The sequence below is a fragment of the Parasteatoda tepidariorum genome, chromosome 1, assembly GCF_982258835.1.
Source record: "Parasteatoda tepidariorum strain Cologne lab strain chromosome 1, Ptep-v5.0, whole genome shotgun sequence".
Taxonomy (NCBI): domain Eukaryota; kingdom Metazoa; phylum Arthropoda; class Arachnida; order Araneae; family Theridiidae; genus Parasteatoda; species Parasteatoda tepidariorum.
In genome coordinates, this window is record NC_141755.1 from 111,480,198 (window position 1) to 111,593,109 (window position 112,912).

At 32.9% G+C, this 112,912-nt stretch overlaps 1 protein-coding gene and 5 long non-coding RNA genes across 18 annotated transcripts; all 6 read right to left on the reverse strand.

Annotated features, from left to right (window-relative positions):
- Nucleotides 1-419: 419 nt before the first annotated feature.
- LOC147816719 (uncharacterized) lies at nucleotides 420-2,681 on the reverse strand. Its single transcript, XM_087157256.1, has 3 exons — nucleotides 2,583-2,681; nucleotides 879-1,021; nucleotides 420-539 (listed from the first exon to the last, which is right to left on the reverse strand). The coding sequence occupies exons 1-3, from the start codon at nucleotides 2,679-2,681 to the stop codon at nucleotides 479-481; spliced, it is 303 nt and encodes a 100-aa protein (XP_087013382.1). The 3' UTR covers nucleotides 420-478.
- Nucleotides 2,682-2,809: 128 nt separating this feature from the next.
- LOC147816720 (uncharacterized) lies at nucleotides 2,810-10,420 on the reverse strand. 8 transcript variants are annotated; one of them, XR_015428826.1, is made up of 5 exons: nucleotides 9,801-9,973; nucleotides 9,560-9,702; nucleotides 8,109-8,492; nucleotides 7,386-7,528; nucleotides 6,243-6,559 (listed from the first exon to the last, which is right to left on the reverse strand). It is a non-coding gene; the product is annotated as an uncharacterized LOC147816720 (long non-coding RNA). The 8 variants fall into 8 exon arrangements; XR_015428822.1 differs by lacking the exon at nucleotides 8,109-8,492 and having other exon boundaries at nucleotides 9,801-9,969; XR_015428828.1 differs by lacking the exons at nucleotides 9,560-9,702; nucleotides 9,801-9,973 and adding an exon at nucleotides 8,832-8,984.
- On the reverse strand, nucleotides 5,212-5,591 carry LOC147816721 (uncharacterized). The gene is made up of 2 exons (XR_015428836.1): nucleotides 5,453-5,591; nucleotides 5,212-5,354 (listed from the first exon to the last, which is right to left on the reverse strand). It is a non-coding gene; the product is annotated as an uncharacterized LOC147816721 (long non-coding RNA).
- A 107-nt stretch (nucleotides 10,421-10,527) lies between the features above and the next one.
- On the reverse strand, nucleotides 10,528-75,863 carry LOC147816722 (uncharacterized). Of its 6 annotated transcripts, XR_015428830.1 has the most exons (4): nucleotides 75,736-75,863; nucleotides 59,910-59,972; nucleotides 10,764-10,842; nucleotides 10,528-10,665 (listed from the first exon to the last, which is right to left on the reverse strand). It is a non-coding gene; the product is annotated as an uncharacterized LOC147816722 (long non-coding RNA). The 6 variants fall into 6 exon arrangements; XR_015428833.1 differs by lacking the exons at nucleotides 10,764-10,842; nucleotides 59,910-59,972; nucleotides 75,736-75,863 and adding an exon at nucleotides 11,005-11,171; XR_015428832.1 differs by lacking the exons at nucleotides 10,528-10,665; nucleotides 10,764-10,842 and having other exon boundaries at nucleotides 59,594-59,972; nucleotides 75,724-75,863.
- Nucleotides 58,600-62,325, reverse strand: LOC147816723 (uncharacterized). Its single transcript, XR_015430261.1, has 4 exons — nucleotides 62,320-62,325; nucleotides 61,276-61,418; nucleotides 61,035-61,177; nucleotides 58,600-58,767 (listed from the first exon to the last, which is right to left on the reverse strand). It is a non-coding gene; the product is annotated as an uncharacterized LOC147816723 (long non-coding RNA).
- Nucleotides 75,864-75,981: 118 nt separating the features above from the next.
- Nucleotides 75,982-77,373, reverse strand: LOC147816724 (uncharacterized). Its single transcript, XR_015435924.1, has 3 exons — nucleotides 77,167-77,373; nucleotides 76,699-77,068; nucleotides 75,982-76,119 (listed from the first exon to the last, which is right to left on the reverse strand). It is a non-coding gene; the product is annotated as an uncharacterized LOC147816724 (long non-coding RNA).
- Between the last annotated feature and the right edge of the window lie 35,539 nt (nucleotides 77,374-112,912).

Here is a 112,912-nt window from a genome sequence, read left to right on the forward strand (position 1 = left end):
TTCGAGATTCCACTCATTACATCTGATTCCATTCCACTTCTCGTTCCATTCCGAACCCTATCAAAGAGAAAACACATACCTTGCATTACAGATCAAAGTTAAATGATATAACATGGCTTGAATGATGCGAGTATTGTAAATACATTTTACAATACCTGAAAAGAAATTTTTCAGCTATCGGAAAACTTTCTTCCTTTCTCTTCATTTCATGGTGTTTCTCTTTTCTTTCATCCACTTCTATTTCGAGATTCCTCTCATTACATCTGATTCCATTCCACTTCTCGTTCCATTCCGTATCCTATCTAAGAGAAAACACATACCTTGCATTTCACATCAAAGTTAAATGATATAACATGGCTTGAATGATGCAAGTATTGTAAATACATTTTACAATACCTGAAAAGAAATTTTTGAGCAATCGGAAAAATTTCTTCTTTTCCCTTCCTTTCATGGTGTTTCTCTTTTCTTTCATCCACTTCTATTTCGAGATTCCTCTCATTACATCTGATTCCATTCCACTTCTCGTTCCATTCCGAACCCTATGTAAGAGAAAACACATACCTTGCATTACACATCAAAGTTAAATGATATAACATGGCTTGAACGATGCAAGTATTGTAAATACATTTTACAATACCTGAAAAGAAATTTTACAGCAATCGGAAAACTTTCTTCTTTTCCCTTCCTTTCATGGTGTTTCTCTTTTCTTTCATCCACTTCTAATTCGAGATTCTTCTTATTACATCTGATTCCATTCCACTTCTAGTTCCATTCCGAAACCTATCAAAGAGAAAACACATACCTTGCATTACGCATCAAAGTTAAATGATATAACATCGCTAGAATGATGCAAGTATTGTAAATACATTTTACAATACCTGAAAAGAAATTTTACAGCTATCGGAAAACCTTCTTCTTTTCCCTTCCTTTCATGGTGTTTCTCTTTTCTTTCATCCACTTCAATTTCGAGGATCCTCTCATTACATCTGATTCCATTCCACTTCTCTTTCCATTCCGAACCCTATCAAAGAGAAAACACATACCTTGCATTACACATCAAAGTTAAATGATATAACATGGCTTCAATGATGCAAGTATTGTAAATACATTTTACAATACCTGAAAAGAAATTTTACAGCAATCGGAAAACTTTCTTCTTTTCCCTTCCTTTCATGGTGGTTCTCTTTTCTTTCATCCACTGCTATTTCGAGATTCCTCTCATTACATCTGATTCCATTCCACTTCTCATTCCATTCCGAACCCTATCAAAGAGAAAACACATACCTTGCATTACACACCAAAGTTAAATAATATAACATGGCATGAATGATGCAAGTATTGTAAATACATTTTACAATACCTGAAAAGAAATTTTACAGCAATCGGAAAACTTTCTTCTTTTCCCTTCCTTTCATGGTGTTTCTCTTTTCTTTCATCCACTTCTATTTCGAGATTCTTCTCATTACATCTGATTCCATTCCTCTTCTCGTTCCATTCCGATCCCTATCAAAGAGAAAACACATACCTTGCATTATACATCAAAGTTAAATGATATAACATGGCTTGAATGATGCAAGTATTGTAAATACATTTTACAATACCTGAAAAGAAATTTTTCTGCAATCGGAAAACATTATTCTTTTTCCTTCCTTTCATGGTGCTTCTCTTTTCTTTCATCCACTTCTATTTCGAGATTCCTCTCATTACATCTGATTCCATTCCACTTCTCGTTCCATTCCGAACCCTATCAAAGAGAAAACACATACCTTGCATTACACACCAAAGTTAAATGATATATCATGGCATGAATGATGCAAGTATTGTAAATACATTTTACAATACCTGAAAAGAAATTTTACAGCAATCGGAAAACTTTCTTCTTTTCCCTTCCTTTCATGGTGTTTCTCTTTTCTTTCATCCACTTCTATTTCGAGATTCCTCTCATTACATCTGATTCCATTTCACTTCTCGTTCCATTCCGAACCCTATCAAAGAGAAAACACATACCTTGCATTACACACCAAAGTTAAATGATATAACATGGCATGAATGATGCAAGTATTGTAAATACATTTTACAATACCTGAAAAGAAATTTTACAGCAATCGGAAAACTTTCTTCTTTTCCCTTCCCTGCATGGTGTTTCTCTTTTCTTTCATCCACTTCTATTTCGAGATTCCTCTCATTACATCTGATTCCATTCCACTTCTCGTTCCAGTCCAATCCTTATCAAAGAGAAAACACATACCTTGTATTACACATCAAAGTTAAATGATATAACATGGCTTGAATGTTGCAAGTATTGTAAATACAATTTACAATACCTGAAAAGAAATTTTACAGCAGTCGGAAAACTTTCTTCTTTTCCCTTCCTTTCATGGTGTTTCTCTTTTCTTTCATCCACTTCTATTTCGAGATTCCTCTCATTACATCTGATTCCATTCCACTTCTCGTTCCAGTCCAATCCTTATCAAAGAGAAAACGCATACCTTGCATTACACATCAAAGTTAAATAATATAACATGGCTTGAATGATGCAAGTATCGTAAATACATTTTACAATACCTGAAAAGAAATTTTACAGCAATCGGCAAACTTTCTTCTTTACCCTTCCTTTCATGGTGTTTCTCTTTTCTTTTATCCACTTCTAATGAGATTCTTCTTATTACATCTGATTCCATTCCAATTCTCGTTCCATTCCGAACCTTATCAAAGAGAAAACACATACCTTGCATTACACACCAAAGTTAAATGATATAACATGGCTTGAATGATGCAAGTATAGTAAATACATTTTACATTACCTGAAAAGAAATTTTTCAGCAATCGGAAAACTTTCTTCTTTTCCCTTCCCTGCATGGTGTTTCTCTTTTCTTTCATCCACTTCTATTTCGAGATTCCTCGCATTACATCTGATTCCATTCCTCTTCTCGTTCCAGTCCAATCCCTATCAAAGAGAAAACACATACCTTGCATTACACATCAAAGTTAAATGATATAACATGGCTTGAATGATGCAAGAATTATAAATACATTTTACAATACCTGAAAAGAAATTTTACAGCAATCGGCAAACTTTCTTCTTTACCCTTCCTTTCATGGTGGTTCTCTTTTCTTTCATCCACTGCTATTTCGAGATTCCTCTCATTACATCTGATTCCATTCCACTTCTCGTTCCATTCCGAACCCTATCAAAGAGAAAACACATACCTTGCATTACACACCAAAGTTAAATGATATAACATGGCATGAATGATGCAAGTATTGTAAATACATTTTACAATACCTGAAAAGAAATTTTACAGCAATCGGAAAACTTTCTTCTTTTCCCTTCCTTTCATGGTGTTTCTCTTTTCTTTCATCCACTTCTATTTCGAGATTCTTCTCATTACATCTGATTCCATTCCTCTTCTCGTTCCATTCCGAACCCTATCAAAGAGAAAACACATACCTTGCATTATACATCAAAGTTAAATGATATAACATGGCTTGAATGATGCAAGTATTGTAAATACATTTTACAATACCTGAAAAGAAATTTTTCTGCAATCGGAAAACATTATTCTTTTTCCTTCCTTTCATGGTGCTTCTCTTTTCTTTCATCCACTTCTATTTCGAGATTCCTCTCATTACATCTGATTCCATTCCACTTCTCGTTCCATTCCGAACCCTATCAAAGAGAAAACACATACCTTGCATTACACACCAAAGTTAAATGATATATCATGGCATGAATGATGCAAGTATTGTAAATACATTTTACAATACCTGAAAAGAAATTTTACAGCAATCGGAAAACTTTCTTCTTTTCCCTTCCTTTCATGGTGTTTCTCTTTTCTTTCATCCACTTCTATTTCGAGATTCCTCTCATTACATCTGATTCCATTCCACTTCTAGTTCCATTCCGAACCCTATCAAAGAGAAAACACATACCTTGCATTACACACCAAAGTTAAATAATATAACATGGCATGAATGATGCAAGTATTGTAAATACATTTTACAATACCTGAAAAGAAATTTTACAGCAATCGGAAAACTTTCTTCTTTTCCCTTCCCTGCATGGTGTTTCTCTTTTCTTTCATCCACTTCTATTTCGAGATTCCTCTCATTACATCTGATTCCCTTCCACTTCTCGTTCCATTCCGTACCCTATCAAAGAGAAATCACATACCTTGCAAAACACATCAAAGTTAAATGATATAACATCGCTAGAATGATGCAAGTATTGTAAATTCATTTTACAATACCTGAAAAGAAATTTTACAGCAATCGGAAAACCTTCTTCTTTTCCCTTCCTTTCATGGAGTTTCTCTTTTCTTTCATCCACTTCTATTTCGAGATTCCTCGCATTACATCTGATTCCATTCCACTTCTCGTTCCAGTCCAATCCTTATCAAAGAGAAAACACATACCTTGTATTACACATCAAAGTTAAATGATATAACATGGCTTGAATGATGCAAGTATCGTAAATACATTTTACAATACCTGAAAAGAAATTTTACAGCAATCGGCAAACTTTCTTCTTTACCCTTCCTTTCATGGTGTTTCTCTTTTCTTTTATCCACTTCTAATGAGATTCTTCTTATTACATCTGATTCCATTCCAATTCTCGTTCCATTCCGAACCCTATAAAAGAGAAAACACATACCTTGCATTACACACCAAAGTTAAATGATATAACATGGCTTGAATGATGCAAGTATAGTAAATACATTTTACAATACCTGAAAAGAAATTTTTCAGCAATCGGCAAACTTTCTTCTTTACCCTTCCTTTCATGGTGTTTCTCTTTCTTTCATCCACTTCTATTAAGAGATTCCTCTCATTACATCTGATTCCATTCCACTTCTCGTTCCATTCTAAACCCTATCAAAGAGAAAACACATACCTTGCATTACGCATCAAAGTTAAATGATATAACATCGCTAGAATGATGCAAGTATTGTAAATACATTTTACAATACCTGAAAAGAAATTTTACAGCAATCGGAAAACCTTCTTCTTTTCCCTTCCTTTCATGGTGTTTCTCTTTTCTTTCATCCACTTCAATTTCGAGGATCCTCTCATTACATCTGATTCCATTCCACTTCTCTTTCCATTCCGAACCCTATCAAAGAGAAAACACATACCTTGCATTACACATCAAAGTTAAATGATATAACATGGCTTCAATGATGCAAGTATTGTAAATACATTTTACAATACCTGAAAAGAAATTTTACAGCAATCGGAAAACTTTCTTCTTTTCCCTTCCTTTCATGGTGGTTCTCTTTTCTTTCATCCACTGCTATTTCGAGATTCCTCTCATTACATCTGATTCCATTCCACTTCTCGTTACATTCCGAACCCTATCAAAGAGAAAACACATACCTTGCATTACACACCAAAGTTAAATGATATAACATGGCATGAATGATGCAAGTATTGTAAATACATTTTACAATACCTGAAAAGAAATTTTACAGCAATCGGAAAACTTTCTTCTTTTCCCTTCCCTGCATGGTGTTTCTCTTTTCTTTCATCCACTTCTATTTCGAGATTCCTCTCATTACATCTGATTCCCATCCACTTCTCGTTCCATTCCGAACCCTATCAAAGAGAAATCACATACCTTGCAAAACACATCAAAGTTAAATGATATAACATCGCTAGAATGATGCAAGTATTGTAAATTCATTTTACAATACCTGAAAAGAAATTTTACAGCAATCGGAAAACCTTCTCCTTTTCCCTTCCTTTCATGGAGTTTCTCTTTTCTTTCATCCACTTCTATTTCGAGATTCCTCGCATTACATCTGATTCCATTCCACTTCTCGTTCCAGTCCAATCCTTATCAAAGAGAAAACACATACCTTGTATTACACATCAAAGTTAAATGATATAACATGGCTTGAATGATGCAAGTATTGTAAATACATTTTACAATACCTGAAAAGAAATTTTACAGCAGTCGGAAAACTTTCTTCTTTTCCCTTCCTTTCATGGTGTTTCTCTTTTCTTTCATCCACTTCTATTTCGAGATTCCTCGCATTACATCTGATTCTATTCCACTTCTCGTTCCAGTCCAATCCTTATCAAAGAGAAAACACATACCTTGTATTACACATCAAAGTTAAATGATATAACATGGCTTGAATGATGCAAGTATAGTAAATACATTTTACATTAACTGAAAAGAAATTTTTCAGCAATCGGAAAACTTTCTTCTTTTCCCTTCCCTGCATGGAGTTTCTCTTTTCTTTCATCCACTTCTATTTCGAGATTCCTCGCATTACATCTGATTCCATTCCTCTTCTCGTTCCAGTCCAATCCCTATCAAAGAGAAAACACATACCTTGCATTACACATCAAAGTTAAATGATATAACATGGCTTGAATGATGCAAGAATTATAAATACATTTTACAATACCTGAAAAGAAATTTTACAGCAATCGGCAAACTTTCTTCTTTACCCTTCCTTTCATGGTGTTTCTCTTTTCTTTCATCCACTTCTATTAAGAGATTCCTCTCATTACATCTGATTCCATTCCACTTCTCGTTCCATTCCGAACCCTATCTAAGAGAAAACACATACCTTACATTACACATCAAAGTTAAATGATATAACATGGCTTGAATGATGCAATAATTGTAAATACATTTTACAATACCTGAAAAGAAATTTTACAGCAATTGTAAAGCTATCTTCTTTTCCCTTCCTTTCATGGTGTTTCTCTTTTCTTTCATCCACTTCTATTTCGAGATTCTTCTCATTACATCTGATTCCATTCCACTTCTCGTTCCATTCCAAACCCTGTCAAAGAGAAAACACATACCTTGCATTACACATCAATGTTAAATGATATAACATGGCTTGAATGATGCAAGTATTATAAATACATTTTACAATACCTGAAATAAAATTTTGCTGCAATCGAAAAACATTCTTCTTTTCCCTTCCTTTCATGGTGTTCCTCTTTTCTTTCATCCACTTCGATTAAGAGATTCCTCTCATTACATCTGATTCCATTCCACTTCTCGTTCCATTCCGAACCCTATCAAAGAGAACACACATACCTTACCTTGCATTACTCATCAAAGTTAAATGATATAACATGGCTTGAATGATGCAAGTATTGTAAATACATTTTACAATACCTGAAAAGAAATTTTTCTGCAATCGGAAAACATTATTCTTTTTTCTTCCTTTCATGGTGCTTCTCTTTTCTTTCATCCACTTCTATTTCGAGATTCCTCTAATTACATCTGATTCCATTCCACTTCTCGTTCCATTCCGAACCCTATCAAAGAGAAAACACATACCTTGCATTACACACCAAAGTTAAATGATATAACATGGCATGAATGATGCAAGTATTGTAAATACATTTTACAATACCTGAAAAGAAATTTTACAGCAATCGGAAAACTTTCTTCTTTTCCCTTCCCTGCATGGTGTTTCTCTTTTCTTTCATCCACTTCTATTTCGAGATTCCTCTCATTACATCTGATTCCCTTCCACTTCTCGTTCCATTCCGAACCCTATCAAAGAGAAATCACATACCTTGCAAAACACATCAAAGTTAAATGATATAACATCGCTAGAATGATGCAAGTATTGTAAATTCATTTTACAATACCTGAAAAGAAATTTTACAGCAATCGGAAAACCTTCTTCTTTTCCCTTCCTTTCATGGAGTTTCTCTCTTCTTTCATCCACTTCTATTTCGAGATTCCTCGCATTACATCTGATTCCATTCCACTTCTCGTTCCAGTCCAATCCTTATCAAAGAGAAAACACATACCTTGTATTACACATCAAAGTTAAATGATATAACATGGCTTGAATGATGCAAGTATTGTAAATACATTTTACAATACCTGAAAAGAAATTTTACAGCAGTCGGAAAACTTTCTTCTTTTTCCTTCCTTTCATGGTGTTTCTCTTTTCTTTCATCCACTTCTATTTCGAGATTCCTCGCATTAAGTCTGATTCCATTCCACTTCTCGTTCCAGTCCAATCCTTATCAAAGAGAAAACACATACCTTGTATTACACATCAAAGTTAAATGATATAACATGGCTTGAATGATGCAAGTATAGTAAATACATTTTACATTACCTGAAAAGAAATTTTTCAGCAATCGGAAAACTTTCTTCTTTTCCCTTCCCTGCATGGTGTTTCTCTTTTCTTTCATCCACTTCTATTTCGAGATTCCTCGCATTACATCTGATTCCATTCCTCTTCTCGTTCCAGTCCAATCCCTATCAAAGAGAAAACACATACCTTGCATTACACATCAAAGTTAAATGATATAACATGGCTTGAATGATGCAAGAATTATAAATACATTTTACAATACCTGAAAAGAAATTTTACAGCAATCGGCAAACTTTCTTCTTTACCCTTCCTTTCATGGTGTTTCTCTTTTCTTTCATCCACTTCTATTAAGAGATTCCTCTCATTACATCTGATTCCATTCCACTTCTCGTTCCATTCCGAACCCTATCTAAGAGAAAACACATACCTTACATTACACATCAAAGTTAAATGATATAACATGGCTTGAATGATGCAATAATTGTAAATACATTTTACAATACCTGAAAAGAAATTTTACAGCAATTGGAAAGCTATCTTCTTTTCCCTTCCTTTCATGGTGTTTCTCTTTTCTTTCATCCACTTCTATTTCGAGATTCTTCTCATTACATCTGATTCCATTCCACTTCCCGTTCCATTCCAAACCCTGTCAAAGAGAAAACACATACCTTGCATTACACATCAATGTTAAATGATATAACATGGCTTGAATGATGCAAGTATTATAAATACATTTTACAATACCTGAAATAAAATTTTGCTGCAATCGAAAAACATTCTTCTTTTCCCTTCCTTTCATGGTGTTCCTCTTTTCTTTCATCCACTTCGATTAAGAGATTCCTCTCATTACATCTGATTCCATTCCACTTCTCGTTCCATTCCGAACCCTATCAAAGAGAAAACACATACCTTACCTTGCATTACTCATCAAAGTTAAATGATATAACATGGCTTGAATGATGCAAGTATTGTAAATACATTTTACAATACCTGAAATAAAATTTTGCTGCAATCGAAAAACGTTCTTCTTTTCCCTTCCTTTTATGGTGTTTCTCTTTTCTTTCATCCACTACTAATTCGAGATTCCTCGCATTACATCTGATTCCATTCCACTTCTCGTTCCAGTCCAATCCCTATCAAAGAGTAAACACATACCTTGCATTACACATCAAAGTTAAATGATATAACATGGCTTGAATGATGCAAGTATTGTAAATACATTTTACAATACCTGAAAAGAAATTTTACAGCAGTCGGAAAACTTTCTTCTTTTCCCTTCCTTTCATGGTGTTTCTCTTTTCTTTCATCCACTTCTATTTTGAGATTCCTCTCATTACATCTGATTCCTTTCAACTTCTCGTTCCATTCCGATCCCTATCAAAGAGAAATCACATACCTTGCAAAACACATCAAAGTTAAATGATATAACATGGCTTGAATGATGCAAGTATTGTAAATACATTTTACAATACCTGAAAAGAAATTTTACAGCAATCGGAAAGCTTTCTTCTTTTCCCTTCCTTTCATGGTGTTTCTCTTTTTTTTCATCCACTTCTATTTCGAGATTCCTCTCATTACATCTGATTCCATTCCACTTCTCGTTCCATTCCAAACCCTATCAAAGAGAAAAAACATACCTTGCACTACACACCAAAGTTAAATGATATAACATGGCTTGAATGATGCAAGTATTGTAAATCCATTTTACAATACCTGAAATAAAATTTTGCTGCAATCGAAAAACATTCTTCTTTCCCTTCCTTTCATATAGTTACTCTTTTCTTTCATTCACTTCTATTTCGAGATTCCTCTCATTACATCTGATTCCATTCCACTTCTCGTTCCATTCCGAACCCTATCAAAGAGAAAATACATACCTTGCACTACACATCAAAGTTAAATGATATAACATGGCTTGAATGATGCAAGTATTGTAAATACATTTTCCAATACCTGAAAAGAAATTTTACAGCAGTCGGAAAACTTTCTTCTTTTCCCTTCCTTTCATGGTGTTTCTCTTTTCTTTCATCCACTTCTATTTCGAGATTCCTCTCATTACATCTGATTCCATTCCAATTCTCGTTCCATTCCGAACCCTATCAAAGAGAAAACACATACCTTGCATTACACACCAAAGTTAAATGATATAACATGGCTTGAATGATGCAAGTATAGTAAATACATTTTACATTACCTGAAAAGAAATTTTACAGCAATCGGAAAACTTTCTTCTTTTCCCTTCCCTGCATGGTGTTTCTCTTTTCTTTCATCCACTTCTATTTCGAGATTCCTCTCATTACATCTGATTCCATTCCTCTTCTCGTTCCATTGCGAACCCTATCAAAGAGAAAACACATACCTTGCGTTACACATCAAAGTTAAATGATATAACATGGCTTGAATGATGCAATAATTGTAAATACATTTTACAATACCTGAAAAGAAATTTTACAGCAATTGGAAAGCTTTCTTCTTTTCCCTACCTTTCATGGTGTTTCTCTTTTCTTTCATCCACTTCTATTTCGAGATTCCTCTCATTACATCTGATTCCATTCCACTTCTCGTTCCATTCCAAACCCTATCAAAGAGAAAACACATACCTTGCATTACACATCAATGTTAAATGATATAACATGGCTTGAATGATGCAAGTATTGTAAATACATTTTACAATACCTGAAATAAAATTTTGCTGCAATCGAAAAACATTCTTCTTTTCCCTTCCTTTCATGGTGTTTCTCTTTTCTTTCATCCACTTCTATTAAGAGATTCCTCTCATTACATCTGATTCCACACCACTTCTCGTTCCATTCCGAACCCTATCAAAGAGAAAACAAATACCTTGCATTACACACCAAAGTTAAATGATATAACATGGCTTGAATGAGGCAAGTATTGTAAATACATTTTACAATACCTGAAAAGAAATTTTACAGCAATCGGAAAGCTTTCTTCTTTTCCCTTCCTTTCATGGTGTTTCTCTTTTCTTTCATCCACTTCTATTAAGAGATTCCTCTCATTACATCTGATTCCATTCCACGTCTCGTTCCATTCCGAACCCTATCAAAGAGAAAATACATACCTTGCATTACACACCAAAGTTAAATGATATAACATGGCTTGAATAATGCAAGTATTGTAAATACATTTTGAAATACCTGAAAAGAAATTTTACAACAATCGGAAAACTTTCTTCTTTTCCCTTCCTTTCATGATGTTTCTCTTTTCTTTCATCCACTTCTATTTCGAGATTCCTCTCATTACATCTGATTCCATTCCACTTCTCGTTCCATTCCGAACCCTATCAAAGAGAAAACACATTCCTTGCATTACACACCAAAATTAAATGATATAACATGGCTTGAATGATGCAAGTATTGTAAATACATTTTACAATACCTGAAAAGATATTTTACAGCAATCGGAAAACTTTCTTCTTTTTCCTTCCTTTCATATCGTTACTCTTTTCTTTCATTCACTTCTATTTCGAGATTCCTCTCATTACATCTGATTTCATTCCACTTCTCGTTCCATTCCAAACCCTATCAAAGAGAAAACACATACCTTGCATTACACATCAAAGTTAAATGATATAACATGGCTTGAATGAGGCAAGTATTGGAAATACATTTTACAATACCTGAAAAGAAATTTTACAGCAATCGGATAACTTTCTTCTTTTCCCTTCCTTTCATGGTGTTTCTCTTTTCTTTCATCCACTTCTATTTAGAGATTCCTCTCATTACATCTGATTACATTCCACTTCTCGTTCCATTCCAAACCCTATCAAAGAGAAAACACAGACCTTGCATTACACATCCAAGTTAAATGATATAACATGGCTTCAATGATGCAAGTATTGTAAATACATTTTACAATACCTGAAAAGATATTTTACAGCAATCGGAAAACTTTCTTCTTTTCCCTTCCTTTTATGGTGTTTCTCTTTTCTTTCATCCACTTCTATTAAGGGATTCCTCTCATTTCATCTGGTTCCATTCCACTTCTCGTTTCATTCCGAACCCTATCAAAGAGAAAACACATACCTTGCAATACACACCAAAGTTAAATGATATAACATGGCTTGAATGATGCAAGTATTGTAAATACATTTTACAATACCTGAAAAGAAATTTTACAGCAATCGGAAAACCTTCTTTTCCCTTCCTTTCATGGTGTTTCTCTTTTCTTTCATCCACTTCTATTTCGAGATTCCTTTCATTACATCTGATTCCATTCCACTTCTCGTTCCTTTCCAAACCCTATCAAAGAGAAAACACATACCTTGCATTACACATCAAAGTTAAATGATATAACATGGCTTGAATGATGCAAGTATTGTAAATACGTTTTGCAATACCTGAAAAGAAATTTTAAAGCAATCGGAAAACTTTCTTCTTTTCCCTTCCTTTCGTGGTGTTTCTCTTTTCTTTCATCCACTTCTATTTCGAGATTCCTCTCATTACATCTGATTCCATTCCACTTCTCGTTCCATTCCGAACCCTATCAAAGAGAAAACACATACCTTGCATTACACACCAAAGTTAAATGATATAACATGGCTTGAATGAGGCAAGTATTGTAAATACATTTTACAATACCTGAATAGAAATTTTACAGCAATCGGATAACTTTCTTCTTTTCCCTTCCTTTCATGGTGTTTCTCTTTTCTTTCATCCACTTCTATTTCGAGATTCCTGTCATTACATCTGATTCCATTCCACTTCTCGTTCCATTCCAAACCCTATCAAAGAGAAAACACATACCTTGCATTACACATCACTGTTAAATGATATAACATGGCTTGAATGATGCAAGCATTGTAAATCCATTTTACAATACCTGAAATAAAATTTTGTTGCAATCGGAAAACTTTCTTCTTTTTCCTTCCTTTCATGGTGTTTCTCTTTCCTTTCATCCACTTCTATTAAGGGATTCCTCTTATTACATCTGGTTCCATTCCACTTCTCGTTTCATTCCGAACCCTATCAAAGAGAAAACACATACCTTGCATTACACATCAATGTTAAAATATATAACAAGGCTTGAATGATGCAAGTATTGTAAATACATTTTACAATACCTGAAAAGAAATTTTACAGCAATCGGAAAACCTTCTTTTCCCTTCCTTTCATGATGTTTCTCTTTTCTTTCATCCACTTCTATTTCGAGATTCCTCTCATTACATCTGATTCCATTCCACTTCTCGTTCCATTCCGAACCCTATCAAAGAGAAAACACATACCTTGCATTACACACCAAAGTTAAATGATATAACATGGCTTGAATGAGGCAAGTATTGTAAATACATTTTACAATACCTGAATAGAAATTTTACAGCAATCGGATAACTTTCTTCTTTTCCCTTCCTTTCATGGTGTTTCTCTTTTCTTTCATCCACTTCTATTTCGAGATTCCTGTCATTACATCTGATTCCATTCCACTTCTCGTTCCATTCCAAACCCTATCAAAGAGAAAACACATACCTTGCATTACACATCACTGTTAAATGATATAACATGGCTTGAATGATGCAAGCATTGTAAATCCATTTTACAATACCTGAAATAAAATTTTGTTGCAATCGGAAAACTTTCTTCTTTTTCCTTCCTTTCATGGTGTTTCTCTTTCCTTTCATCCACTTCTATTAAGGGATTCCTCTTATTACATCTGGTTCCATTCCACTTCTCGTTTCATTCCGAACCCTATCAAAGAGAAAACACATACCTTGCATTACACATCAATGTTAAAATATATAACAAGGCTTGAATGATGCAAGTATTGTAAATACATTTTACAATACCTGAAAAGAAATTTTACAGCAATCGGAAAACCTTCTTTTCCCTTCCTTTCATGGTGTTTCTCTTTTCTTTCATCCACTTCTATTTCGAGATTCCTCTCATTACATCTGATTCCATTCCACTTCTCGTTCCATTCCGAACCCTATCAAAGAGAAAACACATACCTTGCATTACACACCAAAGTTAAATGATATAACATGGCTTGAATGAGGCAAGTATTGTAAATACATTTTACAATACCTGAATAGAAATTTTACAGCAATCGGATAACTTTCTTCTTTTCCCTTCCTTTCATGGTGTTTCTCTTTTCTTTCATCCACTTCTATTTCGAGATTCCTGTCATTACATCTGATTCCATTCCACTTCTCGTTCCATTCCAAACCCTATCAAAGAGAAAACACATACCTTGCATTACACATCACTGTTAAATGATATAACATGGCTTGAATGATGCAAGCATTGTAAATCCATTTTACAATACCTGAAATAAAATTTTGTTGCAATCGGAAAACTTTCTTCTTTTTCCTTCCTTTCATGGTGTTTCTCTTTCCTTTCATCCACTTCTATTAAGGGATTCCTGTTATTACATCTGGTTCCATTCCACTTCTCGTTTCATTCCGAACCCTATCAAAGAGAAAACACATACCTTGCATTACACATCAATGTTAAAATATATAACAAGGCTTGAATGATGCAAGTATTGTAAATACATTTTACAATACCTGAAAAGAAATTTTACAGCAATCAGAAAACTTTCTTCTTTTTCCTTCCTTTCATGGTGTTTCTCTTTTCTTTCATCCACTTCTATTTCGAGATTCCTCCCATTACATCTGATTCCATTCCACTTCTCGTTCCCTTCCAAACCCTATCAAAGAAAAAACACAGACCTTGCATTACACATCCAAGTAAAATGATATAACATGGCTTGAATGATGCAAGTATTGTAAATACATTTTACAATACCTGAAAAGATATTTTACTGCAATCGGAAAACTTTCTTCTTTTCCCTTCCTTTTATGGTGTTTCTCTTTTCTTTCATCCACTTCTATTAAGGGATTCCTCTCATTTCATCTGGTTCCATTCCACTTCTCGTTTCATTCCGAACCCTATCAAAGAGAAAACACATACCTTGCATTACACATCAAAGTTAAATGATATAACAAGGCTTGAATGATGCAGGTATTGTAAACACATTTTACAATACCTGAAAAGAAATTTTACAGCAATCGGAAAACTATCTTCTTTTCCCTTCCTTTCATGGTGTTTCTCTTTTCTTTCATCCACTTCTATTTCGAGATTCCTCTCATTACATCTGATTCCATTCCACTTCTCGCTCCATTCCGAACCCTATCAAAGAGAAAACACATCCTTGCATTACACACCAAAGTTAAATGATATAACATGGCTTGAATGTTGCAAATATTGTAAATATATTTTACAATACATGAAAAGAAATTTTACAGCAATCGGAAAACTTTCTTCTTTTCCCTTCCTTTCACGGTGTTTCTCTTTTCCTTCATCCACTTCTATTACGAGATTCCTCTCATTACATCTGATTCCATTCCACTTCTCGTTCCATTCCGAACCCTATCAAAGAGAAAACACATACCTTGCATTACATATCAAAGTTAAATGATATAACATGGCTTGAATGATGCAAGTATTGTAAATATATTTTACAATACCTGAAAAGAAATTTTACAGCAATCGGAAAACTTTCTTCTTTTCCCTTCCTTTCATGGTGTTTCTCTTTTCCTTCATCCACTTCTATTACGAGATTCCTCTCATTACATCTGATTCCATTCCACTTCTCGTTCCATTCCGAACCCTATCAAAGAGAAAACACATCCTTGCATTACACACCAAAGTTAAATGATATAACATGGCTTGAATGTTGCAAATATTGTAAATATATTTTACAATACCTGAAAAGAAATTTTACAGCAATCGGAAAACTTTCTTCTTTTCCCTTCCTTTCATGGTGTTTCTCTTTTCCTTCATCCACTTCTATTACGAGATTCCTCTCATTACATCTGATTCCATTCCACTTCTCGTTTCATTCCGAACCCTATCAAAGAGAAAACACATACCTTGCATTACATATCAAAGTTAAATGATATAACATGGCTTGAATGATGCAAGTATTGTAAATACATTTTACAATACCTGAAAAGAAATTTTACAGTAATCGGAAAACTTTCTTCTTTTCCCTTCCTTTCATGGTGTTTCTCTTTTCTTTCATCCACTTCTATTTCGAGATTCCTCTCATTAAATCTGATTCCATTCCACTTCTCGCTCCATTCCGAACCCTATCAAAGAGAAAACACATCCTTGCATTACACACCAAAGTTAAATGATATAACATGGCTTGAATGTTGCAAATATTGTAAATATATTTTACAATACCTGAAAAGAAATTTTACAGCAATCGGAAAACTTTCTTCTTTTCCCTTCCTTTCATGGTGTTTCTCTTTTCCTTCATCCACTTCTATTACGAGATTCCTCTCATTACATCTGATTCCATTCCACTTCTCGTTTCATTCCGAACCCTATCAAAGAGAAAACACATACCTTGCATTACATATCAAAGTTAAATGATATAACATGGCTTGAATGATGCAAGTATTGTAAATACATTTTACAATACCTGAAAAGAAATTTTACAGTAATCGGAAAACTTTCTTCTTTTCCCTTCCTTTCATGGTGTTTCTCTTTTCTTTCATCCACTTCTATTTCGAGATTCCTCTCATTAAATCTGATTCCATTCCACTTCTCGCTCCATTCCGAACCCTATCAAAGAGAAAACACATTCCTTGCATTATACACCAAAGTTAAATGATATAACATGGCTTGAATGATGCAAGTATTGTAAATACATTTTACAATACCTGAAAAGAAATTTTACAGCAATCGGAAAACCTTCTTTTCCCTTCCTTTCATGGTGTTTCTCTTTTCTTTCATCCACTTCTATTTCGAGATTCCTGTCATTACATCTGATTCCATTCCACTTCTCGTTCCATTCCAAACCCTATCAAAGAGAAAACACATACCTTGCATTACACATCAAAGTTAAATGATATAACATGGCTTGAATGATGCAAGTATTGTAAATACGTTTTGCAATTCCTGAAAAGAAATTTTACAAAAATCGGAAAACTTTCTTCTTTTCCCTTCCTTTCGTGGTGTTTCTCTTTTCTTTCATCCACTTCTATTTCGAGATTCCTCTCATTACATCTGATTCATTCCACTTCTCGTTCCATTCCAAACCCTATCAAAGAGAAAACACATACCTTGCATTACACATCAATGTTAAATGATATAACATGGCTTGAATGATGCAAGTATTGTAAATACATTTTACAATACCTGAAAAGAAATTTTACAGCAATCGGAAAACTTTCTTCTTTTCCCTTCCTTTCATGGTGTTTCTCTTTTCTTTCATCCACTTGTATTTAGAGATTCCTCTCATTACTTCTGATTCCATTCCACTTCTCGTTCCATTCCGAACCCTATCAAAGAGAGAACACATACCTTGCATTACTCATCAAAGTTAAATGATATAACATGGCTTGAATGATGCAAGTATTGTAAATACATTTTACAATACCTGAAATGAAAATTTACAGCAATCGGAAAACTTTCTTCTTTTCCCTTCCTTTCATGGTGTTTCTCTTTTCTTTCATCCACTTCTATTTTGAGATTCCTCCCATTACATCTGATTCCATTCCACTTCTCGTTCCCTTCCAAACCCTATCAAAGAAAAAACACAGACCTTGCATTACACATCCAAGTAAAATGATATAACATGGCTTGAATGATGCAAGTATTGTAAATACATTTTACAATACCTGAAAAGATATTTTACTGCAATCGGAAAACTTTCTTCTTTTCCCTTCCTTTTATGGTGTTTCTCTTTTCTTTCATCCACTTCTATTAAGGGATTCCTCTCATTTCATCTGGTTCCATTCCACTTCTCGTTTCATTCCGAACCCTATCAAAGAGAAAACACATACCTTGCATTACACATCAAAGTTAAATGATATAACAAGGCTTGAATGATGCAGGTATTGTAAACACATTTTACAATACCTGAAAAGAAATTTTACAGCAATCGGAAAACTTTCTTCTTTTCCCTTCCTTTCATGGTGTTTCTCTTTTCTTTCATCCACTTCTATTTCGAGATTTCTCTCATTACATCTGATTCCATTCCACTTCTCGCTCCATTCCGAACCCTATCAAAGAGAAAACACATCCTTGCATTACACACCAAAGTTAAATGATATAACATGGCTTGAATGTTGCAAATATTGTAAATATATTTTACAATACCTGAAAAGAAATTTTACAGCAATCGGAAAACTTTCTTCTTTTCCCTTCCTTTCATGATGTTTCTCTTTTCCTTCATCCACTTCTATTACGAGATTCCTCTCATTACATCTGATTCCATTCCACTTCTCGTTCCATTCCGACCCCTATCAAAGAGAAAACACATACCTTGCATTACATATCAAAGTTAAATGATATAACATGGCTTGAATGATGCAAGTATTGTAAATACATTTTACAATACCTGAAAAGAAATTTTACAGTAATCGGAAAACTTTCTTCTTTTCCCTTCCTTTCATGGTGTTTCTCTTTTCTTTCATCCACTTCTATTTCGAGATTCCTCTCATTACATCTGATTCCATTCCACTTCTCGCTCCATTCCGAACCCTATCAAAGAGAAAACACATTCCTTGCATTACACACCAAAGTTAAATGATATAACATGGCTTGAATGAGGCAAGTATTGTAAATACATTTTACAATACCTGAAAAGAAATTTTACAGCAATCGGAAAACTTTCTTCTTTTCCCTTCCTTTTATGGTGTTTCTCTTTTCTTTCATCCACTTCTATTAAGGGATTCCTCTCATTTCATCTGGTTCCATTCCACTTCTCGTTTCATTCCGAACCCTATCAAAGAGAAAACACATACCTTGCATTACACATCAAAGTTAAATGATATAACAAGGCTTGAATGATGCAGGTATTGTAAATACATTTTACAATACCTGAAAAGAAATTTTACAGCAATCGGAAAACTTTCTTCTTTTCCCTTCCTTTCATGGTGTTTCTCTTTTCTTTCATCCACTTCTATTACGAGATTCCTCTCATTACATCTGATTCCATTCCACTTTTCGTTCCATTCCGAACCCTATCAAAGAGAAAACACATTCCTTGCAATACACACCAAAGTTAAATGATATAACATGGCTTGAATGATGCAAGTATTGTAAATACATTTTACAATACCTGAAAAGAAATTTTACAGCAATCGGAAAACCTTCTTTTCCCTTCCTTTCATGGTGTTTCTCTTTTCTTTCATCCACTTCTATTTCGAGATTCCTGTCATTACATCTGATTCCATTCCACTTCTCGTTCCATTCCAAACCCTATCAAAGAGAAAACACATACCTTGCATTACACATCAAAGTTAATAGATATAACATGGCTTGAATGATGCAAGTATTGTAAATACGTTTTGCAATTCCTGAAAAGAAATTTTACAGCAATCGGAAAACTTTCTTCTTTTCCCTTCATTTCGTGGTGTTTCTCTTTTCTTTCATCCACTTCTATTTCGAGATTCCTCTCATTACATCTGATTCATTCCACTTCTCGTTCCATTCCAAACCCTATCAAAGAGAAAACACATACCTTGCATTACATATCAAAGTTAAATGATATAACATGGCTTGAATGATGCAAGTATTGTAAATACATTTTACAATACCTGAAAAGAAATTTTACAGTAATCGGAAATCTTTCTTCTTTTCCCTTCCTTTCATGGTGTTTCTCTTTTCTTTCATCCATTTCTATTTCGAGATTCCTCTCATTACTTCTGATTCCATTCCACTTCTCGTTCCATTCCGAACCCTATCAAAGAGAGAACACATACCTTGCATTACTCATCAAAGTTAAATGATATAACATGGCTTGAATGATGCAAGTATTGTAAATACATTTTACAATACCTGAAATGAAAATTTACAGCAATCGGAAAACTTTCTTCCTTTCCCTTCCTTTCATGGTGTTTCTCTTTTCTTTCATCCACTTCTATTTCGAGATTCCTCCCATTACATCTGATTCCATTCCACTTCTCGTTCCCTTCCAAACCCTATCAAAGAAAAAACACAGACCTTGCATTACACATCCAAGTAAAATGATATAACATGGCTTGAATGATGCAAGTATTGTAAATACATTTTACAATACCTGAAAAGATATTTTACTGCAATCGGAAAACTTTCTTCTTTTCCCTTCCTTTCATGGTGTTTCTCTTTTCTTTCATCCATTTCTATTTCGAGATTCCTCTCATTACTTCTGATTCCATTCCACTTCTCGTTCCATTCCGAACCCTATCAAAGAGAAAACACATTCCTTGCAATACACACCAAAGTTAAATGATATAACATGGCTTGAATGATGCAAGTATTGTAAATACATTTTACAATACCTGAAAAGAAATTTTACAGCAATCGGAAAACCTTCTTTTCCCTTCCTTTCATGGTGTTTCTCTTTTCTTTCATCCACTTCTATTTCGAGATTCCTGTCATTACATCTGATTCCATTCCACTTCTCGTTCCATTCCAAACCCTATCAAAGAGAAAACACATACCTTGCATTACACATCAAAGTTAAATGATATAACATGGCTTGAATGATGCAAGTATTGTAAATACGTTTTGCAATTCCTGAAAAGAAATTTTACAGCAATCGGAAAACTTTCTTCTTTTCCCTTCATTTCGTGGTGTTTCTCTTTTCTTTCATCCACTTCTATTTCGAGATTCCTCTCATTACATCTGATTCATTCCACTTCTCGTTCCATTCCAAACCCTATCAAAGAGAAAACACATACCTTGCATTACATATCAAAGTTAAATGATATAACATGGCTTGAATGATGCAAGTATTGTAAATACATTTTACAATACCTGAAAAGAAATTTTACAGTAATCGGAAATCTTTCTTCTTTTCCCTTCCTTTCATGGTGTTTCTCTTTTCTTTCATCCATTTCTATTTCGAGATTCCTCTCATTACTTCTGATTCCATTCCACTTCTCGTTCCATTCCGAACCCTATCAAAGAGAGAACACATACCTTGCATTACTCATCAAAGTTAAATGATATAACATGGCTTGAATGATGCAAGTATTGTAAATACATTTTACAATACCTGAAATGAAAATTTACAGCAATCGGAAAACTTTCTTCCTTTCCCTTCCTTTCATGGTGTTTGTCTTTTCATTCATCCACTTCTATTTCGAGATTCCTCCCATTACATCTGATTCCATTCCACTTCTCGTTCCCTTCCAAACCCTATCAAAGAAAAAACACAGACCTTGCATTACACATCCAAGTAAAATGATATAACATGGCTTGAATGATGCAAGTATTGTAAATACATTTTACAATACCTGAAAAGATATTTTACTGCAATCGGAAAACTTTCTTCTTTTCCCTTCCTTTTATGGCGTTTCTCTTTTCTTTCATCCACTTCTATTAAGGGATTCCTCTCATTTCATCTGGTTCCATTCCACTTCTCGTTTCATTCCGAACCCTATCAAAGAGAAAACACATACCTTGCATTACACATCAAAGTTAAATGATATAACAAGGCTTGAATGATGCAGGTATTGTAAACACATTTTACAATACCTGAAAAGAAATTTTACTGCAATCGGAAAACTTTCTTCTTTTCCCTTCCTTTCATGGTGTTTCTCTTTTCTTTCATCCACTTCTATTTCGAGATTCCTCTCATTACATCTGATTCCATTCCACTTCTCGCTCCATTCCGAACCCTATCAAAGAGAAAACACATCCTTGCATTACACACCAAAGTTAAATGATATAACAAGGCTTGAATGTTGCAAATATTGTAAATATATTTTACAATACCTGAAAAGAAATTTTACAGCAATCGGAAAACTTTCTTCTTTTCCCTTCCTTTCATGGTGTTTCTCTTTTCCTTCATCCACTTCTATTACGAGATTCCTCTCATTACATCTGATTCCATTCCACTTCTCGTTCCATTCCGACCCCTATCAAAGAGAAAACACATACCTTGCATTACATATCAAAGTTAAATGATATAACATGGCTTGAATGATGCAAGTATTGTAAATACATTTTACAATACCTGAAAAGAAATTTTACAGTAATCGGAAAAATTTCTTCTTTTCCCTTCCTTTCATGGTGTTTCTCTTTTCTTTCATCCACTTCTATTTCGAGATTCCTCTCATTACATCTGATTCCATTCCACTTCTCGCTCCATTCCGAACCCTATCAAAGAGAAAACACATTCCTTGCATTACACACCAAAGTTAAATGATATAACATGGCTTGAATGAGGCAAGTATTGTAAATACATTTTACAATACCTGAAAAGAAATTTTACAGCAATCGGAAAACTTTCTTCTTTTCCCTTCCTTTGATGGTGTTTCTCTTTTCTTTCATCCACTTCTATTAAGGGATTCCTCTCATTTCATCTGGTTCCATTCCACTTCTCGTTTCATTCCGAACCCTATCAAAGAGAAAACACATACCTTGCATTACACATCAAAGTTAAATGATATAACAAGGCTTGAATGATGCAGGTATTGTAAATACATTTTACAATACCTGGAAAGAAATTTTACAGCAATCGGAAAACTTTCTTCTTTTCCCTTCCTTTCATGGTGTTTCTCTTTTCTTTCATCCACTTCTATTACGAGATTCCTCTCATTACATCTGATTCCATTCCACTTTTCGTTCCATTCCGAACCCTATCAAAGAGAAAACACATTCCTTGCAATACACACCAAAGTTAAATGATATAACATGGCTTGAATGATGTAAGTATTGTAAATACATTTTACAATACCTGAAAAGAAATTTTACAGCAATCGGAAAACCTTCTTTTCCCTTCCTTTCATGGTGTTTCTCTTTTCTTTCATCCACTTCTATTTCGAGATTCCTGTCATTACATCTGATTCCATTCCACTTCTCGTTCCATTCCAAACCCTATCAAAGAGAAAACACATACCTTGCATTACACATCAAAGTTAAATGATATAACATGGCTTGAATGATGCAAGTATTGTAAATACGTTTTGCAATTCCTGAAAAGAAATTTTACAGCAATCGGAAAACTTTCTTCTTTTCCCTTCATTTCGTGGTGTTTCTCTTTTCTTTCATCCACTTCTATTTCGAGATTCCTCTCATTACATCTGATTCATTCCACTTCTCGTTCCATTCCAAACCCTATCAAAGAGAAAACACATACCTTGCATTACATATCAAAGTTAAATGATATAACATGGCTTGAATGATGCAAGTATTGTAAATACATTTTACAATACCTGAAAAGAAATTTTACAGTAATCGGAAATCTTTCTTCTTTTCCCTTCCTTTCATGGTGTCTCTCTTTTCTTTCATCCATTTCTATTTCGAGATTCCTCTCATTACTTCTGATTCCATTCCACTTCTCGTTCCATTCCGAACCCTATCAAAGAGAGAACACATACCTTGCATTACTCATCAAAGTTAAATGATATAACATGGCTTGAATGATGCAAGTATTGTAAATACATTTTACAATACCTGAAATGAAAATTTACAGCAATCGGAAAACTTTCTTCCTTTCCCTTCCTTTCATGGTGTTTCTCTTTTCATTCATCCACTTCTATTTCGAGATTCCTCCCATTACATCTGATTCCATTCCACTTCTCGTTCCCTTCCAAACCCTATCAAAGAAAAAACACAGACCTTGCATTACACATCCAAGTAAAATGATATAACATGGCTTGAATGTTGCAAATATTGTAAATATATTTTACAATACCTGAAAAGAAATTTTACAGAAATCGGAAAACTTTCTTCTTTTCCCTTCCTTTCATGGTGTTTCTCTTTTCCTTCATCCACTTCTATTACGAGATTCCTCTCATTACATCTGATTCCATTCCACTTCTCGTTCCATTCCGACCCCTATCAAAGAGAAAACACATACCTTGCATTACATATCAAAGTTAAATGATATAACATGGCTTGAATGATGCAAGTATTGTAAATACATTTTACAATACCTGAAAAGAAATTTTACAGTAATCGGAAAAATTTCTTCTTTTCCCTTCCTTTCATGGTGTTTCTCTTTTCTTTCATCCACTTCTATTTCGAGATTCCTCTCATTACATCTGATTCCATTCCACTTCTCGCTCCATTCCGAACCCTATCAAAGAGAAAACACATTCCTTGCATTACACACCAAAGTTAAATGATATAACATGGCTTGAATGAGGCAAGTATTGTAAATACATTTTACAATACCTGAAAAGAAATTTTACAGCAATCGGAAAACTTTCTTCTTTTCCCTTCCTTTGATGGTGTTTCTCTTTTCTTTCATCCACTTCTATTAAGGGATTCCTCTCATTTCATCTGGTTCCATTCCACTTCTCGTTTCATTCCGAACCCTATCAAAGAGAAAACACATACCTTGCATTACACATCAAAGTTAAATGATATAACAAGGCTTGAATGATGCAGGTATTGTAAATACATTTTACAATACCTGGAAAGAAATTTTACAGCAATCGGAAAACTTTCTTCTTTTCCCTTCCTTTCATGGTGTTTCTCTTTTCTTTCATCCACTTCTATTACGAGATTCCTCTCATTACATCTGATTCCATTCCACTTTTCGTTCCATTCCGAACCCTATCAAAGAGAAAACACATTCCTTGCAATACACACCAAAGTTAAATGATATAACATGGCTTGAATGATGCAAGTATTGTAAATACATTTTACAATACCTGAAAAGAAATTTTACAGCAATCGGAAAACCTTCTTTTCCCTTCCTTTCATGGTGTTTCTCTTTTCTTTCATCCACTTCTATTTCGAGATTCCTGTCATTACATCTGATTCCATTCCACTTCTCGTTCCATTCCAAACCCTATCAAAGAGAAAACACATACCTTGCATTACACATCAAAGTTAAATGATATAACATGGCTTGAATGATGCAAGTATTGTAAATACGTTTTGCAATTCCTGAAAAGAAATTTTACAGCAATCGGAAAACTTTCTTCTTTTCCCTTCCTTTCGTGGTGTTTCTCTTTTCTTTCATCCACTTCTATTTCGAGATTCCTCTCATTACATCTGATTCCATTCCACTTCTCGCTCCATTCCGAACACTATCAAAGAGAAAACACATTCCTTGCATTACACACCAAAGTTAAATGATATAACATGGCTTGAATGAGGCAAGTATTGTAAATACATTTTACAATACCTGAAAAGAAATTTTACAGCAATCGGAAAACTTTCTTCTTTTCCCTTCCTTTTATGGTGTTTCTCTTTTCTTTCATCCACTTCTATTAAGGGATTCCTCTCATTTCATCTGGTTCCATTCCACTTCTCGTTTCATTCCGAACCCTATCAAAGAGAAAACACATACCTTGCATTACACATCAAAGTTAAATGATATAACAAGGCTTGAATGATGCAGGTATTGTAAATACATTTTACAATACCTGAAAAGAAATTTTACAGCAATCGGAAAACTTTCTTCTTTTCCCTTCCTTTCATGGTGTTTCTCTTTTCTTTCATCCACTTCTATTTCGAGATTCCTGTCATTACATCTGATTCCATTCCACTTCTCGTTCCATTCCAAACCCTATCAAAGAGAAAACACATACCTTGCATTACACATAAAAGTTAAATGATATAACATGGCTTGAATGATGCAAGTATTGTAAATACGTTTTGCAATTCCTGAAAAGAAATTTTACAGCAATCGGAAAACTTTCTTCTTTTCCCTTCCTTTCGTGGTGTTTCTCTTTTCTTTCATCCACTTCTATTTCGAGATTCCTCTCATTACATCTGATTCCATTCCACTTCTCGCCCCATTCCGAACCCTATCAAAGAGAAAACACATTCCTTGCATTACACACCAAAGTTAAATGATATAACATGGCTTGAATGAGGCAAGTATTGTAAATACATTTTACAATACCTGAAAAGAAATTTTACAGTAATCGGAAAACTTTCTTCTTTTCCCTTCCTTTCATGGTGTTTCTCTTTTCTTTCATCCACTTCTATTTCGAGATTCCTCTCATTACATCTGATTCCATTCCACTTCTCGCTCCATTCCGAACCCTATCAAAGAGAAAACACATTCCTTGCATTACACACCAAAGTTAAATGATATAACATGGCTTGAATGAGGCAAGTATTGTAAATACATTTTACAATACCTGAAAAGAAATTTTACAGCAATCGGAAAACTTTCTTCTTTTCCCTTCCTTTTATGGTGTTTCTCTTTTCTTTCATCCACTTCTATTAAGGGATTCCTCTCATTTCATCTGGTTCCATTCCACTTCTCGTTTCATTCCGAACCCTATCAAAGAGAAAACACATACCTTGCATTACACATAAAGTTAAATGATATAACAAGGCTTGAATGATGCAGGTATTGTAAATACATTTTACAATACCTGAAAAGAAATTTTACAGCAATCGGAAAACTTTCTTCTTTTCCCTTCCTTTCATGGTGTTTCTCTTTTCTTTCATCCACTTCTATTACGAGATTCCTCTCATTACATCTGATTCCATTCCACTTTTCGTTCCATTCCGAACCCTATCAAAGAGAAAACACATTCCTTGCAATACACACCAAAGTTAAATGATATAACATGGCTTGAATGATGCAAGTATTGTAAATACATTTTACAATACCTGAAAAGAAATTTTACAGCAATCAGAAAACCTTCTTTTCCCTTCCTTTCATGGTGTTTCTCTTTTCTTTCATCCACTTCTATTTCGAGATTCCTGTCATTACATCTGATTCCATTCCACTTCTCGTTCCATTCCAAACCCTATCAAAGAGAAAACACATACCTTGCATTACACATCAAAGTTAAATGATATAACATGGCTTGAATGATGCAAGTATTGTAAATACGTTTTGCAATTCCTGAAAAGAAATTTTACAAAAATCGGAAAACTTTCTTCTTTTCCCTTCCTTTCGTGGTGTTTCTCTTTTCTTTCATCCACTTCTATTTCGAGATTCCTCTCATTACATCTGATTCATTCCACTTCTCGTTCCATTCCAAACCCTATCAAGGAGAAAACACATACCTTGCATTACACATCAATGTTAAATGATATAACATGGCTTGAATGATGCAAGTATTGTAAATACATTTTACAATACCTGAAAAGAAATTTTACAGCAATCGGAAAACTTTCTTCTTTTCCCTTCCTTTCATGGTGTTTCTCTTTTCATTCATCCACTTGTATTTAGAGATTCCTCTCATTACTTCTGATTCCATTCCACTTCTCGTTCCATTCCGAACCCTATCAAAGAGAGAACACATACCTTGCATTACTCATCAAAGTTAAATGATATAACATGGCTTGAATGATGCAAGTATTGTAAATACATTTTACAATACCTGAAATGAAAATTTACAGCAATCGGAAAACTTTCTTCTTTTCCCTTCCTTTCATGGTGTTTCTCTTTTCTTTCATCCACTTCTATTTCGAGATTCCTCCCATTACATCTGATTCCATTCCACTTCTCGTTCCCTTCCAAACCCTATCAAAGAAAAAACACAGACCTTGCATTACACATCCAAGTAAAATGATATAACATGGCTTGAATGATGCAAGTATTGTAAATACATTTTACAATACCTGAAAAGATATTTTACTGCAATCGGAAAACTTTCTTCTTTTCCCTTCCTTTTATGGTGTTTCTCTTTTCTTTCATCCACTTCTATTAAGGGATTCCTCTCATTTCATTTGGTTCCATTCCACTTCTCGTTCCATTCCGACCCCTATCAAAGAGAAAACACATACCTTGCATTACATATCAAAGTTAAATGATATAACATGGCTTGAATGATGCAAGTATTGTAAATACATTTTACAATACCTGAAAAGAAATTTTACAGTAATCGGAAAACTTTCTTCTTTTCCCTTCCTTTCATGGTGTTTCTCTTTTCTTTCATCCACTTCTATTTCGAGATTCCTCTCATTACATCTGATTCCATTCCACTTCTCGCTCCATTCCGAACCCTATCAAAGAGAAAACACATTCCTTGCATTACACACCAAAGTTAAATGATATAACATGGCTTGAATGAGGCAAGTATTGTAAATACATTTTACAATACCTGAAAAGAAATTTTACAGCAATCGGAAAACTTTCTTCTTTTCCCTTCCTTTTATGGTGTTTCTCTTTTCTTTCATCCACTTCTATTAAGGGATTCCTCTCATTTCATCTGGTTCCATTCCACTTCTCGTTTCATTCCGAACCCTATCAAAGAGAAAACACATACCTTGCATTACACATCAAAGTTAAATGATATAACAAGGCTTGAATGATGCAGGTATTGTAAATACATTTTACAATACCTGAAAAGAAATTTTACAGCAATCGGAAAACTTTCTTCTTTTCCCTTCCTTTCATGGTGTTTCTCTTTTCTTTCATCCACTTCTATTACGAGATTCCTCTCATTACATCTGATTCCATTCCACTTTTCGTTCCATTCCGAACCCTATCAAAGAGAAAACACATTCCTTGCAATACACACCAAAGTTAAATGATATAACATGGCTTGAATGATGCAAGTATTGTAAATACATTTTACAATACCTGAAAAGAAATTTTACAGCAATCGGAAAACCTTCTTTTCCCTTCCTTTCATGGTGTTTCTCTTTTCTTTCATCCACTTCTATTTCGAGATTCCTGTCATTACATCTGATTCCATTCCACTTCTCGTTCCATTCCAAACCCTATCAAAGAGAAAACACATACCTTGCATTACACATCAAAGTTAAATGATATAACATGGCTTGAATGATGCAAGTATTGTAAATACGTTTTGCAATTCCTGAAAAGAAATTTTACAGCAATCGGAAAACTTTCTTCTTTTCCCTTCATTTCGTGGTGTTTCTCTTTTCTTTCATCCACTTCTATTTCGAGATTCCTCTCATTACATCTGATTCATTCCACTTCTCGTTCCATTCCACCCCTATCAAAGAGAAAACACATACCTTGCATTACATATCAAAGTTAAATGATATAACATGGCTTGAATGATGCAAGTATTGTAAATACATTTTACAATACCTGAAAAGAAATTTTACAGTAATCGGAAATCTTTCTTCTTTTCCCTTCCTTTCATGGTGTTTCTCTTTTCTTTCATCCATTTCTATTTCGAGATTCCTCTCATTACTTCTGATTCCATTCCACTTCTCGTTCCATTCCGAACCCTATCAAAGAGAGAACACATACCTTGCATTACTCATCAAAGTTAAATGATATAACATGGCTTGAATGATGCAAGTATTGTAAATACATTTTGCAATACCTGAAATGAAAATTTACAGCAATCGGAAAACTTTCTTCCTTTCCCTTCCTTTCATGGTGTTTCTCTTTTCTTTCATCCACTTCTATTTCGAGATTCCTCCCATTACATCTGATTCCATTCCACTTGTCGTTCCCTTCCAAACCCTATCAAAGAAAAAACACAGACCTTGCATTACACATCCAAGTAAAATGATATAACATGGCTTGAATGATGCAAGTATTGTAAATAAATTTTACAATACCTGAAAAGATATTTTACTGCAATCGGAAAACTTTCTTCTTTTCCCTTCCTTTTATGGCGTTTCTCTTTTCTTTCATCCACTTCTATTAAGGGATTCCTCTCTTTTCATCTGGTTCCATTCCACTTCTCGTTTCATTCCGAACCCTATCAAAGAGAAAACACATACCTTGCATTACACATCAAAGTTAAATGATATAACAAGGCTTGAATGATGCAGGTATTGTAAACACATTTTACAATACCTGAAAAGAAATTTTACTGCAATCGGAAAACTTTCTTCTTTTCCCTTCCTTTCATGGTGTTTCTCTTTTCTTTCATCCACTTCTATTTCGAGATTCCTCTCATTACATCTGATTCCATTCCACTTCTCGCTCCATTCCGAACCCTATCAAAGAGAAAACACATCCTTGCATTACACACCAAAGTTAAATGATATAACATGGCTTGAATGTTGCAAATATTGTAAATATATTTTACAATACCTGAAAAGAAATTTTACAGCAATCGGAAAACTTTCTTCTTTTCCCTTCCTTTCATGGTGTTTCTCTTTTCCTTCATCCACTTCTATTACGAGATTCCTCTCATTACATCTGATTCCATTCCACTTCTCGTTCCATTCCGACCCCTATCAAAGAGAAAACACATACCTTGCATTACATATCAAAGTTAAATGATATAACATGGCTTGAATGATGCAAGTATTGTAAATACATTTTACAATACCTGAAAAGAAATTTTACAGTAATCGGAAAAATTTCTTCTTTTCCCTTCCTTTCATGGTGTTTCTCTTTTCTTTCATCCACTTCTATTTCGAGATTCCTCTCATTACATCTGATTCCATTCCACTTCTCGCTCCATTCCGAACCCTATCAAAGAGAAAACACATTCCTTGCATTACACACCAAAGTTAAATGATATAACATGGCTTGAATGAGGCAAGTATTGTAAATACATTTTACAATACCTGAAAAGAAATTTTACAGCAATCGGAAAACTTTCTTCTTTTCCCTTCCTTTTATGGTGTTTCTCTTTTCTTTCATCCACTTCTATTAAGGGATTCCTCTCATTTCATCTGGTTCCATTCCACTTCTCGTTTCATTCCGAACCCTATCAAAGAGAAAACACATACCTTGCATTACACATCAAAGTTAAATGATATAACAAGGCTTGAATGATGCAGGTATTGTAAATACATTTTACAATACCTGAAAAGAAATTTTACAGCAATCGGAAAACTTTCTTCTTTTCCCTTCCTTTCATGGTGTTTCTCTTTTCTTTCATCCACTTCTATTACGAGATTCCTCTCATTACATCTGATTCCATTCCACTTTTCGTTCCATTCCGAACCCTATCAAAGAGAAAACACATTCCTTGCAATACACACCAAAGTTAAATGATATAACATGGCTTGAATGATGCAAGTATTGTAAATACATTTTACAATACCTGAAAAGAAATTTTACAGCAATCGGAAAACCTTATTTTCCCTTCCTTTCATGGTGTTTCTCTTTTCTTTCATCCACTTCTATTTCGAGATTCCTGTCATTACATCTGATTCCATTCCACTTCTCGTTCCATTCCAAACCCTATCAAAGAGAAAACACATACCTTGCATTACACATCAAAGTTAAATGATATAACATGGCTTGAATGATGCAAGTATTGTAAATACGTTTTGCAATTCCTGAAAAGAAATTTTACAGCAATCGGAAAACTTTCTTCTTTTCCCTTCCTTTCGTGGTGTTTCTCTTTTCTTTCATCCACTTCTATTTCGAGATTCCTCTCATTACATCTGATTCCATTCCACTTCTCGCTCCATTCCGAACCCTATCAAAGAGAAAACACATTCCTTGAATTACACACCAAAGTTAAATGATATAACATGGCTTGAATGAGGCAAGTATTGTAAATACATTTTACAATACCTGAAAAGAAATTTTACAGCAATCGGAAAACTTTCTTCTTTTCCCTTCCTTTTATGGTGTTTCTCTTTTCTTTCATCCACTTCTATTAAGGGATTTCCTCTCATTTCATCTGGTTCCATTCCACTTCTCGTATCATTCCGAACCCTATCAAAGAGAAAACACATACCTTGCATTACACATCAAAGTTAAATGATATAACAAGGCTTGAATGATGCAGGTATTGTAAATACATTTTACAATACCTGAAAAGAAATTTTACAGCAATCGGAAAACTTTCTTCTTTTCCCTTCCTTTCATGGTGTTTCTCTTTTCTTTCATCCACTTCTATTACGAGATTCCTCTCATTACATCTGATTCCATTCCACTTTTCGTTCCATTCCGAACCCTATCAAAGAGAAAACACATTCCTTGCAATACACACCAAAGTTAAATGATATAACATGGCTTGAATGATGCAAGTATTGTAAATATATTTTACAATACCTGAAAAGAAATTTTACAGCAATCGGAAAACCTTCTTTTCCCTTCCTTTCATGGTGTTTCTCTTTTCTTTCATCCACTTCTATTTCGAGATTCCTGTCATTACATCTGATTCCATTCCACTTCTCGTTCCATTCCAAACCCTATCAAAGAGAAAACACATACCTTGCATTACACATAAAAGTTAAATGATATAACATGGCTTGAATGATGCAAGTATTGTAAATACGTTTTGCAATTCCTGAAAAGAAATTTTACAGCAATCGGAAAACTTTCTTCTTTTCCCTTCCTTTCGTGGTGTTTCTCTTTTCTTTCATCCACTTCTATTTCGAGATTCCTCTCATTACATCTGATTCCATTCCACTTCTCGCTCCATTCCGAACCCTATCAAAGAGAAAACACATTCCTTGCATTACACACCAAAGTTAAATGATATAACATGGCTTGAATGAGGCAAGTATTGTAAATACATTTTACAATACCTGAAAAGAAATTTTACAGCAATCGGAAAACTTTCTTCTTTTCCCTTCCTTTTATGGTGTTTCTCTTTTCTTTCATCCACTTCTATTAAGGGATTCCTCTCATTTCATCTGGTTCCATTCCACTTCTCGTTTCATTCCGAACCCTATCAAAGAGAAAACACATACCTTGCATTACACATCAAAGTTAAATGATATAACAAGGCTTGAATGATGCAGGTATTGTAAATACATTTTACAATACCTGAAAAGAAATTTTACAGCAATCGGAAAACTTTCTTCTTTTCCCTTCCTTTCATGGTGTTTCTCTTTTCTTTCATCCACTTCTATTACGAGATTCCTCTCATTACATCTGATTCCATTCCACTTTTCGTTCCATTCCGAACCCTATCAAAGAGAAAACACATTCCTTGCAATACACACCAAAGTTAAATGATATAACATGGCTTGAATGATGCAAGTATTGTAAATACATTTTACAATACCTGAAAAGAAATTTTACAGCAATCGGAAAACCTTCTTTTCCCTTCCTTTCATGGTGTTTCTCTTTTCTTTCATCCACTTCTATTTCGAGATTCCTGTCATTACATCTGATTCCATTCCACTTCTCGTTCCATTCCAAACCCTATCAAAGAGAAAACACATACCTTGCATTACACATCAAATTTAAATGATATAACATGGCTTGAATGATGCAAGTATTGTAAATACGTTTTGCAATTCCTGAAAAGAAATTTTACAGCAATCGGAAAACTTTCTTCTTTTCCCTTCATTTCGTGGTGTTTCTCTTTTCTTTCATCCACTTCTATTTCGAGATTCCTCTCATTACATCTGATTCATTCCACTTCTCGTTCCATTCCAAACCCTATCAAAGAGAAAACACATACCTTGCATTACATATCAAAGTTAAATGATATAACATGGCTTGAATGATGCAAGTATTGTAAATACATTTTACAATACCTGAAAAGAAATTTTACAGTAATCGGAAATCTTTCTTCTTTTCCCTTCCTTTCATGGTGTTTCTCTTTTCTTTCATCCATTTCTATTTCGAGATTCCTCTCATTACTTCTGATTCCATTCCACTTCTCGTTCCATTCCGAACCCTATCGAAGAGAGAACACATACCTTGCATTACTCATCAAAGTTAAATGATATAACATGGCTTGAATGATGCAAGTATTGTAAATACATTTTACAATACCTGAAATGAAAATTTACAGCAATCGGAAAACTTTCTTCTTTTCCCTTCCTTTCATGGTGTTTCTCTTTTCTTTCATCCACTTCTATTTCGAGATTCCTCCCATTACATCTGATTTCATTCCACTTCTCGTTCCCTTCCAAACCCTATCAAAGAAAAAACACAGACCTTGCATTACACATCCAAGTAAAATGATATAACATGGCTTGAATGATGCAAGTATTGTAAATACATTTTACAATACCTGAAAAGATATTTTACTGCAATCGGAAAACTTTCTTCTTTTCCCTTCCTTTCATGGTGTTTCTCTTTTCTTTCATCCACTTCTATTTCGAGATTCCTCTCATTACATCTGATTCCATTCCACTTCTCGCTCCATTCCGAACCCTATCAAAGAGAAAACACATCCTTGCATTACACACCAAAGTTAAATGATATAACATGGCTTGAATGTTGCAAACATTGTAAATATATTTTACAATACCTAAAAAGAAATTTTACAGCAATCGGAAAACTTTCTTCTTTTCCCTTCCTTTCATGGTGTTTCTCTTTTCCTTCATCCACTTCTATTACGAGATTCCTCTCATTACATCTGATTCCATTCCACTTCTCGTTCCATTCCGACCCCTATCAAAGAGAAAACACATACCTTGCATTACATATCAAAGTTAAATGATAGAACATGGCTTGAATGATGCAAGTATTGTAAATACATTTTACAATACCTGAAAAGAAATTTTACAGTAATCGGAAAACTTTCTTCTTTTCCCTTCCTTTCATGGTGTTTCTCTTTTCTTTCATCCACTTCTATTTCGAGATTCCTCTCATTACATCTGATTCCATTCCACTTCTCGCTCCATTCCGAACCCTATCAAAGAGAAAACACATTCCTTGCATTACACACCAAAGTTAAATGATATAACATGGCTTGAATGAGGCAAGTATTGTAAATACATTTTACAATACCTGAAAAGAAATTTTATAGCAATCGGAAAACTTTCTTCTTTTCCCTTCCTTTTATGGTGTTTCTCTTTTCTTTCATCCACTTCTATTAAGGGATTCCTCTCATTTCATCTGGTTCCATTCCACTTCTCGTTTCATTCCGAACCCTATCAAAGAGAAAACACATACCTTGCATTACACATCAAAGTTAAATGATATAACAAGGCTTGAATGATGCAGGTATTGTAAATACATTTTACAATACCTGAAAAGAAATTTTACAGCAATCGGAAAACTTTCTTCTTTTCCCTTCCTTTCATGGTGTTTCTCTTTTCTTTCATCCACTTCTATTACGAGATTCCTCTCATTACATCTGATTCCATTCCACTTTTCGTTCCATTCCGAACCCTATCAAAGAGAAAACACATTCCTTGCAATACACACCAAAGTTAAATGATATAACATGGCTTGAATGATGCAAGTATTGTAAATACATTTTACAATACCTGAAAAGAAATTTTACAGCAATCGGAAAACCTTCTTTTCCCTTCCTTTCATGGTGTTTCTCTTTTCTTTCATCCACTTCTATTTCGAGATTCCTGTCATTACATCTGATTCCATTCCACTTCTCGTTCCATTCCAAACCCTATCAAAGAGAAAACACATACCTTGCATTACACATCAAAGTTAAATGATATAACATGGCTTGAATGATGCAAGTATTGTAAATACGTTTTGCAATTCCTGAAAAGAAATTTTACAGCAATCGGAAAACTTTCTTCTTTTCCCTTCCTTTCGTGGTGTTTCTCTTTTCTTTCATCCACTTCTATTTCGAGATTCCTCTCATTACATCTGATTCCATTCCACTTCTCGCTCCATTCCGAACCCTATCAAAGAGAAAACACATTCCTTGCATTACACACCAAAGTTAAATGATATAACATGGCTTGAATGAGGCAAGTATTGTAAATACATTTTACAATACCTGAAAAGAAATTTTACAGCAATCGGAAAACTTTCTTCTTTTCCCTTCCTTTTATGGTGTTTCTCTTTTCTTTCATCCACTTCTATTAAGGGATTCCTCTCATTTCATCTGGTTCCATTCCACTTCTCGTTTCATTCCGAACCCTATCAAAGAGAAAACACATACCTTGCATTACACATCAAAGTTAAATGATATAACAAGGCTTGAATGATGCAGGTATTGTAAATACATTTTAAAATACCTGAAAAGAAATTTTACAGCAATCGGAAAACTTTCTTCTTTTCCCTTCCTTTCATGGTGTTTCTCTTTTCTTTCATCCACTTCTATTACGAGATTCCTCTCATTACATCTGATTCATTCCACTTCTCGTTCCATTCCAAACCCTATCAAAGAGAAAACACATACCTTGCATTACATATCAAAGTTAAATGATATAACATGGCTTGAATGATGCAAGTATTGTAAATACATTTTACAATACCTGAAAAGAAATTTTACAGTAATCGGAAATCTTTCTTCTTTTCCCTTCCTTTCATGGTGTTTCTCTTTTCTTTCATCCATTTCTATTTCGAGATTCCTCTCATTACTTCTGATTCCATTCCACTTCTCGTTCCATTCCGAACCCTATCAAAGAGAGAACACATACCTTGCATTACTCATCAAAGTTAAATGATATAACATGGCTTGAATGATGCAAGTATTGTAAATACATTTTACAATACCTGAAATGAAAATTTACAGCAATCGGAAAACTTTCTTCTTTTCCCTTCCTTTCATGGTGTTTCTCTTTTCTTTCATCCACTTCTATTTCGAGATTCCTCCCATTACATCTGATTCCATTCCACTTCTCGTTCCCTTCCAAACCCTATCAAAGAAAAAACACAGACCTTGCATTACACATCCAAGTAAAATGATATAACATGGCTTGAATGATGCAAGTATTGTAAATACATTTTACAATACCTGAAAAGATATTTTACTGCAATCGGAAAACTTTCTTCTTTTCCCTTCCTTTTATGGTGTTTCTCTTTTCTTTCATCCACTTCTATTAAGGGATTCCTCTCATTTCATCTGGTTCCATTCCACTTCTCGTTTCATTCCGAACCCTATCAAAGAGAAAACACATACCTTGCATTACACATCAAAGTTAAATGATATAACAAGGCTTGAATGAAGCAGGTATTGTAAACACATTTTACAATACCTGAAAAGAAATTTTACAGCAATCGGAAAACTTTCTTCTTTTCCCTTCCTTTCATGGTGTTTCTCTTTTCTTTCATCCACTTCTATTAAGGGATTCCTCTCATTTCATCTGGTTCCATTCCACTTCTCGTTTCATTCCGAACCCTATCAAAGAGAAAACACATACCTTGCATTACACATCAAAGTTAAATGATATAACAAGGCTTGAATGATGCAGGTATTGTAAATACATTTTACAATACCTGAAAAGAAATTTTACAGCAATCGGAAAACTTTCTTCTTTTCCCTTCCTTTCATGGTGTTTCTCTTTTCTTTCATCCACTTCTATTACGAGATTCCTCTCATTACATCTGATTCCATTCCACTTTTCGTTCCATTCCGAACCCTATCAAAGAGAAAACACATTCCTTGCAATACACACCAAAGTTAAATGATATAACATGGCTTGAATGATGCAAGTATTGTAAATATATTTTACAATACCTGAAAAGAAATTTTACAGCAATCGGAAAACCTTCTTTTCCCTTCCTTTCATGGTGTTTCTCTTTTCTTTCATCCACTTCTATTTCGAGATTCCTGTCATTACATCTGATTCCATTCCACTTCTCGTTCCATTCCAAACCCTATCAAAGAGAAAACACATACCTTGCATTACACATCAAAGTTAAATGATATAACATGGCTTGAATGATGCAAGTATTGTAAATACGTTTTGCAATTCCTGAAAAGAAATTTTACAGCAATCGGAAAACTTTCTTCTTTTCCCTTCCTTTCGTGGTGTTTCTCTTTTCTTTCATCCACTTCTATTTCGAGATTCCTCTCATTACATCTGATTCCATTCCACTTCTCGCTCCATTCCGAACCCTATCAAAGAGAAAACACATTCCTTGCATTACACACCAAAGTTAAATGATATAACATGGCTTGAATGAGGCAAGTATTGTAAATACATTTTACAATACCTGAAAAGAAATTTTACAGCAATCGGAAAACTTTCTTCTTTTCCCTTCCTTTTATGGTGTTTCTCTTTTCTTTCATCCACTTCTATTAAGGGATTCCTCTCATTTCATCTGGTTCCATTCCACTTCTCGTTTCATTCCGAACCCTATCAAAGAGAAAACACATACCTTGCATTACACATCAAAGTTAAATGATATAACAAGGCTTGAATGATGCAGGTATTGTAAATACATTTTACAGTACCTGAAAAGAAATTTTACAGCAATCGGAAAACTTTCTTCTTTTCCCTTCCTTTCATGGTGTTTCTCTTTTCTTTCATCCACTTCTATTACGAGATTTCTCTCATTACATCTGATTCCATTCCACTTTTCGTTCCATTCCGAACCCTATCAAAGAGAAAACACATTCCTTGCAATACACACCAAAGTTAAATGATATAACATGGCTTGAATGATGCAAGTATTGTAAATACATTTTACAATACCTGAAAAGAAATTTTACAGCAATCGGAAAACCTTCTTTTCCCTTCCTTTCATGGTGTTTCTCTTTTCTTTCATCCACTTCTATTTCGAGATTCCTGTCATTACATCTGATTCCATTCCACTTCTCGTTCCATTCCAAACCCTATCAAAGAGAAAACACATACCATGCATTACACATCAAATTTAAATGATATAACATGGCTTGAATGATGCAAGTATTGTAAATACGTTTTGCAATTCCTGAAAAGAAATTTTACAGCAATCGGAAAACTTTCTTCTTTTCCCTTCATTTCGTGGTGTTTCTCTTTTCTTTCATCCACTTCTATTTCGAGATTCCTCTCATTACATCTGATTCATTCCACTTCTCGTTCCATTCCAAACCCTATCAAAGAGAAAACACATACCTTGCATTACATATCAAAGTTAAATGATATAACATGGCTTGAATGATGCAAGTATTGTAAATACATTTTACAATACCTGAAAAAATATTACAGTAATCGGAAATCTTTCTTCTTTTCCCTTCCTTTCATGGTGTTTCTCTTTTCTTTCATCCATTTCTATTTCGAGATTCCTCTCATTACTTCTGATTCCATTCCACTTCTCGTTCCATTCCGAACCCTATCAAAGAGAGAACACATACCTTGCATTACTCATCAAAGTTAACTGATATAACATGGCTTGAATGATGCAAGTATTGTAAATACATTTTACAATACCTGAAATGAAAATTTACAGCAATCGGAAAACTTTCTTCTTTTCCCTTCCTTTCATGGTGTTTCTCTTTTCTTTCATCCACTTCTATTTCGAGATTCCTCTCATTACATCTGATTCCATTCCACTTCTCGCTCCATTCCGAACCCTATCAAAGAGAAAACACATTCCTTGCATTACACACCAAAGTTAAATGATATAACATGGCTTGAATGAGGCAAGTATTGTAAATACATTTTACAATACCTGAAAAGAAATTTTATAGCAATCGGAAAACTTTCTTCTTTTCCCTTCCTTTTATGGTGTTTCTCTTTTCTTTCATCCACTTCTATTAAGGGATTCCTCTCATTTCATCTGGTTCCATTCCACTTCTCGTTTCATTCCGAACCCTATCAAAGAGAAAACACATACCTTGCATTACACATCAAAGTTAAATGATATAACAAGGCTTGAATGATGCAGGTATTGTAAATACATTTTACAATACCTGAAAAGAAATTTTACAGCAATCGGAAAACTTTCTTCTTTTCCCTTCCTTTCATGGTGTTTCTCTTTTCTTTCATCCACTTCTATTACGAGATTCCTCTCATTACATCTGATTCCATTCCACTTTTCGTTCCATTCCGAACCCTATCAAAGAGAAAACACATTCCTTGCAATACACACCAAAGTTAAATGATATAACATGGCTTGAATGATGCAAGTATTGTAAATACATTTTACAATACCTGAAAAGAAATTTTACAGCAATCGGAAAACCTTCTTTTCCCTTCCTTTCATGGTGTTTCTCTTTTCTTTCATCCACTTCTATTTCGAGATTCCTGTCATTACATCTGATTCCATTCCACTTCTCGTTCCATTCCAAACCCTATCAAAGAGAAAACACATACCTTGCATTACACATCAAAGTTAAATGATATAACATGGCTTGAATGATGCAAGTATTGTAAATACGTTTTGCAATTCCTGAAAAGAAATTTTACAGCAATCGGAAAACTTTCTTCTTTTCCCTTCCTTTTGTGGTGTTTCTCTTTTCTTTCATCCACTTCTATTTCGAGATTCCTCTCATTACATCTGATTCCATTCCACTTCTCGCTCCATTCCGAACCCTATCAAAGAAAAAACACATTCCTTGCATTACACACCAAAGTTAAATGATATAACATGGCTTGAATGAGGCAAGTATTGTAAATACATTTTACAATACCTGAAAAGAAATTTTACAGCAATCGGAAAACTTTCTTCTTTTCCCTTCCTTTTATGGTGTTTCTCTTTTCTTTCATCCACTTCTATTAAGGGATTCCTCTCATTTCATCTGGTTCCATTCCACTTCTCGTTTCATTCCGAACCCTATCAAAGAGAAAACACATACCTTGCATTACACATCAAAGTTAAATGATATAACAAGGCTTGAATGATGCAGGTATTGTAAATACATTTTAAAATACCTGAAAAGAAATTTTACAGCAATCGGAAAACTTTCTTCTTTTCCCTTCCTTTCATGGTGTTTCTCTTTTCTTTCATCCACTTCTATTACGAGATTCCTCTCATTACATCTGATTCCATTCCACTTTTCGTTCCATTCCGAACCCTATCAAAGAGAAAACACATTCCTTGCAATACACACCAAAGTTAAATGATATAACATGGCTTGAATGATGCAAGTATTGTAAATATATTTTACAATACCTGAAAAGAAATTTTACAGCAATCGGAAAACCTTCTTTTCCCTTCCTTTCATGGTGTTTCTCTTTTCTTTCATCCACTTCTATTTCGAGATTCCTGTCATTACATCTGATTCCATTCCACTTCTCGTTCCATTCCAAACCCTATCAAAGAGAAAACACATACCTTGCATTACACATCAAAGTTAAATGATATAACTTGGCTTGAATGATGCAAGTATTGTAAATACGTTTTGCAATTCCTGAAAAGAAATTTTACAGCAATCGGAAAACTTTCTTCTTTTCCCTTCCTTTCGTGGTGTTTCTCTTTTCTTTCATCCACTTCTATTTCGAGATTCCTCTCATTACATCTGATTCCATTCCACTTCTCGCTCCATTCCGAACCCTATCAAAGAGAAAACACATTCCTTGCATTACACACCAAAGTTAAATGATATAACATGGCTTGAATGAGGCAAGTATTGTAAATACATTTTACAATACCTGAAAAGAAATTTTACAGCAATCGGAAAACTTTCTTCTTTTCCCTTCCTTTTATGGTGTTTCTCTTTTCTTTCATCCACTTCTATTAAGGGATTCCTCTCATTTCATCTGGTTCCATTCCACTTCTCGTTTCATTCCGAACCCTATCAAAGAGAAAACACATACCTTGCATTACACATCAAAGTTAAATGATATAACAAGGCTTGAATGATGCAGGTATTGTAAATACATTTTACAATACCTGAAAAGAAATTTTACAGCAATCGGAAAACTTTCTTCTTTTCCCTTCCTTTCATGGTGTTTCTCTTTTCTTTCATCCACTTCTATTACGAGATTTCTCTCATTACATCTGATTCCATTCCACTTTTCGTTCCATTCCGAACCCTATCAAAGAGAAAACACATTCCTTGCAATACACACCAAAGTTAAATGATATAACATGGCTTGAATGATGCAAGTATTGTAAATACATTTTACAATACCTGAAAAGAAATTTTACAGCAATCGGAAAACCTTCTTTTCCCTTCCTTTCATGGTGTTTCTCTTTTCTTTCATCCACTTCTATTTCGAGATTCCTGTCATTACATCTGATTCCATTCCACTTCTCGTTCCATTCCAAACCCTATCAAAGAGAAAACACATACCATGCATTACACATCAAATTTAAATGATATAACATGGCTTGAATGATGCAAGTATTGTAAATACGTTTTGCAATTCCTGAAAAGAAATTTTACAGCAATCGGAAAACTTTCTTCTTTTCCCTTCATTTCGTGGTGTTTCTCTTTTCTTTCATCCACTTCTATTTCGAGATTCCTCTCATTACATCTGATTCATTCCACTTCTCGTTCCATTCCAAACCCTATCAAAGAGAAAACACATACCTTGCATTACATATCAAAGTTAAATGATATAACATGGCTTGAATGATGCAAGTATTGTAAATACATTTTACAATACCTGAAAAAATATTACAGTAATCGGAAATCTTTCTTCTTTTCCCTTCCTTTCATGGTGTTTCTCTTTTCTTTCATCCATTTCTTTTTCGAGATTCCTCTCATTACTTCTGATTCCATTCCACTTCTCGTTCCATTCCGAACCCTATCAAAGAGAGAACACATACCTTGCATTACTCATCAAAGTTAACTGATATAACATGGCTTGAATGATGCAAGTATTGTAAATACATTTTACAATACCTGAAATGAAAATTTACAGCAATCGGAAAACTTTCTTCTTTTCCCTTCCTTTCATGGTGTTTCTCTTTTCTTTCATCCACTTCTATTTCGAGATTCCTCCCATTACATCAGATTCCATTCCACTTCTCGTTCCCTTCCAAACCCTATCAAAGAAAAAACACAGACCTTGCATTACACATCCAAGTAAAATGATATAACATGGCTTGAATGATGCAAGTATTGTAAATACATTTTACAATACCTGAAAAGATATTTTACTGCAATCGGAAAACTTTCTTCTTTTCCCTTCCTTTTATGGTGTTTCTCTTTTCTTTCATCCACTTCTATTAAGGGATTCCTCTCATTTCATCTGGTTCCATTCCACTTCTCGTTTCATTCCGAACCCTATCAAAGAGAAAACACATACCTTGCATTACACATCAAAGTTAAATGATATAACAAGGCTTGAATGATGCAGGTATTGTAAACACATTTTACAATACCTGAAAAGAAATTTTACAGCAATCGGAAAACTTTCTTCTTTTCCCTTCCTTTCATGGTGTTTCTCTTTTCTTTCATCCACTTCTATTTCGAGATTCCTCTCATTACATCTGATTCCATTCCACTTTTCGTTCCATTCCGAACCCTATCAAAGAGAAAACACATTCCTTGCAATACACACCAAAGTTAAATGATATAACATGGCTTGAATGATGCAAGTATTGTAAATACATTTTACAATACCTGAAAAGAAATTTTACAGCAATCGGAAAACCTTCTTTTCCCTTCCTTTCATGGTGTTTCTCTTTTCTTTCATCCACTTCTATTTCGAGATTCCTGTCATTACATCTGATTCCATTCCACTTCTCGTTCCATTCCAAACCCTATCAAAGAGAAAACACATACCTTGCATTACACATCAAAGTTAAATGATATAACATGGCTTGAATGATGCAAGTATTGTAAATACGTTTTGCAATTCCTGAAAAGAAATTTTACAGCAATCGGAAAACTTTCTTCTTATCCCTTCCTTTCGTGGTGTTTCTCTTTTCTTTCATCCACTTCTATTTCGAGATTCCTCTCATTACATCTGATTCCATTCCACTTCTCGTTCCATTCCGAACCCTCTCAAAGAGAAAACACATACCTTGCATTACACACCAAAGTTAAATGATATAACATGGCTTGAATGAGGCAAGTATTGTAAATACATTTTACAATACCTGAAAAGAAATTTTACAGCAATCGGATAACTTTCTTCTTTTCCCTTCCTTTCATGGTGTTTCTCTTTTCTTTCATCCACTTCTATTTCGAGATTCCTCTCATTACATCTGATTCCATTCCACTTCTCGTTCCATTCCAAACCCTATCAAAGAGAAAACACATACCTTGCATTACACATCAATGTTAAATGATGTAACATGGCTTGAATGATGCAAGCATTGTAAATCCATTTTACAATACCTGAAAAGATATTTTACTGCAATCGGAAAACTTTCTTCTTTTCCCTTCCTTTTATGGTGTTTCTCTTTTCTTTCATCCACTTCTATTAAGGGATTCCTCTCATTTCATCTGGTTCCATTCCACTTCTCGTTTCATTCCGAACCCTATCAAAGAGAAAACACATACCTTGCATTACACATCAAAGTTAAATGATATAACAAGGCTTGAATGATGCAGGTATTGTAAACACATTTTACAATACCTGAAAAGAAATTTTACAGCAATCGGAAAACTTTCTTCTTTTCCCTTCCTTTCATGGTGTTTCTCTTTTCTTTCATCCACTTCTATTTCGAGATTCCTCTCATTACATCTGATTCCATTCCACTTCTCGCTCCATTCCGAACCCTATCAAAGAGAAAACACATCCTTGCATTACACACCAAAGTTAAATGATATAACATGGCTTGAATGTTGCAAATATTGTAAATATATTTTACAATACCTGAAAAGAAATTTTACAGCAATCGGAAAACTTTCTTCTTTTCCCTCCCTTTTATGGTGTTTCTCTTTTCTTTCATCCACTTCTATTAAGGGATTCCTCTCATTTCATCTGGTTCCATTCCACTTCTCGTTTCATTCCGAACCCTATCAAAGAGAAAACACATACCTTGCATTACACATCAAAGTTAAATGATATAACAAGGCTTGAATGATGCAGGTATTGTAAATACATTTTACAATACCTGAAAAGAAATTTTACAGCAATCGGAAAACTTTCTTCTTTTCCCTTCCTTTCATGGTGTTTCTCTTTTCTTTCATCCACTTCTATTACGAGATTCCTCTCATAACATCTGATTCCATTCCACTTTTCGTTCCATTCCGAAACCTATCAAAGAGAAAACACATACCTTGCATTACACATCAATGTTAAATGATGTAACATGGCTTGAATGATGCAAGCATTGTAAATCCATTTTACAATACCTGAAAAGATATTTTACTGCAATCGGAAAACTTTCTTCTTTTCCCTTCCTTTTATGGTGTTTCTCTTTTCTTTCATCCACTTCTATTAAGGGATTCCTCTCATTTCATCTGGTTCCATTCCACTTCTCGTTTCATTCCGAACCCTATCAAAGAGAAAACACATACCTTGCATTACACATCAAAGTTAAATGATATAACAAGGCTTGAATGATGCAGGTATTGTAAACACATTTTACAATACCTGAAAAGAAATTTTACAGCAATCGGAAAACTTTCTTCTTTTCCCTTCCTTTCATGGTGTTTCTCTTTTCTTTCATCCACTTCTATTTCGAGATTCCTCTCATTACATCTGATTCCATTCCACTTTTCGCTCCATTCCGAACCCTATCAAAGAGAAAACACATCCTTGCATTACACACCAAAGTTAAATGATATAACATGGCTTGAATGTTGCAAATATTGTAAATATATTTTACAATACCTGAAAAGAAATTTTACAGCAATCGGAAAACTTTCTTCTTTTCCCTTCCTTTCATGGTGTTTCTCTTTTCCTTCATCCACTTTTATTACGAGATTCCTCTCATTACATCTGATTCCATTCCACTTCTCGTTCCATTCCGACCCCTATCAAAGAGAAAACACATACCTTGCATTACATATCAAAGTTAAATGATATAACATGGCTTGAATGATGCAAGTATTGTAAATACATTTTACAATACCTGAAAAGAAATTTTACAGTAATCGGAAAACTTTCTTCTTTTCCCTTCCTTTCATGGTGTTTCTCTTTTCTTTCATCCACTTCTATTTCGAGATTCCTCTCATTACATCTGATTCCATTCCACTTCTCGCTCCATTCCGAACCCTATCAAAGAGAAAACACATTCCTTGCATTACACACCAAAGTTAAATGATATAACATGGCTTGAATGAGGCAAGTATTGTAAATACATTTTACAATACCTGAAAAGAAATTTTACAGCAATCGGAAAACTTTCTTCTTTTCCCTTCCTTTTATGGTGTTTCTCTTTTCTTTCATCCACTTCTATTAAGGGATTCCTCTCATTTCATCTGGTTCCATTCCACTTCTCGTTTCATTCCGAACCCTATCAAAGAGAAAACACATACCTTGCATTACACATCAAAGTTAAATGATATACCAAGGCTTGAATGATGCAGATATTGTAAATACATTTTACAATACCTGAAAAGAAATTTTACAGCAATCGGAAAACTTTCTTCTTTTCCCTTCCTTTCATGGTGTTTCTCTTTTCTTTCATCCACTTCTATTACGAGATTCCTCTCATTACATCTGATTCCATTCCACTTTTCGTTCCATTCCGAACCCTATCAAAGAGAAAACACATTCCTTGCAATACACACCAAAGTTAAATGATATAACATGGCTTGAATGATGCAAGTATTGTAAATACATTTTACAATACCTGAAAAGAAATTTTACAGCAATCGGAAAACCTTCTTTTCCCTTCCTTTCATGGTGTTTCTCTTTTCTTTCATCCACTTCTATTTCGAGATTCCTCTCATTACATCTGATTCCATTCCACTTCTCGTTCCATTCCAAACCCTATCAAAGAGAAAACACATACCTTGCATTACACATCAATGTTAAATGATGTAACATGGCTTGAATGATGCAAGCATTGTAAATCCATTTTACAATACCTGAAAAGATATTTTACTGCAATCGGAAAACTTTCTTCTTTTCCCTTCCTTTTATGGTGTTTCTCTTTTCTTTCATCCACTTCTATTAAGGGATTCCTCTCATTTCATCTGGTTCCATTCCACTTCTCGTTTCATTCCGAACCCTATCAAAGAGAAAACACATACCTTGCATTACACATCAAAGTTAAATGATATAACAAGGCTTGAATGATGCAGGTATTGTAAACACATTTTACAATACCTGAAAAGAAATTTTACAGCAATCGGAAAACTTTCTTCTTTTCCCTTCCTTTCATGGTGTTTCTCTTTTCTTTCATCCACTTCTATTTCGAGATTCCTCTCATTACATCTGATTCCATTCCACTTCTCGCTCCATTCCGAACCCTATCAAAGAGAAAACACATCCTTGCATTACACACCAAAGTTAAATGATATAACATGGCTTGAATGTTGCAAATATTGTAAATATATTTTACAATACCTGAAAAGAAATTTTACAGCAATCGGAAAACTTTCTTCTTTTCCCTCCCTTTTATGGTGTTTCTCTTTTCTTTCATCCACTTCTATTAAGGGATTCCTCTCATTTCATCTGGTTCCATTCCACTTCTCGTTTCATTCCGAACCCTATCAAAGAGAAAACACATACCTTGCATTACACATCAAAGTTAAATGATATAACAAGGCTTGAATGATGCAGGTATTGTAAATACATTTTACAATACCTGAAAAGAAATTTTACAGCAATCGGAAAACTTTCTTCTTTTCCCTTCCTTTCATGGTGTTTCTCTTTTCTTTCATCCACTTCTATTACGAGATTCCTCTCATAACATCTGATTCCATTCCACTTTTCGTTCCATTCCGAAACCTATCAAAGAGAAAACACATACCTTGCATTACACATCAATGTTAAATGATGTAACATGGCTTGAATGATGCAAGCATTGTAAATCCATTTTACAATACCTGAAAAGATATTTTACTGCAATCGGAAAACTTTCTTCTTTTCCCTTCCTTTTATGGTGTTTCTCTTTTCTTTCATCCACTTCTATTAAGGGATTCCTCTCATTTCATCTGGTTCCATTCCACTTCTCGTTTCATTCCGAACCCTATCAAAGAGAAAACACATACCTTGCATTACACATCAAAGTTAAATGATATAACAAGGCTTGAATGATGCAGGTATTGTAAACACATTTTACAATACCTGAAAAGAAATTTTACAGCAATCGGAAAACTTTCTTCTTTTCCCTTCCTTTCATGGTGTTTCTCTTTTCTTTCATCCACTTCTATTTCGAGATTCCTCTCATTACATCTGATTCCATTCCACTTTTCGCTCCATTCCGAACCCTATCAAAGAGAAAACACATCCTTGCATTACACACCAAAGTTAAATGATATAACATGGCTTGAATGTTGCAAATATTGTAAATATATTTTACAATACCTGAAAAGAAATTTTACAGCAATCGGAAAACTTTCTTCTTTTCCCTTCCTTTCATGGTGTTTCTCTTTTCCTTCATCCACTTTTATTACGAGATTCCTCTCATTACATCTGATTCCATTCCACTTCTCGTTCCATTCCGACCCCTATCAAAGAGAAAACACATACCTTGCATTACATATCAAAGTTAAATGATATAACATGGCTTGAATGATGCAAGTATTGTAAATACATTTTACAATACCTGAAAAGAAATTTTACAGTAATCGGAAAACTTTCTTCTTTTCCCTTCCTTTCATGGTGTTTCTCTTTTCTTTCATCCACTTCTATTTCGAGATTCCTCTCATTACATCTGATTCCATTCCACTTCTCGCTCCATTCCGAACCCTATCAAAGAGAAAACACATTCCTTGCATTACACACCAAAGTTAAATGATATAACATGGCTTGAATGAGGCAAGTATTGTAAATACATTTTACAATACCTGAAAAGAAATTTTACAGCAATCGGAAAACTTTCTTCTTTTCCCTTCCTTTTATGGTGTTTCTCTTTTCTTTCATCCACTTCTATTAAGGGATTCCTCTCATTTCATCTGGTTCCATTCCACTTCTCGTTTCATTCCGAACCCTATCAAAGAGAAAACACATACCTTGCATTACACATCAAAGTTAAATGATATACCAAGGCTTGAATGATGCAGATATTGTAAATACATTTTACAATACCTGAAAAGAAATTTTACAGCAATCGGAAAACTTTCTTCTTTTCCCTTCCTTTCATGGTGTTTCTCTTTTCTTTCATCCACTTCTATTACGAGATTCCTCTCATTACATCTGATTCCATTCCACTTTTCGTTCCATTCCGAACCCTATCAAAGAGAAAACACATTCCTTGCAATACACACCAAAGTTAAATGATATAACATGGCTTGAATGATGCAAGTATTGTAAATACATTTTACAATACCTGAAAAGAAATTTTACAGCAATCGGAAAACCTTCTTTTCCCTTCCTTTCATGGTGTTTCTCTTTTCTTTCATCCACTTCTATTTCGAGATTCCTGTCATTACATCTGATTCCATTCCACTTCTCGTTCCATTCCAAACCCTATCAAAGAGAAAACACATACCTTGCATTACACATCAAAGTTAAATGATATAACATGGCTTGAATGATGCAAGTATTGTAAATACGTTTTGCAATTCCTGAAAAGAAATTTTACAGCAATCGGAAAACTTTCTTCTTTTCCCTTCATTTCGTGGTGTTTCTCTTTTCTTTCATCCACTTCTATTTCGAGATTCCTCTCATTACATCTGATTCATTCCACTTCTCGTTCCATTCCAAACCCTATCAAAGAGAAAACACATACCTTGCATTACATATCAAAGTTAAATGATATAACATGGCTTGAATGATGCAAGTATTGTAAATACATTTTACAATACCTGAAAAGAAATTTTACAGTAATCGGAAATCTTTCTTCTTTTCCCTTCCTTTCATGGTGTTTCTCTTTTCTTTCATCCATTTCTATTTCGAGATTCCTCTCATTACTTCTGATTCCATTCCACTTCTCGTTCCATTCCGAACCCTATCAAAGAGAGAACACATACCTTGCATTACTCATCAAAGTTAAATGATATAACATGGCTTGAATGATGCAAGTATTGTAAATACATTTTACAATACCTGAAATGAAAATTTATAGCAATCGGAAAACTTTCTTCTTTTCCCTTCCTTTCATGGTGTTTCTCTTTTCTTTCATCCACTTCTATTTCGAGATTCCTCCCATTACATCTGATTCCATTCCACTTCTCGTTCCCTTCCAAACCCTATCAAAGAAAAAACACAGACCTTGCATTACACATCCAAGTAAAATGATATAACATGGCTTGAATGATGCAAGTATTGTAAATACATTTTACAATACCTGAAAAGATATTTTACTGCAATCGGAAAACTTTCTTCTTTTCCCTTCCTTTTATGGTGTTTCTCTTTTCTTTCATCCACTTCTATTAAGGGATTCCTCTCATTTCATCTGGTTCCATTCCACTTCTCGTTTCATTCCGAACCCTATCAAAGAGAAAACACATACCTTGCATTACACATCAAAGTTAAATGATATAACAAGGCTTGAATGATGCAGGTATTGTAAACACATTTTACAATACCTGAAAAGAAATTTTACAGCAATCGGAAAACTTTCTTCTTTTCCCTTCCTTTCATGGTGTTTCTCTTTTCTTTCATCCACTTCTATTTCGAGATTCCTCTCATTACATCTGATTCCATTCCACTTCTCGCTCCGATCCGAACCCTATCAAAGAGAAAACACATCCTTGCATTACACACCAAAGTTAAATGATATAACATGGCTTGAATGTTGCAAATATTGTAAATATATTTTACAATACCTGAAAAGAAATTTTACAGCAATCGGAAAACTTTCTTCTTTTCCCTTCCTTTCATGGTGTTTCTCTTTTCCTTCATCCACTTCTATTACGAGATTCCTCTCATTACATCTGATTCCATTCCACTTCTCGTTCCATTCCGACCCCTATCAAAGAGAAAACACATACCTTGCATTACATATCAAAGTTAAATGATATAACATGGCTTAAATGATGCAAGTATTGTAAATATATTTTACAATACCTGAAAAGAAATTTTACAGTAATCGGAAAACTTTCTTCTTTTCCCTTCCTTTCATGGTGTTTCTCTTTTCTTTCATCCACTTCTATTTCGAGATTCCTCTCATTACATCTGATTCCATTCCACTTCTCGCTCCATTCCGAACCCTATCAAAGAGAAAACACATTCCTTGCATTACACACCAAAGTTAAATGATATAACATGGCTTGAATGAGGCAAGTATTGTAAATACATTTTACAATACCTGAAAAGAAATTTTACAGCAATCGGAAAACTTTCTTCTTTTCCCTTCCTTTTATGGTGTTTCTCTTTTCTTTCATCCACTTCTATTAAGGGATTCCTCTCATTTCATCTGGTTCCATTCCACTTCTCGTTTCATTCCGAACCCTGTCAAAGAGAAAACACATACCTTGCATTACACATCAAAGTTAAATGATATAACAAGGCTTGAATGATGCAGGTATTGTAAATACATTTTACAATACCTGAAAAGAAATTTTACAGCAATCGGAAAACTTTCTTCTTTTCCCTTCCTTTGATGGTGTTTCTCTTTTCTTTCATCCACTTCTATTAAGGGATTCCTCTCATTTCATCTGGTTCCATTCCACTTCTCGTTTCATTCCGAACCCTATCAAAGAGAAAACACATACCTTGCATTACACATCAAAGTTAAATGATATAACAAGGCTTGAATGATGCAGGTATTGTAAATACATTTTACAATACCTGAAAAGAAATTTTACAGCAATCGGAAAACTTTCTTCTTTTCCCTTCCTTTCATGGTGTTTCTCTTTTCTTTCATCCACTTCTATTACGAGATTCCTCTCATTACATCTGATTCCATTCCACTTTTCGTTCCATTCCGAACCCTATCAAAGAGAAAACACATTCCTTGCAATACACACCAAAGTTAAATGATATAACATGGCTTGAATGATGCAAGTATTGTAAATATATTTTACAATACCTGAAAAGAAATTTTACAGCAATCGGAAAACCTTCTTTTCCCTTCCTTTCATGGTGTTTCTCTTTTCTTTCATCCACTTCTATTTCGAGATTCCTGTCATTACATCTGATTCCATTCCACTTCTCGTTCCATTCCAAACCCTATCAAAGAGAAAACACATACCTTGCATTACACATCAAAGATAAATGATATAACATGGCTTGAATGATGCAAGTATTGTAAATACGTTTTGCAATTCCTGAAAAGAAATTTTACAGCAATCGGAAAACTTTCTTCTTTTCCCTTCCTTTCGTGGTGTTTCTCTTTTCTTTCATCCACTTCTATTTCGAGATTCCTCTCATTACATCTGATTCCATTCCACTTCTCGCTCCATTCCGAACCCTATCAAAGAGAAAACACATTCCTTGCATTACACACCAAAGTTAAATGATATAACATGGCTTGAATGAGGCAAGTATTGTAAATACATTTTACAATACCTGAAAAGAAATTTTACAGCAATCGGAAAACTTTCTTCTTTTCCCTTCCTTTTATGGTGTTTCTCTTTTCTTTCATCCACTTCTATTAAGGGATTCCTCTCATTTCATCTGGTTCCATTCCACTTCTCGTTTCATTCCGAACCCTATCAAAGAGAAAACACATACCTTGCATTACACATCAAAGTTAAATGATATAACAAGGCTTGAATGATGCAAGTATTGTAAATACATCTTACAATTCCTGAAATAAAATTTTGTTGCAATCGGAAAACTTTCTTCTTTTTCCTTCCTTTCATGGTGTTTCTCTTTCCTTTCATCCACTTTTATTAAGGGATTCCTCTTATTACATCTGGTTCCATTCCACTTCTCGTTTCATTCCGAACCCTATCAAAGAGAAAACACATACCTAGCATTACACATCAATGTTAAATGATATAACAAGGCTTGAATGATGCAAGTATTGTAAATACATCTTACAATACCTGAAATAAAATTTTGTTGCAATCGGAAAACTTTCTTCTTTTTCCTTCCTTTCATGGTGTTTCTCTTTCCTTTCATCCACTTCTATTAAAGGATTCCTCTTATTACATCTGATTCCATTCCACTTCTCGTTTCATTCCGAACCCTATCAAAGAGAAAACACATACCTTGCATTACACATCAATGTTAAATGATATAACAAGGCTTGAATGAATCAAGTATTGTAAATACATCTTACAATACCTGAAATAAAATTTTGTTGCAATCGGAAAACTTTCTTCTTTTTCCTTCCTTTCATGGTGTTTCTCTTTCCTTTCATCCACTTCTATTAAGGGATTCCTCTTATTACATCTGGTTCCATTCCACTTCTCGTTTCATTCCGAACCCTATCAAAGAGAAAACACATACCTTGCATTACACATCAATGTTAAATGATATAACAAGGCTTGAATGATGCAAGTATTGTAAATACATCTTTCAATACCTGAAATAAAATTTTGTTGCAATCGGAAAATTTTCTTCTTTCTCCTTCCTTTCATGGTGTTTCTCTTTCCTTTCATCCACTTCTATTAAGGGATTCCTCTTATTACATCTGGTTCCATTCCACTTCTCGTTCCATTCCAAACCCTATCAAAGAGAAAACACATACCTTGCATTACACACCAAAGTTAAATGATATAACATGGCTTGAATGATGCAAGTATTGTAAATACATTTTACAATACCTGAAAAGAAATTTTACAGCAATCGGATAACTTTCTTCTTTTTCCTTCCTTTCATGGTGTTTCTCTTTCCTTTCATCCACTTCTATTTCGAGATTCCTCTCATTACATCTGGTTCCATTCCACTTCTCGTTCCATTCCAAACCCTATCAAAGAGAAAACACATACCTTGCATTACACAAAAAAGTTAAATGATATAACATGGCTTGAATGATGCAAGTATTGTAAATACATTTTACAATACCTGAAAAGAAATTTTACAGCAATCGGATAACTTTCTTCTTTTTCCTTCCTTTCATGGTGTTTCTCTTTCCTTTCATCCACTTCTATTTCGAGATTCCTCTCATTACATCTGATTCCATTCCACTTCTCGTACCATTCTAAACCCTATCAAAGAGAAAACACATACCTTGCATTACACACCAAAGTTAAATGATATAACATGGCTTGAATGATGCAAGTATTGTAAATACATTTTACAATACCTGAAAAGAAATTTTACAGCAATCGGATAACTTTCTTCTTTTTCCTTCCTTTCATGGTGTTTCTCTTTCCTTTCATCCACTTCTATTTCGAGATTCCTCTCATTACATCTGATTCCATTCCACTTCTCGTTCCATTCTAAACCCTATCAAAGAGAAAACACATACCTTGCATTACACACCAAAGTTAAATGATATAACATGGCTTGAATGATGCAAGTATTGTAAATACATTTTACAATACCTGAAAAGAAATTTTACAGCAATCGGATAACTTTCTTCTTTTTCCATCCTTTCATGGTGTTTCTCTTTCCTTTCATCCACTTCTATTTCGAGATTCCTCTCATTACATCTGATTCCATTCCACTTCTCGTTCCATTCTAAACCCTATCAAAGAGAAAACACATACCTTGCATTACACACCAAAGTTAAATGATATAACATGGCTTGAATGATGCAAGTATTGTAAATACATTTTACAATACCTGAAAAGAAATTTTACAGCAATCGGATAACTTTCTTCTTTTTCCTTCCTTTCATGGTGTTTCTCTTTCCTTTCATCCACTTCTATTTCGAGATTCCTCTCATTACATCTGGTTCCATTCCACTTCTCGTCCCATTCCAAACCCTATCAAAGAGAAAACCCATACCTTGCATTACACAAAAAAGTTAAATGATATAACATGGCTTGAATGATGCAAGTATTGTAAATACATTTTACAATACCTGAAAAGAAATTTTACAGCAATCGGATAACTTTCTTCTTTTTCCTTCCTTTCATGGTGTTTCTCTTTCCTTTCATCCACTTCTATTTCGAGATTCCTCTCATTACATCTGATTCCATTCCACTTCTCGTACCATTCTAAACCCTATCAAAGAGAAAACACATACCTTGCATTACACACCAAAGTTAAATGATATAACATGGCTTGAATGATGCAAGTATTGTAAATACATTTTACAATACCTGAAAAGAAATTTTACAGCAATCGGATAACTTTCTTCTTTTTCCTTCCTTTCATGGTGTTTCTCTTTCCTTTCATCCTCTTCTATTTCGAGATTCCTCTCATTACATCTGGTTCCATTCCACTTCTCGTTCCATTCCAAACCCTATCAAAGAGAAAACACATACCTTGCATTACACACCAAAGTTAAATGATATAACATGGCTTGAATGATGCAAGTATTGTAAATACATTTTACAATACCTGAAAAGAAATTTTACAGCAATCGGATAACTTTCTTCTTTTTCCATCCTTTCATGGTGTTTCTCTTTCCTTTCATCCACTTCTATTTCGAGATTCCTCTCATTACATCTGATTCCATTCCACTTCTCGTTCCATTCTAAACCCTATCAAAGAGAAAACACATACCTTGCATTACACACCAAAGTTAAATGATATAACATGGCTTGAATGATGCAAGTATTGTAAATACATTTTACAATACCTGAAAAGAAATTTTACAGCAATCGGATAACTTTCTTCTTTTTCCTTCCTTTCATGGTGTTTCTCTTTCCTTTCATCCACTTCTATTTCGAGATTCCTCTCATTACATCTGGTTCCATTCCACTTCTCGTTCCATTCCAAACCCTATCAAAGAGAAAACACATACCTTGCATTACACACCAAAGTTAAATGATATTACATGGCTTGAATGATGCAAGTATTGTAAATACATTTTACAATACCTGAAAAGAAATTTTACAGCAATCGGAAAACTTTCTTCTTTTCCCTTCCCTGCATGGTGTTTCTCTTTTCTTTCATCCACTTCTATTTCGAGATTCCTCTCATTACATCTGATTCCATTCCACTTCTCGTTCCATTCTAAACCCTATCAAAGAGAAAACACATACCTTGCATTTCACATCAAAGTTAAATGATATAACATGGCTTGAATGATGCAAGTATTGTAAATACGTTTTACAATATCTGAAAAGAAATTTTACAGCAATCGGAAAACTTTCTTCTTTTTCCTTCCTTTCATGGTGTTTCTCTTTCCTTTCATCCACTTCTATTTCGAGATTCCTCTCATTACATCTGATTCCATTCCACTTCTCGTTCCATTCTAAACCCTATCAAAGAGAAAACACATACCTTGCATTACACACCAAAGTTAAATGATATAACATGGCTTGAATGATGCAAGTATTGTAAATACATTTTACAATACCTGAAAAGAAATTTTACAGCAATCGGATAACTTTCTTCTTTTTCCTTCCTTTCATGGTGTTTCTCTTTCCTTTCATCCACTTCTATTTCGAGATTCCTCTCATTACATCTGGTTCCATTCCACTTCTCGTTCCATTCCAAACCCTATCAAAGAGAAAACACATACCTTGCATTACACACCAAAGTTAAATGATATTACATGGCTTGAATGATGCAAGTATTGTAAATACATTTTAACATACCTGAAAAGAAATTTTACAGCAATCGGATAACTTTCTTCTTTTTCCTTCCTTTCATGGTGTTTCTCTTTCCTTTCATCCACTTCTATTTCGAGATTCCTCTCATTACATCTGATTCCATTCCACTTCTCGTTCCATTCTAAACCCTATCAAAGAGAAAACACATACCTTGCATTACACACCAAAGTTAAATGATATAACATGGCTTGAATGATGCAAGTATTGTAAATACATTTTACAATACCTGAAAAGAAATTTTACAGCAATCGGATAACTTTCTTCTTTTTCCTTCCTTTCATGGTGTTTCTCTTTCCTTTCATCCACTTCTATTTCGAGATTCCTCTCATTACATCTGATTCCATTCCACTTCTCGTTCCATTCTAAACCCTATCAAAGAGAAAACACATACCTTGCATTACACATCAAAGTTAAATGATATAACATGGCTTGAATGATGCAAGTATTGTAAATACATTTTACAATACCTGAAAAGAAATTTTACAGCAATCGGATAACTTTCTTCTTTTTCCTTCCTTTCATGGTGTTTCTCTTTCCTTTCATCCACTTCTATTTCGAGATTCCTCTCATTACATCTGGTTCCATTCCACTTCTCGTTCCATTCCAAACCCTATCAAAGAGAAAACACATACCTTGCATTACACACCAAAGTTAAATGATATTACATGGCTTGAATGATGCAAGTATTGTAAATACATTTTACAATACCTGAAAAGAAATTTTACAGCAATCGGATAACTTTCTTCTTTTTCCTTCCTTTCATGGTGTTTCTCTTTCCTTTCATCCACTTCTATTTCGAGATTCCTCTCATTACATCTGGTTCCATTCCACTTCTCGTTCCATTCCAAACCCTATCAAAGAGAAAACACATACCTTGCATTACACACCAAAGTTAAATGATATTACATGGCTTGAATGATGCAAGTATTGTAAATACATTTTACAATACCTGAAAAGAAATTTTACAGCAATCGGATAACTTTCTTCTTTTTCCTTCCTTTCATGGTGTTTCTCTTTCCTTTCATCCACTTCTATTTCGAGATTCCTCTCATTACATCTGGTTCCATTCCACTTCTCGTTCCATTCCAAACCCTATCAAAGAGAAAACACATACCTTGCATTACACACCAAAGTTAAATGATATAACATGGCTTGAATGATGCAAGTATTGTAAATACATTTTACAATACCTGAAAGAAATTTTACAGCAATCGGATAACTTTCTTCTTTTTCCTTCCTTTCATGGTGTTTCTCTTTCCTTTCATCCACTTCTATTTCGAGATTCCTCTCATTACATCTGATTCCATTCCACTTCTCGTTCCATTCTAAACCCTATCAAAGAGAAAACACATACCTTGCATTACACGCCAAAGTTAAATGATATAACATGGCTTGAATGATGCAAGTATTGTAAATACATTTTACAATACCCGAAAAGAAATTTTACAGCAATCGGATAACTTTCTTCTTTTTCCTTCCTTTCATGGTGTTTCTCTTTCCTTTCATCCACTTCTATTTCGAGATTCCTCTCATTACATCTGGTTCCATTCCACTTCTCGTTCCATTCCAAACCCTATCAAAGAGAAAACACATACCTTGCATTACACACCAAAGTTAAATGATATAACATGGCTTGAATGATGCAAGTATTGTAAATACATTTTACGATACCTGAAAAGAAATTTTGCAGCAATCGGAAAACTTTCTTCTTTTTCCTTCCTTTCATGGTGTTTCTCTTTCCTTTCATCCACTTCTATTAAGGGATTCCTCTCATTACATCTGATTCCATTCCACTTCTCGTTTCATTCCGAACCCTATCAAAGAGAAAACACATACCTTGCATTACACATCAAAGTTAAATGATATAACAAGGCTTGAATGATGCAAGTATTGTAAATACATTTTACAATACCTGAAAAGAAATTTTACAGCAATCGGAAAACTTTCTTCTTTTTCCTTCCTTTCATGGTGTTTCTCTTTTCTTTCATCCACTTCTATTAAGGAATTCCTCTCATTACATCTGATTCCATTCCACTTCTCGTTCCATTCCGAACCCTATCAAAGAGAAAACACATACCTTGCATTACACATCAAAGTTAAATGATATAACATGGCTTGAATGATGCAAGTATTGTAAATACATTTTACAATACCTGAAAAGAAATTTTACAGCAATCGGAAAACTTTCTTCTTTTCCCTTCCCTGCATGGTGTTTCTCTTTTCTTTCATCCACTTCTATTTCGAGATTCCTCTCATTGCATCTGATTCCATTCCACTTCTCGTTCCATTCTAAACCCTATCAAAGAGAAAACACATACCTTGCATTACACATCAAAGTTAAATGATATAACATGGCTTGAATGATGCAAGTGTTGTAAATACGTTTTACAATATCTGAAAAGAACTTTTACAGCAATCGGAAAACTTTCTTCTTTTCCCTTCCTTTCATGGTGTTTCTCTTTTCTTTAATCCACTTCTATTTCGATATTCCTCTCATTACATCTGATTCCATTCCACTTCTTGTTCCATTCCAAACCCTATCAAAGAGAAAACACATACCTTGCATTACACATCAAAGTTAAATGATATAACATTGCATGAATGATGCAAGTATTGTAAATACATTTTACAATACCTGAAAATAAATTTTACAGCAATCGGAAAACTTTCTTCTTTTCCCTTCCTTTCATGGTGTTTCTCTTTTCTTTCATCCACTTCTATTTCGAGATTCCTCTCATTACATCTGATTCCATTCCACTTCTCGTTCCATTCTAAACCCTATCAAAGAGAAAACACATACCTTGCATTACACATCAAAGTTAAATGATATAACATGGCTTGAATGATGCAAGTATTGTAAATACGTTTTACAATATCTGAAAAGAAATTTTACAGCAATCGGAAAACTTTCTTCTTTTCCCTTCCTTTCATGGTGTTTCTCTTTTCTTTAATCCACTTCTATTTCGAGATTCCTCTCATTACATCTGATTCCATTCCACTTCTTGTTCCATTCCAAACCCTGTCAAAGAGAAAACACATACCTTGCATTACACATCAAAGTTAAATGATATAACATTGCATGAATGATGCAAGTATTGTAAATACATTTTACAATACCTGAAAAGAAATTTTACAGCTATCGGAAAACATTCTTCTTTTTCCTTCCTTTCATGGTGTTTCTCTTTCCTTTCATCCACTTCCATTAAGGGATTCCTCTCATTACATCTGGTTCCATTCCACTTCTCGTTTCATTCCGAACCCTATCAAAGAGAAAACACATACCTTGCATTACACATCAATGTTAAATGATATAACAAGGCTTGAATGATGCAGGTATTGTAAATACATTTTACAATACCTGAAAAGAAATTATACAGCAATCGGAAAACTTTCTTCTTTTTCCTTCCTTTCATGGTGTTTCTCTTTCCTTTCATCCACTTCCATTAAGGGATTCCTCTCATTACATCTGGTTCCATTCCACTTCTCGTTTCATTCCGAACCCTATCAAAGACAAAACACATACCTTGCATTACACATCAATGTTAAATGATATAACAAGGCTTGAATGATGCAGGTATTGTAAATACATTTTACAATACCTGAAAAGAAATTATACAGCAATCGGAAAACTTTCTTCTTTTTCCTTCCTTTCATGGTGTTTCTCTTTTCTTTCATCCACTTCTATTACGAGATTCCTCTCATTACATCTGATTCCATTCCACTTCTCGTTCCATTCCGAACCCTATCAAAGAGAAAACACATACCTTGCATTACACATCAATGTTAAATGATATAACATGGCTTGAATGATGCAAGTATTGTAAATACATTTTACAATACCTGAAAAGAAATTTTACAGCAATTGGATAACTTTCTTCTTTTCCCTTCCTTTCATGGTGTTTCTCTTTTCTTTCATCCACTTCTATTTCGAGATTCCTCTTATTACATCTGATTCCATTCCACTTCTCGTTCCATTCCGAACCCTATCAAAGAGAAAACACATACCTTGCATTACACATCAAAGTTAAATGATATAACATGGCTTGAATGATGCAAGTATTGTAAATACATTTTACAATACCTGAAAAGATATTTTACAGCAATCCGAAAACTTTCTTCTTTTCCCTTCCTTTCATAGTGTTTCTCTTTCCTTTCATCCACTTCCATTAAGGGATTCCTCTCATTACATCTGGTTCCATTCAGCTTCTCGTTTCATTCCGAACCCTATCGAAGAGAAAACACATACCTTGCATTACACATCAATATTAAATGATATAACAAGGCTTGAATGATGCAGGTATTGTAAATACATTTTACAATACCTGAAAAGAAATTATACAGCAATCGGAAAACTTTCTTCTTTTTCCTTCCTTTCATGGTGTTTCTCTTTCCTTTCATCCACTTCCATTAAGGGATTCCTCTCATTACATCTGGTTCCATTCCACTTCTCGTTTCATTCCGAACCCTATCAAAGAGAAAACACATACCTTGCATTACACATCAAAGTTAAATGATATAACAAGGCTTGAATGATGCAGGTATTGTAAATACATTTTACAATACCTGAAAAGAAATTATACAGCAATCGGAAAACTTTCTTATTTTTCCTTCCTTTCATGGTGTTTCTCTTTTCTTTCATCCACTTCTATTACGAGATTCCTCTCATTACATCTGATTCCATTCCACTTCTCGTTCCATTCCGAACCCTATCAAAGAGAAAACACATACCTTGCATTACACATCAATGTTAAATGATATAACATGGCTTGAATGATGCAAGTATTGTAAATACATTTTACAATACCTGAAAAGAAATTTTACAGCAATCGGAAAGCTTTCTTCTTTTCCCTTCCTTTCATGGTGTTTCTCTTTTCTTTCATCCACTTCTATTTCGAGATTCCTTTCATTACATCTGATTCCATTCCACTTCTCGTTCCATTCTAATCCCTAACAAAGAGAAAACACATACCTTGCATTACACATCAATGTTAAATGATATAACGAGGCTTGAATGATGCAAGTATTGTAAATACGTTTTACAATACCTGAAAAGAAGTTTTACAGCAATCGGAAAACTTTCTTCTTTTCCCTTCCTTTCATGGTGTTTCTCTTTTCTTTCATCCACTTCTATTAAGAGATTCCTCTCATTACATCTGATTCCATTCCTCTTCTCGTTCCATTCCGAACCCTATCAAAGAGAAAACACGTACCTTGCATTACACATCAAAGTTATATGATATAACATGGCTTGAATGATGCAAGTATTGTAAATACATTTTACAATACCTGAAAAGAAAATTTACAGCAATCGGAAAACTTTCTTCTTTTCCCTTCCTTTCATGGTGTTTCTCTTTTCCTTCATCCACTTCTATTACGAGATTCCTCTCATTACATTTGATTCCATTCCACTTCTCGTTCCATTCCGAACCCTATCAAACAGAAAACACATACCTTGCATTACATATCAAAGTTAAATGATATAACATGGCTTGAATGATGCAAGTATTGTTAATACATTTTACAATACCTGAAAAGAAATTTTACAGCAATCGGAAAACTTTCTTCTTTTCCCTTCCTTTCATGGTGTTTCTCTCTTCTTTCATCCACTTCTATTACGAGATTCCTCTCATTACATCTGATTCCATTCCACTTCTCGTTCCATTCCGAACCCTATCAAAGAGAAAACACATACCTTGCATTACACATCAAAGTTAAATGATATAACATGGCTTGAATGATGCAAGTATTGTAAATACATTTTACAATACCTGAAAAGAAATTTTACAGCAATTGCATAACTTTCTTCTTTTCTCTTCCTTTCATGGTGTTTCTCTTTTCTTTCATCCACTTCTATTTCGAGATTCCTCTCATTACATCTGATTCCATTCCACTTCTCGTTCCATTCCAAACCCTATCAAAGAGAAAACACATACCTTGCATTACACATCAATGTTAAATGATATAACATGGCTTGAATGATGCAAGTATTGTAAATACATTTTACAATACCTGAAAAGATATTTTACAGCAATCGGAAAACTTTCTTCTTTTCCCTTCCTTTCATGGTGTTTCTCTTTCCTTTCATCCACTTCCATTAAGGGATTCCTCTCATTACATCTGGTTCCATTCCACTTCTCGTTTCATTCCAAACCCTATCAAAGAGAAAACACATACCTTGCATTACACATCAATGTTAAATGATATAACAAGGCTTGAATGATGCAGGTATTGTAAATACATTTTACAATACCTTAAAAGAAATTATTCAGCAATCGGAAAACTTTCTTCTTTTTCCTTCCTTTCATGGTGTTTCTCTTTCCTTTCATCCACTTCCATTAAGGGATTCCTCTCATTACATCTGGTTCCATTCCACTTCTCGTTTCATTCCGAACCCTATAAAAGAGAAAACACATACCTTGCATTACACATCAATGTTAAATGATATAACAAGGCTTGAATGATGCAGGTATTGTAAATACATTTTACAATACCTGAAAAGAAATTATACAGCAATCGGAAAACTTTCTTCTTTTTCCTTCCTTTCATGGTGTTTCTCTTTTCTTTCATCCACTTCTATTACGAGATTCCTCTCATTACATCTGATTCCATTCCACTTCTCGTTCCATTCCGAACCCTATCAAAGAGAAAACACATACCTTGCATTACACATCAATGTTAAATGATATAACATGGCTTGAATGATGCAAGTATTGTAAATACATTTTACAATACCTGAAAAGAAATTTTACAGCAATCGGAAAACTTTCTTCTTTTCCCTTCCTTTCATGGTGTTTCTCTTTTCCTTCATCCACTTCTATTACGAGATTCCTCTCATTACATCTGATTCCATTCCACTTCTCGTTCTATTCCGAACCCTATCAAAGAGAAAACACATACCCTGCATTACACATCAAAGTTGAATGATATAACATGGCTTGAATGTTGCAAGTATTGTAAATACATTTTACAATACCTGAAAAGAAATTTTACAGCAATCGGAAAATTTTCTTCTTTTCCCTTCCTTTCCTGGTGTTTCTCTTTTCTTTCATCCACTTCTATTTCGAGATTCCTCTCATTACATCTGATTCCATTCCACTTCTCGTTCCATTCCGAACCCTATCAAAGAGAAAACACATACCTTGCATTACACACCAAAGTTAAATGATATAACATGGCTTGAATGAGGCAAGTATTGTAAATACATTTTACAATACCTGAAAAGAAATTTTACAGCAATTGAATAACTTTCTTCTTTTCCCTTCCTTTCATGGTGTTTCTCTTTTCTTTCATCCACTTCTATTTCGAGATTCCTCTCATTACATCTGATTCCATTCCACTTCTCGTTCCATTCCAAACACTATCAAAGAGAAAACACATACCTTGCATTACACATCAATGTTAAATGATATAACATGGCTTGAATGATGCAAGTATTGTAAATCCATTTTACAATACCTGAAATAAAATTTTGTTGCAATCGAGAAACATTCTTCTTTTCCCTTCCTTTCATGGTGTTTCTCTTTCCTTTCATCCACTTCCATTAAGGGATTCCTCTCATTACATCTGGTTCCATTCCACTTCTCGTTTCATTCCGAACCCTATCAAAGAGAAAACACATACCTTGCATTACACATCAATGTTAAATGATATAACAAGGCTTGAATGATGCAGGTATTGTAAATACATTTTACAATACCTGAAAAGAAATTATACAGCAATCGGAAAACTTTCTTCTTTTTCCTTCCTTTCATGGTGTTTCTCTTTCCTTTCATCCACTTCCATTAAGGGATTCCTCTCATTACATCTGGTTCCATTCCACTTCTCGTTTCATTCCGAACCCTATCAAAGAGAAAACACATACCTTGCATTACACATCAATGTTAAATGATATAACAAGGCTTGAATGATGCAGGTATTGTAAATACATTTTACAATACCTGAAAAGAAATTATACAGCAATCGGAAAACTGTCTTCTTTTCCCTTCCTTTCATGGTGTTTCTCTTTGCTTTCATCCACTTCCATTAAGGGATTCCTCTCATTACATCTGGTTCCATTCCACTTCTCGTTTCATTCCGAACCCTATCAAAGAGAAAACACATACCTTGCATTACACATCAAAGTTAAATGATATAACAAGGCTTGAATGATGCAGGTATTGTAAATACATTTTACAATACCTGAAAAGAAATTATACAGCAATCGGAAAACTTTCTACTTTTTCCTTCCTTTCATGGTGTTTCTCATTTCTTTCATCCACTTCTATTACGAGATTCCTCTCATTACATCTGATTCCATTCCACTTCTCGTTCCATTCCGAACCCTATCAAAGAGAAAACACATACCCTGCATTACACATCAATGTTAAATGATATAACATGGCTTGAATGATGCAAGTATTGTAAATACATTTTACAATACCTGAAAAGAAATTTTACAGCAATCGGAAAACTTTCTTCTTTTCCCTTCCTTTCATGGTGTTTCTCTTTTCCTTCATCCACTTCTATTACGAGATTCCTCTCATTACATCTGATTCCATTCCACTTCTCGTTCTATTCCGAACCCTATCAAAGAGAAAACACATACCCTGCATTACACATCAAAGTTGAATGATATAACATGGCTTGAATGATGCAAGTATTGTAAATACATTTTACAATACCTGAAAAGAAATTTTACAGCAATCGGAAAATTTTCTTCTTTTCCCTTCCTTTCCTGGTGTTTCTCTTTTCTTTCATCCACTTCTATTTCGAGATTCCTCTCATTACATCTGATTCCATTCCACTTCTCGTTCCATTCCGAACCCTATCAAAGAGAAAACACATACCTTGCATTACACACCAAAGTTAAATGATATAACATGGCTTGAATGAGGCAAGTATTGTAAATACATTTTACAATACCTGAAAAGAAATTTTACAGCAATTGAATAACTTTCTTCTTTTCCCTTCCTTTCATGGTGTTTCTCTTTTCTTTCATCCACTTCTATTTCGAGATTCCTCTCATTACATCTGATTCCATTCCACTTCTCGTTCCATTCCAAACACTATCAAAGAGAAAACACATACCTTGCATTACACATCAATGTTAAATGATATAACATGGCTTGAATGATGCAAGTATTGTAAATCCATTTTACAATACCTGAAATAAAATTTTGTTGCAATCGAGAAACATTCTTCTTTTCCCTTCCTTTCATGGTGTTTCTCTTTCCTTTCATCCACTTCCATTAAGGGATTCCTCTCATTACATCTGGTTCCATTCCACTTCTCGTTTCATTCCGAACCCTATCAAAGAGAAAACACATACCTTGCATTACACATCAATGTTAAATGATATAACAAGGCTTGAATGATGCAGGTATTGTAAATACATTTTACAATACCTGAAAAGAAATTATACAGCAATCGGAAAACTTTCTTCTTTTTCCTTCCTTTCATGGTGTTTCTCTTTCCTTTCATCCACTTCCATTAAGGGATTCCTCTCATTACATCTGGTTCCATTCCACTTCTCGTTTCATTCCGAACCCTATCAAAGAGAAAACACATACCTTGCATTACACATCAATGTTAAATGATATAACAAGGCTTGAATGATGCAGGTATTGTAAATACATTTTACAATACCTGAAAAGAAATTATACAGCAATCGGAAAACTGTCTTCTTTTCCCTTCCTTTCATGGTGTTTCTCTTTGCTTTCATCCACTTCCATTAAGGGATTCCTCTCATTACATCTGGTTCCATTCCACTTCTCGTTTCATTCCGAACCCTATCAAAGAGAAAACACATACCTTGCATTACACATCAAAGTTAAATGATATAACAAGGCTTGAATGATGCAGGTATTGTAAATACATTTTACAATACCTGAAAAGAAATTATACAGCAATCGGAAAACTTTCTACTTTTTCCTTCCTTTCATGGTGTTTCTCATTTCTTTCATCCACTTCTATTACGAGATTCCTCTCATTACATCTGATTCCATTCCACTTCTCGTTCCATTCCGAACCCTATCAAAGAGAAAACACATATTCTGCATTACACATCAATGTGAAATGATATAACATGGCTTGAATGATGCAAGTATTGTAAATACATTTTACAATACCTGAAAAGAAATTTTACAGCAATCGGAAAACTTTCTTCTTTTTCCTTCCTTTCATGGTGTTTCTCTCTTCTTTCATCCACTTCTATTACGAGATTCCTCCCATTACATCTGATTCCATTCCACTTCTCGTTCCATTCCGAACCCTATCAAAGAGAAAACACATACCTTGCATTACACATCAAAGTTAAATGATATAACATGGCTTGAATGATGCAAGTATTGTAAATACATTTTACAATACCTGAAAAGAAATTTTACAGTAATCGGAAAACTTTCTTCTTTTCCCTTCCCTGCATGGTGTTTCTCTTTTCTTTCATCCACTTCTATTTCGAGATTCCTTTCATTACATCTGATTCCATTCCACTTCTCGTTCCATTCCGATCCCTATCAAAGAGAAAACACATACCTTGCATTCCACATCAAAGTTAAATGATATAACATGGCTTGAATGATGCAAGTATTGTTAATACAATTTACAATACCTGAAAAGAAATTTTACAGTAGTCGGAAATTTTTCTTCTTTTCCCTTCCTTTCATGGTGTTTCTCTTTTCTTTCATCCACAACTATTTCGAGATTCCTTTCATTACATCTGGTTCCATTCCACTTCTCGTTTCATTCCGAACCCTATCAAAGAGAAAACACATACCTTGCATTACACATCAATGTTAAATGATATAACAAGGCTTGAATGATGCAGGTATTGTAAATACATTTTACAATACCTGAAAAGAAATTATACAGCAATCGGAAAACTTTCTTCTTTTCCCTTCCTTTCATGGTGTTTCTCTTTGCTTTCATCCACTTCCATTAAGGGATTCCTCTCATTACATCTGGTTCCATTCCACTTCTCGTTTCATTCCGAACCCTATCAAAGAGAAAACACATACCTTGCATTACACATCAAAGTTAAATGATATAACAAGGCTTGAATGATGCAGGTCTTGTAAATACATTTTACAATACATGAAAAGAAATTATACAGCAATCGGAAAACTTTCTTCTTTTTCCTTCCTTTCATGGTGTTTCTCATTTCTTTCATCCACTTCTATTACGAGATTCCTCTCATTACATCTGATTCCATTCCACTTCTCGTTCCATTACGAACCCTATCAAAGAGAAAACACATACCTTGCATTACACATCAAAGTTAAATGATATAACATGGCTTGAATGATGCAAGTATTGTAAATACATTTTACAATACCTGAAAAGAAATTTTACAGTAATCGGAAAACTTTCTTCTTTTCCCTTCCCTGCATGGTGTTTCTCTTTTCTTTCATCCACTTCTATTTCGAGATTCCTTTCATTACATCTGATTCCATTCCACTTCTCGTTCCATTCCGAACCCTATCAAAGAGAAAACACATACCTTGCATTACACATCAAAGTTAAATGATATAACATGGCTTGAATGATGCAAGTATTGTAAATACATTTTACAATACCTGAAAAGAAATTTTACAGTAGTCGGAAAACTTTCTTCTTTTCCCTTCCTTTCATGGTGTTTCTCTTTTCTTTCATCCACTTCTATTTCGAGATTCCTTTCATTACATCTGATTCCATTCCACGTCTCGTTCCATTCTAAACACTAACAAAGAGAAAACACATACCTTGCATTACACATCAATGTTAAATGATATAACGAGGCTTGAATGATGCAAGTATTGTAAATACGTTTTACAATACCTGAAAAGAAGTTTTACAGCAATCGGAAAACTTTCTTCTTTTCCCTTCCTTTCATGGTGTTTCTCTTTTCTTTCATCCACTTCTATTAAGAGATTCCTCTCATTACATCTGATTCCATTCCTCTTCTCGTTCCATTCCGAACCCTATCAAAGAGAAAACACATACCTTGCATTACACATCAAAGTTATATGATATAACATGGCTTGAATGATGCAAGTATTGTAAATACATTTTACAATACCTGAAAAGAAAATTTACAGCAATCGGAAAACTTTCTTCTTTTCCCTTCCTTTCATGGTGTTTCTCTTTTCCTTCATCCACTTCTATTACGAGATTCCTCTCATTACATCTGATTCCATTCCACTTCTCGTTCCATTCCGAACCCTATCAAACAGAAAACACATACCTTGCATTACACATCAAAGTTAAATGATATAACATGGCTTGAATGATGCAAGTATTGTAAATACATTTTACAATACCTGAAAAGAAATTTTACAGCAATCGGAAAACTTTCTTCTTTTCCCTTCCCTGCATGGTGTTTCTCTTTTCTTTCATCCACTTCTATTTCGAGATTCCTCTCATTGCATCTGATTCCATTCCACTTCTCGTTCCATTCCGAACCCTATCAAAGAGAAAACACATACCTTGCATTACACATCAAAGTTAAATGATATAACATGGCTTGAATGATGCAAGTATTGTAAATACATTTTACAATACCTGAAAAGAAATTTTACAGTAATCGGAAAACTTTCTTCTTTTCCCTTCCCTGCATGGTGTTTCTCTTTTCTTTCATCCACTTCTATTTCGAGATTCCTTTCATTACATCTGATTCCATTCCACTTCTCGTTCCATTCCGATCCCTATCAAAGAGAAAACAAAAACCTTGCATTCCACATCAAAGTTAAATGATATAACATGGCTTGAATGATGCAAGTATTGTTAATACATTTTACAATACCTGAAAAGAAATTTTACAGTAGTCGGAAATTTTTCTTCTTTTCCCTTCCTTTCATGGTGTTTCTCTTTTCTTTCATCCACAACTATTTCGAGATTCCTTTCATTACATCTGGTTCCATTCCACTTCTCGTTTCATTCCGAACCCTATCAAAGAGAAAACACATACCTTGCATTACACATCAATGTTAAATGATATAACAAGGCTTGAATGATGCAGGTATTGTAAATACATTTTACAATACCTGAAAAGAAATTATACAGCAATCGGAAAACTTTCTTCTTTTCCCTTCCTTTCATGGTGTTTCTCTTTGCTTTCATCCACTTCCATTAAGGGATTCCTCTCATTACATCTGGTTCCTTTCCACTTCTCGTTTCATTCCGAACCCTATCAAGGAGAAAACACATACCTTGCATTACACATCAAAGTTAAATGATATAACAAGGCTTGAATGATGCAGGTATTGTAAATACATTTTACAATACATGAAAAGAAATTAGACAGCAATCGGAAAACTTTCTTCTTTTTCCTTCCTTTCATGGTGTTTCTCTCTTCTTTCATCCACTTCTATTACGAGATTCCTCCCATTACATCTGATTCCATTCCACTTCTCGTTCCATTCCGAACCCTATCAAAGAGAAAACACATACCTTGCATTACACATCAAAGTTAAATGATATAACATGGCTTGAATGATGCAAGTATTGTAAATACATTTTACAATACCTGAAAAGAAATTTTACAGTAGTCGGAAAACTTTCTTCTTTTCCCTTCCTTTCATGGTGTTTCTCTTTTCTTTCATCCACTTCTATTTCGAGATTCCTTTCATTACATCTGATTCCATTCCACGTCTCGTTCCATTCTAAACACTAACAAAGAGAAAACACATACCTTGCATTACACATCAATGTTAAATGATATAACGAGGCTTGAATGATGCAAGTATTGTAAATACGTTTTACAATACCTGAAAAGAAGTTTTACAGCAATCGGAAAACTTTCTTCTTTTCCCTTCCTTTCATGGTGTTTCTCTTTTCTTTCATCCACTTCTATTAAGAGATTCCTCTCATTACATCTGATTCCATTCCTCTTCTCGTTCCATTCCGAACCCTATCAAAGAGAAAACACATACCTTGCATTACACATCAAAGTTATATGATATAACATGGCTTGAATGATGCAAGTATTGTAAATACATTTTACAATACCTGAAAAGAAAATTTACAGCAATCGGAAAACTTTCTTCTTTTCCCTTCCTTTCATGGTGTTTCTCTTTTCCTTCATCCACTTCTATTACGAGATTCCTCTCATTACATCTGATTCCATTCCACTTCTCGTTCCATTCCGAACCCTATCAAACAGAAAACACATACCTTGCATTACACATCAAAGTTAAATGATATAACATGGCTTGAATGATGCAAGTATTGTAAATACATTTTACAATACCTGAAAAGAAATTTTACAGCAATCGGAAAACTTTCTTCTTTTCCCTTCCCTGCATGGTGTTTCTCTTTTCTTTCATCCACTTCTATTTCGAGATTCCTCTCATTGCATCTGATTCCATTCCACTTCTCGTTCCATTCCGAACCCTATCAAAGAGAAAACACATACCTTGCATTACACATCAAAGTTAAATGATATAACATGGCTTGAATGATGCAAGTATTGTAAATACATTTTACAATACCTGAAAAGAAATTTTACAGTAATCGGAAAACTTTCTTCTTTTCCCTTCCCTGCATGGTGTTTCTCTTTTCTTTCATCCACTTCTATTTCGAGATTCCTTTCATTACATCTGATTCCATTCCACTTCTCGTTCCATTCCGATCCCTATCAAAGAGAAAACACATACCTTGCATTCCACATCAAAGTTAAATGATATAACATGGCTTGAATGATGCAAGTATTGTTAATACATTTTACAATACCTGAAAAGAAATTTTACAGTAGTCGGAAATTTTTCTTCTTTTCCCTTCCTTTCATGGTGTTTCTCTTTTCTTTCATCCACAACTATTTCGAGATTCCTTTCATTACATCTGGTTCCATTCCACTTCTCGTTTCATTCCGAACCCTATCAAAGAGAAAACACATACCTTGCATTACACATCAATGTTAAATGATATAACAAGGCTTGAATGATGCAGGTATTGTAAATACATTTTACAATACCTGAAAAGAAATTATACAGCAATCGGAAAACTTTCTTCTTTTCCCTTCCTTTCATGGTGTTTCTCTTTGCTTTCATCCACTTCCATTAAGGGATTCCTCTCATTACATCTGGTTCCTTTCCACTTCTCGTTTCATTCCGAACCCTATCAAGGAGAAAACACATACCTTGCATTACACATCAAAGTTAAATGATATAACAAGGCTTGAATGATGCAGGTATTGTAAATACATTTTACAATACATGAAAAGAAATTAGACAGCAATCGGAAAACTTTCTTCTTTTTCCTTCCTTTCATGGTGTTTCTCTCTTCTTTCATCCACTTCTATTACGAGATTCCTCCCATTACATCTGATTCCATTCCACTTCTCGTTCCATTCCGAACCCTATCAAAGAGAAAACACATACCTTGCATTACACATCAAAGTTAAATGATATAACATGGCTTGAATGATGCAAGTATTGTAAATACATTTTACAATACCTGAAAAGAAATTTTACAGTAATCGGAAAACTTTCTTCTTTTCCCTTCCCTGCATGGTGTTTCTCTTTTCTTTCATCCACTTCTATTTCGAGATTCCTTTCATTACATCTGATTCCATTCCACTTCTCGTTCCATTCCGATCCCTATCAAAGAGAAAACACATACCTTGCATTCCACATCAAAGTTAAATGATATAACATGGCTTGAATGATGCAAGTATTGTTAATACATTTTACAATACCTGAAAAGAAATTTTACAGTAGTCGGAAATTTTTCTTCTTTTCCCTTCCTTTCATGGTGTTTCTCTTTTCTTTCATCCACAACTATTTCGAGATTCCTTTCATTACATCTGGTTCCATTCCACTTCTCGTTTCATTCCGAACCCTATCAAAGAGAAAACACATACCTTGCATTACACATCAAAGTTAAATGATATAACAAGGCTTGAATGATGCAGGTATTGTAAATACATTTTACAATACATGAAAAGAAATTATACAGCAATCGGAAAACTTTCTTCTTTTTCCTTCCTTTCATGGTGTTTCTCATTTCTTTCATCCACTTCTATTACGAGATTCCTCTCATTACATCTGATTCCATTCCACTTCTCGTTCCATTCCGAACCCTATCAAAGAGAAAACACATACCTTGCATTACACATCAAAGTTAAATGATATAACATGGCTTGAATGATGCAAGTATTGTAAATACATTTTACAATACCTGAAAAGAAATTTTACAGTAATCGGAAAACTTTCTTCTTTTCCCTTCCCTGCATGGTGTTTCTCTTTTCTTTCATCCACTTCTATTTCGAGATTCCTTTCATTACATCTGATTCCATTCCACTTCTCGTTCCATTCCGAACCCTATCAAAGAGAAAACACATACCTTGCATTACACATCAAAGTTAAAAGATATAACATGGCTTGAATGATGCAAGTATTGTAAATACATTTTACAATACCTGAAAAGAAAATTTACAGCAATCGGAAAACTTTCTTCTTTTCCCTTCCTTTCATGGTGTTTCTCTTTTCCTTCATCCACTTCTATTACGAGATTCCTCTCATTACATCTGATTCCATTCCACTTCTCGTTCCATTCCGAACCCTATCAAACAGAAAACACATACCTTGCATTACATATCAAAGTTAATTGATATAACATGGCTTGAATGATGCAAGTATTGTAAATACATTTTACTATACCTGAAAAGAAATTTTACAGCAAGCGGAAAACTTTCTTCTTTTCCCTTCCTTTCATGGTGTTTCTCTCTTCTTTCATCCACTTCTATTACGAGATTCCTCTCATTACATCTGATTCCATTCCACTTCTCGTTCCATTCCGAACCCTATCAAAGAGAAAACACATACCTTGCATTACACATCAAAGTTAAATGATATAACATGGCTTGAATGATGCAAGTATTGTAAATACATTTTACAATACCTGAAAAGAAATTTTACAGCAATCGGAAAACTTTCTTCTTTTCCCTTCCTTTCGTGGTGTTTCTCTTTTCTTTCATCCACTTCTATTTCGAGATTCCTCTCATTACATCTGATTCCATTCCACTTCTCGTTCCATTCCGAACCCTATCAAAGAGAAAACACATACCTTGCATTACACACCAAAGTTAAATGATATAATATGGCTTGAATGAGGCAAGTATCGTAAATACATTTTACAATACCTGAAAAGAAATTTTACAGCAATTGGATAACTTTCTTCTTTTCCCTTCCTTTCATGGTGTTTCTCTTTTCTTTCATCCACTTCTATTTCGAGATTCCTCTCATTACATCTGATTCCATTCCACTTCTCGTTCCATTCCAAACCCTATCAAAGAGAAAACACATACCTTGCATTACACATCAATGTTAAATGATATAACATGGCTTGAATGATGCAAGTATTGTAAATACATTTTACAATACCTGAAAAGATATTTTACAGCAATCGGAAAACTTTCTTCTTTTCCCTTCCTTTCATGGTGTTTCTCTTTCCTTTCATCCTCTTCCATTAAGGGATTCCTCTCATTACATCTGGTTCCATTCCACTTCTCGTTCCATTCCGAACCCTATCAAAGAGAAAACACATACCTTGCATTACACATCAAAGTTAAATGATATAACATGGCTTGAATGATGCAAGTATTGTAAATACATTTTACAATACCTGAAAAGAAAATTTACAGCATTCGGAAAACTTTCTTCTTTTCCCTTCCTTTCATGGTGTTTCTCTTTTCCTTCATCCACTTCTATTACGAGATTCCTCTCATTACATCTGATTCCATTCCACTTCTCGTTCCATTCCGAACCCTATCCAACAGAAAACACATACCTTGCATTACATATCAAAGTTAAATGATATAACATGGCTTGAATGATGCAAGTATTGTAAATACATTTTACAATACCTGAAAAGAAATTTTACAGCAATCGGAAAACTTTCTTCTTTTCCCTTCCTTTCATGGTGTTTCTCTCTTCTTTCATCCACTTCTATTACGAGATTCCTCTCATTACATCTGATTCCATTCCACTTCTCGTTCAATTCCGAGCCCTATCAAAGAGAAAACACATACCTTGCATTACACATCAAAGTTAAATGATATAACATGGCTTGAATGATGCAAGTATTGTAAATACATTTTACAATACCTGAAAAGAAATTTTACAGCAATCGGAAAACTTTCTTCTTTTCCCTTCCTTTCGTGGTGTTTCTCTTTTCTTTCATCCACTTCTATTTCGAGATTCCTCTCATTACATCTGATTCCATTCCACTTCTCGTTCCATTCCAAACCCTATCAAAGAGAAAACACATACCTTGCATTACACATCAATTTTAAATGATATAACATGGCTTGAATGATGCAAGTATTTTAAATACATTTTACAATACCTGAAAAGATATTTTACAGCAATCGGAAAACTTTCTTCTTTTCCCTTCCTTTCATGGTGTTTCTCTTTCCTTTCATCCACTTCCATTAAGGGATTCCTCTCATTACATCTGGTTCCATTCCACTTCTCGTTTCTTTCCGAACCCTGTCAAAGAGAAAACACATACCTTGCATTACACATCAATGTTAAATGATATAACAAGGCCTGAATGATGCAGGTATTGTAAATAAATTTTACAATACCTGAAAAGAAATTATACAGCAATCGGAAAACTTTCTTCTTTTCCCTTCCTTTCATGGTGTTTCTCTTTTCTTTCATCCACTTCTATTACGAGATTCCTCTCATTACATCTGATTCCATTCCACTTCTCGTTCCATTCCGAACCCTATCAAAGAGAAAACACATACCCTGCATTACACATTAATGTTAAATGATATAACATGGCTTGAATGATGCAAGTATTGTAAATACATTTTACAATACCTGAAAAGAAATTTTACAGCAATTGGATAACTTTCTTCTTTTCCCTTCCTTTCATGGTGTTTCTCTTTTCTTTCATCCACTTCTATTACGAGATTCCTCTCATTACATCTGATTCCATTCCACTTCTCGTTCCATTCCGAACCCTATCAAAGAGAAAACACATACCTTGCATTACATATCAAAGTTAAATGATATAACATGGCTTGAATGATGCAAGTATTGTAAATACATTTTACAATACCTGAAAAGAAATTTTACAGCAATCGGAAAACTTTCTTCTTTTTCCTTCCTTTCATGGTGTTTCTCTCTTCTTTCATCCACTTCTATTACGAGATTCCTCTCATTACATCTGGTTCCATTCCAGTTCTCGTTTCATTCCGAACCCTATCAAAGAGAAAACACATACCTTGCATTACACATCAATGTTAAATGATATAACAAGGCTTGAATGATGCAGGTATTGTAAATACATTTTACAATACCTGAAAAGAAATTATACAGCAATCGGAAAACTTTCTTCTTTTCCCTTCCTTTCATGGTGTTTCTCTTTCCTTTTATCCACTTCCATTAAGGAATTCCTCTCATTACATCTGGTTCCATTCCACTTCTCGTTTCATTCCGAACCCTATCAAAGGGAAAACACATACCTTGCATTACACATCAAAGTTAAATGATATAACAAGGCTTGAATGATGCAGGTATTGTAAATACATTTTACAATACCTGAAAAGAAATTTTGCTGCAATCGGAAAAAATTCTTCTTTTCCCTTCCTTTCATGGTGTTTCTCTTTTCTTTCATCCACTTCTATTTAGTGATTCCTTTCATTTCATCTGATTCCATTCCACTTCTCGTTCCATTCCAAACCCTATCAAAGAGAAAACACATACCTTGCATTACACATCAATGTTAAATGATTAAACATGGCTTGAATGACGCAAGTATTGTAAATACATTTTACAATACCTGAAAAGAAATTTTGCTGCAATCGGAAAACATTCTTCTTTTCCCTTCCTTTCATGGTGTTTCTCTTTTCTTTCATCCACTTCTATTTAGAGATTCCTTTCATTACATCTGATTCCATTCAACTTCTTGTTCCATTCTAAACCTTATGAAAGAGAAAACACATACCTTGCATTACACTTCAATGTTAAATGATATAGCATGGCTTGAATGATGCAAGTATTGTAAATACATTTTACAATACCTGAAAAGAAATTTTTTTGCAATCGGAAAATATTCTACTTTTCCCTTCCTTTCATGGTGTTTCTCTTTTCTTTCATCCACTTCTATTTCGAGATTCCTTTCATTACATCTGATTCCCTTCCACTTCTCGTTCCATTCCAAACCCTATCAAAGAGAAAACACATACCTTGCATTACACATCAATGTTAAATGATATAACATGGCTTGAATGATGCAAGTATTTTAAATACATTTTACAATACCTGAAAAGAAATTTTGCTGCAATCGGAAAAGATTCTTCTTTTCCCTTCCCTTCATGGCGTTTCTCTTTTCTTTCATCCACTTCTATTTCGAGATTCCTTTTATTACATCTGATTCCATTCAACTTCTTGTTCCATTCTAAATCCTATCAAAGAGAAAACACATACCTTGCATTACACATCAATGTTAAATGATATAGCATGGCTTGAATGATGCAAGTATTGTAAATACATTTTACAATAACTGAAAGGAAATTTTACTGCAATCGGAAACATTCTTCTTTTCCCTTCCTTTCATGGTGTTTTTCTTTTCTTTCATCCACTTCTATATCAAGATTCCTTTCATTACATCTGATTCCATTCTACTTCTCGTTCCATTCCAAACCCTATCAAAGAGAAAACACATACCTTGCATTACACATCAATGTTAAATGATATAACATGGCTTGAATGATGCAAGTATTGTGAATACATTTTACAATACCTGAAATGAAATTTTGCTGCAATCGGAAAACATTCTTCTTTTCCCTTCCTTTCATGGTGTTTCTCTTTTCTTTCATCCACTTCTATTTCGAGATTCCTTTCATTACATCTGATTCCATTCCACTTCTCGTTCCATTCCAATCCCTATCAGAGAGAAAACACATGCCTTGCATTACACATCAATGTTAAATGATATAACATAGATTGTGTGATGCAAGTAATATAAATAAATTTTCGATTACCTGAAAAGAAATATCCCTGCAATCTGAAATATTCTTATTCCTTCCTTACATGGTGGTCCTCTTATGTTGCATCCTCTTTTATTTCGAGTTTCCCTTCATTACATTCTACTTCTCGCTGTATTCCAATCCCTATCAGAGAGAAAACACATGCCTTGCATTACACATCTATGTTAAATGTTATAACATAGATTATGTGATGCAAGTAATATAAATAAATTTTCGATTACCTGAAAAGAAATATCGCTGCAATCTGAAATATTCTTCTTATTCCTTCCTTTCATGGTGGTTCTCTTATGTTGCATCCTCTTTTTTTCGAGTTTCCCCTCATTACATTCTACTTCTCGCTCCATTCCAATCCCTATCAGAGAGAAAACACATGCCTTGCATTACACATCAATGTTAAATGATATAACATAGATTGTGTGATGCAAGTAATATAAATAAATTTTCGATTACCTGAAAAGAAATATCGCTGCAATCTGAAATATTCTTATTCCTTCCTTACATGGTGGTCCTCTTATGTTGCATCCTCTTATGTTGCATCCTCTTTTATTTCGAGTTTCTATTCATTACATTCTACTTCTCGCTCCATTCCAATCCCTATCAGAGAGAAAACACATGCCTTGCATTACACATCAATGTTAAATGTTATAACATAGATTGTGTTATGCAAGTAAAATAAATAAATTTTCGATTACCTGAAAAGAAATATCCCTGCAATCTGAAATATTCTTCTTATTCCTTCCTTACATGGTGGTTCTCTTATGTTGCATCCTCATTTATTTCGAGTTTCCCTTTCTTACATTCTACTTATCGCTCCATTCCAATCCCTATCAGAGAGAAAACACATGCCTTGCATTACACATTAATGTTAAATGATATAACACAGATTGTGTGATGCAAGTAATATAAATAAATTTTCGATTACCTGAAAAGAAATATCCCTGCAATCTGATATATTCTTCTTATTCCTTCCTTACATGGTGATTCTCTTATGTTGCATCCTCGTTTATTTCGAGTTTCCCCTCATTACATTCTACTTCTCGTTCCATTCCAATCCCTGTCAGAAAGAAAACACAAACAAAACTCTACCTATAGCAATACTTTGCATGCTTTCACGTCCCTCAGTGGACTGATCGTTAAGACATGGTTCCCAGCAGATCACCGAAGTCAAGCATCACTGGCTGCGGTCAGTGTGTGGTAGGATGACCACTTGGATCAGTCTGCGTAGGGACCGAGGGTGTGCGGTATTGGTCCTCGTTAAACTGCTCTACCGTAAAGTGCTCGACTTCGCGTACAGGTTGTCAGGCTGCGAAAGTGGGTGTGCCATCCCCTCTACAGAGGATCAAAATTGTGATGGCATGTTTTCGGATCATCCTCAGGGATGTTTCCCAGACCGTCGCCAATAGCCCATTTTGCAGCTCTAGTGCGATGTAAATGAACTACAACTATTTTACTTTGTGCTTTTTTCTGTGGGGATTGAGATCGTTATCTTGGCGATTTGTATTTTGGTTGTGTTTATCATCAATATTGAAAAAGCAAATATATTTGAATAGTATTTTATTGGAAAATATAACAGTGAAATATTTTATTGTAGAGCGCAAGCAGCACCTGGTGCACCTGGACCGATCTACGAACACCATGGTGCCAGTGGTCATAGGGTTGGGGATCCCTGCCTTAGAGTATTACGTGCTTAGTTAAATTTATTTTTAATTTCACTAGGTTTTTTTGAAAAAATAATCTAATAACGATTTTAATTTTGAAAACAAGATCTCCCGGTTAACCGTTACTAAAAGTACTACCAATTGCATAATTTTTTAATCTCAGTTTTTTTTCTCCTGTTGAAAGATTAACATTATCGTAGACTACGGAAATTTTACCAGAATTTTTTTTCTCTGTGTAGTTACCAATTAAATTTTTTTCCGAGTAAAGAAAATAAATTTTGACACTACTTTTGAGGTGAAAATCTAAAATTACACATTATCAGAAACATTTAAGATTTCCGAAAGCCTTCATAATATTTTCTTATCAACTTGTCTCAGTTTCCCCCCGTAATCAAACAAGCTTGCAATGCACTTAATAATTATGTTATTGGACTTCAGTGGCATTTTATAGAATATCTTTTACATTTTATTTTTTGCCAAACTGAGAAGTGGAAAATAAAAGTTTAGTGCCATTTTCATAAATTGTAAGACTATTTCGTTCATTACACCGGGGAATTTGTATCTTATCATTACTGCCTGTGCTGAACGCATTTTTTGAATGAATTTAGTCAGTCCTGATCAATTTAATCTTAAGTTTTTCAAGTTTAACAAAACAGATATGCAATTCTTAAAAAGCAATTTTTCTTTTTTCCTTTTGAACAAAGAAACGAAAAAACGAGAATGACCAAAGAAAATTCTCATTAGCCCGTATTGTTGTATTTTTTTTTCTATTTTTAAGTCTTCATAATGAAAGGTTTAAAACAAAGGGAAGTAAAATGAGGCAATATTTTTTTTTTCATTTTATTTTATAAACTGTCGTTGAACAGCCTTTCCAATTTTCAGTTCATGACTGCCAATGTTCAACTCCTTGTAACTTTGAATCCAATTCAGAAGACAAGGGAACATCTGGATAAAATATTGGGAGAAATTAATTTTAAGGCAATATATTTTATTTTATATTTTAAAACGATCATTTAAAGGCCGACCCAATTTTCAGGTTTATGGATACTAATGTTCAACTTCGTAACCTTGCAATTTTGAACCCAATCCAAGAAACAGGGGAACTCCTAGATGTTCAACTCCTTGTAATTTTGAATCCAAATCAGAAGACAAGGGAACATCTGGATAAAATATTGGGAGAAATTAATTTTAAGGCAATATATTTTATTTTATATTTTAAAACGATCATTTAAAGGCCGACCCAATTTTCAGGTTTATGGATACTAATGTTCAACTTCGTAACCTTGCAATTTTGAACCCAATCCAAGAAACAGGGGAACTCCTAGATGTTCAACTCCTTGTAATTTTGAATCCAAATCAGAAGACAAGGGAACATCTGGATAAAATATTGGGAGAAATTAATTTTAAGGCAATATATTTTATTTTATATTTTAAAACGATCATTTAAAGGCCGACCCAATTTTCAGGTTTATGGATACTAATGTTCAACTTCGTAACCTTGCAATTTTGAACCCAATCCAAGAAACAGGGGAACTCCTGGATGTTCAACTCCTTGTAATTTTGAATCCAAATCAGAAGACAAGGGAACATCTGGATAAAATATTGGGAGAAATTAATTTTAAGGCAATATATTTTATTTTATATTTTAAAACGATCATTTAAAGGCCGACCCAATTTTCAGGTTTATGGATACTAATGTTCAACTTCGTAACCTTGCAATTTTGAACCCAATCCAAGAAACAGGGGAACTGCTAGATAAAGTATTGGGAAAAATTTTGCCTTCGTGGAGGACTTTTTTTTATCGAACTAACCCGCATTGGCGTTACATGGAGAGGAAGACCACGAGAACCTACCGCTGCTAGTCTGACTGCAAAGGAACTCTAATCCATGATCCGTCTACCACTGATGATATTTCACGGCAGGACTGTGGTCGGTGCAAGCCGGATGCGGAATTCGTATTGATAATCCATCACAGGGATTCCTTATTTTAATCTAAAGTTCTCCAAGTTAAACAACACAAGTATGAAATTCTTTTATAGCAAAATTTTTATAAATTTGAAAAGAAAAATTTCGCAAATCGTGGCTTTGAAGCTAAACCGTCATAACTCAAAAAATCAAAAAATTAGATATTTGGGTCATTTTGTGTAAAAAAATCACCCTTTTAGAGAAACAACGTGTTATCTTCATAGTGCCATAAAATTTAGAGAGCAGATAAATCGTTATCGCATTGGCGCGATTCGCCATTTTGGTTTTAGGAAATAGTGTAGCAGTGTGCCAGTTGCAGCAAAACCTTGAAGAAGCTTTGAAACTTAACCGTGATAACTCAAAAAAGCAAGTTTTTCCTACACTGTTGTATGTCAAAATTTTAAAGGTAATATGTAATATTCGGGAGGATATTTTGAAGAACATCGTTGTATTTTGAAATAGCTCTCCACTTTTAATAAAAGGTTTAGAAAAAAGTGTTGCAACTCAAAGTACCTTAACTTACTTCAAAATTACCACAAAATTAGAAATGCTGCAGGAATCAGGCCTGGTTCATTGAAAATGTAAAGAAACAGGGTTTTTTTGATGTAAACTATTTTGATTTAGTCGCTATAGCTTTGAGTCAACCTGCGATGGAATTTCCTGAAAAGTTAGAAATCGCTCTCTTGAGAAACTTGCTTTTTTGAGTTACCATAGTTTAGTTTAAAAGCGACGAAATATCCAAAGAAAATCCTATTAGTTTGTATTGTTTTATTTTATTCCTATTTTGGCGACTTGAGATTGAAAGATTTTTAAAAAAAAATGGAAGTAAAATGAGACAGTTTAACGAAAAATGTGATGTTGTGGTTTTTTCAATAACTTACCACATCTGACCAACATCTGAGATGTCGTTTATTTATTTTGTGCTTTTGTATTGAATCACTTTATAAGGATGACCTAAATTCAAACATGAGAATGGGAAGCGTCAGCAGAAACAAATCCAAATGGTAACATAGCTTCGGAAGTTGTAGCAGAATGTAAATATTAGCATTAAGTCGATTACATATTAAGTAAATTAAAATAAATGTAAGCACTAGTGGAAAGTACTAACGCAAAATAAAGCGGTAAAAGAGTGTGCTGTATAAAGACGATTCTCGTTGTAAGTACGAAACAGCTAATTAGATTTTATAAAATGGCTGTGAAATAACTGTTGAAATGAGAAAAAAAAAATTTTAATTTGAAAAGCAGTAAACTGATACGAAAGAAATGTTCAACCTAGGTTAGAAAATAGAGAAATGGCAATTGAAAAATAATGTATGTTAGGGATTATAAAATCAATAATCTACGGCTGGCACTAATGCAGATTGGTACTAAATTTATAAACTGAATCCCAGGAACTGTTCACCTTAGGTAAGAAAATAGTTAAAAGTCAATTGAAAAATGTTTATCAGGGGATCATAAAATCAGTAACTACTGGTACTAATGAAAATAATCCTTTGAGAAACATTAGTGAAAGCGAAATTGTCGACAATTTTATCAATCTTATGTTCGTCTCAAAAAGTTAATTCCGGTCATTAATCTGTCACATTTTTCGACTTTGCAATCGGGAAACCACATATTAAATTGCAGATGTTACATTTGAAGCGATGCGTCTAAAATACGCTAATTTATGAACTCCGGAAATATAATTATCTATCTATATATAATTGTTCCAAATAAACAGGCAATTTTATTTTTTGACATTCAAAATATGTGTCTACTTTCATCCTTAAAATATGAATTTGACTAAAATATGACTTTGATTAAAACATTTTAGAGTAATACTTTTGCCTTCCGTTAAATTTTCTACAGTAGAAGAATTTTATCGAAAAAATAAAGAATTATAATAGAAGAAATAAAATTTGGTCACCTTAAGCAGAAATAGTTGTCTACAATTTATAGTGACACTTATTAACTAAAACCATAAGATGCTTGCAAATTAAACAAAAAGGTAAAAAAATCATTATATTTCTTTATGATTGCTACTTCCGACGTTTAGTTTATAGCTTCCCATATATTAATTATAATTATTAAACTATTGTATTTTAGAAAAAACCAAACAAACGCATAACTAGTTTAATTTGAAAAATAGTTATTGTAAAGAAAGAATATTATTTATTTTTGAATATCATCAAACAGTTAACTGACTTTGTTTTGTTTTTCTTTTATATTTTAAGAAATAAATATTTAATAAAACACTTTGGCTTACAATTTATAGTTACCTTTCTTCATCCTCGATCTTTTATTTCATCCGTCTTTAACAAATTTCACTAAACTTCAAAGAATAACCTTCACACACGATATCCAATCTCAAAATGAACTCAATAATGACTTTTTTTAAAAATAATTTTGCAACAATGAATATTTTTATAGCTAATAATATTTCTCACTTTTGACTGTAATTGTTGAACTGCGTCTTCTAGCTTTGTTGCAACAATGGTGTACACTCAAAAAAAAAAATGAAAAGCTAACTCAATATCCATTGTTAGATAGGAAATTTAATTTTTCTGATACACATCACAATTTACAAAGCTATTTAAGTCGACACAATTAGTACTTTATTAAAGTTTTTCGCAAAATCCACCCCAAACAGATAATTCTAAAATCACTGTAAAAATGTATACAAAAATTCTAAATTAACGCAGCTAATGCTGTGTAAAATTTGAAATAAGACAATCGTTTTATTTTATTTCCTAATGGTTAATTGGAGTTATTTTTTGTTTTACTTTAGGTATGTTTTTTAAAATAGATATCTAAACTACAATAAATTTTTCAAAAACTTGGAATTTTTCAAAATTGGAGGGATCGAAATGTTTTAACTAGTTTATAAGTATCAATTTTTTTTCTTAATTAAAGGAAATAAATACAGTCAATGCAAATTCCGAGTTAAAGTTCTACAATTAAAGGGATGTTAAAATATTTTAAATTTCCCAAAGTCTCGTGTTTATAATATTTGCCTTTAAGCCTCAGTTTCCAATGGCAATCAAGCATGTTTGCATTGCATGCATAGTACTTGATTAAATATCGATAGCATTTTATGAAACTTTTGAACATTTTATTTAACCGCTAATAAAGAAGAATAAATCTAAAGCTTTACTCCTTTTACTAGCTATCGTTAAGCTATTTTCTTCATAACACAGGATATTTTTTTCACGTCATTATTATTTTTGTTTTTGTAGAACACGTTTTCCTGAATGAATTTTATCAGTTTTACATCTCAGGACAACCGCAATAATAATCCAAATGTACTGTAACAGATGATTAAGACCAGAGATAGAGTTTAAGTAGCGTAACCATAGTAACCATCATGAATCGTGACAAATGATAAAGACAGTACATCATCTGCCAAATAGAAACCAAAAATTTTAAATACTTTGTAATTATTATTAACCTCCTAAATTTCAACAAAACAATTCAGAGGCGCTTGAAATTCTCCACTTGAATAAAAGAAGAAAAATTCTATTTTTTAGATGGCTTCAAATAACTAAAAAGATTCGTTCGTGTTCATGTATTTTATACTTATTGCGACGACGCGAGACTGAGAAATTACAATAAAATGGAAGTGAAGTTAGATACTGTAATGAAAAAAGTGATGATGAAATAGTAATAATGGTTTGGCATTAAGACAGGACTGTTCATTACTCTATCAAGGACTAAAAAGGCTGAATTTTCAAAGAGATAAAAGCTAAGAGGGTATAGAATACAAATGAGTATTGCACCAAATACTGGAACAGTTCAGGTTTTATTTACATTTATTATTTTTGATATCAAGTAATTTCGAAATTTTCAAAAGGATAAAGACGAAACGTCACTTGCAAACTTTGAACGTCCAAGGAAAATGGCACTTGAAGATGGATGTTTAATTTACTTCTAAAACTTAGTACCGTAGGACATTTTAAATATATTGACCGGTTAATCTCCTAAAGATGCCAGAAAATGGCACTTGAAGATGGGTGTTTAATTTGCCTTTAAAACTTAGTACCGTAGGACATTTTAAATATATTGACCGGTTAATCTCCTAAAGATGCCAGAAAATGGCACTTGAAGATGGGTGTTTAATTTGCCTTTAAAACTTAGTACCGTAGGACATTTTAAATATATTGACCGGTTAATCTCCTAAAGATGCCAGAAAATGGCACTTGAAGATGGGTGTTTAATTTGCCTTTAAAACTTAGTACCGTAGGACATTTTAAATATATTGACCGGTTAATCTCCTAAAGATGCCAGAAAATGGCACTTGAAGATGGGTGTTTAATTTGCCTTTAAAACTTAGTACCGTAGGACATTTTAAATATATTGACCGGTTAATCTCCTAAAGATGCCATAAAATGGCACTTGAAGATGGGTGTTTAATTTGCCTTTAAAACGTAGTACCGTAGGACATTTTAAAAATATTGACCGGAGAATCTCCTAAAGATGCCAGACTCGGTAAAATAGCTGATTCTTAACGGATATCATACAGTAAGACAGACAGTAAGTACTTAAAATTTTGAGCTCCATGTAAAAACTCCTTAGAATCAGGGGGAAATTTTGCTCAGGAATTGAATTATCATTTTAACGAATGGATTTTAAAACTAAAATAAATAACCTTTGGTGATTTAAAAAATTTTATGAACAACTAGCAAGTGAAACGTATAGTTAGGAAAGATATGACAGTTAAAACAATATTTAAAACTGGTTAGGAAGTTCAATGGAAAGTTTCTAAATAAGAATTTAATCACGTAACAAAGGCTCATTTAACAAAAGATTTTAAAAAACTCATCGCCGAAATAATGCTTTAAAAACGGTATAATGAACAATGGGCCACTTTTGAAATGAAGGCCAAGATTTCGTGGCCAAAGTTAGTATTTCGATCAAATTTGTTTCAAAATTTGGTGTTTTTTATTTAGGGTTTTTATGAGCAGGTAAGTTGAATTCATAGTTGAAATTTTGATTTACAAAGAAAACAAGACGGCGGCTGAAATATGGCGAGCAAAAAAATATATATAAACTAAACTCAGTGGCCCATGGATGGCCAAGGCCTACTGTGCCCATCTCTGTTTTCTTGACCTTGGGCTCTGGAGTGCAGGAGCAGGTGTTCCGGTTTGGTGGTCAGCCGAATGCGGAGCCCCCAGTGTTTAGTTCCCAAGCATGCTTGGTACTCATTTATCTACCCACTGAAGGGATGAAAGGCTGAGTCGATCTCGCCCGGCCCAAGGATCGAACCCAGGACCTGTAGCAAAGTGCTACCATTCAGCCACCGGGCGTTATAATATATATATATATATATATATATATATATATATATATATATATATATATATATATATATATATATATATATATATATATATATATAGTACGTTTAAATAATTAAATATGGCAATGAAAATATAATAATTAAAAATGAAAAGCAAATTATATTTCCGAAGTAATATTACAAAATAACGCGACTTAATTACAAAATAACGCAAAAACATGAAGAAAAAAAACCTAATTTTTGTTTTTCGGTATATTTAGTCCACCTTTTCAACACGGGCAAAATGGGACAAGTTTTTTCGAAAAAAGAAACATCAAAGAAGACAACAACAAAAAAAAGTTCAGCTAATTACATCGTGGAACTTTTTGGAGATAAGTTCCGAAAGTGATTCAAACATTGTAAAATGTCAAATGATAAGATATAGTAAACTATAAGTTTGCCAAGAGTATTAACTAATCCAACTCGTTGAAAAATTGTACTATAATTTCAAACTAATTACTCTGATAAAAATGTAACAGAAAGGTGAAATTCCTATATATATTTCTGAAATATAAATTTATAAGTTACATTTATAAAAATAAATAATTTTAACATAATTTTCACTACATTGTACTCTTGTCGATCCAAAAAGTGTTTGGAATGATTATGAATACTTAATTTGGACGATATTAAAGCTGCCTAAACATATTTTAATTGAAATTTAATTTTTGACTTTTGGCCAAAGATCATGGTCTTCTGACCCAGTGTGTAATGAGAGAAAATTTTGAAAGTAGAATATGGATCAAATTTAAGTCCTCAATGCCTGGAACTAATTAGGAATATTGAAATTATTGGTTCTTGTCTTGCATTTAAAAACAGATTCCCGGCACAAATTATGTTATTTCAACTAAAGAAAATAGGGGGAAAAACACCTGTATGTATTTTTTTTATTGTTAAAATGTTTTAATAATATGTTAGATGACTGTAAATAATATAAAAAATATTAAAAATTAATTTTAAACAAATTTCTTTACACGTTATTTATTCTTTTAAAATCCAGCCATTTTGACTGCTTTTGGGCAATATAGGTATTTACTAAGTTTCAGTCTTTCTAGTGTTTAAATGTATAATTCACCTTTAAAATCAAGATGCGAAAATCTAAATAAAAGTCATGAAACTTAAATTTAGTAAGTATCCCGACAACTTGTAAGAAAAATCAAAGAAATGAGAACATTAAAAAAAATCATCAAATGTAAATCTGGGAAAGTATGCAATCGAACTGAAAATAATTTCTAAGTTTCAGTCTTTCTAGTGTTTAAATGTATAACTATAATTCACCTTTAAAATCAAGATGCGAAAATCTAAATAAAAGTCATGAAACTTAAATTTATAAGTATCCCGACAATTTGTAAGAAAAATCAAAGAAATGAGAACATTAAAAAAAAATCATCAAATGTAAATCTGGGAAAGTATGCAATCGAACTGAAAATAATTTCTAAGTTTCAGTCTTTCTAGTATTTAAATGTATAACTATAATTCACCTTTAAAATCAAGATGCGAAAATCTAAATAAAAGTCATGAAACTTAAATTTATAAGTATCCCGACAATTTGTAAGAAAAATCAAAGAAATGAGAACATTAAAAAAAAATCATCAAATGTAAATCTGGGAAAGTATGCAATCGAACTGAAAATAATTTCTAAGTTTCAGTCTTTCTAGTATTTAAATGTATAACTATAATTCACCTTTAAAATCAAGATGCGAAAATCTAAATAAAAGTCATGAAACTTAAATTTATAAGTATCCCGACAATTTGTAAGAAAAATCAAAGAAATGAGAACATTAAAAAAAAATCATCAAATGTAAATCTGGGAAAGTATGCAATCGAACTGAAAATAATTTCTAAGTTTCAGTCTTTCTAGTATTTAAATGTATAACTATAATTCACCTTTAAAATCAAGATGCGAAAATCTAAATAAAAGTCATGAAACTTAAATTTATAAGTATCCCGACAATTTGTAAGAAAAATCAAAGAAATGAGAACATTAAAAAAAAATCATCAAATGTAAATCTGGGAAAGTATGCAATCGAACTGAAAATAATTTCTAAGTTTCAGTCTTTCTAGTATTTAAATGTATAACTATAATTCACCTTTAAAATCAAGATGCGAAAATCTAAATAAAAGTCATGAAACTTAAATTTATAAGTATCCCGACAATTTGTAAGAAAAATCAAAGAAATGAGAACATTAAAAAAAAATCATCAAATGTAAATCTGGGAAAGTATGCAATCGAACTGAAAATAATTTCTAAGTTTCAGTCTTTCTAGTATTTAAATGTATAACTATAATTCACCTTTAAAATCAAGATGCGAAAATCTAAATAAAAGTCATGAAACTTAAATTTATAAGTATTCCGACAATTTGTAAGAAAAATCAAAGAAATGAGAACATTAAAAAAAAATCATCAAATGTAAATCTGGGAAAGTATGCAATCGAACTGAAAATAATTTCTAAGTTTCAGTCTTTCTAGTATTTAAATGTATAACTATAATTCACCTTTAAAATCAAGATGCGAAAATCTAAATAAAAGTCATGAAACTTAAATTTATAAGTATCCCGACAATTTGTAAGAAAAATCAAAGAAATGAGAACATTAAAAAAAAATCATCAAATGTAAATCTGGGAAAGTATGCAATCGAACTGAAAATAATTTCTAAGTTTCAGTCTTTCTAGTATTTAAATGTATAACTATAATTCACCTTTAAAATCAAGATGCGAAAATCTAAATAAAAGTCATGAAACTTAAATTTATAAGTATACCGACAATTTGTAAGAAAAATCAAAGAAATGAGAACATTAAAAAAAAATCATCAAATGTAAATCTGGGAAAGTATGCAATCGAACTGAAAATAATTTCTAAGTTTCAGTCTTTCTAGTATTTAAATGTATAACTATAATTCACCTTTAAAATCAAGATGCGAAAATCTAAATAAAAGTCATGAAACTTAAATTTATAAGTATCCCGACAATTTGTAAGAAAAATCAAAGAAATGAGAACATTAAAAAAAAATCATCAAATGTAAATCTGGGAAAGTATGCAATCGAACTGAAAATAATTTCTAAGTTTCAGTCTTTCTAGTATTTAAATGTATAACTATAGTTCACCTTTAAAATCAAGATGCGAAAATCTAAATAAAAGTCATGAAACTTAAATTTATAAGTATCCCGACAATTTGTAAGAAAAATCAAAGAAATGAGAACATTAAAAAAAAATCATCAAATGTAAATCTGGGAAAGTATGCAATCGAACTGAAAATAATTTCTAAGTTTCAGTCTTTCTAGTATTTAAATGTATAACTATAATTCACCTTTAAAATCAAGATGCGAAAATCTAAATAAAAGTCATGAAACTTAAATTTATAAGTATCCCGACAATTTGTAAGAAAAATCAAAGAAATGAGAACATTAAAAAAAAATCATCAAATGTAAATCTGGGAAAGTATGCAATCGAACTGAAAATAGTTTCTAAGTTTCATTCTTTTCAATCAATTTATAAGTGGCATTTAACTCACAAAGATATAGAACAGGGGTTTCCAACTTGCATGAGGCCGGGAGCCACAATTAAAAACACAAATCAAATGGCGGACCACAACTTTATCAAAATTTTATGTAGGACTCTTATGTTTGAAGGAACATTAAATATTACAGTCAGATTTTTAACAAATTAAAATAATAAATTGCAAGTTAAAATAAGAAGTAGATTTTTTAGAAATATTTAAATGCATATTAAAAAATTCGGGCTACTATAACTTTAATGTGCACCTATGTATTAAACAATTAATGTGCAGCAGATATCTAATTGTTAAGATATAAAACTTTAAAAAGGTTGCTATTAAAACTTACAAAGTAGCACACAAAATGTTCAATAACAAAATTGAGGTTTGTCTGCTGCAAGCACCAGAGAATATAGATTTACATTTTAAATTTAAAATTTACAAATGTATGTGTCAATATTTTCGTCCAAAATAAGGAGTTTCAAAAAGTTAAATCGAAGAATTTCTTCGAGAAAATTTCTGATACACACATGCTAAATTATATTCACAAAATACAAGCAAATGAAATAAAAAAAAGAGCAACATACATGATTATTTTTGTATTTGAATAAATATTTTCTTGGATGCAAAACCTGAGAAAAAAAAATTTTTTTTCCCCGTTGGTATGATAAATTTCACAGAAACGAAGAAATTAGGTTTTTATTAACGAGAAAAGCATTTTAAACCCATATAGATTTTTTACGAAAATTGTCCGCAAAAAAATGACAACTATAATATATTTTAGTTCGCGTGCCTTGGGCAGTCAGTTGGAAACCACTGATATAGAATGTAATTAGTTTCAATTTTGCTTTTCAAGAAGTGATTAGTCTAAATTATGATTAAGAATGAAGTTATTAATTTGAAAATGTTGTGATTTAGAAATTTAAACTCAATTGTTTTAAGTTTGATGCACTACTATTTTGATCCTTTACTTCGAAGTCGTTGTAATATTAACACAAAAGCAGATATTTAGTATGTTATAGTAATTAGTAGTTATAAGGACAGTATATTGGCGGTTGCTTTTCCGCCTATCGCCAACAAGAACATTATTACGTATATCGGATAAATACCAAATTTTAATACAGAAATCAAATATATATATATATACATATAATTATCAAAATTATCGATATTTTGCAATAAACCCAAAGTTTTTTCTTTAAATAACGTCTATTATTTTTACTGGTATTTATATTGGTCATGACTTTCGTTAAATAAACTTTATCAACACTCAATGGAATATTATAATTAATAATTATCATTATTTGGTGTGCAGAGTTATCCATGTTGATCAAAATATTCTCGGTTCTGATATGTGTAATTTTCAGGAAGTATGATTTTTCGAAAAATTTACTTATCGCTATGATCTTTCTAACCAGAATCTGGAATATTTTCTACGTGGTTCTTTAGAGCCGATAACAATCTCAAATACAAATACAACAATCTCAAATACAACAAATTTCTCAAATAGTCGCATGTTAACCTTAAAAACATTTAATATATTGATAGATGGACAACTTGGTGTGTGAAAAATGGATTACTAGATTAAATGCTATTAATTGTGATTTTTCTTTTGGCTACTCATTGTTTCAAATTATAAAAGCTAAATAGAGAAAAAAACTATTAACAAACATTGATGAACAATCATACAGCTAGATGATAAAGATACATTTTTTATGTTAATTACTATAAAAACTGCAATAAATAATGAACCTCGTGGCATAATGTCTGAAAGCATGTGAAAAAGTACACTACTACAGAAAGCAATAATTATCACTAGAATTTATAGCGTTAAATTTGTGTCAAGTAGATATTTTAAACTTAGTTCATACTTTCTCTATTATAACAGTAATTGTATTATAAATTATTCAATCATTATTATTGCATTATCATGAACAACTTAAAGGAAAAATTTATACTAAATGCATAATTTCAAGAAGTTTAAATATTTCTATGATGTTACAAAAAATGACTTATTTAGGATTAACAGTTCATCTAGATTTTAAACTATTTTTACTTACAGTTTTTAATCAGCTTTAACTACTTCGTATTCGCTAAAGCTACAGCACCATCATCACTTGAACTGCAAAACTTTCAGTTTTTGGAATTCAAATACGACCGACACCCACAAATGACGACACACCGACAAACACAAAATGGATTTAAGCCATTGTGTAAATTATTTTAAACGATGCACACTATTGCAAAAACATGATTTGCAATTTATTAATTTAATCAATTCTTTTACTGCTTCTATTCTTGTGATGACACAATGGTATAGTTCGCTCACCAGAAGTTGGCACTTGGCTCCACCTTCTCGTACGAAGAATTCATTTGAGCGCGGGAGTAAGAGGAGAAACGTCTTCCCGCTTGAATTTAAGACAATGCGCGCCAAACACAAACAGCGAATTCTTTTTCGTTCACTCACTTCGCTTCATCTGCTATTATACCTTTCGTAAATCTAGTTAATTAAATATATCGCAGCAAAATGTCTCAAAAAAGACAAACTATTCACTCGAAAGAGAAAAATATCAAATTGATGAAATATTTAATGTTACAAAAATGCACATAAAGTTTGCGAAATAAATATTTTTGCCAAATAGTAACCTTATTTAGTACTGTTCACATCCTTTTCCCGATAATAGCGAAATAGTATCGTCGGATACTACGTGAAGGCGGAGCCAAGTGCCAACTCCTGGTGAAAGAACTCGATATAAAAAACTAACTTTCATTGATTAGAAATGGAATATACTAGGCGTCCCATTTTCCCTGCTCTTAGAGTGCATTTTTAAAATTCTATTTTATATCGTTTCTGATGATATTCTTGTGAGCAATTAAACTATTTTCGAATGTCATAATTACAGCTTTAAATGCTTAAATAAGTAGTACTACTAATTTTTGCGAATATGTAACATTTTCCATTTAAAATTACTCTATATCTTATTAACTTTTAAAAATTTTAAAACTGTCTGCTGATGGTAAAACACATTCAGTTTCGTTCGTAGTAATTTTTACTTTTTTAACTAATAAAAGTTAATAAAAATGACACCAAAATTGATTTTTATAAAAAATTAGATTTTTTTGCCGAATTGTGTGTTTTTAAAGTGTGCTAACGACCTTCCTAAACAATGAAATAACCTTTATATATTTTTAGAAACGAATACTGACACATATTGAGGGTCAAGTTCAGGTGGCCGAGGGGAAAGAGTGCTCGCCGGCTGATGAAGGGACCCAGGTTTCAACCGCAGAGGTGACTGGTCGATACGAAATCTGCATCGGGTTCACAGTATACCAAGATAAAATTTCCTCACAAACAAAATTCCCTAGATAATTTAATAAATTATTTACAAAAATTTAAGTCGATCGAGCCGAAATAGCCTGGTTGGTAGGGCACTGGAACCATGTCCAAGAGGTCGTGGGTTCGATACCCGCTCGACGAAGACTGCCAGTGAAGTAAATGGTAACTGATGCTAGTTAAATCAGTCGAATCACAAAATCCTTCATGCTCTAGTAACAAATCACACCTCTTGGAGTATTGATCCAGGAGTTTCCTTGTCTTCTGGATAGGGGTCAAAATTACAAGGCTACGGAGTTGAACATTAGTAGTCGTAAATCCAAAATTGGGTCTGCTATTCAACAACGGTTATAAAATAAAATAAAAAGATAGATCGAGAGATCCCCGGTTCAAACTCGGATGCCCCCTGCTATTTCTTTCGAGCCGTGATGGCTCACGGGGATAGAACGTTCGCTTTCTAATTAGGTGAACAGGGTTCGAATCCCGGTGATGGCTGGTTGATTGGAATACCGCGCCCTGCTCGAACCGACCACAGTGCTGACGTAAAATATCTTCAGTGGTAGACGAATTAGGGGAAGAGTCCCCTTGCTGCCAGGCTTACCGTGGGAGATTTTCGTAGTTTTCCTCACCATGCAACGCAAATGCAGGTTAGTTCCTTAAAAATGTCCTCCACGAAGGCAAAATGTCTACCAATACTTTGTCCAGGAGTTCCCTTGTCATCTGGATTGGGTTCAAAATTATAAGGCTACCTAGTTTGACATTAGTAGGCATTAACTCAAATATTGGGTCGGCTGTTCAACAACTGTTATGAAATAAAATAAAAAGAGTAAGAAGAAAATAATATGTCCATTTACTGCTAAATTGCATTAAGAGAGGTTTAAAATTGTATTATAATCGTGTAATGGTTATCTAACTAATACATTTATTAAAACTAGACAATTTATCATTTTTGAAGAGAGAAAAAAATGCAATAAATTTTAGCAACTTTTTACTGAATTTACATAACAAATATTTAAAAAATCATTCTTCATAGCCATCATATCATGCGGATAGACAGAACATGCATTTTATCTGCACCCAGTATTCAGAAAAAAATTATGAAATTGATGAAGGTCAATTTAAGGATAAATGTTAAATAATTTTTAAATAAGGATAAATGTTAAATAAAGATAATAAGAATAAGTGTAAAATAAGGATAAATGTTGTTTTTAAATGTTAAAAGTATGGGAAATATGAGGCTCATAAAAGAATGGCATAAGACATAAGCATACTTTACACCAGCTACATCTAACAAACACACTGTGGGTATGCACAGTTTTCTGAAACGTTTAAGCTCTTGAGATTTGCATCCACAAACTTTTTAAAAACACATTTTTGAATTTCACGAAATGTATGCATTTTATCCCCAGAAAAGTGGATTTGCTTTTACCGCAAATAGGGTCTCTGAGCCAAAATCCTAGTACGAACCTGCGCCACCTCTCCTAAGAGGGAGGCCTACGGGTGTTTTTCAAATTTTCGAATGCCTTATTTTAAAACGGAATGGACTTACCACAAGTTATTACTTACCACAAATACAACAACTGACTGAGATTATTAATAAACATGTACCTATTCATGTACATGTTTAACAGCCTGAAATGTGTAATTCTTATATATATATATATATATATATATATATATATATATATATATATATATATATATATATATATATATATATATATATATATATATATATATATATATATATATATATATATATATATATATATATATATATATATATATATATATATATATATACGTATATATATATATATATATATATATATATATATATATATATATATATATATATATACGTATATATATATATATATATATATATATATATATATATATATATATATATATATATATATATATATATATATATATATATATATATATATATCTTACTATATATAAAATTCTAATGATGGTGTCGCAGTTTTCCATTGTTGTCAGTGCATTTTTATTGGCCAGAAAATCACGTGGTGTGATCCAGTTTTTCCTCATTCGTCTCCTTATTGTTTTGGTTGTAGTCAGCATAAAATTAATAAAAGTCATGCTTTTCTTTAAATATTTTTGAATCCCTAACTTAAAGTTATTTTCCTGTACTGCTATTATCACGCTTTTAATTCAAGAGTTTAAAACTAAGAGAATTGCTGTTTTCTTATTAGTATTATAATGTAAATCTGCCTTACATTTTAAGATAAAGTTATTTAGAAAGGTGGTCTAACAATTATTATTTTTGAGCAAATAACATTAATATACTGTTATAAATTACAGTTAAAGAGATCTGTTAAATGATTTAGAACTTAACGATCAGCTTCAGGCACAATGAGATGCAGGCAACAACAAAAAAGTTGTTAATCTATCCTTCCGTTTGGTAAGCGAAAATATTAAATTAAGTATGTGAACTCATCAAATTTGTTTCAACAATATAACGTTATAACAATATAAATGTTATTTTAAAAAAATGATTACTTAGAAAAATCACTTCTTTTTACCAATAGATCTAAATATCTAATATATATAATTCTCTTACGTGGCTCCCAAATTTTGGCTGTATTTCTTTTCCGCCGGTGGCAACGTTTGCTTTGTTTTGTTTACGTTACTATTTCTGTTACACGGCGAATCGACCCATGATTGCCGCTAAAAATGTCACATGCCAAATCTATCTAAGGTGACTCAACATATAGCGCTTTTAAAAACGGAAACTGAAATAACCAGAGAGCATCAGCTGCGGTAATCTCATACTATTAAGCTAGGCAGAAGTGAGTAGTCTTTGTCGATAGATCTCTATTTTAGTATTTTGTCGAAAGCGCTTTTTTTCGCGAATTTATATATGACGAATTTTGATTTATATCACGAATTATACTATAGCACATTTCTAATAGGTTTAACGAATTACATGTCATTTATTTGAATTCAAATTTATTTTAATGACTTAGTATTTACTAAAAAGATGTAATTTTTTTACATGGATTTGAATGATTGTTTTGAATTCTTAGAATTTTGTGCATTTGCAATGTACCTAAGTTAGTAGCGAGCGAAGCGATCTTGGTACGCGAAGCAAACCATATAAGATTGCGTGGCAATTTTCGGGGGTTGGCGAGCGTTAGCGAGCAGGGGGAGCAGCCCACTAGTATATATATATATATATATATATATATCTATATATATATATATATATATATATATATATATATATATATATATATATATATATATATATATATATATATATATATATATATATATATATATATATATATATATATATATATATATATATATATATATATATATATATATATATATATATATATATTGGCCGTAATGGCGCCACAGAAAGAACGTTTGATTTCCAACAGGCTCGCTGAATGGGCAAGTGGCATAAGCAAGGGCCGGGAGAGCCCAATTGCTAGGAAACTAGGCCCGTGTCCAAAGGTCGGGGGTTCGATCCCAGCCGGCTGAAGACTCCCCGTATTATAAATGGTGACTGATGTACGTTAAATCTGTCGAGACGCAAAGTCCTCCATATTCCCATAACAAATCACACCTCTTTGGGTACTGATTCGGGAGTTTCCTTGTCTTTCGAATTGGTTCAAAATTACAAGGGTAAGGAGTTGAACATTAATACTCGCAAACCCAAAATTGGGTCGGTTGTTCAACGACGAATATAAAATATGAAATAAAGTCTAGTACGTAAAAACAACAGAGCCATGACACCTCAGGGGGTAGAGTTTTCGCTTTCCAATGAGGTGAACCGGGTTTGAATCCCAGCTATGGTAGGTCGTATATCCTCAGTGTGTAGACGGATGATGGGTTAGAGTCCCTTTGCCGTCAGGCTAACTGTGATTCATCATGTGATTTTTAATAACTGATTTTTGCGAAGTGACTCGGATTATTTGTACGAATCATGTGGTTTGAATATACTGATTCGATTCACGTGATTTGAATCACTGATTTTTATGAAGTAATTCGAATCGTGAGATTCAGGAACAGGAATCTAACGATAAGAAACAGGAATCTAACGATAGACCTTTCTTATTAACTCAACCCAAAAATCAAAGTAACTCGCAAAGTGAAAGCTATGAAAATAACCTATCCCGCAGTGGACTGATCGTTAAGACACGGTTCCCAGCAGATCACCGAAGTCAAGCATCACTGGCTGTGGTCAGTGTGCGGGTGGGTGACCACTTGGATCAGCCTGCGTAGGGACAGAGGGTGTGCGGTATGGTTCCTTGATAAACTGTTCTACCGTAAAGTGCTCGACTTCGCATGCAGGTCGTCGGGCTACCGAAGCAGGGGTGTCATCCCCTCTGCAGAGGATCAAAATTGTGATGGCATGTCTTCGGATCATCCTCAGGAATGTTTCCCAGACCGTCGTCAATAGCCCATTGTGGAGCTCTAGTGCGACGTAAATGAACTACAACAACAATAAAAATAACCTATTTCATAACCTATTATTTCGGCGCCAGGTAGCAGAGTGGTTCGCGTTCCTGACAGCGAAGCCGATGGCAGCTGGTTCGAATCCCGCTCTGGGCATGGATGTTTCTCTCTATGTGTTGTCATCTGTTGCGCGTGATGCAGGAATGTGGCCCATCCAATGAACGGGTATTTGTGGCAGTGTGGCGTGGGAAATGTAGCTCGCCTCCATGACTTCGGTTCACGGATACCCACTGGGTAACGTTAAATGAGCAACACTTCCGGCATCTTCCGAGGTTAAGAACGAAAGTTCAATACCTGCCGTTACAGAAAAAAATTATTAAGATTAAATTATCAAATTTTGCGATACAAGAAAAGGAAAACCACGAAAATGTTTTCAGACTGCTTGGCGGTTATAGGGTTCCATGTAAATGTTCATTATAGCAATGAAGTAATTTTTTTAATAATCAATCATTTGTTTTATTATCCTTAATACATAGCTTTTCATCTTAGTGAATGTTGTGAAACGATTTTCCTATTTTTGTACTTTTTTTGATATCGAAGAAGCTTGTAATTTAAATACAGGAATAAAATCTCCTTTTGAGAGACTTTTTTTGAGGAAAATAATTAGAATTTACGTTACGCACAAACGAGAACCACGAAAACGTTTTAATAACAAAGTAATTGGAAGCAAGCAGACATTAAGGATATTCTATCTCAGCGATTCTTCACATTTTTCCAATTTATTGTGCTTTATATGAAATTTAAATAAAAAGAAAATAAGCTTCATGTGAAAAACGAGAAATTTTTATGTCCCAAATATCTCACTAGATGGCAGCATCATTAGATGCTGTTCCTATCATTTTTACATACGTTCTCTAACTGAAAGTGGGGCCTTTTTCTGTATTCCACCGTCAAGCAGAGGAAAACTGGCTCCCTTGTTGACAAAGACAGTTTGGTTATCTTGAAACCACTTTGGGTTTTGGTTATCTTGACATCCTTAAACAATGTTTTAAAGGCGAGTAGTAAAAAAATTGTACTCCATTATTATTTTTATGAAGTTGTGACTAATTATTATTTTAACAAAGTTAATAACAACTTGCCTTCGTGTGTGTCTGTTCAGATGGAATTTTATAATCGATTTTAAACTAGTTTCCCGACTAGCAACAGACTTCAAATTTGGCATATAGTTCAGAATTGGAAGACAATGCATGAAAATGAAGAGAAAAAAGACATACAAAGTAAAATAAAATTAAAGAAAAATTACTATTTTCGCGATTATCTTCTGTTGTCGATTCGATTATTTCAAATTAGTGTCACATGACAGTTGAAAACTTTTGTGTTCAGTGAGTGAAAAAATTGAGATTTTGGAAGTGAGTACAAAAAAAATCAAAATAAAAAGTAATATTTTTAAAAACCACGTTTTTGTAGTGGAGAATAATAATTAAAAAACAAAAAATTGAAAAACGAAAAACGTGGTGCGCATGAAATACATAACAGTACATATACACATACATATACACATTTTCTTACTCATACACATGCACAGCCACATACAGATCCACATATACATCCTCATACACATGCATATACACAAATATATTCCACATACACATACACATTCAGATGCAATGACAATTACAGATATACACACATATTCTCACGAGCACATATACACACACTAATATAACATTACTGTTATGTATTTCATGATCCCCTCGTTTTTTGTTTCTCAAATTTTTGTTTTTTTAATTATTATTCACCACTACAAAAACGTGGTTTTTAAAAATATTACTTTTTATTTTGATTTTTTTTTGAAGCTGTGAGTAATATATTAATTGAAAAAATATTAAAAAAATAATATAAAAAAAAAATTGAAAGTCAACCCTTGCAGGGTTTCGAACCAGGATCTCCGGGACAACAAATCTAAGTAGCCCAAAGCGCTACCAACTTCGCCACACTTCACATGCAGGCCGCACGATTATTTAGCTTAAAAGACCTCCTCCCGGTTAGTCAACAAAACATATTTTGGGTCATTGTGGGCCCAATAACTGGTTTATAAAAGATTCCTTTAGTATAATTGTTAGTTATATTAAACTCTAATTTCCGGCCAAGATTGAAATTTATAGGTTAATATTATAGGGAGTTACGGGGTGGCATGCGTGTGTGCCTCCTGATATGACTTCCGTCGCTTTTTCAGCCATTATTCGCTCTTTAACAAAGGCAAATATTTCTTTTCACATATAGAACACTTTATTCGCTTTAAAATATTGAAAAGAAGTTTAAAAATAATATAAATTAAAATAAATAAATAAATAAATATTATCCGAAATTTATCCGTTTATTAGCTATTATTCGATATTTCTCGAAGAAAAAATAGTTATTTTTAAATACCGAACACTTTATTCACGTTAAAATATCGAAAAATATATTAAAAATATAATATAAAATAAATAAAAAAAAAAGTGAATGTCAACCCTTGCAGGGTTTCGAACCAGGGTCTCCGGGACAACAAATCTAAGTAGCCCAAAGCGCTACCAACTTCGCCACACATCACATGCAGGCCGCACGATTATTTAGCTTAAAAGACCTCCTCCCGGTTAGTCAATTGTTAGTAATATTAAACTCTAATTTCCGGACAAGATTGAAATTTATAGGTTCATATTTTAGGGAGTTACGGGGTGCGATGTGTGCGTGCCTCCTGATACGAATTTTGTGCCTTTTTCTGCCATTATGCGCTCTTTAGCAAAGAAAAATAATTATTTTAATACGTAGAACACTTTATTCAATTTAAAATATGGAAAAAGAAGTTTAAAAAATAACATAACATAAAATAAATAAATAAATAAATATTATCCGAAATTTATCCGTTTAATACCTATTATTCGATATTTCACGAAGAAAAAATAGTTATTTTTATATACCGAACACTTTATTCACGTTAAATTATCGAAAAATATATTAAAAAAATAATATAAAATAAATAAAAAAGAATTGAATGTTGACCCATGCAGGGTTTCGAACCAGGGTCTCCGGGACAACAAATCTAAGTAGCCCAAAGGGGAGAATCCTTTCTGTCCCAAAGTCACAGGTGTGCCTCGCTCAAAGTTTCCCCCCCTCCCTTTATAATCACAGGTTCGGAGTTGACGCTAATCCATCGCACTTGACATTATCTTTCTTTCCATAGGGGTTGATAGTCAAGATGCGTTTATCTCTGATTGGCGCCATTTCGTTAATATTTATTATTTACAAAATGTTATGATTTCACAAAACAAGAATAAAATTCAGAATTTTTAATCTTTTGCGCGAGGTTATTTTTAAAAATTTATTTTTTGTAATTCGTTTAAAAACTTATTTATTGTTTTCGTTAACATTTATTATTTACAAAATGTTATGATTTCACAAATCAAGAATAAAATTCAGAATTTTTAATCTTTTGCGCGAGGTTATTTTTAAAAATTTATTTTTCGTAATTCGTTTAAAAACTTATTTATTGTTTTCGTTAACATTTATTATTTGCAAAATGTTATGATTTCACAAAACAAGAATAAAATTCAGAATTTTTAAAGACTGCTTTCTTTTGCGCGAGGTTATTTTTAAAAATTTATTTTTTGTAATTCGTTTAAAAACTTATTTATTGTTTTCGTTAATATTTATTATTTACAAAATGTTATGATTTCACAAAACAAGAATAAAATTCAGAATTTTTAATCTTTTGCGCGAGGTTATTTTTAAAAATTTACTTTTCGTAATTCGTTTAAAAACTTATTTATTGTTTTCGTTAATATTTATTATTTACAAAATGTTATGATTTCACAAAACAAGAATAAAATTCAGAATTTTTAATCTTTTGCGCGAGGTTATTTTTAAAAATTTATTTTTTGTAATTCGTTTAAAAACTTATTTATTGTTTTCGTTAACATTTATTATTTACAAAATGTTATGATTTCACAGATCAAGAATAAAATTCAGAATTTTTAAAGACTGCTTTCTTTTGCACGAGGTTATTTTTAAAAATTTATTTATTGTAATTCGTTTAAAAACTTATTTATTGTTTTCGTTAACATTTATTATTTACAAAATGTTATGATTTCACAGATCAAGAATAAAATTCAGAGTTTTTAAAGACTGCTTTCTTTTGCACGAGGTTATTTTTAAAAATTTATTTTTTGTAATTCGTTTAAAAACTTATTTATTGTTTTCGTTAATATTTATTATTTACAAAATGTTATGATTTCACAGATCAAGAATAAAATTCAGAATTTTTAAAGACTGCTTTCTTTTGCGCGAGGTTATTTTTAAAAATTTATTTTTTGTAATTCGTTTAAAAACTTATTTATTGTTTTCGTTAATATTTATTATTTACAAAATGTTATGATTTCACAAAACAAGAATAAAATTCAGAATTTTTAAAGGCTGCTTTCTTTTGCGCGAGGTTATTTTTAAAAATTTATTTTTTGTAATTCGTTTAAAAACTTATTTAATGTTTTCGTTAATATTTATTATTTACAAAATGTTATGATTTCACAAAACAAGAATAAAATTCAGAATTTTTAAAGACTGCTTTCTTTTGCGCGAGGTTATTTTTAAAAATTTATTTATTGTAATTTGTTTAAAAACTTATTTATTGTTTTCGTTAATATTTATTATTTACAAAATGTTATGATTTCACAAAACAAGAATAAAATTCAGAATTTTTAAAGACTGCTTTTTTTTTTCCGCGAGGTTATTTTTAAAAATTTATTAATTGCAATTAAAATATCAGTATTGTAGAGTTATTTCGTAATATTTTTAATCCCCTTTGCTCACAGTATTTTATGAAACATAAAGTAAATTAAATATGAAATTTCTTAAGACATTTTTTTAGAGTGTGTTTATTATTAAAATTTATTTATTGATTATTTACAGCAATATTAGTAAATTAGTGTGATTTAATGCAGCCACATGCTAAGAACTAAACAGGACGAGAAACAGCATTCTTTTTGTCACTAATTTTTTAATATTAATTTATTAGCAATTTAATTCTAAATAGGTTGTCCCATAATTGCGACATCGATTTCTTTTTTTTAGAATTCTTGACTAGGTAGAAAAATTACACATAGGTAGTCTTGAAGTAACATTTTAAAAAAGAAAATTATTAAAGATTGACGCAATCTATTAATTACAGTAAATGCAGCATAAAAATATTTAAAAGCAATTCCTTTTTAACATATTTTAAAGGTGTTCGCTTTAGTTCCATACCATTTTTCACTTGAAGTAATAAAATTGTATATTAATTATTTAATTCTGCCGTGATGAATCAGGATAATCTTTTATGAATCTTAATCAGCTTCTCAAATATTTACCTTTTGTCAAAAACTTTAAAACTAGCGAAGAGTGGAGTTTATGAAAAAAATTATTTTTAATGTTTCTGAAATATAGATAGAACAGTTGTGTTCATCAAGGCACTAACATTTCATAACAAATAAATCAGCTATGAAATAAAACTAAGGAAATTTAAATACACACTACCGTGCAATAATAGATAAGACACTATCAGTTTTTCACCTTTTTTTTGTTGGAATTTCTCACAAAATACCTTGAAGATTATTTTATGAATTTCAAGAGTGTAATAAATTTTAAAAACTTCAGAATTGGTCTAAGGGGCCGGCAATAAATTATGAGCGAAAACAAGTATTATAGCATCTTATTTCACAAAATGTAACAATAAATTTATTAACTCTAAGGACACTTTGTTATTATTTGTAAGAAGTACATAAAATCTAATTTTATCGAAAAATCATTACTTTATTAACAAAATTAGTTTATCTGAGACAACTCAATAAAATATTAGTACAGTTACATATTTGCAAGTTTCTCTAAAGTAGTATAGTATTAAGTTTTAATAAATAGCCGAATTCTTGTAGCCGAATAGCCGAGTTTTAATAAATAGCCGAATTCACCGAATAGATTTTTCCTTATTATTTTAAGTCTTACTTTTTTATAAATTGATTACAAGAAATCAATTTCAATTTTAGAAGTAAGTGAAAATTTATCAATTTGTTCTAAAATGAATGTGTCAAACAGAACTATTTTATTTCGTCTCAACTTTAGACTTAGTTATTAAGGTTTATGCCATTAAACTATTTTACTATTTTATTTATTTGAACTAATTTACTAATAAAAAAGTAATTTAAAAATTATATTTTAAATTTCCGCAAGAAAATAAACAGTCTCGTCTTCTTTTTTTTTTAACTTTACTAATGATCCATTCCTCCGGAAAGTAAATTAAAAAAAAAAAAAATATTTCATGATATCAGTATTTATTTATTTTTCTTTCAAAATACAGTTGAAAATAATTTAAAAAGAAAATTCATAAATACTCATAAGAAAACTTTTTTTTAATGTTCAGTAAGGAAAATATTTACCAAGGAATTTATTAGGAAAGATACGCACCAAGTACTTTGAACTAATTTACTAATAAAAAAATAATTTAAAAATTATATTTTAAATTTCCGCAAGAAAATAAACAGTCTCCTCTTCTTTTTTTTTTTTTTTTCAACTTTACTAATAATCCATTCCTCCGGAAAGTAAATTAAAAAAAAAATATTTCATGATATCAGTATTTATTTATTTTTCATTTAATCGCATTCATTTAATCGAGAACTAAATCATTAAGCATTACGTTAGTTACCATTGATCGCAAGAAACGTACAGAAACTAGACAGTATAACTTATAAAAATTAATATGAATTTAAAATTTTCTGTGGACGTGTTTTTCTTCCTTGAGTAAATTAGATTTATTCTTATTTTTATTTAATATATATATATATATATATATATATATATATATATATATATATATATATATATATATATATATATTATATATATATATATATATATATATATATATATATATATATATATATATATATATATATATATATATATATATATATATATATATATATATATATATATATATATATATATATATATATATATATATATATATATATATATATATATATGTAGTTAACGAATGTTTAAAAAATTCAGATTGAAAAAAATTTTATTCTCGCAAATAAATATGTGTGTATATGCTACCACCTCAGAGAAAAAAAACATTCTTGACTTCTTTCACATTTTTTCTATTTCAATTAAATTTTAGTGACTTTTTTGTATTAATACTTTCAGAACACAAAAAAAATACTGAATTACTGATATACATTCCTTTAAAACGAAGTCCATAATAAGTTGATTTCAGTAATAACATGAACAATACCTAGTGCATAGCTTCATTTAAAATACTTCAGTATGCAACTTCTTTTGAGAGATCAGAGAATTGGCGAGTTTCTAGTCTTCAAGAATTGTAGCAGGATTCGAAGGTATTAAAATACGACAATGTCAATCTCATTGTGTAACCCCTTAGCTTTCTGGAAGTTCTTCCTCCCTCTCTGAGCCTGAACATCATTAAAAACAGGTGTGTTCTTAGGGGGGGGGGACTGTCTTGAGTAGTACAATGGGTTATCTTTTGGGCCAGAGAGGGCATCCCCGCCCAGAGCGCTACCAACTTCGCCACACTTCACATGCAGGCCGCACGATTATTTAGCTTAAAAGACCTCCTCCCGGTTAGTCAACAAAACATATTTTGGGTCATTGTGGGCCCAATAACTGGTTTATAAAAGATTCCTTTAGTACAATTGTTAGTTATATTAAACTCTAATTTCCGGCCAAGATTGAAATTTATAAGTTCATATTTTAGGGAGTTAAGGGGTACGATGCGTGCGTGCCTCCTGATACGACTTTTGTGCCTTTTTCTGCCATTATGCGCTCTTTAGCAAAGAAAAATAATTATTTTTATACGTAGAACACTTTATTCAATTTAAAATATGGAAAAAGAACTTTAAAAAATAACATAACATAAAATAAATAAATAAATAAATATTATCCGAAATTTATCCGTTTATTAGCTATTATTCGATATTTCTCGAAGAAAAAATAGTTATTTTTATATACCGAACACTCTATTCACGTTAAAATATCGAAAAATATATTTAAAAAATGATATAAAATAAAAAAAAAAAAAGTGAATGTCGACCCTTGCAGAGTTTCGAACCAGGGTCTCCGGGACAACAAATCTAAGTTGCCTAAAGCGCTACCAACTACCCCACGCTTCACATGCAGCCCGCACGAATATTTAGCTTAAAACACCTCCTCCCGGTTAGTCAACAAAACATATTTTGGGTCATTGTGGGCCCAATAACTGGTTTATAAAAGATTCCTTTAGTACAATTGTTAGTTATATTAAACTCTAATTTCCGGCCAAGATTGAAATATATAGGTTCATATTTTAGGCAGTTACGGGGTGCGATGTGTGCGTGCCTCCTGATACGACTTTTGGGCCTTTTTCTGCCATTATGCGCTCTTTAGCAAAGAAAAATAATTATTTTTATACGTAGAACACTTTATTCAATTTAAAATATGGAAAAAGAAGTTTAAAAAATAACATAACATAAAATAAATAAATAAATAAATATTATCCGAAATTGATCCGTTTATTAGATATTATTCGATATTTCTCGAAGAAAAAATAGTTATTTTTGTATGACGAACACTTTATTCATGTTAAAAAGTCGAAAAATATATTTAAAAAATATTATTAAAAAAAAAATTGAAAATCGACCCTTACAGGGTTTCGAACCAGGGTCTCCGGGACAACAAATCTAAGTTGCCCAAAGCGCTGCCAACTTCACCACGCTTCACATGCAGGCCCCACGAATATTTAGCTTAAAACACCTCCTCCCGGTTAGTCAACAAAACCTATTTTGGGTCATTGTGGGCCCATTAACTGGTTTATAAAAGATTCCTTTTGTACAATTGTTAGTTATATTAAACTCTAATTTCCGGCCAAGATTGAAATTTATAGGTTCATATTTTAGGGAATTACGGGGTGTGATGTGTGCGTGCCTCCTGAAATGACTTTTGTACCTTTTTCTGCCATTATGCGCTCTTTAGCAAAGAAAAATAATTATTTTTATACGTAGAACACTTTTTTCTATTTAAAATATGGAAAAAGAAGTTTAAAAAATAACATAACATAAAATAAATAAATAAATAAATATTATCCGAAATTGATCCGTTTATTAGCTTATATTCGATATTTCTCGAAGAAAAAATAGTTATTTTTATATACCGAACACTCTATTCACGTTAAAATATCGAAAAATATATTAAAAAAATGATATAAAATAAATTAAAAAAAATTTAATGTCGACCCATGCAGGGTTTCGAACCAGGGTCTCCGGGACAACAAATCTAAGTTGCCCAAAGCGCTACCAACTTCGCCACACTTCACATGCAGGCCGCACGATTATTTAGCTTAAAAGACCTCCTCCCGGTTAATCAACAAAACATATTTTGGGTCATTGTGGGCCCATTAACTGGTTTATAAAAGATTCCTTTAGTACAATTGTTAGTTATACTAAACTCTAATTTCCGGCCAAGATTGAAATTTATAGGTTCATATTTTAGGGAATTACGGGGTGTGATGTGTGCGTGCCTCCTGAAACGACTTTTCTGCCTTTTTCTGCCATTATGCGCTCTTTAGCAAAGAAAAATAATTATTTTTATACGTAGAACACTTTATTCAATTTAAAATATGGAAGAAGAAGTTTAAAAAATAACATAACATAAAATAAATAAATAAATAAATATTATCCGAAATTGATCCGTTTACTAGCTATTGTTCGATATTTCTCGAAGAAGAAATAGTTATTTTTATATACCGAGCACTTTATTCACGTTAAAATATCGAAAAATATATTAAAAAAATAATATTAAAAAAAAAAAGTTGAACGTCGACCCATGCAGGGTTTCGAACCAGGGTCTCCGGGACAACAAATCTAAGTTGCCCAAAGCGCTACCAACTTCGCCACACTTCACATGCAGGCCGCACGATTATTTAGCTTAAAAGACCTCCTCCCGGTTAATCAACAAAACATATTTTGGGTCATTGTGGGCCCAATAACTGGTTTATAAAAGATTCCTTTAGTACAATTGTTAGTTATATTAAACTCTAATTTCCGGCCAAGATTGTAATTTATAGGTTCATATTTTACGGAGTTACGGGGTGCGAAGTGTGCGTGCCTCCTGATACGACTTTTGTGCCTTTTTCTGCCATTATACGCTCTTTAGCAAAGAAAAATAATTATTTTTTTACGTAGAACACTTTATTCAACTTAAAATGTGGAAAAAGAAGTTTAAAAAATAACATAACATAAAATAAATAAATAAATAAATATTATCCGAAATTTATCCGTTTATTAGCTATTATTCGATATTTCTCGAAGGAAAAATAATTATTTTTAAATACCGAGCACTTTATTCACGTTAAAATATCGAAAAATATATTAAAAATATAATATAAAATAAATAATAAAAAAAAGTGAATGTCGATCCTTGCAGGGTTTCGAACCAGGGTCTCCGGGACAACAAATCTAAGTGCCCAAAGCGCTACCAACTTCGCCACACTTCACATGCAGGCCGCACGATTATTTAGCTTAAAACACCTCCTCCCGGTTAGTCAACAAAACATATTTTGGTTCATTGTGGGACCAATAACTGGTTTATAAAAGATTCCTTTAGTACAATTGTTAGTTATATTAAACTCTAATTTCCGGCCAGGATTGAAATTTATAGGTTCATATTTTAGGGAGTTACGGGGTGCGATGTGTGCGTGCCTCCTGATACGACTTTTGTGCCTTTTTCTGCCATTATGCGCTCTTTAGCAAAGAAAAATAATTATTTTTATACGTAGAACACTTTATTCAATTTAAAATATGGAAAAAGAACTTTAAAAAATAACATAACATAAAATAAATAAATAAATAAATATTATCCGAAATTTATCCGTTTATTAGCTATTATTCGATATTTCTCGAAGAAAAAATAGTTATTTTTATATACCGAACACTCTATTCACGTTAAAATATCGAAAAATATATTTAAAAAATGATATAAAAAAAAAAAAAAAAAAGTGAATGTCGACCCTTGCAGAGTTTCGAACCAGGGTCTCCGGGACAACAAATCTAAGTTGCCTAAAGCGCTACCAACTACCCCACGCTTCACATGCAGCCCGCACGAATATTTAGCTTAAAACACCTCCTCCCGGTTAGTCAACAAAACATATTTTGGGTCATTGTGGGCCCAATAACTGGTTTATAAAAGATTCCTTTAGTACAATTGTTAGTTATATTAAACTCTAATTTCCGGCCAAGATTGAAATATATAGGTTCATATTTTAGGCAGTTACGGGGTGCGATGTGTGCGTGCCTCCTGATACGACTTTTGGGCCTTTTTCTGCCATTATGCGCTCTTTAGCAAAGAAAAATAATTATTTTTATACGTAGAACACTTTATTCAATTTAAAATATGGAAAAAGAAGTTTAAAAAATAACATAACATAAAATAAATAAATAAATAAATATTATCCGAAATTGATCCGTTTATTAGCTATTATTCGATATTTCTCGAAGAAAAAATAGTTATTTTTGTATGACGAACACTTTATTCATGTTAAAAAGTCGAAAAATATATTTAAAAAATATTATTAAAAAAAAAATTGAAAATCGACCCTTACAGGGTTTCGAACCAGGGTCTCCGGGACAACAAATCTAAGTTGCCCAAAGCGCTGCCAACTTCACCACGCTTCACATGCAGGCCCCACGAATATTTAGCTTAAAACACCTCCTCCCGGTTAGTCAACAAAACCTATTTTGGGTCATTGTGGGCCCATTAACTGGTTTATAAAAGATTCCTTTTGTACAATTGTTAGTTATATTAAACTCTAATTTCCGGCCAAGATTGAAATTTATAGGTTCATATTTTAGGGAATTACGGGGTGAGATGTGTGCGTGCCTCCTGAAATGACTTTTGTACCTTTTTCTGCCATTATGCGCTCTTTAGCAAAGAAAAATAATTATTTTTATACGTAGAACACTTTTTTCTATTTAAAATATGGAAAAAGAAGTTTAAAAAATAACATAACATAAAATAAATAAATAAATAAATATTATCCGAAATTTATCCGTTTATTAGCTATTATTCGATATTTCTCGAAGAAAAAATAGTTATTTTTATATACCGAACACTCTATTCACGTTAAAATATCGAAAAATATATTTAAAAAATGATATAAAATAAAAAAAAAAAAAGTGAATGTCGACCCTTGCAGAGTTTCGAACCAGGGTCTCCGGGACAACAAATCTAAGTTGCCTAAAGCGCTACCAACTACCCCACGCTTCACATGCAGCCCGCACGAATATTTAGCTTAAAACACCTCCTCCCGGTTAGTCAACAAAACATATTTTGGGTCATTGTGGGCCCAATAACTGGTTTATAAAAGATTCCTTTAGTACAATTGTTAGTTATATTAAACTCTAATTTCCGGCCAAGATTGAAATATATAGGTTCATATTTTAGGCAGTTACGGGGTGCGATGTGTGCGTGCCTCCTGATACGACTTTTGGGCCTTTTTCTGCCATTATGCGCTCTTTAGCAAAGAAAAATAATTATTTTTATACGTAGAACACTTTATTCAATTTAAAATATGGAAAAAGAAGTTTAAAAAATAACATAACATAAAATAAATAAATAAATAAATATTATCCGAAATTGATCCGTTTATTAGCTATTATTCGATATTTCTCGAAGAAAAAATAGTTATTTTTGTATGACGAACACTTTATTCATGTTAAAAAGTCGAAAAATATATTTAAAAAATATTATTAAAAAAAAAATTGAAAATCGACCCTTACAGGGTTTCGAACCAGGGTCTCCGGGACAACAAATCTAAGTTGCCCAAAGCGCTGCCAACTTCACCACGCTTCACATGCAGGCCCCACGAATATTTAGCTTAAAACACCTCCTCCCGGTTAGTCAACAAAACCTATTTTGGGTCATTGTGGGCCCATTAACTGGTTTATAAAAGATTCCTTTTGTACAATTGTTAGTTATATTAAACTCTAATTTCCGGCCAAGATTGAAATTTATAGGTTCATATTTTAGGGAATTACGGGGTGTGATGTGTGCGTGCCTCCTGAAATGACTTTTGTACCTTTTTCTGCCATTATGCGCTCTTTAGCAAAGAAAAATAATTATTTTTATACGTAGAACACTTTTTTCTATTTAAAATATGGAAAAAGAAGTTTAAAAAATAACATAACATAAAATAAATAAATAAATAAATATTATCCGAAATTGATCCGTTTATTAGCTTATATTCGATATTTCTCGAAGAAAAAATAGTTATTTTTATATACCGAACACTCTATTCACGTTAAAATATCGAAAAATATATTAAAAAAATGATATAAAATAAATTAAAAAAAATTTAATGTCGACCCATGCAGGGTTTCGAACCAGGGTCTCCGGGACAACAAATCTAAGTTGCCCAAAGCGCTACCAACTTCGCCACACTTCACATGCAGGCCGCACGATTATTTAGCTTAAAAGACCTCCTCCCGGTTAATCAACAAAACATATTTTGGGTCATTGTGGGCCCATTAACTGGTTTATAAAAGATTCCTTTAGTACAATTGTTAGTTATACTAAACTCTAATTTCCGGCCAAGATTGAAATTTATAGGTTCATATTTTAGGGAATTACGGGGTGTGATGTGTGCGTGCCTCCTGAAACGACTTTTCTGCCTTTTTCTGCCATTATGCGCTCTTTAGCAAAGAAAAATAATTATTTTTATACGTAGAACACTTTATTCAATTTAAAATATGGAAGAAGAAGTTTAAAAAATAACATAACATAAAATAAATAAATAAATAAATATTATCCGAAATTGATCCGTTTACTAGCTATTGTTCGATATTTCTCGAAGAAGAAATAGTTATTTTTATATACCGAGCACTTTATTCACGTTAAAATATCGAAAAATATATTAAAAAAATAATATTAAAAAAAAAAAGTTGAACGTCGACCCATGCAGGGTTTCGAACCAGGGTCTCCGGGACAACAAATCTAAGTTGCCCAAAGCGCTACCAACTTCGCCACACTTCACATGCAGGCCGCACGATTATTTAGCTTAAAAGACCTCCTCCCGGTTAATCAACAAAACATATTTTGGGTCATTGTGGGCCCAATAACTGGTTTATAAAAGATTCCTTTAGTACAATTGTTAGTTATATTAAACTCTAATTTCCGGCCAAGATTGTAATTTATAGGTTCATATTTTACGGAGTTACGGGGTGCGAAGTGTGCGTGCCTCCTGATACGACTTTTGTGCCTTTTTCTGCCATTATACGCTCTTTAGCAAAGAAAAATAATTATTTTTTTACGTAGAACACTTTATTCAACTTAAAATGTGGAAAAAGAAGTTTAAAAAATAACATAACATAAAATAAATAAATAAATAAATATTATCCGAAATTTATCCGTTTATTAGCTATTATTCGATATTTCTCGAAGGAAAAATAATTATTTTTAAATACCGAGCACTTTATTCACGTTAAAATATCGAAAAATATATTAAAAATATAATATAAAATAAATAATAAAAAAAAGTGAATGTCGATCCTTGCAGGGTTTCGAACCAGGGTCTCCGGGACAACAAATCTAAGTGCCCAAAGCGCTACCAACTTCGCCACACTTCACATGCAGGCCGCACGATTATTTAGCTTAAAACACCTCCTCCCGGTTAGTCAACAAAACATATTTTGGGTCATTGTGGGACCAATAACTGGTTTATAAAAGATTCCTTTAGTACAATTGTTAGTTATATTAAACTCTAATTTCCGGCCAGGATTGAAATTTATAGGTTCATATTTTAGGGAGTTACGGGGTGCGATGTGTGCGTGCCTCCTGATACGACTTTTGTGCCTTTTTCTGCGATTATGAGCTCTTTAGCAAAGAAAAATAATTATATTTATACGTAGAACACTTTATTCAATTTAAAATATGGAAAAAGAAGTTTAAAAAATAACATAACATAAAATAAATAAATAAGTAAATATTATCCGAAATTTATCCGTTTATTAGCTATTATTCGATATTTCTCGAAGAAAAAATAGTTATTTTTATATACCGAACACTCTATTCACGTTAAAATATCGAAAAATATATCAAAAAAATAATGTAAAATAAATAAAAAAAAATTGAATGTCGACCCTTGCAGGGTTTCGAACCAGGGTCTCCGGGACAACAAATCTAAGTTGCCCAAAGCGCTACCAACTTCGCCATGCTTCACATGCAGGTCGCACGATTATTTAGCTTAAAACACCTCCTCCCGGTTAGTCAACAAAACATATTTTGGGTCATTGTAGGCCCAATAACTGGCTTATAAAAGATTCCTTTAGTACGATTGTTAGTTATATTAAACTCTAATTTCCAGCCAGGATTGATATTTATAGGTTCATATTTTAGGGAGTTACGGGGTGCGATGTGTGCGTGCCTCCTGATACGACTTTTGTGCCTTTTTCTGCGACTATGCGCTCTTTAGCAAAGAAAAATAATTATATTTATACGTAGAACACTTTATTCAATTTAAAATATGGAAAAAGAAGTTTAAAAAATAACATAACATAAAATAAATAAATAAATAAATATTATCCGAAATTTATCCGTTTATTAGCTATTATTCGATATTTCTCGAAGAAAAAATAGTTATTTTTATATACCGAACACTCTATTCACGTTAAAATATCGAAAAATATATTTTAAAAAAATAATATAAAA

Excerpts from the sequence above, each read along its gene's own strand:
- LOC147816719 (XM_087157256.1), bottom strand. The coding sequence starts at position 2,681 with ATGGAATCAGATGTAATAAGAAGAATCTCATTAGAAGTGGATAAAAGA. Across the intron at positions 1,022-2,582 it reads AAGAAAGTTTGCCGATTGCT|GGTTCGGAATGGAAAGAGAA; the intron begins GTAAAATTTCTT and ends TCTCTTTGATAG. Across the intron at positions 540-878 it reads GCTGTAAAATTTCTTTTCAG|GGTTCGGAATGGAACGAGAA; the intron begins GTATTGTAAAAT and ends TCTCTTACATAG.